We start from the raw sequence: 144,179 nt of genomic DNA on the forward strand, positions 1-144,179 counted from the left end.
GAGAGAGGTTAAGAGAGTGGTGAAGCAATGTAAAAAGAGAGCAAATGAGAGAGTGGGTGAGATGTTATCAACAAATTTTGTTGAAAATAAGAAAAAGTTTTGGAGTGAGATTAACAAGTTAAGAAAGCCTAGAGAACAAATGGATTTGTCAGTTAAAAATAGGAGAGGAGAGTTATTAAATGGAGAGTTAGAGGTATTGGGAAGATGGAAGGAATATTTTGAGGAATTGTTAAATGTTGATGAAGATAGGGAAGCTGTGATTTCGTGTATAGGGCAAGGAGGAATAACATCTTGTAGGAGTGAGGAAGAGCCAGTTGTGAGTGTGGGGGAAGTTCGTGAGGCAGTAGGTAAAATGAAAGGGGGTAAGGCAGCCGGGATTGATGGGATAAAGATAGAAATGTTAAAAGCAGGTGGGGATATAGTTTTGGAGTGGTTGGTGCAATTGTTTAATAAATGTATGGAAGAGGGTAAGGTACCTAGGGATTGGCAGAGAGCATGCATAGTTCCTTTGTATAAAGGCAAAGGGGATAAAAGAGAGTGCAAAAATTATAGGGGGATAAGTCTGTTGAGTGTACCTGGTAAAGTGTATGGTAGAGTTATAATTGAAAGAATTAAGAGTAAGACGGAGAATAGGATAGCAGATGAACAAGGAGGCTTTAGGAAAGGTAGGGGGTGTGTGGACCAGGTGTTTACAGTGAAACATATAAGTGAACAGTATTTAGATAAGGCTAAAGAGGTCTTTGTGGCATTTATGGATTTGGAAAAGGCGTATGACAGGGTGGATAGGGGGGCAATGTGGCAGATGTTGCAAGTGTATGGTGTAGGAGGTAGGTTACTGAAAGCAGTGAAGAGTTTTTACGAGGATAGTGAGGCTCAAGTTAGAGTATGTAGGAAAGAGGGAAATTTTTTCCCAGTAAAAGTAGGCCTTAGACAAGGATGTGTGATGTCACCGTGGTTGTTTAATATATTTATAGATGGGGTTGTAAGAGAAGTAAATGCGAGGGTCTTGGCAAGAGGCGTGGAGTTAAAAGATAAAGAATCACACACAAAGTGGGAGTTGTCACAGCTGCTCTTTGCTGATGACACTGTGCTCTTGGGAGATTCTGAAGAGAAGTTGCAGAGATTGGTGGATGAATTTGGTAGGGTGTGCAAAAGAAGAAAATTAAAGGTGAATACAGGAAAGAGTAAGGTTATGAGGATAACAAAAAGATTAGGTGATGAAAGATTGAATATCAGATTGGAGGGAGAGAGTATGGAGGAGGTGAACGTATTCAGATATTTGGGAGTGGACGTGTCAGCGGATGGGTCTATGAAAGATGAGGTGAATCATAGAATTGATGAGGGAAAAAGAGTGAGTGGTGCACTTAGGAGTCTGTGGAGACAAAGAACTTTGTCCTTGGAGGCAAAGAGGGGAATGTATGAGAGTATAGTTTTACCAACGCTCTTATATGGGTGTGAAGCGTGGGTGATGAATGTTGCAGCGAGGAGAAGGCTGGAGGCAGTGGAGATGTCATGTCTGAGGGCAATGTGTGGTGTGAATATAATGCAGAGAATTCGTAGTTTGGAAGTTAGGAGGAGGTGCGGGATTACCAAAACTGTTGTCCAGAGGGCTGAGGAAGGGTTGTTGAGGTGGTTCGGACATGTAGAGAGAATGGAGCGAAACAGAATGACTTCAAGAGTGTATCAGTCTGTAGTGGAAGGAAGGCGGGGTAGGGGTCGGCCAAGGAAGGGTTGGAGGGAGGGGGTAAAGGAGGTTTTGTGTGCGAGGGGCTTGGACTTCCAGCAGGCATGCTTGAGCGTGTTTGATAGGAGTGAATGGAGACAAATGGTTTTTAATACTTGACGTGCTGTTGGAGTGTGAGCAAAGTAACATTTATGAAGGGATTCAGGGAAACCGGCAGGCCGGACTTGAGTCCTGGAGATGGGAAGTACAGTGCCTGCACTCTGAAGGAGGGGTGTTAATGTTGCAGTTTAAAAACTGTAGTGTAAAGCACCCTTCTGGCAAGACAGTGATGGAGTGAATGATGGTGAAAGTTTTTCTTTTTCGGGCCACCCTGCCTTGGTGGGAATCGGCCGGTGTGATAAAAAAAAAAAAAAAAAAATAATACCAAACATTTAGAGAATTATTCAATGTGTTGCTATATTGGCACAATACTAGGCATTTTTTTTCTTTTGTTCTGTATATATGTATTTGATTCGTGCTTTCAGGCAGAGCTTTTGCTCAAGTGTGCGCAATACATGTAAGGCTAACAGATGACTTTGATTTATATCAAGTACGTATACTGTAAGAGGAGTGAATAAAGACACAAATGCAGAGTAATATCTTTGATTGACAAGGCTATACTTACGCTGTGGCCTTAATGAAGTCTGCTTAAAGAATAAATTGCAAATATAAAATATTCCTTACTTTTGCTCTGGGTTCGCGCCACCCGTAGGTGGGCGATCCCCTTCCCCACTGGCCTAGAGAATAGTAGACAATCAGATTTAATCCAAGAAAGAAAATAGCTCCAATTCCTTTGATCAGCATCTCTTTATGAGCATCAAGGTATTCCCCTTTCCCTTTGAAGGATAAGAGCAGATTTCGTCATGTGCTGGCCGGGGGAAGGGGGGATTTGTGAAGAACAAGGGTTGTGTGTAGTGCCTAGACTAGACAGTTGGAGAGTATCTGTTGCTGATAAGCCTTGAAATCTATTTTAAGTTATGATAAGATGAAAACACCAGAGAACAATTCTCGCAAGGAAGAAAAAATCGGTGCAAATTACGTGGTGATGTGCGTGGAAACAACAAGGTCTCCAGACCTTCACTGGCGCCCGAGGCATCCTGCTATTAGGTGACGTGTCCGTGCACCTCATCCTCTCATCCTACATAACCTGAGGATTGTTTCCACCGAATTAGCTACGCCCGAGCATCTCCCGTTGCCACAGGTTTATCTTCTGTTTATAATTTGGTTATTGATTGTTAAAGATGTAAATTTAGGATAATTTAGGCTAAATTTAACTTAACACTAATAGTTATTTGTTACATTGTTCAAATTAACAAGGGCGAAAAGTGTGTATTTAGAGGATTGGGTGGTTCATGTTGATTGTAGTGTTGTAGAGAAATCAATGTATCCTCAGCATCAACTAGCCAGATTTAAACTCGTTTTCCCGTGTATATAGTAATGTGAATGTTTTGCTTTTGGTAAGTACAGTAATAATGAGCGAGATTAACACGTAGGATTATACAGCGCATGTGGGGAAGGGGGGGATGGAAGGTATTCAAGCTCAATTCAGGGAACCTGAACACAGATCCAGTTCCCTAGTTCAAGAGCTCCTCACCAGCGTCAAGGAACCTCCCTTGAGAGATAATGAGCGAGTGATGTTATCGTGTGAAAGTAAGTTGATATAGCTTGATGTAACCTGTAGACCCGATAAGCAGATGCTAAAACTCCATCTGGTTTTATTTTTGTGAAATTGCATTGGCCTAAGGTGACTTGATACGATTTTAATAATGTACGAGGTCGATTAAATCCAAACATCTGTTAGAATCACCAGCTTTGTATGATTATAGGTGTCAACAGACAAATTGGCAATCATAAAAGTGGAGCAAATTAAAGGTTAACAAGAGACCTATCAATGTCTTGGTATCACTCTCTCATGTACGCTTAACACCTGTGCAACAAATTTGTTGCCAGTTATTATGCGAGTAAATTACCTGAATTATTACAGGCAAGTAATTTGGGCGAGATAAGTGGGACTCAAGTCACAGTAGGTCGCCGAACTGTAACTCCCTCGATGCCCAATTCACCATTCTCACAAGAAGCTACATCTGACATTAAATTAATAATTACAATATTAAAAAATACCAATAATGGTAAATTATAAAATAATGTGCATTGTATATGGTTAGGTTTGCTGGGTATGTCAAAGAAATTGGTATTAACACTTACCATTTAATTACTGGAAACAATACTGATGGAACACACCATAACCTTACCCTAGCAGCTAGAATTTATGATGACCAACACAAAAATACTACTATAAATTATGGCTAAGCGTCACTTTGAGATATGCTCCTTGGAGAATTGGTGTCCTCTATTTTTTCATCCTGGTTTCGATTTGTAAGGGTTTACCACACTATCCCAGTTCTTCAGCAGGGGACATTAACACGGGTTTCTGTTACAAATTCAGGCCGAAAAACCCCAATTAACCTTGGAGAACACCTGATAACATTGCACAGTTCAGTCCAGTGTTCACACATTAAATTCACACATTAAATTCTCCCTCTGCGGCATCACTCCCTCGGCTGTTCTGCCTCCCCCCTCCCCCCCCCCACTTGAAATTTCTCGAAGGGTCCAAAAAGCAGCACATTTTAATACATTATTATATTATTCATTTATATGTTCTACATTTAGAACATATTAAGGTGTACATAGCTTAAATAAGATGGCTGATAGAGCAAAGTGTATCGCCTTAACTCTTGCAAAACTGTGAAAGCGTTGGTAAACTTGTAATAATACAATCTGAAGCCTTGTGGAATATGCAGTCTTTTAGCCACTGAAATACTTATGAAGACTTTTAGGTATAGCTAGCGTTACTGATGGAATACAAGAAATAATGGTTAGGATTGTAGCTTCTGACTGGGGATCAATATAAAATGTGTTAAAATTTATTCATATAGTTATTAAAATATTGGATTTCATGTAAGCTAGGAAGCAGCATCATTTTCCACAGCTCCATATGATTTAAGGTAAGGAAATTACCATTTCCTTCCTGGGATCGAACCTGGTTATTTACCATTTCCCAGGCACTGCATGACTTGCGGGTTTATCGCTTCCAGATGAATGTAATACTAATCCACAGACTCATTGCCCATCACTACAAGATGTCACTGCCAGGGTAAAACTTGGTTATAAGTACCATTGACTCCGTCAGTTTGTATGATCTCGCTCATGAAATGGACCGCATGCTCCAACGCTATAACAGACTGCCCAACAACAGAAATTGGTTAAAAAACAAACAAAACGTAAAAAATATAACAGCCTTTGGCTGAAGAGAAACTTTGTCTAATTATGATTACTTGATAAAGCTGTCCTTGAGAGATATATGATTATAATAGTCTTACGCTGCTTAGTGTGTTTTCATACACTTGTACGCTTGATGCTGCCTCTTCCACCACTGTAAACTCAGGTTCAGAGTAACCTTATAGTAAATCACTTCATTTTAATGATTAGATACCAGAAACCTTGAGATTGTGCCCTGGCTTTACATCACTACATAAATTAACTATTTGACTACAATCTGTTTAATGAGGCAGCGACTTGAATGTTAATGATACAGGAAATCTTGATATTGTATCCCCATATTTCATCAGCTGTATAAATAACTCAGCGCTGTGTGCCCCTTGTGAATTCAGCGTTTAGTTTTGATTGTATTAATAATAATATATAAATATATGATGAGACGGCAATCTGACATGACAATATAACATCCAGAGATACTCGGTGGATTCTGATACCCATCCATTATAACACAAATAATTTTTTTTTCTGCTTCCACTTGCAAAATGAATGCAGGATTGGCGAAAAACTAGCTCAGGCCAGGAAGGAGATATGATTGGCAGACAAATTCATTATTTTCTGATATATTTTTTATTATATTTTCTTATAAGACTTTAATCATTACTGATTCTTTCATAGATGATGCTTTACTCTCACAATTGCTATCAGGTTCATTGGAGATTCAGTTTCGAGTTTAAAAAATAAGGAAATGAAAGAACATTTCGTACGAATTTATTCTCACATTAAATTATTGCTACATGATAATATATCAATTTTTCAAGAAAGTACTTTTGGAAAGTTGAATAAAACATAGGTCTTTCTGTATTAAACATTAAGATAATTGGAAAGTAAATAATAAATGGTTGTCATAAGAATGCAGGTAGAAGCCTGAGCAGATCTTTAACCCAATATGGTAACGTGAAAGTACATAGATAAACACATGTACGGAGCAGTTTGTAATGCAAGCAGTAGTCAGGCTTAGGCTTGAATATTCACATGTACTTTTGACTGTTTGGTGTTATCTCAGACGATGATCTAACAATGCAGTTAGCTTTATGGTCCCTCTGTTGAACACTAGTTATTGAGGAATAGAGAGAGAATGCAATAACATTGTATCTGACTAATGAAAATAAAACACCAGAAATTCTGAGCAAGTATCTTCAGTTTGCTTGTAACATAAGCGAGTTACAATTTGTCAGTTTTATTTACACATTCATACCATCTGCCATTTTATAAAGTGCCTAGTTCGTAGGCCTTTGTGTAGCCATATGCTCTCGGGCTACCGTCCACATTATGAATCAAGGGTGCACACTAAAATTGCCGGTTCGTCAACAAAATCTCAAGTCGAACCAATTCCAGTATTGTTCTCCACAAAACTCTTTGGATATGTTTTGGATTTTATGGTCTTGTGTTGAGGGGCATGCATACACGTGGAAGTGTGTGGTTTAATTACGTGCGCGCTTATGGAGCAGGTAAAGCCTAGTTTTTGAGCTCATGCTGGAGAAAGCTTCAACCTTGACCTTGGCGGCAGCTTGGCTGGCTGGCTGGTTGGTTGGCAGGCAAGGAACAGCCACTCCCTTGGTCTCCACTTAAACCTGAACCGAATCCCCTTTGACTATTCTTGCGTCAGAGGTGAGGAAGGTAATACTAGTATAGCGCAAGCAAGGTTGTGGGCAAAACGAGTAGGTTGGTTTGTGGGAGATTCGATTTTGTCGTCGAAACTGGGCGGTATCTCGCGAGCATTAAGAATAAGTTTATTTCACCATGATTCATCTCTATACAAAGGAATATAACAATTGGGTGTACATGCCAGAAGCCCCTTTATATGCAGAGCATTTCGTGCAAACTTAAGACTAACTTAAGTTGCGGCCTGAGTCAAGTGCAATTAATGATGACATTGAATCATTAATAATCGAGGTGTCGCGCTCATTTCTATAGGCAAACCTTAATGTTATTAGTGTCAAGCAATTCTGTTTGCAATTTAAAGCCTAACTGTTAATTCTTATGCCTAGCTCAATATGGTTGTTATTATTCCTTTTTATGGAGGTGAAAGCAGACGTATACCCTGCTTGTTGAGATCAGTTGGTGCATATAATTAGTGATCTCTTAAGCCAGAAATTTCTTGAGTAGTTGCTTTTGCAGTTGATTTAAGAAAGGGTTTACTAGTGATGAACAACCTGAAAGGGGCTTTAAGACAGGTGATATTAAATGAATACAGCTTCCGTAATAATATAATTCATACAGGTTATGAAATTTAATATATTAGTATGATTTCTAAACCGTTTTACATATGTTTATTTACTTTTAAACATTTAGCAAGATTTATGATGACGGTTTCGGCTTCATTTCTCAACATTTTAATACCATTTATATTGTTAAACTTATTATCCTATCGCTCGTATTAGAATACCGAGAGATGTAATTTTTTTTTATATTTAGTTAATCGTGATACATCAGCAATGCTTCTATCCTATTTTTTTGTGGTAGCCAATTTTTGTTCCCACAATATTACTGTTTCAGTGTCATATTCCATTACAAAGGGTTAATTTCTTAGTGCAGAAGTCTGATCAGGGAGACTTCTGTAGGCCAATGATTTCGTCATTAAAGCTTTCAGCACCTCCCGAAATTTCAAAGGTTTCATTCCAGCAGAGCTAAGAGTTATTACTTGGGAATTAAACACACTCATGATGGCCTATCCTATAAGGATAGAGTGAAGGATTTACTCAAGGAGGAAAGTGGCTCGTGAAGGAGAGAGCGATTTCAGACAGATAGGAGAGAAGGTTGCTTAATTAAGGAAATTCTGCTCCGAATGACTTGTGCAGGTTTAGCGTTTGTCAATCTCTGCCACGTCGTGAATGTGTTTCATTCTTCTGGTAGTCTTGCCTTGCTGCCGATGCGATAAAAAATAAAGATAATGATTAACGTAAAGACACTAGAGCCTGCAAGTTTATGCGAGAACGAGGAATGTCAGAGGTGTTTGTTTCCAGTGTAATGGTCTGTGGATGGATTAGATATGGAATAACTGGAAGGGTTGGAATGAGAATAATCATCACTAAGGTAAGTAAGTATATAGGAGTAAAATGTTGCCAATAAAATACCAAAGTGTTTATATTTTATCTTTTCTCGCACAACCTGCCTGTATCACATTCCGTGTTTACCAGCAGGTACTGTATAACTCTTCCGGGCTTAACACTTCCCCATAAATATTATAATATACCCTTTTCCGCTAACAATATATTTTTCTGCTACTACGACTATTGTAGCAATAACGATAGCAGCAGAAGCATTAACTGTTACAGTAATTTTAGTCATTAAAGCTTATTACTCTAGTGGGTTTGAGTAATAGTGTCAGTGAGCAAGAATACAGAGTATATGCTGAACCTCAGTGGTGAACTTGCAAGTCAATTTAAAATCTGTTTTAATGTTGTAGTGAATGACATTGTTTACATATCATTGGCATTTTTGTACATTTAGACATATTTTGGCAATGATTGTCCTTTAAGAAAAGGCACTCGTTGCGGAACAAGCCCTTATTAGAACAACGTTTAAGTCTTCATTCACACACTATTCTTTGTAGAGCTTGACATTGAAACGTCCCAATAAAAGCGTGTTTTGCAACGTGTCTTTTCGTGATTGTTGGCAACACGATATTTAGATCCAATGATTTTACTTGTTTAGCCTGTTCTTTTTCTCCCATTTTACCAACTTCACACAGATGTGGATTGGACTATTCCCATTAATACGTGGACAATGTTAGCTAGCGTGCCAAGTTATTCAGAACATGTCGCCGGCTTCTCTGGCAGAGCCCGCTGCACGGTGCAGTGGTGCCGAGGTCAAGGCAAGTGCCTGGGGGATTACCTGAACTTGCCTGCGGCTAGTTTTCAGAGTTTGGTGTGCCAGAGTAGCGTGCGTTGGCTCTCAAGTCTGCCAGTGAAGGCAGACCGCTCCTGACCTGCCCCGTGAGCTACATCGACTAACTGTAACCGGATTCTGTCCTCGGGTGCCTTGTGCCTATTCTTGGAGATACGTATGGATCTTCATTTAATTAATGACTGTACCAAATGACTACAGCGCTGTATGACCCTTATGGGTTTATCGCTTAGTTATGATTATAATGTACCACATGATTAAATATTTCCTAGCCTTCCTTTGGGTCATTCGTTTTTCTAGTTTATATTTGTACCCTCTAGTCCCTCACGTTGCTTTTCAAACAATGTAACAATCCACAATATCGATGCAGTATTTGTACGCGGTAATCTTGTTTCTAATTAATTACTCGCTGTATAGCCCTTGTGGCTTAGCGCTTCTTTTTGATTATAATAATAATAATAATTAATTACTGGGAACGCCTTTAAGTCTTGAACATATACTCGCTGGGGCGGAGGAGAGAGAGGAAGGCATGATAATATATATCTGGAAAGTACTCGAGGGCCTGGTCCCAAATCTTCACACTGCCATAACACACTGGAGTGAGAGATATGGGAGGAAGTGCAGAATACACACATTAAGGAGCTGGGGTGCGGTGGGCACAATAAGGGAACACTATCAACATTCGTGGCCCCAGACTATTCAACATCTTACCAGAAGATGTCAGAAATACGGCTGGAGCAAGTGTAGAAGTCTTCAAGAGAAAACGTGACAAGTATCTTCACCAGGTGCCAGATCAGCCAGGCTGTGATGGATATGTGGGGCAGCGGGCCTCCAGCAGCAACAGCCTGGTTGACTAGGCAAGCACCAACAAGCCTGGCCCATGGCCAGGCTCCAAAAGTAGTGAAACTCTCGAAACTCGTTAAAGGTATATCTAGTCCACACCTCTTCCTGGGTCATCAGGTTCACGAGTCTCTTCCAACAATACTTTTTAGCTTTATGGCAAATCTTAGACTTCCTAGCCTGGCCCAGGGCTGGTCTGGAGTAACAAAAAAAAAGAAAAAAAAAAAAGCTATCCAAGATATATCAGAAGTAAAGGGAGGATCTGTTCTGGAGCTGAGATACTTCATTCACAATAAAATGTTACATTAGTTGCACATATGCCCTTGTACCTAACGTATTGTCGGTAATGTGGTAATCCTGTTTCTTCTAAGTTACTGGGAGCGCCTTAGTCTTAAGCATGTACTAGAGTGCATAAAAACCATACCACCAGGTAAAGCTCTCGCTTCAAATGCTTAGGTTCCGGGTTCGATTCCCGGCAAGGGTGGGAACATTGAGCGCGTTTCCTTACACCAGTTGTTTATGTTCACCCATAAGTGAAAATGGGTACCTGGGTGTTAGTCGACTGGTGTGGGTCGCATCCCGGGACTAAATTAACCTGAGTTGACCGAAATGCTCTGCCTAAGAACCTCTTCAAGGGGGGCTCCTTGCTGTGGTGAAGAGGCTCTTGGTCTGAGGAATCAGACCTGTCGGTCTCCTTCCTCAGACCGAACCTAATTACCCCCCAATCCCCCCTCCCTATCCCATCCTCCCCTTTTTCCTTTCCTCCTCCTCCACCCCACCCCTCCCTTTTGCCCTTCCTCTTTTTGGCCTTTGGGATTTCTTCCACAGGCGCGCTAGTTCCTAGGTAGGGGAAAGGATACCGGGGTCCATCCCATTCCGTTGAGGTTCTTGGCGGTGGCATAGTTTGCCGTGGAATCTGGATCGCCTGGGGATGTCCCGATCCTTCTCCGGTACCCCGGAGTAGCTTTGGGTGTCTTTCGGACGACGGGTGTATCTCTGGAAGCCACCTTTCAGATTCCGGGAGTGGTGGCCAAAGGAGGTATGCTTTGTGGCGGATATCCGGCCGCCCTCTCTTTTGTCCACCAAGGTAGCTCGGCAGATGTGAGGTTGCTATCCCGGATTGCTGGTTTACTAGCATGAAGGGTAGGGTATGGCACGGGTTCCATGCTGCATCTGCACTACTAGCGGTGCTGAGGTCCTCTTGGGCGCGGAGGGAGATAATCTCCGGCCCTTTCATTCCTCCTGGGAACTATTCCTCCCTGCTCCCCCCTTTTTTATTCTTTTTTTTATTTTTTTATTTTCTTTTTTTTTTCTTAAAAACAAAAAGCAAAGGAGTAAGTAACCTAACCATGGAGAACCCAATCCATGAACCCACTACCCCCGGGCCCCTTCTTGATACCGCACCCCATTCTGACCCTGCCTTGTTTTTAGACCACTCTTCGGACACTCCTGATGCCCCTGTACCTCTTGCTGGTGCTGTTTCCTCACCCGCTTCAGGTACCGGGGCTTCGACTGACTCCTTCGATTTGTCTGAACTCCGCTCTCCTTTGACTTTGCTTCCGGCTTCTCCCTCTAGGGTCCGGCAATTTTCGAATCGCCCGCCCATTTCACACCGGACCAACTCCGGTCCTACTCCTAAACGCCAATGTCGATCTCCTGATGATGCTCCTTCGTTACCTTCCCATTCTACTCTGAAAAGACAGACACGTCATGCACTCCCTCTCCACGCTCAGTTTCGGACCACACAATGGACTAAATTCTTTACTTTAAGACCGACTTCTTCTTCAGCCTACCTTTCTGACCATAGTATTGGCAAAGCGCTCCTGCGTCATGTTGGTAGAGATATTTCATTTCATGCTCTCAAGAGCGGTACGCTGCTACCCAAGCTCATGATCTTTCTTTCCTTTCAAATATCGATACTACTATCACTATTGAAAAACATCTTTCTCTCAATTCTTGTAGTGGTACCGTCATTCTGCCCCATACCATAGTCCAACAGAATTTCCAGTCATGTGGCAATGACATTCTTGAACAGCTGGAACTCCAGGATCTCCCAATCCTCAAAGTAGACACTTATGTCCTTCCTGCCCGTGGGCGGAGACGTTACCCTTGCAATGTGGCTCGTTTAACTTTTGACAGCCAAGAACTCCCGTCCTCTGTATATGTCGCGGGACATCGGTTAAAAGTTCAAAAGGTGATACCTACACCGCAACAGTGTAGAAATTGCTGGCGTTTTGGTCACCCAGCAAAATATTGCAGATCTATGGCCGAATGCCCAGTCTGTGGTGCCGACGACCATTCTAATACATCTTGCAGTCAACCTCCATCTTGCCTTAATTGTAATGAAGCTCACCCTTCGTACTCCCGCCGTTACCAGGTCTACTTAAATGAACGTGAAATCCGTTGCCTCAAAGAGGCAGAAGGTCTTCCTTATGCTATGGCAGTCACTCATCTCCGCCTCCAAGGGAGACTACCCTGTGTTTCTTATTCTCGTGTTTCAAAACATCCCCCCCACTTCCGGGGTCCCATCTTCTGCAGCCTCCTCTGTTGTTACCCCTCCCAGAACCACTCCGGCATCTAATCCTTTTGCTGTCCTTGGCTCTGACGTCCCAACTACAACTCAGTCTGTTCTTACATCTTCGCATCCTTCCTCACAAGCTCCAGTATCGACAAGACCTCGTACGACACCTAATACCAATCGCCCCTCTACTTCTCAGAAGTCAAAAAAATCCACATTGCTCAAATCTTCTTTGCCCCCTTCCTTCCCTTCTTCCACCTCCACACTTTACCTTTCCAGTCTCTTTGCCTAGTTCTTCCCCTCTCTCTGGCTCTATTACAAGTGTGGAGATTTACCCTCCTCCTCGTACTATGCCTTCCACCCCCGTCCCCTCCCAAGTTTCTCCCTCTTCTGCCGCCTCCCAGGTTTCTGCCTCTTCTGTCCCCCCCCCCACACTTCATCTCCAGTCCCTTACACTCTTTCCTCCCCCTCTACTTTGGTACAGTCCATTACTGTCCCAATCTTTACTCACCCTCCCCCTTCTATCTCCAATATGGTCTCCCATACATCTTTGAATTCAGAAACACTTGAAGTCATTTCAGAATATATTGCAGAGACTAAACCTTCAATGGACACTGATTCACTTCCTGTTCCTTCTCTTCCCTCTCCTCCATCTTCACAACCCCATTCTTCGCAACGCTCCATTCCTTCACTGCTTGAACGTCTTCCAATGCCACCACACATTGACTTTTCTAACCCCTCTAGTTCGTAGGTGCCTTTCCCTACGGATTCCTGGTATTTTTTCTTCATCGCCAATCATGGCCTATTTACAGTGGAATATCCGCGGCCTCAGGGGTAATCGGGGTGAGCTTCAGATGTAGCTTTCCAGGTTTTCCCCTGTTGGTGCTTGCTTACAAGAGCCAAAATTACACTCGGCTGTTTTACAACCTATCTCAGGTTATAATTTATTGTATTCTTCGGATCCTTTCTCAGATGGGACCTTTAATGAAAGTGCCCTTCTTCTACGCAATGATATTCCGTACTGTCAACTATTTGTCCATACCTCGCTGCATTACACTGCAGCCCGTATCCACTTGAATAAGTGGTTTACAATATGTTCTTTATATCTCTCTCCTTCGAGCATTTTCTATCCCAGACTTTGCCTTTCTTGTTTCATCCTTACCACCACCACTTCTGTTACTTGGTGATTTTAACGCCCACCATTTCCTCTGGGGGGGGTCTCATTGTGGCTCACGTGGCATCCAGTTGGAGGCTTTTCTCGCCTCTCACCCCCTCCATGTTTTAAATACGGGTACTCCCACCCATTTTGATCCTCGTACTCATACTCTCTCTTGCATCGATCTATCTGTCTGCTCTTCCTCCACTGCACTAGACTTCACCTGGTCTGTTCTACCGGGCTTACATGACAGCGATCATTTTCCAATCGTTCTTACTTCTCCTTCCTATTCACCACCTTTCCGTAGCCCTCGCTGGCAATTTGATCGGGCAAATTGGGATCTTTACTCGCAACTCACTGCTTTTAGTGAGGTTCCTTCTTCATCCTCCATTGATGAGCTCCACCTCTTCTCGACGTCAGTTTATACCGCAGCTTCTCATTCTATACCCCAAACCTCAGGCAGGCATTCTCAGAAGTGCGTGCCTTGGTGGTCTCCTGCTTGTGCTCGTGCAGTACGTTTGAAACACACTGCATGGGGCAGGTACCGGTACAATAGAACCGCTGAGAGACTTCTTGATTTTAAGCAGAAGCGTGTGATCGCTCGCCGTGTCATCCGTGAAGCTAAACGCACTTGCTGGCGAGACTGTTTCCACCATCACCTCTGCTTCTTCTATGAGTGCAGTCTGGAAAAAAGTGAGGAAATTGAGTGGTAAATACTCTCCTGACCCGGCTCCTGTTCTACGGGTCACTGGTGTTGATGTAGCAAACCCTCTCGACGTTGCCATTGAACTTGGCACGCATCTGGTCCGTATTTCCCGGGGGCTCCATCTATGCCCCTCGTTTCTTTCCTCAAGGTCTGCCAGAGAGTTAGTACCCTTGGACTTTTCTTCTCTCAGAGAAGAACAGTATAATGTGCCTTTTACACTTCAAGAACTGGAGGCAACGCTCTCAGCTTGCCGATCATCGGCAGCTGGGCCTGACGACATTCATATTCGTATGTTACAACATGTACATCGGTCAGCCCTTGTAGTCCTCTTACACCTCTTCAATCTTATTTGGGCACAAGGAGTTCTTCCCCAGCTGTGGAAATCTGCCATTGTTCTCCCTTTTCGCAAACCGGGTACTACAGGACATGATGCCTCCCACTATCGTCCCATCGCTCTTACTAGTGCAGTTTGCAAAGTGATGGAACGTCTCGTAAATCGACGTTTAATGTGGTATTTAGAGACACACAACAGCCTCTCCGCTAGTCAATATGGCTTTCGTAAGGGCTGTTCTACCATAGACCCCTTACTACGCTTGGATACGTATGTTCGTAATGCCTTTGCGAATAATCACTCAGTTATTGCCATATTTTTTGACCTTGAGAAGGCATATGACACAACTTGGAGGTATAATATTTTGGCCCAGGCCCACTCCTTAGGCCTCCGAGGCAATCTACCATCCTTCCTTAAGAACTTTTTAACTGACGGACATTTCCTTGTTCGAATCAATAATGTTCTTTCCCCGGACTTCGTCCAAGCTGAAGGTGTCCCTCAGGGATATGTTCTAAGCACAACACTTTTTCTCCTTGCTATAAATGATTTGGCCTCTGTTCTTCCACCCAATATTTGGTCATCACTCTGTTGATGACTTCGCTATTGCTTGTGCAGGCGCCGACTGTCATCTCATTGCAGTTTCTCTCCAGCATGCGGTCGACTGTGTTTCCACTTGGGCCACCACGCATGGGTTTAAATTTTCCAGTACCAAAACTCACCAAATTACTTTCACTAGATGCTCTGTCATCTCCGATCATCCTTTGTATCTCAATGGCTCCCATATCCCCGAACATGATAGTCAGGTTTCTAGGCCTTCTCTTTGACCGTAGGTTATCCTGGAAACCTCACATTACCTCTCTGAAGGCAACTTGTCACAGCCGGCTAAACCACCTTAAAACCCTTGCTCATCTTTCCTGGGGAGCTGATCGTCGAACTCTGCTTCGCCTACATTCAGTCCTCGTTTTATCGAAACTCGATTATGGTGACCAGATTTATTCAGCGGCCTCTCCTGCTACTTTCTAGCCTTAACCCCATCCATCACCAAGGATTACGTTTGTGCCTTGGTGCTTTTCGCTCTTCCCCTGTTGAGAGCCTCTATGCAGAAGCGAATGTTCCATCCTTGTCTGATCGCCGTGATGCCCATTGCCTTCGCTACTATGTACGCTCTCACGATCTCCACAATCCTTCCATTTATAGAATGGTCACCGATATTAGTAGACATTCTTTATTCGTTCGCCGCCCCTGTTTGCTCCGTCCCTTTTCTCTTCTCCTACATTCGCTCTTGTCTTCCCTTCAGTTACCACCTTTATATGTTCATGTAGCATCTCACTTTTCCCTACCCCCCTGGGAAGTTCCAGCTGTTTGGGTCTGTTCTTTCTCACTCCCTTGCTCGAAAGCTCAACTGCCTACGGTGGCTTCCCGCTCTCTTTTTCTTGATCACTTCCACTCCCATTCTCATGCCATCGCTGTGTACACAGATGGCTCTAAGTCTTCAGATGGCGTCAGATTCGCAGCAGTGTTTCCGGACAGCGTCGTGCGGGGGCATTTACTGTCTTCGGCTAGCATTTTTACTGCTGAATTGTATGCCATTCTTGCAGCACTTATTCGTATCGCACCTATGCCTGTGTCATCGTTTGTGGTAGTCTCAGACTCCCTTAGTGCTCTACAGGCTATACGAAAATTTGATACATCTCACCCCCTAGTTCTCCGTATCCAACTTTGGGTACGCCGTATCTCTACCAAGCATAAAGATATTATTTTTTGTTGGGTCCCTGGTCATGTCGACGTACAGGGCAATGAACAGGCACACTGCTGCGCGGTCAACAGTACATGACCTGGACTATTTTGCTGCAATAACTGCCCACCTTCACACCCGTTGGCAACAACGTTGGTCAACTCTGCTTGGTAACAAACTTCATTCTATTAAACCGAGCATAGGTTACTGGCCGTCTTCTTGTCATCAGTGCCGAGGTTGGGAGACCACTCTCTCCCGCCTTCACATTGGCCACACTCGTCTTACTCATGGGTATCTCATGGAGAGGCACCCTGTTCCTCTCTGTGAGCAGTGTCAAGTTCCAGTATAGATTAGCCACATTCTGTTAGACTACCGTCTCTATCAACGAGCACGCAGAATTTACCTCCAACGTCGTCTTTGTTCTACTACTCTCTTTACCTTCCCTTCTTGCTGATGGACCCTCCTTTAATCCTGACACTCATTGACTTCTTGACAACGACTGATTTACTCCACAAATTCTGATGATGATACCTTTCGCACTCCCCTCAGCCCTTTCTAGTTCAGTCTCTTGCTGCCCTTTAGCCTTTCACCATCCACTGCCCCGCTGTTATCCGTAACCTATTACTCATCCATCTCCCTTTTGCCACCTGATGCCCTCGCTTCCTTCCTGCACTGCAGCACTGTATAGCCCTTGTGGCTTAGCGCTTCTTTTTGATTATAATAATAATAATCTGCCTAAGAAGCGGCCTTTTATATAGTATGTCATTGATGTCAGCTATGGCCTGGATATCTTGTACATGTACTTGTAGAAATAAACATATTATTATTAAACTACCTTTATTACTGTCGAAATCGTGTCCAAAATATTAAACATACCGACTGACTTTGGTAGACTGCTGAATAGCAAATAGTGTTTCAATTACAATAAGCCATAACTACGTTATTTTATTTATTCCACCTCCTGCACGGTCTGGGTAGTTTTAAACAACTGTGGAATAATGTCCGTGTCCGTAGAATATTTAAGGCACGTGATAGGGACTTCTTTCAATTCCTAATGAATATGGAATTCCACGATTCTTGGCCTGGGACATAGTGCATGCCTGCATGGGCATGTTGTCAATGGTTTATTCAAAGTCAGGTAGGGTTAGCGTAAGCCAGAAATTTTAAGTGTGTTGAAGTTATGACTTCGTGAAGAATTCATTCAGATCGTCAACTTTTAGTCTGATTCATGGCTCACTGAATATAGTAACGTTGAGACTTCAGTATTTCGCGCATTTCTTTGCTATCGTCAGTATAATTTGTACCTTGCTTGAGCAAGATACAACTTATGAATGTGGTTTTTGCCCTGGATTTTGCATGCAAGAAGTAGTATTACGGAGTCATTCTATTTATATTCAACATATTCTGTTTACTTCCCTACTTCAGACAGTTTAGCACCCTCGAGAAGTTCTGTAATTCTTCGCCTGTAGAGGAAGCGCATTTCTTTCTAGCTTCCGTCCTCTTCTTTTTCCTTAGTGGTATGTGCCTTGAGCATGTTTCTAGTGCCACAGAGTTGATCCACTCTAGACATTGGTTCGGATCCATGTAACTCAATACATCTTCCCAACATGTTTCATTAAGGGCATTTATTTGATCCCAGTTCTTATTGACGTTCAATTTGGTGAAAATATTCTCATGACATTTTTTCCAATTAGGTTATGGTATTATAGTTCACACCAGATGAACATTGTTCGTGAATGTATAGGCAATGGTATTTTCTAGCGTTGTCGGTCTAGTATTTATGGCTTAAAGCGAATCTGTTGCAAAGACTTAATACGTCATCTGTGTGAAACTCTTCATCCAAACTGGCTCCCTAAATTCTCTATTACAGTATTTGCTACATTCTTCCATTTTAGATGTTGAAATCGCCAAACGTGGTATTTTGGGGCAGGTTTCGAGATAGTTTTAGCCATGACTCTTATTTTTGCATCTAATTAATATACAAGTACAGTAACTAGATTCTGTTTTTTTCAATTTTTATTGCCAAGACTTCTACATCATTTGTGCTGTTAAGTAACTCGGTGCAGTTGAACGACTGTTTTAACATACAGGTCAGCCCCACCTTGTTTGTTTTTCCAATTGCATCTAAGAAGATTGTATCCACTATCCATATCCCGTGGTTAAAATAGTCTTTAAAGCGTGTCCCCACAAAAACTGCAAACGCTGCATTTGTCTGTGAGGAGTCCACTAATCTGTATTTTGTAGCTGTATCATGATTATAGACCTTGTATTTTGAAAGAAATGTTTACATTATTTGTTATGAGAGGGGTGGGGTGGGGAGTTATTAGCATCAATATCTGTGGCTCCTATGAGCTACATAAGAAAGAAGGAACACTGCAACAGGCCTACTGACCCATGAGGAGCAGTTCCATGTCTCCCCCCGGATTAGACCAATGACCCACCCCCCGGATTATCCCAATGACCCACTCAATCTGGTCATCCCCACTCAAGGATGGAGCACTGTACCAGACCCAGCAGCACAAGCTAGTCAGGTCCAACTCACACCCACCCACACCCACTCATGTATTTATCTAACCTATTTTTAAAACTACACAACGTTTTAGCCTCAATAACTGTACTCGGGAGCTTGTTCCAGTCCACCATCACCTTCGCTCCCTGGCACTAAAGTTTCTGCAAGGCACAAAGGTGTCTGCAGTTGCCAGACCCCTCGTTCCTTCCATGTGGAATACTGAGCAGTTGTTGCTATAGCACTGGTTCTTGTTTACTGAACTGCAACACATTTTTTGGTGGAAAAATTACAGGTTCTTGGAACAGCATATGCCTTTCCTTTGGAGATTTGGCATTTCTTTGGATGGTCGTATTTACATATGCTACTTCTGTCACTAGTCTCTAAATTTGCCAATACCCCAGGCATTGTGCCGACACTGTTGAGTGTTGTTTGTAGTGTTTGGGTAGTGAACTACCCAAAGAAGAGTTAGAGGTATCAGGAAGATGGGGAATATTTTGTAAATGTGAGGAAGATCGTGAGGCACTGGGTAGAATGAAAGTGGGTAAGGCAGCTGGGATTGATGGGATAAAGATAGAAATGTTACCTGGAGTTTACCTGGAGAGAGTGGGGATATAGCTTTTTAGTGGTTGGTGCTTTTATTTAATAAATGCATGGAAGAGGGTAAGGTACCTAGGGACTGGCAAAGAGCATGCATAATTCCTTTGTATAAAGGCAAAGGAGACAAAAGAGAGTGCAAAAATTATAGGGGAAGAAGTCTGTTGAGTATACCTGGTAAAGTGTGTGGTAGTTATTATTGAAAAAGTTAAGAGTAAGACGAAGAGCAGGATAGCAGATAAACAAGGAGGCTTTAGGAAGAGTATGGGGTGTGTAGACCAAGTGTATACAGTGAAACATATAGGTGAACAGTATTTAGATAAGGCTAAAGAGGTTTTTGTGGCATTTATGGATTTGGAAAAGGCGTATGACAGGATGGATGGAGGGGGGGCAGTGTGGCAGATGTTGCAAATGTATGAAATAGGAGGTAGGTTATTGAAAGTAATGAAGAGTTTTTACGAGGATAGTGAGGCTCAGGTCAGAGTATGTAGGAGAGGGGGAGATTTCCCAGTAAAAGTAGTCCTTAATTAAACAAAGATGTGTGATGTCACCGTGGTTGTTCAGTATATTTATAGATGGGGTTGTAAGAGAAGTGAATGCTCGGATGTTGGCAAGAGATGTGGACTTAAAAGATGAAAAATCTAACACAAAGAGGGAGTTATCGCAGTTGGTCTTTGCCGATGACACTGCTTTTGGGAGATAATAAAGAGAAGTTGCAGAGGTTGGTGGATAAATTTGGTAGGGTATGTAAAAAGAAGAAAATTAAAAGTGAATATAGGAAAGAGTAAGGTGATAAGGATAAAAAATTTAGGTGAAGAAAGATTGGATATCAGATTGGAGGGAGAGAGTATGGAGGAGGTGAATGTATTTAAATATTTAGGAGTGAACCTGCCAGCAGATGGGTCTATGAAGAATGAGGTGAATCAGAGAATTGATGAGGAGAAAAGGGTGAGTGGTGCACTTAGGAGTCTGTGGAGACAAAGAACTTTGTCCGTGGAAGCAAAGAGGGGAATGTATGACAGTATAGTTATACCAACGCTCTTGTATGGGTGTGAAGCATGGGTTGTGAATGTTGCAACAAGGAGAAGGCTGGAGGCAGTGGAGATGTCATGTCTGAGGGCAATGTGTAGTGTGAATATAATGCAGAGAATTCGTAGTTTGGAAATTAAGAGGAGGTGCGAGATTACCAAAACTACTATCCAGAGGGCTGAGGAGGGGTTGCTGAAGTGGTTTGGACATGTAGAGAGAATGGAACGAAACAGAATGGCTTCGAGAGTGTATAAATCTGTAGTCGAGGGAAGGCGGGGTAGGGGTCGGCCTAGGAAAGGTTGGAGGGAGGACTTTCCAGCAAGCATGCGTGAGTATATTTGATAGGAGTGAATGGAGACAAATGGTTTTTAATAGTTGACGTGCTGTTGGAGTGTGAGCAAAGTAACATTTATTAAGAGATTCAGACACTGCAACTTCTTGGGATTTTAATACTTGGGAATTCTTCGCTTGCCTAACCCTTGGGCACGACCTACTTCCACATTGAACAAATGTGACACCACCTACGACTGCTGCACCTCTCCTGCCTACGGTTTATAAGCTCCTTCTCCGCACTTATGCCGTATTCTATTCAAGAAAAAAATTGATGGACTGACCACATCGACTCGAGGCTGAGGGACTGATTACCTCATTCTCTTCCTGTTCTTCAAGATTCTCCTATGTGTGGACTGATGAAGCCACTGTGTGGCGAAACGTTTCCTCAATAAAGATACCCAAGAATTGCACATGTGTGTAATTTATCAACATGTCGGTTCTCTGAACCATTGATCTACAATCTATTTTTGGTAATTTAAATATCCTGAAACATGTTAACCTACAAGAGAATGTGTAAAATGTCTTTCATTACTCTTGTGTTCAGAAACAACGTACAGAAAACATTTGTTTTTGTTTCCACCTTGGCGGCGTGTAATGTGGTCAGCATCACAAATACACCCGAAGTGCACAGCAACACCTGGTTAAGCTTTGCTGATGCCGTTGTAGAGAGCTAAACATCTCCACCTGGTCCCAAGTAGTTTGTGTAGTGCACTAAAGAGCAGGTTTTATCTCTGATGTATATTGTATAAGTAACCAAACTACTACGAAATCCGTTTGAACATCACGAAATTAATATATTTATTTGATCCTCATGATAAAATTTAGTTGACCTTGTGTAGGTTGGGTAAGAATGTGTTACAGTATATTACGTTAATTTTAGCAAGGTTAGGTTGCTAATTTAGTTTTGGGATAAAATTAAAAATTATTAGTTATTTTAATTCACAAGAAAAGGTTAGTCGATGAATAAGACGCATGTACAACTCTTGAGTCTCTTACATAAGAACATAAGAAAGGAGGATCACTGCAGTTGGCCCATACTAGGCACGTCCTTTATAATTCATCCCACTAACAAAACATTTGTCCAACCTAATTTCCAGGTGTTGTAAATGTGTGTTGTTCAGCACCTTGTTGATATTGTACCATTTTCTTTAGATGTAATGGAAAAAGATCCGTGTATATTTGGGAGGAAATTTTCGAAAGTTAATTTTAAGTAAGTTCGACGTGGTTAACCGACTTGGCTGTTAGACACGATCAAATACTAAATGTTCATATTATATATGTCACAGTACACTGCCTTGAATAATTTATAATTAACAAGCATTTTAAAGTTTTCGTTACCATTCCTTTAATATAAATTGCTTATATATATATATGTCGTGCCGAATAGGCAGAACTTGCGAACTTGGCTTATATAGCAACGCTCATCTTGCCATATAGGACAAGTGAAAATTTGTGTATGCAATTATTTCGCCAAAATCATTCTGGACCTAACGAAAAAAATATATTTCGTTGTGTTTGTTTAGTATTAAATTATTGTAAACGTATCTAAAATATATTTAGTTGGATTAGGCTAAAATAAATTACTCTTGTTGTAATAAGGTTAGGTAAGTTTTCTAAGATTCTTTTGGTGCAAAATTATAAATTTTTACATTAACATTAATGAAAAAAATATATCTTTAAACGTACAAGAGAAAATTTTAGAAAGGACTTAATTTTAAATGAGTTCTTGCTAATTGACCAGTTTTACATATTCGGCACGACATTATATATATATATATATATATATATATATATATATATATATATATATATATATATATATATATATATATATATATATATATATATATATATATATATATATATATATATATATATATATGTATATATATATATATATGTATATATATATATATATATATATATATATATAATGTCGTGCCTAATATGTAAAACTGGTCAATTAGCAAGAACTCATTTAAAATTAAGTCCTTTCTAAAATTTTCTCTTGTACGTTTAAAGATATATTTTTTTCATTAATGTTAATGTAAAAATTTATAATTTTGCACCAAAAGAATCTTAGAAAACTTACCTAACCTTATTACAACAAGAGTAATTTATTTTAGCCTAATCCAACTAAATATATTTTAGATACGTTTACAATAATTTAATACTAAACAAACACAACGAAATATATTTTTTTCGTTAGGTCCAGAATGATTTTGGCGAAATAATTGCATACACAAATTTTCACTTGTCCTATATGGCAAGATGAGCGTTGCTATTTAAGCCAATATCGCAAGTTCTGCCTATTCGGCACGACATATACATACATATATATATACATACATATATATACATACATATACATTATAATAAATATATATATATATATTTATATATTTATTATAATGTATATGTATGTATATATATGTATGTATATATATATGTATGTATATGTCGTGCCGAATAGGCAGAACTTGCGATATTGGCTTAAATAGCAACGCTCATCTTGCCATATAGGACAAGTGAAAATTTGTGTATGCAATAATTTCGCCAAAATCATTCAGAACCTAACGAAAAAAATATATTTCATTGTGTTTGTTTAGTATTAAATTATTGTAAACGTATTTAAAATATATTTAGTTGGGTTAGGCTAAAATAAATTGTTCTTGTTATAATAAGGTTAGGTAAGTTTTCTAAGATTCTTTTGGTGCAAAATTCTAAATTTTTACATCAACATTAATGAAAAAAATATATCTTTAAACGTATAAAAGGAAATTTCAGAAAGGACTTAATTTTAAATGAGTTCTTGCTAATTGACCAGTTTTACATATTCGGCACGACATATATATATGTATGTATATATATGTATATATATGTATATATATGTATGTATATATATGTATATATATGTATGTATATGTATGTATATATATGTATGTATATGTATGTATATATATATATGTATGTATATGTATGTATATATATATATGTATGTATATGTATGTATATATATATATGTATGTATATGTATGTATATATATATATGTATGTATATGTATGTATATGTATGTATATATATGTATGTATATGTATGTATGTATATGTATGTATATATATGTATGTATATATATGTATGTATATATATGTATGTATATATATGTATGTATATATATGTATGTATATATATGTATGTATATGTATGTATATATATGTATATATATGTATGTATATATGTATATATATGTATGTATATGTATGTATGTATATGTATGTATATGTATGTATGTATATGTATGTATGTATATGTATGTATATGTATGTATATGTATATGTATATATATGTATGTATATGTATGTATATATATGTATGTATATGTATGTATATATATGTATGTATATATATGTATGTATATGTATGTATATATATGTATGTATATGTATGTATGTATATATATGTATGTATATGTATGTATATGTATGTATATATATGTATGTATATATATGTATGTATATATATGTATGTATATATATGTATGTATATATATGTATGTATATATATGTATGTATATATATGTATGTATATATATGTATGTATATATATGTATGTATATATATGTATATATAGGTATATGTATGTATATATATGTATGTATATATATGTATATATAGGTATATGTATGTATATATATGTATGTATATATATGTATGTATATGTATGTATATGTATGTATATATATATTGTGTATGTGTGTGTGTAATTTGAGGATGGGTTTCTGAGGCTTCAATTTTTTAGTTCCTCGTCATATCCCGGAAGTGAGAGACATAAACTCCTTTAAATAAATTGACATTTTAATGAAATATAAAACTTTTAGATAGTTTCGCTCACCCAGTAACTGTTTAAATCACTTACTGGAAAAAGCTCCTTCATGAGCGAAACTGTCATCAATAAAGGTAACATATATTAGTGTTTAGATTTATTTATATTTGTCGATATTTCCATAACTTTCAGCTTGCAAGTCTTGTTACAAACTTTTGGATATTTTCTGATTTCTGCGCGTGTTTGAGAAGCTTTAGAGGTGGTGGAGGCTTGAAAAGTGTCCAAGTACACTAGGTGTGTACTGTTGCTCTTCCCTGAAGCTGGTACTACTGACGTCTAGCGCCGAGTGTGGGATGTCAGAGTTCATTGACACTTCCAGTTTTTAGCCTCCAAACGTACTTTTTTTTTTTTTAGCCACTCTCTTGTTCTCAATAAGTGGTTCCCAACCTTCTCACCACCAAGGACCCCTTTTATTTAAATTAATTTTCCCACGGACCCCAGGTTTTTGAAAGGTCTGTCTACTCAAGCTGATTTTATGAACTAACATCAACTTTTTTCTCTCTCAATTGAAAGACATACGTAACTGAGTATGCAGTTAAATAAATGGCACTATTAAAAAAAACTTTCTTGTTTAAAGAGATGGTTGATGCGGCTTTGTTGGCACTGTTCCGAATTTCAGGTTCAGTAGCGTAAATTAGGTGTCGCATTCATCCTCTTGATTTTTATTTTATACAGCTGGGAGAAAGCCTGCTAATATAAATATGTAGTGGGGAATGGTATTAAATATCTTACTTTGGATGCCAGTTCTGGGTATAAATTTTTTACATGCAACCAAAAGTCTGGTAAGTTGTAGTGAATGAAACTTGATCATTATTCGATGGAGGGTTGTATGTGCCATTCGGTAGCTTATAAAATAAGACCAACAGTTAAAAAAAAAAAGTCTAAAAAAATTAGTGTGTTCCTGCCGATTTGGAAACGGCCTTGAAATTTTGAAAGTTTATCGACCTTATGATGAGTATACATTTTACCATGAAGCTTCTTGAAAATTTGAACTTACCTCACGGACCCTCAGTACTAAACGGATTCCCAGGGGTCCACGGACCACAGGGTGGGAACAGTTGCTGTCGATGGTTTATCTGGCGTTTACCTGGTGAGGGTTTCGGGGATCAACGCCCCCACGGCCCGGTCTGAGACCAGGCCTCATGGTGGATCAGGGTCTGATCAACCAGGCCGTTACTGCTGGCCGCACGCAAGCTGACGTACGAACCACAGCCCGGTAACAAGTGATCCTCCTTAAGACAAGAGGAAATAGTCGAGCCCTTATGACTCACGGGTAGCACTTTACTTTTTTTTTTTTTTTACAAATTCACATGGTTGTAATTGTAACCTTAATTTTTAAAGGAATGGACTGGTAAGCCAGTGGAAGACCTCGATCTGTTGACCTAAATCCCCAGCGGCGGGTCATCATATGACTAAGACCCGCATCAGGAAACACTTGACATGTTTTCTGACGAATCTTGCCTAATCTAACCTAACATGACTCTTCTGAATTTCTACACATTGAAAAAAAATTACATATTTCTTGCGCACTTTAAATGTGTAGATATTTGCATATTTCTGGTGCACTTTAAATGTGTAGATATTCTGACTTGAATCTGATTCTGGTGAGAGGCTCTTGATCTTGGGAATTGGATCTATACTCCATTTCCCCTTCCACATCCCCCCCCCAACAGGCGCTGTATAATCCTACGGGTTTAACGCTTCCCCTTGATTATAATAGTTGACTTGAATCGAGCTGAGACGTATACCCTGTCTGGTTTATATTTCGCGTTGGGTCGCCTTTATATTTCGGATCACCAGTGCTGACATCTAGCAGGCTTAGGCCTAGCTTCAGCACGCACCACCCTCTCTGTTTCACACACCCGACAGCCTAGAGACACTCGCCCTTTTGGGCAAGGGCCGCCTTAGCACACTGCCTGTGTACCAAGAACCCAATAAAGTAACACATCGCCTCCGAAGAGTATCATTCATTCCCGCTATGAGACCAGCACACAAATTTTAAGATTTTTTTTTTCTAATCAAAAATTTACAAAAACATTTTTCACGCAATTATATATATATATATATATATATATATATATATATATATATATATATATATATATTATTTTTTTTTTTTTTACATCGAAGTGGGGTCCACCTCTGGTGTAAATTGTGGGAGGAATATTTGGATTTCTTCCTGAAGCCGTTTGAATATTCCACTCCCCCTACCACCCCATCTTTTAAACTATTTTTTTTACCAATAGGAATATTTTATTACATAATATGGCACAGAAGATTTAAGAGATACATTGTTAATATAAAGGTGGCATATACGGTACATGTTGTTACGTGTGTATCACCGATACATTATATATATATATATATATATATATATATATATATATATATATATATATATATATATATATATATATATATATATATATATATAATATATATATAAGTGTTAAATTCTGTTAGACTCCATTTAAGATTTTTCTTTTACTCGAGTATCACAAGCAGCTGACTGTTATGCATTATGTTGTCAGGAGTAATTTCGATGTTTAATCTACTGTGAAATTTCATTTTAAAGATTTGGTGTAAAGTATTTTATTTGTATATATGTATTTTTCATCAGTTAAAGTATAAAATTAAGTTTCATGCTTGGGGACGACACAGGTTCCCATGCTAGTGGATCGACGGTCACAGAACATACCTGACTCTCTCCTCTGGCTTCCCCTCAAGACAGGTTAGGGGCTTTTACATTCCAAGAATTTGACCTGTACTTCCCTTTCTTGATTCTAACCTTACTACCTTTCATCTCCCCAGGTTCTGTTGGGTTTAGCGCTACCTCGTAGTGTTCTGTATTTCATTCAGTTTGAATTAAGGAAACCCACATGAGACAAGAGCAGTGTAGAATAGGGACTGTATATTTCCATTTCCGTCTGATGTGATCTTCAGACGGAGATTGAAATATAAATTCTCCCTGTACGCTGTCTGTTTGGGTTTAATTATTTTCTTTGTCCCATTATGAAGCATGACTTTGTCGGTGAAGTCCTCTTGATCATAGAAATCATGGCACTCCTCGTGAAGGGGTGTCTTGATGCCGCGAAGGCTCTCTTGATCTTAAAAATTAGAGAACTGGAGCTACCCTCCCCTTCCTTGGATCGAGTTTTATTACTTCCTATTTCTTAGGGGCTTTATGACTCCTAGGAGTTTAACGTTTCCTTACCTGCTATGTGCTATCTATTAAATGATTCTGGAGATTATCTCCCCATAAAAATATAATAAACGAGAGACCACTGTTTGAGGCAGAGATACACGGCTGGATACAAGACGTTAGCATATATTTGCTCATGAAAAAACTGATATGTAAGGCATTTTGCAAGAATATGGTTTCTGTTATTGCCCCCCCCCTCAAGGAAGGTTCCTTGATGTTGGTGAGGGGCTCTTGATTTAGGGAATTGGATCTGTGCTCCAGTTCCCCGAATTAAGCCTGAATGCCTTCCACATCCCCCCCTAGGCGCTGTATAATCCTCCGGGTTTAGCGCTTCCCCCTTGATTATAATAATAATGTTATTGCCCCAGGCTGGTGAGCATGAACCACCACCTCCTATGGCCTATTTTAATAAAGACGAACTTTATTTTTAGCTGAGTAAAATGTCCTTTGTTTCTTTCCAGGTATGAGCCTGTGTGTGTGTGGAGGGTGGGGGGGCAAGTTAGAGAGGTGACCCAGGCTACAGGAGGATACAGCTTTGTACTGGTAGGTAATGATTGTTTAGTCTTGGCAGAGGTTGGACGTGTGGTGTTGCCACCTGGCTCTTTCCTCTCCACCAGCCAGCTGTGTGTAAGCATCAGCTCAACCAACCCTTCACCGGTTATTGTGTGTTTTGTGTCACTGTACCTTCATCTGCACTACTGAAGAGTACTGAAAGAGAGCACGTGTGTTTATGAGAAGTACAGATAAGAGAGGACTCTAAAAGTCCACATTGAGGCTGTCTGCTGAAAAGGGACTAACTGCTTCCGCCTAGTTTAGAGACTGTTGTGTATTATTCTAGATCAGAGTGGTCCAACTTCTTTGACACTGTGGGCCACTTCAGCATTAAACTTATCAGTCGAGGGCCACAAATAAATAATAAATAAATAAATAAATATATATATATATATATATATATATATATATATATATATATATATATATATATATATATATATAATATAAACGACACTGCACTAGCCAAGGAGTCGAACCGATGCTGTTTTGGCCCGCCTCATGGTTAGCGAAAACGCATGACGCTTTAGACCACTAGACCACACAATCCTTAAAAATGGTGCACCCAGCCAAGCTAGATGTTGTACCCGCCATCGAAGGACATACAGTGGTGTGGACGCCTCTGAGCTAATTTTATTCTACTTCCTGTTTAAGTACTAGCTCAACAAGCAGTATTACATTATTGTACCCACGAAGCGAGTGGTATTGATCAATAACAACACTGCACTAGCCAAGGAGTCGAACCCATTCTGTTTTGGCCCGCCTCATGGTGAGTGAAAACGCATGACGCTTTAGACCACTAGACTACACAATCCTCAACAATGGCGCATAAAGACAAGCTAAATGTTGTACCTGCCGAGCGAAAAGCAACACCAATCCGATTGGCCTGTGGGCCGAGTCAAGTGCCCAGATAGGAATTGGGAACAGCTAAAAGGAAATATCTTAAATGTGGTGCCTTCACCGCTAGGAGACGAGGTTTGTCCTTTCCTGAAGCGTTTGTGAGCATTGTGTTGGCGATTGTTTCCATGATTGGTTTGTCCCAGTGGGACTGTTTGTGCTCTTTGGGAGGAGCTGGTCTACTGGAGGAGTCTGCAAGGGTATCCTACCGCACGCTTGCTTCAATGAACCTGGGGTCTTGAGCTCGTACCGCATCTCTCAAGCGTTCGGAATCTCTTTGACTAGTCCACTGGAAGCCAAACACGAGGACAGAAATGCAGGTAAAGCTACTTTCGTTCCTTGCTCACCCCTGTACCTCCCAGTCGCATGGGAGAGTTGCCTGATCTCCATTGCTGATCTTCCAGTGACAGTCAGTGCCTTAAAGATTGATCTCAGGATGTAATAATGTTGGTAGAATTACTGACAATATGTAAAGTAAAAGGACACAAGTGCAACTAATGTGACATTTTATTGTGGCAACGTTTCGCTCTCCAGGAACGGCTTGACAAAGATCCTAGAGAGCGAAACGTTGCCACAATAAAATGTCACATTAGTTGCACTTGTGTTATTTTACTTTACATTGATCTTAGGAGTAAGTCATATTCGTTGAGTGTTTGAAAAATATATATAATGTCGTGCCGAATAGGTAAAACTGGTCATTTAGCAAGAACTCGTTTAAAATTAATTCCCTTCTAAAATTTTCTCTTATACGTTTAAGTATATATTTTTTATTTATGTTAATTTAAAATTAATTATTTTGTACCAAAAGAACCTTGCAAAACTTGCCTAACCTTATTATAACAGACGCAATTTAATTTAGCCTAATCCAGCTAAATATATTTTAGATAAGTTTACAATAATTTAGTACTAAACAAACACAATGAAATAAAACATAATACACACACACACACACACACACACACACACACACACACACTCACTTAAGACCTATACTAAGATCAGAAAAAATATTGTATGATCTTTATAATGATACAAAGGCTCTAGGCAGATAAAGAAACAAAAGCAAAAAAAAAAAATTATACAGAAATTATGCTATTCATATTCTTGGCTATTAATGAGATGTCTGGGGGTCAATACCTGTCTTTCACCAGTCTCCATATCGATTCTGATGTTTTTAGTGGCAAGTTGAAGTGTATCATTTCGCATCGATTTCTGGTTTTAAATTTTACTCGCTTTATGGTAGGAAACATACATTCACATGTATGTGCTACCGAATATTGAGTGCAGCTTTAGGGCGGTCTCTCAGCTTGGGGAATATATCTTTGCAGACCAACTTTCAGAAACTCTCCTGATATTCATTTTTCTTTGCAATAAACAATGGGTCAGATTGCAGTTCACACAGTTTAAGCTGAAGTTCTGGTAACTGCCTCCACATTAACTTCCATGGGTTTGTTAAATATAAGGAGACTGGGTTTCAACTTTCCAGTCTCTAAATCTTTTCTTAAGCTCACTAAGTAAAATTTCCTTCTTTTCTGACAAAACTTGAAAAGTCTGACTCGATATCTGTCATGAGTTCATGACAAGTAAAGTGTACAAGATCATTTTTTCATAAACACACACTAAATAGCTGCAGCTTCTTGCTGAAAGCTTCAATGTCATTCTAGTTGAAAAAGAATTTGTTTGCCTTGTAAGCTCAGAATCAACACATTCAAGTGGGCTGTCATGTCTGTTAGAAATGTTAAGTTGCAAAGAAAGTCTTTATCTTGCAGCTGAGTTTGGTACACCTTTGTATTGCTCAGCTGTTTATTTTGAAGATATAAAAGGATATATTTCCGAAGAGCAAAGAAATACTGGAGCATTTTTCCAGCACTCAGCCACCTGATACTTGAGTGCAGTGGTAGGTCATTGAATTCAGCATTCAGTTCAAGGAAAAATATGAATTTTCCTTGTCTGTGTGTCTTATTACCGCCTCTGATTAAATTCACTCTGCTGACAAAACGCTGCATGACATCACTCATCTGTAATACATTACCACATAATGCGTCTTGGTGGATAATGCAGTGTAGTGTAATACTGTCAACTCTATTTTCCTTCAGCAAACCAATTAACTCTACATTATTGCAGGTCATAGTTCTTGGACCATCTGTTACACTCCAGGGACACCTTTCAAATCCTCCATATTCACTGACAACTGACTCGAGAGCAGCATAAATATCTGAAACTCTTGTACTACCACTCAAGGGCTGTATCTTGACTAGTTCTTCATATACCATGACATCCTCATCTACAACACGTGTGAATATAAGCATCTGGCTTGTCACTGATGTTTGAGAGCAATGAATCTCTCCAAACTCTTCAAAGGTATATCAAAAGTATCTCGTCTAAAGCCAGTGAAAAGTATTTGGAGTGTTTCATTATATTTTTCAGTTTTAAGGAAACATGTTCATTAAGTTCATATACTCTTCTTCCAACTGTTTGACGAGATAATGACGCATACAAATTTTCTGGCGACTTTTTCTTGCCCAAACACTTGTGCCATTTTCACAGCACACTGCTTCATAAATTCTCCATCCATAAATGATTTCCTATTTTTTTTACAGGCATCATAATAACTTCATGTGATGCCGTAAGATTCGCTGTTTGAGGTTTCCCAAAGTTACTTAACACACTCTTCTGTTTATGATGTTTGCTCTTTAGGTTCATGAGAATATCACTGCAGGATTTCCCCCCACATACTGGGCATAGTGTGTGCTGTGCAAAGTCTCATAATGCCACATGACATATTCTTCCATCAAGGAAATTGTCTGTTTACACACAAGACAATGGCTTTCCATTATTTCCGATGAAAAGATATTCCTCCCATTTCATGTTAACACAGTTTATCTCAAGAATTTTTTTCTTGCCTGTATTAGACGCTATGTGAAGCAGATATAGCCCAGAGGTAGACCAACGCATCCCGTCCTGTGGAGCTGGCCGTGAGGCACGATACATCCAGGACACGTCCCTGTACTCATAATGGCCATGAGAGTGAGATTCTAATGTTGTCATTCTAGTAACCTAGTATTTCACATACGTAACCTTAGCGTCGCAGATTCCTTAATAGTTTTTTATAGAAAATTCAGTAAATCAACATATTAATATGAATGCTCGCAGGCTACAAATAATCGACCTGCAGGCCACTTGTAGCCCAGGGGCCCGTAGTTGGACCACTCTGATCACTATGCTTGAGTTAAGACAGAATAAAATGTCACAATACTGTGGCTGGAGCAAAATACAAATAATCCACACTTAACTGGAAATTTATGACGACGTTTCGGTCCAACTTCGACCATTAACAAGTCACACCTGAGCGAAAGGGAAAAAAGGCCAAAACATACGAGAGGACGGGGGAAGGTGGTGGTGTTGGTTGGTGGTCGTGGTCGTCGTCACAACTGAACGGGAGAAAGTTAACGAGAGGAGGGAGGGGGAAAGAAGGTTATAATAGTAGTGGAAGTAGTTGTAATAGTAATGCAGCAATAGTAGAAGTAGCAATAATGCAGTAGTAGTAATAATGCAGCCGTATAAGTAGTAATGCAGCAGCAGTGGTGGTGGTGGTAGTAATACAGAAGTGGTAATGGTAGTAGTAATGCAGCAGTGGTAATAGTAGTAGTAATGCAGTAATGGTGGTGGTAATAGTAATGCAGCAGTAGTAGTAGTAGTAGTAGTAATGCAGCAGCAGTGGTGGTGGTAGTAGTAGTAGTAATGCAGCAGTAGTAGTAGTAGTAATGCAGCAGTGGTAGTAGTAGTAATGCAGCAGCAGTGGTGGTAGTAGTAGTAATGCAGCAGCAGTGGTGGTAGTAGTAGTAATGCAGCAGTGGTGGTAGTAGTAGTAATGCAGCAGTGGTGGTGGTAGTAGTAATGCAGCAGTGGTGGTGGTAGTAATGCAGTGGTGGTGGTGGTAGTAATGCAGCAGCAGTGGTGGTGGTGGTAGTAATGCAGCAGTGGTGGAAGTAATAGTAATGCAGCAGTGGTGGAAGTAGTAGTAATGCAGCAGTGGTGGAAGTAATAGTAATGCAGCAGTGGTGGTAGTAGTAGCAATGCAGCAGTGGTGGTGGTAGTAGTAGTAATACAGCAGTGGTGGTAGTAGTAGTAATACAGCAGTGGTGGTAGTAGTAGTAATACAGCAGTGGTGGTAGTAGTAGTAATACAGCAGTGGTGGTAGTAGTAGTAATACAGCAGTGGTGGTAGTAGTAGTAATACAGCAGTGGTGGTAGTAGTAATGCAGCAGTGGTGGAAGTAGTAGTAATGCAGCAGTGGTGATAGTAGCAATGCAGCAGTGGTGGTGGTAGTAGTAGTAATGCAGCAGTGGTGGTGGTAGTAGTAGTAATGCAGCAGTGGTGGTAGTAGTAGTAATGCAGCAGTGGTGGTAGTGGTAGTAATGCAGCAGTGGTGGTGGTGGTAGTAATGCAGCAGTGGTGGTGGTGGTAATGCAGCAGTGGTGGTGGTGGTAGTAATGCAGCAGTGGTGGTGGTGGTAGTAATGCAGCAGTGGTGGTGGTGGTGGTGGTGGTAGTAATGCAGCAGTGGTGGTGGTAGTAGTAATGCAGCAGTGGTGGTGGTAGTAGCAATGCAGCAGTGGTGGTGGTAGTAGTAGTAGTAATGCAGCAGTGGTGGAAGTAGTAGTAATGCAGCAGTGGTGGTAGTAGTAGTAATGCAGCAGTGGTGGTAGTAGTAGTAATGCAGCAGCAGTGGTGGTAGTAGTAGTAATGCAGCAGCAGTGGTGGTGGTAGTAGTAATGCAGCAGTGGTGGAAGTAGTAGTAATGCAGCAGTGGTGGTAGTAGTAATGCAGCAGTGGTGGTAGTAGTAGTAATGCAGCAGTGGTGGAAGTAATAGTAATGCAGCAGTGGTGGAAGTAGTAGTAATGCAGCAGTGGTGGAAGTAATAGTAATGCAGCAGTGGTGGAAGTAGTAGTAATGCAGCAGTGGTGGTAGTAGTAGTAATGCAGCAGTGGTGGTAGTAGTAATGCAGCAGCAGCAGTGGTGGTGGTAGTAGTAGTAATGCAGCAGTGGTGGTAGTAGTAGTAATGCAGCAGTGGTGGAAGTAGTAGTAATGCAGCAGTGGTGGAAGTAGTAGCAATGCAGTAGTAATGCAGCAGCAGTGGTAGTAATAGTTATGCGGTGGTGGTAGTAGTAGTAATGCAGCATCAGCGGTGGTGGTAGTAGTAGTAGTAATGCAGCAGTGGTGGTGGTAGTAGTAGTAATGCAGCAGTGGTGGTGGTAGTAGTAGTAATGCAGCAGTGGTGGTGGTAGTAGTAGTAATGCAGCAGTGGTGGTGGTAGTACTAGTAGTAATGCAGCAGTGGTGGTGGTGGTGGTGGTAGTACTAGTAGTAATACAGCAGTGGTGGTGGTGGTAGTACTAGTAGTAATACAGCAGTGGTGGTGGTGGTAGTACTAGTAGTAATGCAGCAGTGGTGGTGGTAGTACTAGTAATAATGCAGCAGTGGTGGTAGTACTAGTAGTAATGCAGCAGTGGTGGTGGTAGTACTAGTAGTAATGCAGCAGTGGTGGTGGTAGTACTAGTAGTAATGCAGCAGTGGTGGTGGTAGTACTAGTAGTAATGCAGCAGTGGTGGTGGTAGTACTAGTAGTAATGAAGCAGTGGTGGTGGTAGTACTAGTAGTAATGAAGCAGTGGTGGTGGTGGTAGTAGTAGTAGTAATGCAGCAGCAGTGGTGGTGGTAGTAGTAGTAATGCAGCAGCAGTGGTGGTGGTAGTAGTAGTAATGCAGCAGTGGTGGTGGTGGTAGTAGTAGTAATGCAGCAGTGGTGGTGGTGGTAGTAGTAGTAATGCTGCAGTGGTGGTGGTGGTAGTAGTAGTAGTAATGCTGCAGTGGTGGTGGTGGTAGTAGTAGTAGTAGTAATGCTGCAGTGGTGGTGGTGGTAGTAGTAGTAGTAATGCATCAGCAGTGGTGGTAGTAGTAGTAGTAGTAATACAGCAGTGGTGGTAGTAGTAGTAGTAATACAGCAGTGGTGGTGGTAGTAGTAGTAATGCAGCAGTGGTGGTGGTGGTGGTAGTAGTAATGCAGCAGTGGTGGTGGTGGTAGTAGTAGTAATGCAGCAGTGGTGGTGGTGGTGGTAGTAGTAGTAATGCAGCAGCAGTGGTGGTGGTAGTAGTAGTAATGCAGCAGCAGTGGTGGTGGTGGTGGTAGTAGTAGTAGAAGTAATGCAGCAGCAGTGGTGGTGGTAGTAGTAGTAGTAGTAATACAGCAGTGGTAGTGGTGGTAGTAATGCAGCAGTGATGGTGGTGGTAGTAGTAATGCAGCAGTGATGGTGGTGGTAGTAGTAATGCAGCAGCAGTGGTGGTGGTGGTAGTAATGATGCAGAAGTGGTAGTGGTAGAAGTAATGCAGCAATGGTGGTGGTGGTGGTGGTAGTAATGCAGCAGCGGTGGTGGTGGTGGTAGTAGTAGTAATGCAGCAGTGGTAGTGGTGGTAGTAGTAATGCAGCAGCAGTGGTGGTGGTAGTAGTAGTAATGCAGCAGCAGTGGTGGTGGTGGTGGTAGTAGTAATGCAGCAGTGATGGTGGTGGTAGTAATGCAGCAGTGGTGGTGGTGGTAGAAGTAATGCAGCAGTGGTGGTGGTAGTAATGCAGCGGTGGTGGTAGTAGTAGTAATGCAGCAGTGGTAGTGGTGGTAGTAGTAATGCAGCAGCAGTGGTGGTGGTGGTAGTAGTAATGCAGCAGCAGCAGTGGTGGTTTTAGTAGTAGTAATGCAGCAGTGGTGGTAGTAGTAATGCAGCAGTGGTGGTGGTAGTAGTAGTAATGCAGCAGCAGTGGTGGTAGTAGTAGTAATGCAGCAGCAGTGGTGGTAGTAGTAGTAATGCAGCAGTGGTGGTAGTAGTAGTAGTAATGTGGTAGTGGTGGTAGTTGAAATGCAGCAGTGGTGGTGGTGGTAGTAGTAATGCAGCAACACCAGCAGTGGTGGTGGTGGTAGTTGAAATGCAGCAGTGGTGGTGGTGGTGGTGGTAGTAATGCAGCAACAGCAGCAGTGGTGGTGGTGGTAGTAGTAGTAATGCAGCAGTGGTGGTGGTAGTAGTAGTAATGCAGCAGTGGTGGTGGTAGTAGTAGTAATGCAGCAGCAGTGGTGGTAGTAGTAGTAATGCAGCAGCAGTGGTGGTGGTAGTAGTAATGCAGCAGCAGTGGTGGTGGTAGTAGTAGTAATGCAGCAGTGGTGGTAGTAGTAGTAATGCAGCAGTGGTAGTAGTAGTAGTACTGCCAGCAGTGGTGGTAGTAGTAGTACTGCCAGCAGTGGTAGTAGTAGTAGTACTGCCAGCAGTGGTAGTAGTAGTAGTACTGCCAGCAGTGGTAGTAGTAGTAGTAATGCAGCAGCAGTGGTGGTAGTAGTAGTAGTAATGCAGCAGCAGTGGTAGTAGTAGTAATGCAGCAGCAGTGGTAGTAGTAGTAATGCAGCAGCAGTGGTAGTAGTAGTAGTAATGCAGCAGCAGTGGTGGTAGTAGTAGTAATGCAGCAGCAGTGGTGGTAGTAGTAGTAGTAATGCAGCAGCAGTGGTGGTAGTAGTAGTAGTAATGCAGCAGTGGTGGTAGTAGTAATGCAGCAGTGGTGGTAGTAGTAATGCAGCAGTGGTGGAAGTTGTAATGCAGCATCATGGGTGGTGGTGGTAGTAGTAATGCAGCAGTGGTGGTGGTGGTAGTAGTAATGCAGCAGTGGTGGTGGTGGTAGTAGTAATGCAGCAGCAGTGGTGGTGGTAGTAGTAGTTGAAATGCAGCAGTGGTGGTGGTGGTAGTAGTAATGCAGCAACAGCAGCAGTGGTGGTGGTGGTGGTAGTAGTAATGCAGCAGTGGTGGTGGTGGTGGTGGTAGTAGTAATGCAGCAGTGGTGGTGGTAGTAGTAATGCAGCAGCAGTGGTGGTAGTAGTAGTAATGCAGCAGCAGTGGTGGTAGTAGTAGTAGTAATGCAGCAGTGGTGGTAGTAGTAGTAGTAATGCAGCAGTGGTGGTAGTAGTAATGCAGCAGTGGTGGTAGTAGTAATACAGCAGTGGTGGAAGTAGTAATGCAGCATCATGGGTGGTGGTAGTAGTAGTAATGCAGCAGTGGTGGTGGTGGTAGTAGTAATGCAGCAGTGGTGGTGGTGGTAGTAGTAATGCAGCAGCAGTGATGGTGGTAGTAGTAGTTGAAATGCAGCAGTGGTGGTGGTGGTAGTAGTAATGCAGCAACAGCAGCAGTGGTGGTGGTGGTGGTAGTAGTAATGCAGCAGTGGTGGTGGTGGTGGTGGTAGTAGTAATGCAGCAGTGGTGGTGGTAGTAGTAATGCAGCAGCAGTGGTGGTAGTAGTAATGCAGCAGCAGTGGTGGTGGTAGTAGTAGTAATGCAGCAGCAGTGGTGGTGGTAGTAGTAATGCAGCAGTGGTGGTGGTAGTAGTAGTAATGCAGCAGTGGTGGTGGTAGTAATGCAGCAGTGGTGGTGGTAGTAATGCAGCAGTGGTGGTAGTAGTAGTAATGCAGCAGTGGTGGTAGTAGTAGTAATGCAGCAGTGGTAGTTGTAGTCATGCAGCAGCAGTGGTGGTAGTAGTAATGCAGCAGTGGTGGTAGTAGTAGTGCAGCAGTGGTGGTGGTAGTAGTAATGCAGCAGTGGTGGTGGTAGTAATGCAGCAGTGGTGGTAGTAGTAGTAATGCAGCAGTGGTGGAAGTAGTAATGCAGCATCATGGGTGGTGGTAGTAGTAGTAATGCAGCAGTGGTGGTGGTGGTAGTAGTAATGCAGCAGTGGTGGTGGTGGTAGTAGTAATGCAGCAGCAGTGGTGGTGGTAGTAGTAGTAATGCAGCAGTGGTGGTGGTGGTAGTAGTAATGCAGCAGCAGTGGTGGTAGTAGTAATGCAGCAGCAGTGGTGGTAGTAGTAATGCAGCAGCAGTGGTGGTAGTAGTAATGCAGCAGCAGTGGTGGTAGTAGTAATGCAGCAGCAGCAGTGGTTTTAGTAGTAATGCAGCAGTGGTGGCAGTAGTAATACAGCATCATGGGTGGTGGTAGTAGTAGTAATGCAGCAGTGGTGGTGGTGGTCTAGTAATGCAGCAGCAGCAGTGGTGGTAGTAGTGCAGCAGTGGTGGTGGTAGTAGTAGTAGTAATGCAGGAGTGGTGGAGGTGGTAGTAGTAGTAGTAATGCAGCAGTGGTGGAAGTAATAGTAATGCAGCAGTGGTGGAAGTAGTAGTAGTAATGCAGCAGCAGTGGTGATGGTAGTAATGCAGCAGCAGTGGTGGTAGTAGTAGTAGTAATGCGGCAGTGGTGGTAGTAGTAGTAATGTAGCAGCAGTGGTGGTGGTAGTAGTAGTAATGCAGCAGTGGTTGTGGTAGTAGTAATGCAGCAGTGGTTGTGGTAGTAGTAGTAATGCAGCAGTGGTTGTGGTAGTAGTAATGAAGCAGTGGTAGTGGTGGTAGTAGTAATGCAACAGCAGTGGTGGTGGTGGTGGTAGTAATGCAGCAGTGGTGGTGGTGGTAGTAATGCAGCAGTGGTTGTGGTAGTAGTAATGCAGCAGTGGTTGTGGTAGTAGTAGTAATGCAGCAGTGGTTGTGGTAGTAGTAGTAATGCAGCAGTGGTTGTGGTGGTAGTAGTAATGCAGCAGAGGTTGTGGTAGTAGTAATGCAGCAGTGGTTGTGGTAGTAGTAGTAATGCAGCAGTGGTTGTGGTAGAAGTAGTAATGCAGCAGTGGTTGTGGTAGAAGTAGTAATGCAGCAGTGGTTGTGGTAGTAGTAGTAATGCAGCAGTGGTTGTGGTAGTAGTAGTAATGCAGCAGTGGTTGTGGTAGTAGTAGTAATACAGCAGTGGTTGTGGTAGTAGTAGTAATGCAGCAGTGGTAGTGGTGGTAGTAGTAATGCAGCAGTGGTTGTGGTAGTAGTAATGCAGCAGTGGTAGTAGTAGTAATGCAGCAGTGGTAGTAGTAATGCAGCAGCAGCAGTGGTGGTGGTGGTAGTAGTAATGCAGCAGTGGTGGTAGTAGTAATGCAGCAGTGGTGGTGGAAGTAGTAGTAATGCAGCAGTGGTGGTACTAGTAGTAATGCAGCAGTGGTAGTGGTGGTAGTAGAAATGCAGCAGCAGTGGTGGTGGTGGTGGTAGTAGTAATGCAGCAACAGCAGCAGTGGTGGTGGTGGTAGTAGTAGTAATACAGCAGTGGTGGTAGTAGTAATACAGCAGTGGTGGTAGTAGTAATACAGCAGTGGTGGTAGTAGTAATACAGCAGTGGTGGTAGCAGTAATACAGCAGTGGTGGTAGTAGTAATACAGCAGTGGTGGTAGTAGTAATACAGCAGTGGTGGTGGTAGTAGTAATGCAGCAGTGGTGGTGGCAGTAGTAATGCAGCAGCAATGGTGGTAGTAGTAGTAATGCAGCAGTGGTGGCAGTAGTAATGCAGCATCATGGGTGGTGGTGGTAGTGGTAGTAATGCAGCAACAGTGGTGGTGGTAGTAGTAATGCAGTGGTGGTGGTGGTAGTAGTAATGCAGCAGTGGTGGTGGTAGTAGTAATGCAGCAGTGGTGGTGGTAGTAGTAATGCAGCAGTAGTGGTGGTAGTAATGCAGCAGCAGTGGTGGTGGTAGTAGTAATGCAGCAGCAGTGGTGGTGGTAGTAGTAATGCAGCAGCAGTGGTGGTAGTAGTAGTAATACAGCAGTGGTGGTGGTAGTACAAGTAGTAATGCAGCAGCAGCAGCAGTGGTGGTAGTAGTAGTAGTAATGCAGCAGTGGTTGTGGTAGTAGTAATGCAGCAGTGGTTGTGGTAGTAGTAATGCAGCAGTGGTTGTGGTAGTAGTAATGCAGCAGTGGTTGTGGTAGTAGTAGTAATGCAGCAGTGGTTGTGGTAGTAGTAGTAATGCAGCAGTGGTTGTGGTAGTAGTAATGCAGCAGTGGTAGTGGTGGTGGTAGTAGTAATAAAGCAGCAGTGGTGGTGGTGGTGGTGGTAGTAGTAATGCAACAGTGGTGGTAGTAGTAGTAATGCAGCAGTGGTGGTAGTAGTAGTAATGCAGCAGTGGTGGAAGTAGTAGTAATGCAGCAGTGGTGGTAGTAGTAGTAATGCAGCAGTGGTAGTGGTGGTAGTAGAAATGCAGCAGTGGTGGTGGTGGTAGTAATGCAGCAACAGCAGCAGTGGTGGTGGTGGTAGTAGTAGTAATGCAGCAGTGGTGGTAGTAGTAGTAATGCAGCAGTGGTGGTAGTAGTAATGCAGTGGTGGAAATAGTAGTAATGCAGCAGTGGTGGTAGTAGTAATGCAGCAGTGGTAGTGGTGGTAGTAGAAATGCAGCAGTGGTGGTGGTAGGAATGCAGCAGTGGTTGTGGTAGTAGTAATGCAGCAGTGGTTGTGGTAGTAGTAATGCAGCAGTGGTTGTGGTAGTAGTAGTAATGCAGCAGTGGTTGTGGTAGTAGTAGTAATGCAGCAGTGGTGGTGGTAGTGCTAGTAGTAATGCAGCAGCAGTGGTGGTAGTAGTAATGCAGCAGTGGTGGTGGTAGTAGTAGTAATGCAGCAGCAGTGGTGGTGGTGGTAGTAGTAGTAGTAATGCAGCAGCAGTGGTGGTAGTAGTAATGCAGCAGCAGCAGTGGTGGTAGTAGTAGTAATGCAGCAGTGGTGACAGTAGTAATGCAGCATCATGGGTGGTGTTAGTAGTAGTAATGCAGCAGTGGTGGTAGTAGTAATGCAGCAGCAGTGGTGGTGGTGGTAGTAGTAATGCAATGGTGGTGGTGGTAGTAGTAGTAATGCAGCAGTGGTGGTGGTGGTAGTAGTAGTAATGCAGTGGTGGTGGTGGTAGTAGTAGTAATGCAGCAGTGGTGGTGGTAGTAGTAGTAATGCAGCAGCAGTGGTGGTGGTAGTAGTAGTAATGCAGCAGCAGTGGTGGTGGTGGTGGTGGTGGTGGTGGTGGTGGTGGTAGTAGTAGAAGTAATGCAGCAGCAGTGGTGGTGGTAGTAGTAGTAGTAGTAATACAGCAGTGGTAGTGGTGGTAGTAATGCAGCAGTGATGGTGGTGGTAGTAGTAATGCAGCAGTGATGATGGTGGTAGTAGTAATGCAGCAGTGATGGTGGTGGTAGTAGTAATGCAGCAGTGGTGGTGGTGGTAGTAATGATGCAGAAGTGGTAGTGGTAGAAGTAATGCAGCAATGGTGGTGGTGGTGGTAGTAATGCAGCAGCAGCGGTGGTGGTGGTGGTAGTAGTAGTAATGCAGCAGTGGTAGTGGTGGTAGTAGTAATGCAGCAGCAGTGGTGGTGGTAGTAGTGATGCAGCAGCAGTGGTGGTGGTGGTGGTAGTAGTAATGCAGCAATGGTGGTGGTGGTAGTAATGCAGCGGTGGTGGTGGTAATGCAGCAGTGGTAGTGGTGGTAATAGTAATGCAGCAGTGGTAGTGGTGGTAATAGTAATGCAGCAGCAGTGGTGGTGGTGGTAATAGTAATGCCGCAGTGGTGGTGGTGGTAGTAATGCATCAGTGATGGTGGTGGTAGTAGTAATGCAGCAGTGATGGTGGTGGTAGTAGTAATGCAGCAGTGATGGTGGTGGTAATAGTAATGCAGCAGTGGTAGTGGTGGTAGTAATAATGCCGCAGTGGTGGTAGTAATGCAGCAGTGGTGGTAGTGGTAGTAATGGAGCAGTGATGGTGGTGGTGGTAGTAATGCAGCAGTGGTAGTGGTGGTGGTAGTAATGCTGCAGCAATAGTAGTAGTAAGGCAGTAGTGGTAGTAGTAATGCTGCAGCAATAGTAGTAGTAAGGAAACAGTGGTAGTAATGCTGCAGCAATAGTAGTAGTAAGGCAACAGTGGTAGTAATGCTGCAGCAATAGTAGTAGTAAGGCAACAGTGGTAGTAATGCTGCAGCAATAGTAGTAGTAAGGCAACAGTGGTAGTAATGCTGCAGCAATAGTAGTAGTAAGGCAACAGTGGTAGTAATGCTGCAGCAATAGTAGTAGTAAGGCAACAGTGGTAGTAATGCTGCAGCAATAGTAGTAGTAAGGCAACAGTGGTAGTAATGCTGCAGCAATAGTAGTAGTAAGGCAACAGTGGTAGTAATGCTGCAGCAATAGTAGTAGTAAGGCAACAGTGGTAGTAATGCTGCAGCAATAGTAGTAGTAAGGCAACAGTGGTAGTAATGCTGCAGCAATAGTAGTAGTAAGGCAACAGTGGTAGTAATGCTGCAGGAATAGTAGTAGTAAAGCAGTAGTAGTAATGCTGCAGCAATAGTAGTAAAGCAGTAGTAATGCTGCAGCAATAGTAGTAGTAAGGCAACAGTGGTAGTAATGCTGCAGCAATAGTAGTAGTAAGGCAACAGTGGTAGTAATGCTGCAGCAATAGTAGTAGTAAGGCAGCAGTAGTAGTAATGCTGCAGCAATAGTAGTAGTAAAGCAGTAATGCTGCAACAATAGTAGTAATGCTGCAGCAATAGTAGTAATGCTGCAGCAATAGTAGTAATGCTGCAGCAATAGTAGTAATGCTGCAGCAATAGTAGTAATGCTGCAGCAATAGTAGTAATGCTGCAGCAATAGTAGTAATGCTGCAGCAATAGTAGTAATGCTGCAGCAATAGTAGTAGTAATGCTGCAGCAATAGTAGTAATGCTGCAGCAATAGTAGTAGTAATGCTGCAGCAATAGTAGTAGTAATGCTGCAGCAATAGTAGTAGTAATGCTGCAGCAATAGTAGTAGTAATGCTGCAGCAATAGTAGTAGTAATGCTGCAGCAATAGTAGTAGTAATGCTGCAGCAATAGTAATGATGCAGTAGTAGTAATGATGCAGTAGTAGTAATGATGCAGTAGTAGTAATGATGCAGTAGTAGTAATGATGCAGTAGTTGTAATGCTGCAGTAGTAGTAATGCTGCCGTAGTAGTAATGCTGCAGTAGTAGTAATGCTGCAGCAGCAGTAGTAGTAATGCTGCAGTAGCAATGCTGCTGCAGTAGTAATGCTGCAGTAGTAGTAATGCTGCAGTAGTAGTAATGCTGCAGTAGTAATGCTGCAGTAGTAGTAATGCTGCAGTAGTAATGCTGCAGTAGTAGTAATGCTGCAGCAGCAGTAGTAGTAATGATGCAGTAGTAATGATGCAGTAGTAGTAATGATGCAGTAGTAGTAATGATGCAGTAGTAGTAATGCTGCAGTAGTAGTAATGCTGCAGTAGTAGTAATGCTGCAGTAGTAGTAATGCTGCAGCGATAGTAGTAGTAAGGCAGCAGTAATGCTGCAGCAATAGCAGTAATGCTGCAGCAATAGCAGTAATGCTGCAGCAATAGCAGTAATGCTGCAGCAATAGTAGTAATGCTGCAGTAATATTTGTAAGGCAGTAATGCTGCAGCAATGGTAATGCTGCAGCAATGGTAATGCTGCAGCAATAGTAGTAATGCTGTAGCAATAGTAATGCTGTAGCAATAGTAGTAATGCTGCAGCAATAGTAGTAATGCTGCAGCAATAGTAGTAATGCTGCAGCAATAGTAAGGCAGCAGTGGTAGTAGTAATGCTGCAGCAATAGTAGTAGTAAGGCAGCAGTGGTAGTAGTAATGCTGCAGCAATAGTAGTAGTAAGGCAGCAGTGGTAGTAGTAATGCTGCAGCAATAGTAGTAGTAAGGCAGCAGTGGTAGTAGTAATGCTGCAGCAATAGTAGTAAGGCAGCAGTGGTAGTAGTAATGCTGCAGCAATAGTAGTAGTAAGGCAGCAGTGGTAGTAATGCTGCAGCAATAGTAGTAGTAAGGCAGCAGTGGTAGTAGTAATGCTGCAGCAATAGTAGTAGTAAGGCAGCAGTGGTAGTAGTAATGCTGCAGCAATAGTAGTAGTAAGGCAGCAGTGGTAGTAGTAATGCTGCAGCAATAGTAGTAGTAAGGCAGCAGTGGTAGTAGTAATGCTGCAGCAATAGTAGTAAGGCAGCAGTGGTAGTAATGCTGCAGCGATAGTAGTAGTAAGGCAGCAGTAATGCTGCAGCAATAGCAGTAATGCTGCAGCAATAGCAGTAATGCTGCAGCAATAGTAGTAATGCTGCAGCAATAGTAGTAATGCTGCAGTAATAGTAGTAAGGCAGTAATGCTGCAGCAATGGTAATGCTGCAGCAATAGTAGTAATGCTGTAGCAATAGTAGTAATGCTGTAGCAATAGTAGTAATGCTGCAGCAATAGTAGTAATGCTGCAGCAATAGTAGTAATGCTGCAGCAATAGTAGTAATGCTGCAGCAATAGTAGTAATGCTGCAGCAATAGTAGTAATGCTGCAGCAATAGTAAGGCAGCAGTGGTAGTAGTAATGCTGCAGCAATAGTAGTAGTAAGGCAGCAGTGGTAGTAGTAATGCTGCAGCAATAGTAGTAGTAAGGCAGCAGTGGTAGTAATGCTGCAGCAATAGTAGTAAGGCAGCAGTGGTAGTAGTAATGCTGCAGCAATAGTAGTAGTAAGGCAGCAGTGGTAGTAATGCTGCAGCAATAGTAGTAGTAAGGCAGCAGTGGTAGTAGTAATGCTGCAGCAATAGTAGTAGTAAGGCAGCAGTGGTAGTAGTAATGCTGCAGCAATAGTAGTAGTAAGGCAGCAGTGGTAGTAGTAATGCTGCAGCAATAGTAGTAAGGCAGCAGTGGTAGTAGTAATGCTGCAGCAATAGTAGTAAGGCAGCAGTGGTAGTAGTAATGCTGCAGCAATAGTAGTAGTAAGGCAGCAGTGGTAGTAGTAATGCTGCAGCAATAGTAGTAGTAAGGCAGCAGTGGTAGTAGTAATGCTGCAGCAATAGTAGTAGTAAGGCAGCAGTGGTAGTAGTAATGCTGCAGCAATAGTAGTAGTAAGGCAGCAGTGGTAGTAGTAATGCTGCAGCAATAGTAGTAGTAAGGCAGCAGTGGTAGTAGTAATGCTGCAGCAATAGTAGTAGTAAGGCAGCAGTGGTAGTAGTAATGCTGCAGCAATAGTAGTAGTAAGGCAGCAGTGGTAGTAGTAATGCTGCAGCAATAGTAGTAGTAAGGCAGCAGTGGTAGTAGTAATGCTGCAGCAATAGTAGTAGTAAGGCAGCAGTGGTAGTAGTAATGCTGCAGCAATAGTAGTAAGGCAGCAGTGGTAGTAGTAATGCTGCAGCAATAGTAGTAGTAAGGCAGCAGTGGTAGTAGTAATGCTGCAGCAATAGTAGTAGTAAGGCAGCAGTGGTAGTAGTAATGCTGCAGCAATAGTAGTAGTAAGGCAGCAGTGGTAGTAGTAATGCTGCAGCATTAGTAGTAGTAAGGCAGCAGTGGTAGTAGTAATGCTGCAGCAATAGTAGTAGTAAGGCAGCAGTGGTAGTAGTAATGCTGCAGCAATAGTAGTAAGGCAGCAGTGGTAGTAGTAATGCTGCAGCAATAGTAGTAAGGCAGCAGTGGTAGTAGTAATGCTGCAGCAATAGTAGTAAGGAAGCAGTGGTAGTAGTAATGCTGCAGCAATAGTAGTAGTAGTAAGGCAGCAGTGATAGTAATGCTGCAGCAATAATAGTAAGGCAGCAGTGGTAGTAATAATGCTGCAGCAATAGTAGTAAGGCAGCAGTGGTAGTAGTAATGCTGCAGCAATAGTAGTAGTAAGGCAGCAGTGGTAGTAGTAATGCTGCAGCAATAGTAGTAGTAAGGCAGCAGTGGTAGTAGTAATGCTGCAGCAATAGTAGTAGTAAGGCAGCAGTGGTAGTAATGCTGCAGCAATAGTAGTAGTAAGGCAGCAGTGGTAGTAGTAATGCTGCAGCAATAGTAGTAGTAAGGCAGCAGTGGTAGTAATGCTGCAGCAATAGTAGTAGTAAGGCAGCAGTGGTAGTAGTAATGCTGCAGCAATAGTAGTAGTAAGGCAGCAGTGGTAGTAATGCTGCAGCAATAGTAGTAGTAAGGCAGCAGTGGTACAAGTAGTAATGCGATAGAGGTAGTAATAAAAATGTAACAGTAATAGTGGAATAACTACGAGGAAAATAATTAGTGTATTAGTGAATAAATGCTAAAGTAGTAACAATAGTATTAATACATAACAGAGGAACAGACGAGCACTACAGGGGAACTACTGGCCCAAGGGCATAGGCCAAAAAAAAAAAAAAACTCTTGTTAAAGGTAAGCATCAGAACTATTGGGAATGATTTAATTAAGTCTCTTCAACTGAGTTCCCTGGAACGTAAGAGAGAAAGATGCATTATAATTCACATCTGGAAAATCGTGGAGGGTCCGGTCCCAAAACTAAACACTGATATCACTGTGTGTCAAGAGACATTGAAAGATAGTGCAAAATAATTCCACTAAAGTAAGAACGAGGAAAGAAACTTCTACAAATAATTCCAAGTAACTCCAGACCCGCCAGAATGTAAGGCCTGTCCAAAACTCACAAACCTAGAATTACACTTGAGGCTCATCTCCTCTGGAATAGGCAGTGCTCCCCACCAACTCCCAGGGTTTTTGGCTAAACACCTCTCTAAACTCTTGGGCACAATCAGTCAAGCACATCTTAAACACACTGCTGATCCCCTCGATCGTATTCGCAACATTCACGTCAAGACCAAGAAACAGTCTAGCCTAGGTGTAACATCCCTATTCACCAAGGTACCTACTATACAAACCATTGATCTGCGCAAGAAAGTTGACGACTCCCTTGACCTTCCTACTCCAGCCAGCGATTTCATCGACCTTGTTGAACTGTTGCATATGTCTTTCGAAAAATCACTTTTCAGCATACCTTTGGGCTACCCATGGGTTTCCCACTTAGTGGCGTAGTGGCGTACTGGCGAACCTCTACCTGGAACATACCTAGAGAGTTTCGGGGGTCAACGCCCCCACGACCCGGTCTGTGACCAGGCCTCATGGTGGATCAGGGTCTGATAAACTAGGCTGTTACTGTTGGCCGCAAGCAACCCGACGTACGAACCACAGCCCAGCTAGTCAGGTACTAACTTTAGGTGCCTGTGCCTGGAACATCTGGAAGTCGAGCGATTTTCCTCTAATTATTCCCTTTTCGGTCACCTGGCTCAGTTATGTTGACATTCTTATCATAACTCCCAGACGCTTCAACGTTCAAGCTCTCCAACACAAGTTCAACCAGGTCGAGCCCTCAATCCAGTTGACACTAGAAGTCGACAACACTCTTCCTTTAATTGATGAGGTTCACTGCAAAACTGACCAAGAACTTCGTTTTGAAGTCTCGGAAACCTACCAACCAACACGATCTTCTCTACTTCTACTCTCACCACGACACCAAAACCAAACGTGGTGTAATTATAGGCTTTTTGCTTCGTGCACTCCAAATCTGTAGCAGGGAGTTCCTTGAGGAAGAATGCTCTCTCATCGAGCAAGTATTTTCTAAACTTCACTATCCTCGTCACTTCATTAGAGACTGCAGACGCCAGGCATATAACATCTTTAACTCACTCGGAGAAGAGACTGCCGAGAAGAGATGCATAGTTCTCCCCATCAACTCCTTTGCCAAACACGTTTCCAACATCTTTCCCAATATCTTATTCCAAGTGTCTACCTCCACATCCACCACAATCAAGGACATCAGTGATACGTGGGCTAAACATCAAAAGACCTCCAAACACGTATTTTAGAACACTAGTACGCAGACAGATCGGAGGATTTAAGGAACGCCTGCGTTCAACACTGAAAATTCCACAACCATTTATTCAACTACAGAAGCGCAAGACTCATCGCCAGAGAAGAAAACAGTACCGCAGAATCCTAGAATCAACACTTAACTGTATATCTAACAGTTTCATCTAGAACAACGGCTTCTATAACATAGCTGAACCCTTTGCCAAGAAACTTCATCGTTTTCCTATATAACTACATGAACACCCGTCCCGTGGGGGTTCATATCAGATTCAACCTACCATTCTCTGCTGTTCCTTACAGGTCCGCCTCAGAGCCAACCTACCCAGTATTCTCCACCTGACTTTCTACCCTATAAATACTCGGGTACTATATTCACCGAAGTAGATCTGCTTGTGACTTTATAAAGCCTACTGTGTGGGTGGAACGTTGTCAAAGGATCGCATTATACTGCATTTTTGTTTATTTTTCCATTATCATCACGCGTTTCTACTTATGCATTATCATCATCCTCGGGAGTCGTTGTCTCTGCATCGTGAGTCTCCTCCTCTTCATAATATCTTTATTTCTACAAGTACATGTACAAGGTATACAGGCCTAGCTGACATAGATGACATACTACTATATAGAAAGCCGCTTGTTATGCAGAGCATTTCGGGCAAATTAGGTCACTTTTGTCCCAGGATGCGACCCATACCAGTCAACTAACTCCCAGGTACCCATTTTAATGATGAGCGAACATAGGCAGCCGGTGTAAAGAAACACGCCCAATGTTTCTACCCTGGCTGGGAATCGAACCCAGACCCCTCGCCGTGTGAAGCGAGAGCTTTAGCCACCAGACCACGGGGCATCGTCAGGAGTATCTTCATGAATCTCTTCATTTTCATCATGAATCTCATCATCACCACCACCACCACCATCATCACTATCATCGCGAGTCTCCTCTTCATCATCATTACGAGTATCATCACCATTACGAGTATCATCATCATCATCATTACGAGTATCCTCTGCATCATGCAGATTTTTGTCAGATCCTTAAACATTTGTATAACATGGAACAAGTAAGACTAGCAGCTGCACTTCCAAGAGATAAGCAGTTAATTTAAGGTGGGAGGGGTTGGATTTGAGTGGGACTTGCAAGACTAGCAGCTGCACTTCCACATTTAAGAGATAAGCAACTTTTGTGGATTAATTTAAGGTCACTCTTGTGGTGCAACCCAGACATCCTGAGGTAAAGGAACACTACATAGGCTTGGCAAGTTCATCCTTCTCCATACAAACTTCACTGAATTAGAGCTGGAGGTTCCTCATACAGTGAATCCCTCTATATGCATGACTGAAAATGATCTCTTAAGTTTTCGGTGAATTCCTCAGCAGAATATCTGGAGAGGGTTTCGGGGGTCAACGCCCCTGCGGCCCAGTCTGTGACCAGGCCAAGTGGTGGATCAGGGCCTGATCAACCAGGTTGTTACTGTTAGCCGCACGCAAATCGACGTACGAACCACATCCCGGCAGGTGAGGTACTGACTTTGTGCCTTTCCAGCGCCGTCAAGACAGCTAGGGGTTTATTGGTAATTCCCCCTTATGTATGCTGGGAGGCAGTTGAATAGTCGTGGCCCCCTGACACTTATTGTGTTGTCTCTTAGCGCACTCGTGGTGCCCCTGCTTTTCATTGAGGGGGATGTTGCACCACCTGCAGAGTCTTACTTTCGCAGGGAGTGATATTTCGTGTGCAAATTTGGTATTAATCCCTCTAGTATTTTCCAGGTATATATTATATAGCATATGAGAAGTTTTTACAAAGTAGAAGTGATGCAAGGAGGGAAGAGTATATGGAGAAAAAGAGAGAAGTTAAGAGAGTGGTGAAGCAATGTAAAAAGAGAGCAAATGAGAGAGTGGGTGAGATGTTATCAACAAATTTTGTTGAAAATAAGAAAAAGTTTTGGAGTGAGATTAACAAGTTAAGAAAGCCTAGAGAACAAATGGATTTGTCAGTTAAAAATAGGAGAGGAGAGTTATTAAATGGAGAGTTAGAGGTATTGGGAAGATGGAGGGAATATTTTGAGGAATTGTTAAATGTTGATGAAGATAGGGAAGCTGTGATTTCGTGTATAGGGCAAGGAGGAATAACATCTTGTAGGAGTGAGGAAGAGCCAGTTGTGAGTGTGGGGGAAGTTCGTGAGGCAGTAGGTAAAATGAAAGGGGGTAAGGCAGCCGGGATTGATGGGATAAAGATAGAAATGTTAAAAGCAGGTGGGGATATAGTTTTGGAGTGGTTGGTGCAATTATTTAATAAATGTATGGAAGAGGGTAAGGTACCTAGGGATTGGCAGAGAGCATGCATAGTTCCTTTGTATAAAGGCAAAGGGGACAAAAGAGAGTGCAAAAATTATAGGGGGATAAGTCTGTTGAGTGTACCTGGTAAAGTGTATGGTAGAGTTATAATTGAAAGAATTAAGAGTAAGACGGAGAATAGGATAGCAGATGAACAAGGAGGCTTTAGGAAAGGTAGGGGATGTGTGGACCAGGTGTTTACAGTGAAACATATAAGTGAACAGTATTTAGATAAGGCTAAAGAGGTCTTTGTGGCATTTATGGATTTGGAAAAGGCGTATGACAGGGTGGATAGGGGGGCAATGTGGCAGATGTTGCAAGTGTATGGTGTAGGAGGTAGGTTACTGAAAGCAGTGAAGAGTTTTTACGAGGATAGTGAGGCTCAAGTTAGAGTATGTAGGAAAGAGGGAAATTATTTCCCAGTAAAAGTAGGCCTTAGACAAGGATGTGTGATGTCACCGTGGTTGTTTAATATATTTATAGATGGGGTTGTAAGAGAAGTAAATGCGAGGGTCTTGGCAAGAGGCGTGGAGTTAAAAGATAAAGAATCACACACAAAGTGGGAGTTGTCACAGCTGCTCTTTGCTGATGACACTGTGCTCTTGGGAGATTCTGAAGAGAAGTTGCAGAGATTGGTGGATGAATTTGGTAGGGTGTGCAAAAGAAAATTAAAGGTGAATACAGGAAAGAGTAAGGTTATGAGGATAACAAAAAGATTAGGTGATGAAAGATTGAATATCAGATTGGAGGGAGAGAGTATGGAGGAGGTGAACGTATTCAGATATTTGGGAGTGGACGTGTCAGCGGATGGGTCTATGAAAGATGAGGTGAATCATAGAATTGATGAGGGAAAAAGAGTGAGTGGTGCACTTAGGAGTCTGTGGAGACAAAGAACTTTGTCCTTGGAGGCAAAGAGGGGAATGTATGAGAGTATAGTTTTACCAACGCTCTTATATGGGTGTGAAGCGTGGGTGATGAATGTTGCAGCGAGGAGAAGGCTGGAGGCAGTGGAGATGTCGTGTCTGAGGGCAATGTGTGGTGTGAATATAATGCAGAGAATTCGTAGTTTGGAAGTTAGGAGGAGGTGCGGGATTACCAAAACTGTTGTCCAGAGGGCTGAGGAAGGGTTGTTGAGGTGGTTCGGACATGTAGAGAGAATGGAGCGAAACAGAATGACTTCAAGAGTGTATCAGTCTGTAGTGGAAGGAAGGCGGGGTAGGGGTCGGCCTAGGAAGGGTTGGAGGGAGGGGGTAAAGGAGGTTTTGTGTGCGAGGGGCTTGGACTTCCAGCAGGCATGCGTGAGCGTGTTTGATAGGAGTGAATGGAGACAAATGGTTTTTAATACTTGACGTGCTGTTGGAGTGTGAGCAAAGTAACATTTATGAAGGGATTCAGGGAAACCGGCAGGCCGGACTTGAGTCCTGGAGATGGGAAGTACAGTGCCTGCACTCTGAAGGAGGGGTGTTAATGTTGCAGTTTAAAAACTGTAGTGTAAAGCACCCTTCTGGCAAGACAGTGATGGAGTGAATGATGGTGAAAGTTTTTCTTTTTCGGGCCACCCTGCCTTGGTGGGAATCGGCCAGTGTGATAATAAAAAAAATAATATTATATAACTTTCTCACCTGCATTCCAGGGAATACAAGTCAGGGAAATTCAACCGTTCCCAGTAATTTCAGTGTTTTATAATACCTGTGTGCCATGAAGGTTCTCTGTACATTTCCAGGTCAGCAATTTCACCTGCCTTGAAAGGTGCTGTTAGTGTACAGCAATATTCCAGCCTAGAGAGAACAAGCGATTTGAAGAGAATCATCATGGGCTTGGGATTCCTAGTTTTGAGGGTTCTCATTATCCATCCTGTTATTTTTTTAACATATGTGGTAGCTACATTGTTGTGATCTTTGAAAGTGAGATCATCTTGACATTATTCCTCCCAGATCTTCACATTAGTTTTCCGCTCAATTGTGTGGTTGGAATTTGTTTTATACTCCGATGTAGTTTTGATTCCGTCAAGTTTTCCATATCGAAGTAGTCGAAATTTCTCTTCATTGAACTTCATATTTTTGTCTGCGGCCCATTTAAAGATTTGGTTAATGTCCGCTTGGAGTTTTGCAGTGTCTTAGATGAAGGACACTGTCATGCAAATTCGGGTGTCATCCGCTAATGATGACACGGTGCTGTGGCTTGCATCCCTGTCTGGCAGATATGAGGAAGAGGAACAGGATGGGAGGAAGAGCTTTTCACTGTAGCCACCGCACACTTTACTGTTACTCTTTGTTCTGTTTGTTAAGAAGTTATATCACGCATTTTGTGCGCTATTACATCATGGTCGCACTTGTCGAAGGCTTTAGCAAAGTCTGTGTATACATCTGCATTTTATTTGTCCTCTGGAGCATCTTCGATTTTGTCATAATGGTCCAGTAGTTGGGATAGGCAGGAGTGACCTGCTCTTAGCCCGCGTTGCCCTGGGTAATGTAACTGATGGGTATCTAGATGGGTGGCGATCTTGCTTCTTCGGAGATAAATTTTTAAATTTTCGAAGTCAAACTTTGTAGCGTTCATCAGACATTTTCTCCTGTCTCACACTTCTGACCATAGCAAGATGCAATGAAGGCTCTTCATTCATGAATAACATCTTTCATGTATACTGTTTTTTATATTTTCAATTTCGTGCTTCAAGAACCTTGACAGACTTTGCCTTACCTCTGCCACAGTAACATGTCACCATATCATACCCAGTGAGTATATGATCTAACAACAGTTATGAAGCAATACGTCTATAGATGTTTAGCAATCGTGGCACCTATGTTCAGTGACGAAAGTCTTTGACTCATTTTCAGCTGTTTCTCTGCATATTAATGAGCTAACAAAACATACTTGTCATAAGTGATAACTCAAATATTCCAACATCCGAGAGTTGCCATTGATAACACTTGGTATCAATGGCAACTCTCGGTATGATATTCGAGTCGTGACTTTTGACAGCTAGGCCACTGCACATCTATGTATACATGATCTGTTAGTAAGCACTAAACTCCTTGGGCTGTTTGACTCCTACATTGTAGTCCTAAGTTCATGATGCACCACAACAATCAACAGTTAGCAGAACCTGCTAAAGAGGAAGACGAAGAGGAAAGCTCAAATGCAGTTAATGATCTTCAGAAACACGAGTTGCACGATCACATTTAATACCATTTTTGATACTGTACTCATGGTATCGGGTTAAGATTACATGCACCCTGATGCTCTTTAATTTTGTTTTGAATATATTTAAGTCTTTTATACTGTCCTTAATTTGGCGAATGAACTATCCAAATTATGTATGACTAGTGTAGAAGTCTTCAAGAGGAAACTGGATAAGTATCATCACCAGCTGCCAGGTCTTCCAGGCTGTGACAGATATGTGGGTCAGCGCTTGTCTGATAAACCAGCAGCAACAGCCTGGTTGAACAGGCAAGCGCGAGATGAGCCTGGCTCAAGGCCGGGCTCTGGGAGTAGAAAAACTCTCGGAACTTTTCAAAGGTATGGCACGTCCATCTCTGACAGTGGCATCAGCTTGCCAGTTGCACGGGGTGACTGCTCTACCTTGAAGTTTTGCCTTCAATATTGACTCTTGCGTTATCAATTCGTGTACCTGTTTTTTCGTCAACATTGAGGCTGGAACTGGTGCTGGTTCATAGCTCTTTTTTTTTTACCTGAGCATTGCAGTGTGTTGATGGATTACTACACTTGCAAAAAACGTCTTCATTCACTTCTACCTTTTTGGAAGAAGTGAATAAAGACATTTGTTACCATCTATAAAACAAAAGTGAAAATATAATAATATTAATACTCTAGTTTAGAAAAGTCCCCAAATTTGAAGCAAGAATGATAGTGGCATCCATTGGATAGTCTAGACGCCTAAAAGACTCAGATTTGCTGAAAACTGTTCCTCAGAATTAAAGGTTCAGAAAAAACTGGGTTTGGCAGCTAACTACAAGGGGTCTTTATTACGTATATCAGACTACTAGGGGTCTTTATTACGTATATCAGACTACTATGGGTCTTTATTACGTATATCAGACTACTATGGGTCTTTTTTACGTATATCAGACTTTGGCATGCTCATAGAGCCATCGGCCTGTTTCTGCATGCAGAAATATTCATTCCAGTTTGGTCTCGTGTCTCCAGGCTGATGCATGTGAACATTATGCCTGTACTAGTGTGTTTGTGCTGGTTAAAACTGAATATCTGTGCCTTCTGCATAGATATTAAGTTGACAGTATTGTAGAAACTACAGATGAAGTCGTAGACAAATTTAAGAGCCTTTCAAGGGTCGTGGGATGCCCTGGTACTAGTGAAGGGCTCTTGATCCAAAGATTTAAAGCTATTCCACCCCTCTTAGAATAGAGCCTGATTGCTTCCAACTCCCCAGGAACTGGATAACACTTACGGGTTTAGTTGTATTATGCAACGTTATCAGCGTGTTGGGAGAGACTCGTCACAGTGTTATAAGGCTGACAAAATGTGATAATAAGTAGAGCTTCAAGGGGTGATTTGATGTTGGTTTTTGACCCAAGGCACTGGAGCTATCTTTCTTTGTACAGACCATGATTATCTTCCATTTCTCAGGTCAGTATACCGCGCCCCATGGCATTTAAATTTCGCCTACGGAGGTATATTTTGTTTACACAAATATTTTCGATGCGTTCCTGATAAAACATGATCACTCTCCCTCCTGATACAACATGGCCACTCGCCCTCCTGATACAACATGGCCACTCTCCCTCTTGATACAACATGGTCACTCTCCCTCTTGATACAACATGGTCACTCTCCCTCTTGATACAACATGGTCACTCTCCCTCTTGATACAACATGGTCACTCTCCCTCTTGATACAACATGGTCACTCTCCCTCTTGATGCAACATGGTCACTCTCCCTACTGATACAACATGGTCACTCTCCCTCCTGATACAACATGGTCACTCTCCCTCCTGATACAACATGGTCACTCTTCCGTGATACAACATGGTCACTCTCTTCCGTGATACAACATGGTCACTCTCTTCCCTGATACAACATGGTCACTCTCTTCCCTGATACAACATGGTCACTCTCTTCCCTGATACAACATGGTCACTCTCTTCCCTGATACAACATGGTCACTCTCTTCCCTGATACAACATGGTCACTCTCTTCCCTGATACAACATGGTCACTCTCTTCCCTGATACAACATGGTCACTCTCTTCCCTGATACAACATGGTCACTCTCTTCCCTGATACAACATGGTCACTCTCTTCCCTGATACAACATGGTCACTCTCTTCCCTGATACAACATGGTCACTCTCTTCCCTGATACAACATGGTCACTCTCTTCCCTGATACAACATGGTCACTCTCTTCCCTGATACAACATGGTCACTCTCCCTCCTGATACAACATGGTCACTCTCCCTCCTGATACAACATGGTCACTCTCCCTCCTGATACAACATGGTCACTCTCCCTCCTGATACAACATGGTCACTCTCCCTCCTGATACAACATGGTCACTCTCCCTCCTGATACAACATGGTCACTCTCCCTCCTGATACAACATGGTCACTCTCCCTCCTGACACAACATGGTCACTCTCCCTCTTGACACAACATGGTCACTCTCCCTCCTGATACAACATGGTCACTCTCCCTCCTGACACAACATAGTCACTCTCCCTCCTGACACAACATGGTCACTCTCCCTCCTGACACAACATGGTCACTCTCCCTCCTGACACAACATGGTCACTCTCCCTCCTGACACAACATGGTCACTCTCCCTCCTGACACAACATGGTCACTCTCCCTCCTGACACAACATGGTCACTCTCCCTCCTGACACAACATGGTCACTCTCCCTCCTGACACAACATGGTCACTCTCCCTCCTGACACAACATGGTCACTCTCCCTCCTGACACAACATGGTCACTCTCCCTCCTGACACAACATGGTCACTCTCCCTCCTGACACAACATGGTCACTCTCCCTCCTGACACAACATGGTCACTCTCCCTCCTGACACAACATGGTCACTCTCCCTCCTGACACAACATGGTCACTCTCCCTCCTGACACAACATGGTCACTCTCCCTCCTGACACAACATGGTCACTCTCCCTCCTGACACAACATGGTCACTCTCCCTCCTGACACAACATGGTCACTCTCCCTCCTGACACAACATGGTCACTCTCCCTCCTGACACAACATGGTCACTCTCCCTCCTGACACAACATGGTCACTCTCCCTCCTGACACAACATGGTCACTCTCCCTCCTGACACAACATGGTCACTCTCCCTCCTGACACAACATGGTCACTCTCCCTCCTGACACAACATGGTCACTCTCCCTCCTGACACAACATGGTCACTCTCCCTCCTGATACAACATGGTCACTCTCCCTCCTGATGCAACATGGTCACTCTCCCTCCTGATGCAACATGGTCACTCTCCCTCCTGATGCAACATGGTCACTCTCCCTCCTGACACAACATGGTCACTCTCCCTCCTGACACAACATGGTCACTCTCCCTCCTGACACAACATGGTCACTCTCCCTCCTGATACAACATGGTCACTCTCCCTCCTGATACAACATGGTCACTCTCCCTCCTGACACAACATGGTCACTCTCCCTCCTGACACAACATGGTCACTCTCCCTCCTGACACAACATGGTCACTCTCCCTCCTGACACAACATGGTCACTCTCCCTCCTGACACAACATGGTCACTCTCCCTCCTGACACAACATGGTCACTCTCCCTCCTGACACAACATGGTCACTCTCCCTCCTGACACAACATGGTCACTCTCCCTCCTGACACAACATGGTCACTCTCCCTCCTGACACAACATGGTCACTCTCCCTCCTGACACAACATGGTCACTCTCCCTCCTGACACAACATGGTCACTCTCCCTCCTGATACAACATGGTCACTCTCCCTCCTGATACAACATGGTCACTCTCCCTCCTGATACAACATGGAGTCAACACCTGTTTTTTTTTTTCCAATTTTCACTCAAGTTGTATGCGGGTGTTAAGCATGACAGTCCATCCTGACTAGAAGAAACTAACCTAGAAGCACTCAGTTACTGCAAGTTCTGATCCGTAGCACATATGTAGGCAGTGTCAGCCATGTCTCGATTTTATGAATAAGACACACATGCAACACCTAATTACTTTTACTGGGTAAATGTTTCTCTCGCGCAGCAGGGTTTATTAATTGATCTCATGCATGCCTGGATTTACTGATACCTTCAAACTAGGTGTGTCTGTCCTGCCTCTCTTTAAGGTTTTGATAAATTTACGTAAGAGATGTTACACTGGGAGTTAAATATATACAGGTAATGGTAGGGAAGATCTCTGCAGGTCCAGCATTTCCCTTCAGTATACTAAAGGAGTGTATATACCCCTTTAGTATACATACCTTTATGTATACATGCCTCTTTAGTATATACAGTGAAGTCGGTGTGGTGTTTCCCAGGAGTTGGAGGCTAGAAGTCCTATTTGAATTTCCTTGTACATCGGTAGACTAAAAGTATTATTAAAGGTTGTAGTTCATCGGTTGAAATATTAATGAAAGGGTGACCGTGGAGTGGAGAGGTGGCTGGCGCTCTCCGTGTTAACACCCCTCAAGGAAGGTTCCTTGATGTTGGTGAGGGGCTCTTGATTTAGGGAATTGGATCTGTGCTCCAGTTCCCCGAATTAAGCCTGAATGCCTTCCACATCCCCCCCCCAGGCGCTGTATAATCCTCCGGGTTTAGCGCTTCCTCCTTGATTATAATAATAATAATCCGTGTTAACAGACAACTTGATAGTTTCTCTGTGGTATGATTTATTAGAGAATTGCTCGTTCAGCTAAGTACTGTCACTGTAGCAATGAATAATGACCTAAATTTGATTGACTACGTAATGGGAACAAGTAAATGATTTTCTGTAAATTAGCATAATAGGTGTATAGCCCATACGGGTTTAACGCTTTCTTGTTAATTATAATAATCATAATATTGCTGCTGTTTAAATCTCTCCATAAACGGCCTAGTTTTGTGCGTAAGGCTTACTGTTTGACTTCCGTTATAAAATTATTAATTGGTGCAGCCTTGCTGATGCAAAACTAATAGTTTGTTGTTAAATAGGATCAAAATGTTGAGACGTCTCGAACTGATCTCAGCCTTGTTTTGTCTCTAGTAATGTAGACTTTTAACTTCCTCTCCTCCATATGTTCTGTAGACAAGTTGGCCAGGACTGCAATCACTGGTGAGCCCATGGCTATGTCAAAGGAATGTTTGTACTCGTAAGAGAAGTAATTGTGGTTGATAAACATCTCAGTTGCGGTGAGGAAGTTCTTTGCAGGGATAAGATGATAAAGATCCTTGTGAATCTTTTGGTGTGGATAGTCAGTGGATTGTGCAATAAGTGCCATTGTTAAGAGCGACATAACGTCAAAGTTCTAAGTTTCTTGGTTTGATAAGTTTCTTTGATTTTGTTGAAGAGGTCCCCAAAGCACTTAAGGTGTGCTCTACTGATGGTTCCTAGGACCTCTGAGAGGTTTTACAACTACAGGTATGTTAATACCTACAGATTGTGGGAATATGATGCATATATGCAACAAGACATTTATTGAGGGAGACGTTTTGCCACTGGTGATGCAATCCACCAGTGGCAACAAGTATCCTTCACTTAATATATTCATTATGCATATGTGCACAATCATTATATTAACTGAAGGTGGTCTATTGGCTATACCTTTCATGCTGTGAAACGCTTAGCCAATAGACCACCGCTAGTCTCTGGGACGCTACAAAAACCCTAAGTCTCGTGGGTATTCCTGGTTTGTGCATCCTGGGCAAACCGTACAAGTGTGCAGGCCTGGGTGTGTGAGGAATCATATGTGGAAGACGTTTGCTATAACCTGCATGTTGTATCTTATTTACATACATGTCAGTACAATGCCAGGAGTCTTACAAAGCAAGCAGCACAACGGGTAACATCGACGGTTAACATAACGACTAATTTCTTGATAGTGTTCAATGATCCTAGATACAAACCATACTGTCGACAGTAAAGAAAAAGACACGGGTGATAATCAGACTTGTATTTTGACAAAGTTTCTCACTATGAAGAACTTTATAAATCAGCGATGAAGCTTTAGATCGAGGGAAAACACCTGCGATGTTTTTTTCATTAATTCATGACCCTCTGGTTTCTATTCTTTTTATGAATAAATTGGTATAATTTTAGGAATCAAGACTATATTTTTTTTCACGTATTGTACAGGAATTCTTGAGTATACATCTCCACATGGAATCCTTACCTTATCCACCACATAAGGACCTGAGCTCCCACACCTGAAGGACGTGATGTGAGGATGTTGACTTGACATAGGAATGACTAGAATGCGGTGACGCATGGGGGGAATGGTGAGGAATTAAAGTATCCAGTTGTACTATGGGGAAATTAATAATTATACCAATCATTCATGTATAAATGTAATAAATGACACATCTACTGCAGTTATATTGTAAATATTTTAGTTTCTCATGAGGGAGTAGTCATAAGATCAGAAATATGTTTATTGAGTCTAGTTGTTTGCTTCGCCTAACTCAGCCACAGAAGACATTAGATGTTGAATTGATGTTATTTTAATTGTGTATTAAAATGGATAAGTTCCTTCAAAATTAAATTCTGGTTTTTAAATATAAGAATATTTGAAAATTTTACCTACAATGACAATGCATGGCCTAAATAACTTCAAACTTTCTAACAGGCATGGTCGTCCTTAGAAATTTAAGTTTGCCTGAGTGTCGGGTAAGGGAGAGAGGTAGTGTATATTAGCTTGGCTTGTGTGTTTTTTTTTTTTTAACTTTGTATTTAATTTTACAGTCTCCTAGCTGTTATCGTACCTTCGCTTATTTCAAAGCCCAACTATATCTAAAGTATTCTGCCACCCAAGATTTGAGTTCCGGAGGTGGGAAGTCCGCTGATTGCACTCTAAAGGGAAGCTGTGAATGTTGGTTCGGAGAGCCATTTATAACTGATATTAACACGTTTCAGACAAGACAGCAGTTGAATGAATGTTGGTGAATGTCTTTCCTTTTTATTTTTTTTAAGGTTACCCTACCTCGATGGGAGACAGTTGGTTATTAAAACAAAATACCACAACCCAGGATACGACCTACAACAGTTGGCTAACATCCAGATAATTATTGCTAGGTGAAAGGGGCAACAGGTGTAAGATTTGTCCACATGTCTGCATCCATCAGAGATTTAACCTGGGGTACTTCTGTTGTGGGACGAAGGCCCTAACACTACGCTATGAACCATAATGTATATGTGATCAGATGAGTTACTGTGACACACGTGAAGAACCAAGGTAAGGTGTAAGGTGAGGGAGGCAGGGCCACCACTTTTCCCTGTGAGTTACTCAGCCGTGAGAGGGAAGACCTTGAGAGTCTGCCTGCATTACCTCATCCGTTCACCCCGCCCCATCTCGCCTCACCCACTCGTGATCATCTCATCTATCTCCAGTATTCTCGCCTATCTTTGTTTGTGGAGATTTATCTTTAGCTCTGGGCCCTACCTCCCAGCCCTAGGGTTTTTTTTTTTAATAGATAATGTAACTTTGGCTCCTTTGGTCATTTAGCTTCCATTTCTATCCCTACGTTTTAATCCTTTATACATCAGCCTTCTTGTTTCTAAATTTGTCAGCGTTCCTGAATGTTTTGTACGTTGTGATTATATTTTTCCTAGGTCTTCCTTCCAAATATGGAAGGAAGACTTAGGATCTTTCCGGGTATTTTGTCTGTTTGACCAGGTAAGGGCTGCACACTCTTGTCATTTATTAAAGAATTGCTCTTAAATAGTTAATAAGCAGTGTTCTAAATTTGTTCAATGTCCGGAAGGCAGTTCCTATTTATCTACCAGCCTTGTATTTGTTGCTTGTGTAATCCAGTTTGTGCGCTCACTTGCTTGCTCACCCCTCCTTGCTGTCTTCTCGTCTTTCACTTTTTTGTACATGCGGTTTCCTTGTATTCATCACCCACTTGCCTTCTTTATGTATCGGAATGTTTTTTTTTTTTTTTTGCACTTCTCGATGCAGTTACCCATTATATCTTGTGTAGTTCTTTCATTTACTGTTTTGTCCCATAGTATTTGCGAAAGGCATTCTTATCCTCATATTTACATCTAAAGTAAGATGGTTTATTGCTTTTTATGTTTTGTCAATTCCGGCATTTACTCGTACATAAAGATGTCATGATGGCTTGCTCCTAGACACACTTTGTATTCTACTTCCTTGTCACATTCACTGTTTCTGAATATTAAATACAACTTACTTGGTTTATCTCCCATTTTCCTTGTGGAGTCTCTATTGTGTTGGATAAGTTCTACGTTGTAATATTCACTAGCTTTCTTCCTGTGCTTTGTTCTATAGTAAGTACACCTACTGTGATGTTTGTGACTGAATTATATTACTATTTTCTGGGTCTCTTGTTAATTTTGTGAGTAAGGGTGTGGTTGTAGACTACAGCACCTACTGCTCTTGTTTATCTTAACGTCCCAGAAATATAATTTCTGAACCTGTTGAAGTCTTGTTAATTAGGTTTCTAAAAGTGTCTATTGATTCCTTTCCTCAAGTATCGTTTGCTTCCCAATAAATGATGGCTTTATGGGAATACCGACTGTATTGTGACAGGAAATCTGGGAAAGGAGAAAGGGGGTTTAATGAGGTGTTGGCGGGTGGTAAAGGTGAAATTCTGTATATGGGAGAATAGACGGGATGGGGGGAGGCACATTGGATAAAGGGATGGCTTCTGTACGGTGTGGCTGAGTTTGAGGGGTTAAAATATAGCGGAAGGTAAATGTAGAATATTTCAGCCGAAGGCGTACCTTGGACGAGTGTTTGCAGCTCATTGTAACTGTAAGTAATATGAGAAGGGCTAAAGTTAAGGAAAGGAGATATTTACGAGGAAAGAGGCTGAGCCGTGTTGGAATATTGTTATTGTTGCCTAGTTTTCTCCCTTCCTCCGCTCCCCTCATAATATTTGTTTCCTACACCGTTTATTATAAGAAGTTCTAGTCTGCTAATCTGTGTCTTGCTCTGAAATGTGAATTTTTAAATCTGGCAGATTTCCTGTATTAATTTTTTTCTCAGTTTTCTTCGTGTAATCACGGTATCTCTAATCAGACGATAATGTACATTATATTTCTCGTTTTTCTTTATTTGTTTCCTTAATTATTTCCTGACTTTTTTTTTTCTTTTAAAATTGTTGTAATGTATTTTTTTTCTGGTACTTGCAGCATATCTAAAGACTTTTCGGGGGTCAGTGCCTGCGCGGTCTGGTCACAGACTAGGCCTGGTGGATGAATGCCTGATCAACCAGTCTATTACTAGGTAAAAGGACATACGGGCAACTAATGTGACATTTTATTGTGGTAACGTTTCCCTCTCCAGGAGCTTTATCTATCCCTTAGGCTTGATTAAGAAATATGGAACGAACTGGATGAAGAAACAAAGCAAATAATGGTTTCCAAAGTAGATATGAAATATGTCGAGATGCTATGAAGAATAAACTGTAAGAAGGCATGAATAGGTCCCAAGGTGACACGAATAATTCCCAAGGGGCCATGAACGAATCCAGGGGTTAAGAATAGGTCCCGAGTGCCTATGAATAGGACAAGGGGTTATGATGAATAGGTCAGGTGGGGGGGGGGCGGTTAGGAAGAGGTCTCAGGGTGCTATGAAGATTAAGGGCCCAAGATACTATGAACAGCACTCCAAAATGTTATGAACAATAGGGACCAAGGTGCTATGAGCTAGCTACGTCTATCGATCGACCGAAGGTTAACAGGGGAGAGGGATGTGAGAAGGTACCTAGACCTAACCCCTGCAAATACAATTCTGTAAATGCAGTAGCACGCTCGTTCAAACAAGCTACAGAAGGACAAAGAATTCTCTCACTGTGAGGGTAGTGAGGAATTGTAAGGCCTTCGTGTTAAATGCGAGAGGATAACTCCAAAGATCCTTCAAGTAGATACTAGAATGTTCGTCATGGCAGGGAGTAAGTCGCCACATCACTTAACTGATGAGTCAAGGCTACGGAAGAAAACCAAGTCAGTTCCTGATCAGCGGGGCTCGGGTTCATACGTTGGACAGCGTGCTGCCAGCAGTAATAGACTGTATTAATATTGATAGAATTACCGACATTATGTTAGGTAAAAGGACACAAGTGCAACTCGTATGACATTTCATTGTGGTAACGTTTCGCTCTCCAGGAGCTTTATCAAGCCACCTGACCTGTGTGTCGGGGAGGGGGGAGAAGGCTGCAAGAGTTGATCCTCGCTAGAGTTCGTTATGTACAGTAGATGGTGTAAAGCGGCAACAGTCACTGCCACTGGCTCAGTCAATATTACAAATTAATAACAAACTTGTTTAATATAATAAAAATGATAAATAATGAGAGGATAATATGGGCTATTACAATAATGAGCTTCATCATTATCTCCCGCTGACAAGCAGTGACAGGTAATTTGCTAAATAACATTAGACATTAATATGTAATTAAACACTAAACAGATTATTATAAAATATTATACAGCTGTATATATATTACAGTGGGCTCCACACCCATGCATTACTCAGTGATTGACCTAATTAACATTGCGTATAGTATCTTGAACCACTTCTTCAGTATGTTCATGAAAGCATTTCTCGCATTTAGCAACCTTGCATACACAGTTGATGTAATACACAAGGTTAATATAAGCCTCCGGAGAGAGCTTTGGCGTAACATCTCAAGTGGTATTCTAAATCGGTCGCTTTTCTTTCTCATTCTAAATATACTTTGGACACGTAGAGTTAAAATTCAGCATCCAGTTTTCGAAGTATTCTTTCACTGTGTCTAAATATTGCATTTTTTCATTCTTTCCTTCGTATATTTCTCGTATAATCTTGTATCGTTGACGGAGAATACCCTATTGGTAGGTAGGACACATAGGCAACAGTTAGGAAACTTTATTCCGAAACGTTTCGCTTACATAGTCGGCTTCTTCAGTCGAATACAGGAGGTAGGAAGGAGCAGTAGAGATGTGAAGACGATGTAATCAGTCCACCACCCGTGAAGTTGTATATTCGAGGTTCAGTCCCTCAGCCTGGAGAAATGTTCTGTTCAATAGTCTGAAACAATCTGAAGATCAAGCGACAGTGTGGAGACTTACATATTGTCGGAAGGAGAGGTGCAGAGTAGTAGTAGAGAGAATGTAGCCACTGAGAGGTCACGTTCCTCTCAGATCAAACAATTCTCACTTGAAAAAGTTGTCAAAGGTGTTTTCTGTACCAAGATGCCATTGTGTTGCAGTGTCTGACAGTGAATATCAAAATAGTATACAATACCGACAGGTTGGTAGGTATTGTATACCATTTGTTGCTTGTGTGTCTTACCAACCAACCTGTCGGTATTGTCTACCATTTTGATATTCTTCGACATGACTCTTATATTAGAAATAGTACACACACATGCCTAGGAAGAAAACTGGGGGACTATCCTTAATCTCTAATCATTACTTTCTGCCTCCCAGACACTCGTTAAACTACACAAGTGCACTGTAGCACTCTGTCATTACATACATCAATATAAGGACACCTCTCGAAACCCCGCTTCCCTAAGATTTTTATCAAAATTGTCAAATTTGTATTTTATCTTAAAATTTAGTAATGCATTTGTCTTTTACCTTTCTCTGCAAATACCCATACCTCTAATTTCCATTCATGTAAACCGAGAAAACCTCACTACGGAAACTCGGTTGAACATACCATCACAAAACTAGTAGCAGAGCAGATTTAAACTTCAAAAAACTACGCTGAATGTGTATCTTGTACTAATTAAGTGTCACTGACCTGGCTCCTTGTCAGCAAGGAGGCTTGCTCTGGGACCAGGTCTTGGAGATCATGATCCTTAGATTATCTTAAAGTAATTTAGAATTCCGACTATTTAAGCGCGCATACAAATAAACGGCCACCTGTTGACTGCTTGATGTTTCTGGGAGTTTATTGCCTCCAACTGCCCAGTCTTGAACTAGAGCTTGTAGACCTTAAATCTCTAAAACTGCTCATCAGACCAACTGGGGAAACTCCTTCACAGGCCATTGAATTTACTCGATAGTTCTTTATTCTCATTAAGCAGGAGCGGCAGCAAGGGGGGTTGAAGGGCCAAAATTTCATCAGCCCCCAAAGCCTCCTGTACTACTACTGCTACTGCTACTACTGCTGCTGCTACTACTACTACTACTACTACTACTACTACTACTACTACTACTGCTACTGCTACTGCTACTACTACTACTACTACTACTACTACCACCACCACCACCACCACCACCACCCCCACCCCCACCACCCTGTTTAAAGACAAGTCCCCAACCCCCTCCTTCCCTCTTACAAGAACACTGCGTACCCCAAGCCCTTATATAAAACTTGTGGAGCCGCCCCTGTTATTAAGCCACGTGCTAGTAAACTGTGTATGAGTTATGAACTACAGTATTGCATATACTTGTTATGGGTATATAAATGTGCTATTTTATACTGACATGTTCCCTAAACACTTGAAAGGAATTTGAATCCTGTCAAACAGAAATAAACTTCTACGGTAAGTACGTAATGTAAGCATTGAAGGTAGGTGTGTGTGCGTGCTGCAGATACAGATCCGCTGATATCCTTGAGACCTTACCAGGTGGCTGTGGTGCTATCAGTGACGTCAGTGAATAATGAAGGCACGGATGATGACACCAGGACACGCCAATGCTTGATGTACTTACCTTCAGACATAACTGGGTGCTTGTCTTGTTATCACACCTATCCATGATGACACCGGAATGCAACAATTACTGTTTTTCATATTCACCGGGAAACTCTAAATCCACTTGAGGATCGAGAGGTAGTCAGGTATGATCTGAGGAAGGGTAAGTTAGCCACTCTGTAGATAGCCCTTTATATTAGAGAGGCTTTTATTTAGCACATATAGCTACATCCTGCCAAATCACTAACCTTGAAGTCGCTAAAGTAAAAAACATATTATGGCATAAACTTTCAGGAAAACTTTACTAAACAGGCCCAGATTTGTTACTGAGGTGATTTTTTTTTATTGAAGTTGACTGTAAAACAAACAAAAAAATTTATTTTTTTTAATTCGTCAAATTATAAGATTGCTAATGCATTTAAATTTCACATTTGCCAAATTCAAGTTTTGTAATAAAAGTCATCAATAGGGGATGTCTAACTCAAACATACACAACGATAACGACAATTTAATGTGATGATTTTTACTTTTGTTGTGAGTTGGTTCATTCAGTAGCTCAATACTCTGTCAAAGCTGCCAATCTCAAATGGCTATCACGGAAATATAATCTATAAATATAGACCATTTCAAAATATATAGAATTTGCCATCTTTTGTGGTATCGAAATGTGAAAAGTGTGATCAGGCCCCATGGACTTATTACACCATCAGTTCGCAAGTTCATTGACGTCAGCGATGCTGCACCCGGATGAGAATCTTGATAAGCTATTGAGCTCAGTGAGCATCAGAGCGTCTTGAGGGTACAGAATATTTGAGAGCGGGCTCCTACTTAAACTGTATAGGGGCGGCAGCGCTTTTGTCAGTCATAGCCTATGAGACGAAACCTTTCAGAGATAAACTTTGACTACCAATCTCGGGGCTGTGTGCTGCCACGTCATGAAAAAACTTGCCCAGTGCACTGAGGTCAGAGGTAATCTAAGATCAATGAACGTTTCTGTTCTCACCCAACATGTAGCAAATTATTGATATACTGATTAGATTTTGCCACCGAAGTGGCTAGTTTATTGTGCATCCCATATCCATCTTGTGGACGGTAGCGCAAGAGTATATGGATACACAAAAGGCCTAGGAACTAGGCCCCAAAAGGGTTAACAGGAATATATTGGATTTATATCTACAGTTCACTTATCTGTTGCAAGCAAATTTAGGGAATTTGCTTAGTATATTTGGTATCTTATTTTCATTAATAAGATATCTTGACATGTCACATAGGTCATTATACTATCACTATGTTCCACAATAAGTGGACAATTAAGCACATAGTGTTCAAGACAGTAACCATATGCCTGACCACATAATTTGCATTTGGTATGTTCATGTGTGTCTCCCAAACTGCCAGAAGTACTTGTAACCAAGCCTAAGGCTGGCTACATCAGTCGGTCTGTTCACATTACAAGTTGCTCCATAAACATACTTATCTACGTTCATGTTGTCATAGTGGGTTATAGATCTACTCAGGCTTCTAATTGCATTCCTGTAACACTCATTTTTATTAATGACTTCTCTCCTAATAATATTCCTAATGCTAGACACAGATATACCAAAGTTATATTCTGCCTTCTCCTGCAGGGTACTCTTCTTGGCTAACATATCAACTTTATTGCCGTTCCGGCATGTGTCATAATAAAGATACCCACGTGTCTTATTCATAAACCCGACCCAGCATGACCTACAGAGTCGTCAACCTGCATCTTAAAACAGCATGTATGGCACTTGTCGAATCCCTGTGCAATAATGCTGAAGTAACCGAAAATACGTATAAGTGACTATCATTCATCTGACAGATCCGCAACCTAACGTGACATCTGTGTCAGCAACAAATGACAGCTGCAACCTCCCTGATACATCTGCAACAAAACGTGACATACGCGACAACAGAGTAATATACATGCAGTAGCATGTACACCTGCCGAAAGGCCTAAAACACCTGCATCAGCGCGCGCGCGCGCACACACACACACACACACACACACACACACACACACACACACACACACACACACACACACACACACACACACACACACACACACACACACACACACACACACACACACACACACACACACACACACACACACACACACACACACACACACACACACACGAGACATACCAGCCCGTGGGACACAGGTCTGCTTATTACTCCTGTATGTGTGTCTTTTCGCTTACATTTACACGTGACAGTTCTACAGGTGAAACACCTGCAACACGTGACGCACTTGGCTAACACACAATTTTAGACCCCCCACCCTCGGCAATCTGGCTCAAAATACCAGCAGCAACTGTTGCCCACGCCCACTCTCCCTCCCGAGTTTACCCTCGTTACACCTTCCCTGAGTTTACCTCAGTTATACCTTGCTAGTTTAATTCAGATATACCTTGCTCACTAGTTTGCCTCAGTTATACCGTGCTTGTTAGTTCGCCTCAGTTATACCTTGCTTGCTAGTTTGCCTCGGTTTTACCTTGCTTGCTAGTTTGCCTCAATTATATCTTCCCTGCTTTACCTTAGATATATTTCGCTTTTTATACGTATACTAAGTTTGTATTTAACAATATACACAAGTTTTTAATTAGGTACCAAAACTAGTCTAACAGTTTAACCTAGCCATCCTAAAATTAACGTTAAAGTTAACCAGAATTAGTTCATATTTAACATAACCGGCAAGTTAGAAAATCCCACCCTCGAAACTAGTCACGGGTAAAAAAAAAAAGTCAGACTGATATTCACGAAATTGTTGCATTTACAAGCCAGGATCGCAAGGCCTGCCCCTTCCTTAGATCGAACCCGATTTCCTGCTCTTTCCCAGTCGCTGTATGGCCACTACGGATTTAGTGGTTTAAAAAGAAACGTGAGCAAACCAGGTTGATCATTGATAAGTATTGTTGCACGTTACTATTATTGTTTGCTGATACGTTTAGGCCCTGGGACAAGTTCTCTTCTAGAAGATGTGAAGGCCCCAGAACCGAAATGTTTACTAATGAACATGTTCTAGTGTTTGCTAATATCTTTTTTTCAAACATTTTGTCGGTATCGATTACCAAGGTGTATACCTTACGGGTTTAGCGATTCTTGCACAAACAGGAGTAAAAAGCAAGACACACAAACAAGTATTCTAGCACACACATGGTAAAACATGATCGAATCGAAATATTTGGACTCCAGGTTTCTAAAACACACGTTCATTTTAGTGACGTGGCGCTCAAGGGAGGTTCCTTGATACTAGTATGGGGCTCTTGATCTAAGGAATGGGACCTGTTTTTTTTCTTACATGGAACGTGAATGCCTCTCATTCCCCCAGGCTCTGTGACCTCTACGGGTTTGGCGCTCCTTATGAATATAATAACTCAAAGAATGTAAGATGAGTGAGCTGATCACACTCATCAAGGATATACACACAAACGTATGTATTATTAGCATGTATGCCGAGACGTGTGTATTAGTATATACACCGGGATGTGTATCAGCCTGTATGCTTACTGTATCAATATATATACACGCTGAGAGTTGATTCTTATTTCATGTATTAGGGTATATTTGACTAGTGATGAAGAGGTTATGTAATTTTTAATGACGGTCCTGTAGTCAATAGTCTTTCAACCTAGTTAGCCAACCAGTTAGTTAACTAGACCCATCTTAGGACACTGTTCCAGCTCTGATATCTCGTAGTGACCCTTTGTTTTACAATATTGCTATGCCTTCCAACAGTGCGGCGGCGCCAAGGTAGGGGGTCTTAGGGGCTTCAGCCCAAAAATAAAATTAGTAATTATACTTTAATAACTCTGGTTCAAAACAAGTTTCTTAGTATACCCCCCCCCCTTTCCCTATCCTTTCCAACCAGATAGCTACACTCCATCAATGTAGAAATTCTAGAGCCGTCTGTTTTCAGGGGGCGCCTTGATGCTGATGAAGGGCTCTTGATCAGACCTGATTACCTCCCATTCCCCAGGTGCTGTATGACTCCTTCGTAAATATAATGTTTTAGAAATGGGGTTATGGGACCTCGCCAGAGTGGGCCGCTGAATGCTGGACCAGTTAACAGATCATGTCAGAGCCGTGTCAGCGACATTTCAGGTTTCTGACTGAGACACGTGTGCAACACTGTGTATCTTTATAAACCCAAGTGTTGCACATGTCTTATTCATCAACATGACGGTATTATATGCCATCAGTAATATATTTGTCATGTTTGCTGATGGAAAAAATCATTATTATAGTGATGGCAGGTTCTCCAGGTGCACCAACCCTCGTCACTATAATTTCACTGTGATGAATATAATCCAAGTGCGACACTAGGTATCTTAATTTACAACCTTGGAGATATTAGACGATGTGGAGAGGTAATTTGAGGTAATCAGTCCCTCAGACTTCATGAGAGAAATCCTGGAGACGGTAGACGAAGATGAGAAGTAGTTTGAGGTTGGTGGAAGATAATTAGTCTCTTAAGATACCTAATGTTGCACATGGCGTACTCATCAACTTATCAGTATTGTATACCAGTTAAGATAATTCAGTTGTCAACGTGCAAACCTTCAGTTGTCATATACACCTCTCGTTTTCTGGCAAGCTTCCCTGCAAGGGTGGACCTTGGTGTTAGTGAACTGCTCTGTCAACCCTTCTTTCGATCAGACTTTACATTAAATTCCTCAGGCTCTATTTCCCATACGGGTTTAGCCCTTCTATAAGAACATAAGAACGAAGGAACACTGCAGCAGGCCTACTGGCCCATGCGAGGCAGGTCCAAGTCTCCTACCGGCTTAAGGGTATCATGGTAATGAATATGATATTGTGTATATGGACTTCAGTAAGGCTTTTGACAGGGTCCCACATCAGAGACTATTGAGGAAAATTAAAGCACATGGAATAGGAGGAGAAATTTTTTCCTGGATAGAGGCATGGTTGACAAATAGGCAGCAGAGAGTTTGCATAAATGGGGAAAAATCAGAGTGGGGAAGCGTCACGAGCGGTGTTCCACAGGGGTCAGTGTTGGGCCCCCTGCTGTTCACAATCTACATAAACGACATAGATGAGGGCATAAAGAGCGACATCGGCAAGTTTGCCGATGACACCAAAATAGGCCGTCGAATTCATTCTGACGAGGACATTCGAGCACTCCAGGAAGATTTGAATAGACTGATGCAGTGGTCGGAGAAGTGGCAGATGCAGTTTAATATAGACAAATGCAAAGTTCTAAATGTTGGACAGGACAATAACCATGCCACATATAAACTAAATAATGTAGATCTTAATATTACGGATTGCGAAAAAGATTTAGGAGTTCTGGTTAGCAGTAATCTGAAACCAAGACAACAGTGCATAAGTGTTCGCAATAAAGCTAATAGAATCCTTGGCTTCATATCAAGAAGCATAAATAATAGGAGTCCTCAGGTTGTTCTTCAACTCTATACATCCTTGGTTAGGCCTCATTTAGATTATGCTGCACAGTTTTGGTCACCGTATTACAGAATGGATATAAATTCTCTGGAAAATGTACAAAGGAGGATGACAAAGATGATCCCATGTATCAGAAACCTTCCCTATGAGGATAGACTAAGGGCCCTGAAACTGCACTCTCTAGAAAGACGTAGAATTAGGGGGGATATGATTGAGGTGTATAAGTGGAAGACAGGAATAAATAAAGGGGATGTAAATAGTGTGCTGAAAATATCTAGCCTAGACAGGACTCGCAGCAATGGTTTTAAGTTGGAAAAATTCAGATTCAGGAGGGATATAGGAAAGTACTGGTTTGGTAATAGAGTTGTGGATGAGTGGAACAAACTCCCAAGTACCGTTATAGAGGCCAGAACGTTGTGTAGCTTTAAAAATAGGTTGGATAAATACATGAGTAGATGTGGGTGGGTGTGAGTTAGACCTGATAGCTTGTGCTAACAGGTCGGTTGCCGTGTTCCTCCCTTAAGTCAATGTGACCTGACCTGACTAGGTTGGGTGCATTGGCTTAAGCCGGTAGGAGACTTGGACCTGCCTCGCATGGGCCAGTAGGCCTTCTGCAGTGTTCCTTCGTTCTTATGTTCTTATGTTCTAAGCCAATGCACCCAACCTAGTCAGGTCAGGTCACCTTGACTTAAGGGAGGAGCACGGCAACCGTCCTGGTAGCACAAGCTAATCAGGTCCAACTCTCACACACCCACACCCACTCATGTATTTATCCAACCTATTTTTAAAGCTACACAACGTTCTGGCCTCTATAACTGTACTTGGGAGTTTGTTACACTCATCCACAACTCTATTACCAAACCAGTACTTTCCTATATCCTTCCTGAATCTGGATTTTTATAACTTAAAACCATTGCTGCGAGTCCTGTTTAGGCTAGATATTTTCAGCACACTATTTACATCCCCTTTATTTATTCTTGTCTTCCATTTATACACCTCAATCATATCCCCCCTAATTCTACGTCTTTCTAGAGAGTGAAGATTCAGGGCCCTTAGTCTATCCTCATAGGGAAGGTTTCTGATACATGGGATCAACTTTGTCATCCTCCTTTGTACATTTTCCAGAGCATTTATATCCATTCTGTAATACGGTGACCAAAACTGTGCAACATAATCTAAATGAGGCCTAACCAAGGATGTATAGAGTTGTGCAAGAAAGGTATAAAATACCGACAATATGAAAGTTAAGACACATGTGCAACATCTGGATATCTTTATTGTAGACGTTTCGCCACGTTTCTTCACAGCTGCTGCAACTAACCCATCTCTTTGGGAAGGACCTACTTCCACTGGGGAATCCCGCCTACCAGTGACTTTGCCCTCGTCTGCTGCCCGTCCCTATCCACTGACGCCTATATAACCGCCAGTCTTCTTGTCTTTGCTCCAGATTCTCCTCCACCACGATGCTGTGAACACTAACTCCAAGGCCGAGGGACTGATTACCTCATCTTTTGTATATAGTTCTACTGTCTTCCTATTATGTCCTAGAATCTGTATTGATAAAGCCACTGGATGGCGAAACGTCTACAATAAAGATATCCAGATGTTGCACATGTGGATGTATAGAGTTGAAGAACAACCTGAGGACTCCTATTATTTATGCTTCTTGATATAAAGCCAAGGATTCTATTAGCTTTATTGCGAACACTTATGCACTGTTGTCTTGGTTTCAGATTACTGCTAACCAGAACTCCTAAATCTTTTTCGCAATCCATAATATTAAGATCTACATTATTTAGTTTATATGTGGCATGGTTATTGTCGAATATAATTCTAACACTCGCGTGCAAACATTTCTGAATCTAAGCAGATATCATGAATATATTGTATACTAGGTTACCAAATTACTGCTGTTAAACGATTAATTACAAACAACCAAATTATATAAAACAGGATGGTGAAGTTCGGCAGCGAGGATATATTGTCGTTTAAGTCGTCGGAAATTGTACGTTTTTTCTGTTACGTAAAGATAGGCCAAAGCATGAGAAGCTTCAAAGGAGGATTTAGGGAGATATTACAGTGTACAAATGAAAAACTGAAATAAATAAGGCGGATTTAAATAGCATACAACAACTGACTGACTTCACAAATTCTGATACCTTCAGCCCTTTCTACTTCAATCTCTTGCTACCCTCTACCCCCGTACTATCCCCTGCCCCGCTGTTTTCTGTAACCTACTGATCATCCCTCCTCCCTTCTACCATCCAATAATATATATTTTGACCTTGAGAAGGCATATGACACAACTTGGAGGTATAATATTTTAGCCCAAGCCCACTCCTTAGGCCTTCGAGGCAATCTACCATCCTTCCTTAAGAACTTTTTAACTGACAGGCATTTCCGTGTTCGGGTTAATAATGTGCTCTCCCCGGACTTTATCCAAGCTGAAGGTGTCCCCCAGGGATGTGTTCTGAGCACAACACTTTTTCTCCTTGCTATTAATGATTTGGCCTCTAGTCTTCCATCAAATATTTGGTCATCACTCTATGTTGATGACTTCGCTATTGCCTGTGCAGGCGCTGACTGTCACCTCCTTACAGTTTCTCTCCAACATGCAGTCGACCGTGTTTCCAATTGGGCCACCACACATGGGTTTAAATTTTCCAGCACTAAAACCCACCAAATCACTTTCACTAGACGCTCTGTCATCTCCGATCATCCTTTGTACCTCTATGGCTCCCGTATCCCTGAACGTGATACAGTCAAGTTTTGGGCCTCCTCTTTGATCGTAGGTTATCCTGGAAACCTCACATTACCTCTCTGAAGGCAACTTGTCACAGCCGGCTGAACCTTCTTAAAACCCTTGCTCATCTTTCGTGGGGAGCTGATCGTCGAACCCTCCTTCGCCTACATTCCACCCTTATTTTATCGAAACTTGATTATGGTGACCAGATCTATTCAGCGGCATCTCCTGCTACTCTCTCTAGCCTTAACCCCATTCATCACCAAGGATTACGTTTATGCCTTGGTGCTTTCCGCTCTTCCCCTGTCGAGAGCCTCTATGCAGAAGCGAACGTTCCATCCGTATCCGATCGCCGTGATGCCCATTGCCTGCGCTACTATGTACGCTCTCATGATCTCCGCAATCCTTCCATTTATAGAATGGTCACTGATATTAGTAGACATTCTTTATTTGTTCGCCGCCCCTGTTTACTCCGTCCCTTCTCTCTTCGCCTTCATTCGCTCTTGTCTTCACTTCAACTACCACCTTTCTATGTACATGTAGCATCTCACTTTTCCCTACCCCCCTGGGAAGTTCCAGCTGTTCGAGTCTGTTCTTTCTCCCTCCCTTGCTCGAAAGCCCAACTGTCTACGGTCGCTTCCCGCTCTCTTTTTCTTGACCACTTTCACTCTCATTCTCATGCCATTGCTGTGTACACAGATGGCTCTAAGTCTTCTGACGGCGTAGGATTCGCAGCAATGTTTCCGGACAGCGTCGTACAAGGGCATTTACTATCTTCGGCTAGTATTTTTACTGCTGAATTATATGCCATCCTTACAGCACTTATCCGTATTGCATCTATGCCTGTGTCATCATTTGTGGTTGTCTCAGACTCCCTTAGTGCTTTACAGGCTATACAAAAATTTGATACACCTCACCCCTTAGTCCTCCGTATCCAACTTTGGCTATGCCGCATCTTTACCAAGCATAAAGATATTGTTTTTTGTTGGGTCCCTGGTCATGTTGACGTACAGGGCAATGAACAGGCAGACACTGCTGCGCGGTCAGCAGTACATGACCTACCAGTTTCTTATAGAGGTATTCCATTTACGGACTATTTTGCTGCAATATCTTCCCACCTTCACACCCGTTGGCAACAACGTTGGTCTACTATGCTCGGCAACAAACTTCAGTCTATTAAACCGAGTATAGGTTACTGGCCGTCTTCTTATCACCAGTGTCGAGGTTGGGAGACTACTCTCTCCCGTCTTCGCATTGGCCATACTCGTCTTACTCATGGATATCTCATGGAGAGGCGTCTTGCTCCTCTCTGTGAGAATTGCCAAGCTCCATTATCAGTCAGCCACATTCTGTTGGACTGCCCACTTTATCAACGAGCACGCAGAATTTACCTCTGTCGTCGTCTTCGCTCCGCTGCTCTCTCTTTACCTTCCCTTCTCGCTGATGGACCCACCTTTCATCCGGACTCTCTCATTGACTTTTTGACAACGACTGACTTACTTCACAAATTCTGATACCTTCAGCCCTTTCTACGTCAATCTCTTGCTACCCTCTACCCCTGTACTATCCCCTGCCCCGCTGTTTTCTGTAACCTGCTGATCATCCCCCCTCCCTTCTGCCATCCAATTCCCTTGCTTCCTTCCCTACCCTGCAGCGCTGTATAGCCCTTGTGGCTTAGTGCTTCTTTTTGATTATAATAATAATAATAATTTAAATAGCATGTTGAAAATATCTAATCAAGACGGGACTTGCAGCAGTGAATTTAAGTTGGAGAAATTTAGAGTTAGAGGTATGGGTTTTGAAATGATTAATAGTGAATATGGATATATTGACTTATGCTCTGATATTAAGAATCTTAATAGTAACTGTCATGGAGTAACTCTGGGTAATGATAATTTCAGAAATTGTGTAAAAACAAAGATGAATAGGAAAAATGTGCAGAAGAAAAAACATATGATGGTATTTTATGCTAACAGTCGAAGTGCAAGAAATAAAATTAATGAACTACGTTTGGTAGCATGTGCTGGGAACTTTGATATCATTGCATTAACTGAAACGTGGTATGATTTAAAGAGTCGGGATATGACTGCTGAGTGTAATATTCAGGGATTTAAGTTATTCAATGTGGATAGATGTAATGGGAAGGGGGGAGGAGTTGCATTGTATGTTCGAGAAAATATTAATTGTTGCATAAAAAAAGGTATAAAAATAGATGGAGCAGTAACAGAGTCTGTTTGGGTAGAGTTCGTGGAGGGTCAAGAAAAACTAATTCTAGGTGTAATATACCGACCTCCAGGCTTGGATCACGATAGAGGGAGACTTCTTTGGGACGAAATTGTTAGGGCTTCTGGACACAGTAACGTAGTCATAGTAGGGGACTTTAACTTTAGCCAAATTGACTGGAATTCTTTGACAGGTAATCTAGAGTCCAGTGACTTCATGGAAACAGTTCAGGACTGTTTTCTGAAACAGAGTGTATTTGAACCTACCAGGGGTAATAATTTGCTAGACCTAGTCTTGTCAAATAAGGAAACACTCGTGAATAATCTGGAGATCACTGAAGAGCTTGGCGCAAGTGATCACAAATCCATCACCTTTAGCATTAATTGGGAATGCAAGAATAATGATAATACAGTAAAAATCCCCGATTTTCGTTCTGCCGATTATAATGGACTTAGGGAACATCTGTCTAATCTTGATTGGGGTTATCTAGCTAATGATTTTATTGACGATAATCATACTTATGAATATGAAGGGATCTGCTTTTATGATTATTTTCTTGATAATGTACACAGTGCCCAGAGTATATACATTCCCCAGAGAGAAATTAGGTCTAATAATAACGATCCCAAATGGATTAACAGGAGGCTAAAGCATCTATTAGGGGAGAAAAGGGGAATTTATAGGCGCATCAGAAGAGGAGAGGTTAACCTTACTGAACAATATGTTCAGCTTAAAAGAGAAGTAAAAAAGGCGATTAGAAAGGCTAAACGTGACTATGAAATTAGAGTTGCTAATGAATCAAAGACTAATCCAAAGGGGTTCTTTCAAGTGTGTAGGACGAAGGTGAAGGAAAAAGTAGGACCTCTGAAATCTGGAAATGGACAGCTGACGGATAATGAACTGGAAATGTGTTCCTTATTTAATGACTATTTTTTGTCAGTTTTTACACAGGAAGATGTAAATGAGATTCCAGTAATTAACAATTATTTAGTTCCTGATGAATTTAAGTTAACTAATATTACTGTCACGAGGGACATGGTTATTAAACAGATAGACAAACTGAAACAAAATAAGTCCCCGGGACCCGATGAGTTGTTTTCAAGGGTACTTAAGGAATGCAAGATGGAGCTTAGTCAGCCATTAACGAGTGTATTCAATGCGTCCATCCTTACCAGTGTTGTGCCAGAGATGTGGAAGATGGCTAATGTGGTTCCTATATTCAAATCAGGGGATAAGTCCACTCCTTCAAATTACCGTCCAATAAGCCTGACATCTATAGTGGGCAAGTTATTAGAATCAATTATAGCTGACATTATCAGAAGTCACCTTGAAGAGCATAACTTGATAAATGAATCTCAGCATGGATTCACGAGAGGTCGTTCCTGCCTGACAAACTTACTGACGTTCTTAGGAACCTCAAGCGCTCCCAATAATTGAGGTGTTTTATCTCCGTTATGCGCGCCATGAAAGTTCTCTGTACATTTTCTAGGTTGGCAATTTCACCTGCCTTGAAAGGTGCTGTTAGTGTGCAGCAATATTCCAGCCTAGATAGAACAAGTGACCTGAAGAGTGTCATCATGGGCTTGACCTCCCTAGTTTTGAAGGTTCTCATTATCCATCCTGTCATTTTTCTAGCAGATGCGATTGATACAATGTTATGGTCCTTGAAGGTGAGATCCTCCGACATGATCACTCCCAGGTCTTTGACGTTGGTGTTTCGCTCTATTTTGTGGCCAGAATTTGTTTTGTACTTCAGAGTACAAAACAAATTCTGGGCACAAAATAGAGCGAAACACCAACGTCAAAGACCTGGGAGTGATCATGTCGGAGGATCTCACCTTCAAGGACCATAACATTGTATCAATCGCATCTGCTAGAAAAATGACAGGATGGATAATGAGAACCTTCAAAACTAGGGAGGCCAAGCCCATGATGACACTCTTCAGGTCACTTGTTCTATCTAGGCTGGAATATTGCTGCACACTAACAGCACCTTTCAAGGCAGGTGAAATTGCCGACCTAGAAAATGTACAGAGAACTTTCACGGCGCGCATAACGGAGATAAAACACCTCAATTATTGGGAGCGCTTGAGGTTCCTAAACCTGTATTCCCTAGAACGCAGGAGGGAGAGATACATGATTATATACACCTGGAAAATCCTAGAGGGACTAGTACCGAACTTGCACACGAAAATCACCCACTACGAAAGCAAAAGACTTGGCAGACGATGCACCATCCCCCCAATGAAAAGCAGGGGTGTCACTAGCACGTTAAGAGACCATACAATAAGTGTCAGGGGCCCGAGACTGTTCAACTGCCTCCCAGCACACATAAGGGGGATTACCAACAGACCCCTGGCAGTCTTCAAGCTGGCACTGGACAAGCACCTAAAGTCAGTTCCGGATCAGCCGGGCTGTGGCTCGTATGTTGGTTTGCGTGCAGCCAGCAGCAACAGCCTGGTTGATCAGGCTCTGATCCACCAGGAGGCCTGGTCTCAGACCGGGCCGCGGGGGCGTTGACCCCCGGAACTCTCTCCAGGTAAACTCCAGGTTGTTAGGTAAGACACATATGCAACAGTTAGGTATCTTTATTTCGAAATAAAGATACCTAACTGTTGCATATGTGTCTTACCTAACAATCTGTCGGTATTTTATACCATTTTAATGTTCATAATGTTCAACATTTGAGGCAGTTGACAGTGATAAGGAATATGATATTGTTTATTTGGATTTTAGTAAAGCCTTCGACAGAGTACCTCACAAGAGACTCTTAAGAAAAGTGGCAGCTCATGGTATAGGAGGTAAAGTTCTAGCATGGATTGAGGCATGGCTTACCAATAGAAAGCAGAGAGTTACCATTAATGGAGTGAAATCTGAATGGGGATTAGTCACTAGTGGCGTTCCACAAGGATCAGTTTTAGGCCCTCTCTTGTTCATAATTTACATTAATGACCTTGATGAAGGGATTACTAGTGACATGAGTAAGTTTGCTGATGATACAAAGATAGGCCGTATAATTCACTCTGAGGAGGATATCAATGAACTCCAGGACGATTTGAACAAATTAATGTCTTGGTCTGAGAAATGGCAGATGAAGTTTAATGTGGATAAGTGTAAGGTACTTGCCCTTGGTAATGAAAATAACCCTCGAAGCTATAATCTAGGTGAAGTAGAGATTGGTCATACAGAATGTGAAAAAGACTTGGGAGTCATGGTAAGCAGAAATCTAAAGCCAAGACAGCAGTGCCTCAGTGTGCGCAACAAGGCCAACAGATTACTTGGATTTATCTCAAGAAGTATAAGTAACAGAAGTCCAAAAGTTATTTTACAGCTGTATACATCACTAGTGAGGCCTCATTTAGATTATGCTGCTCAGTTTTGGTCCCCTTACTACAGGATGGACATAGACTCATTAGAGAACATACAGAGAAGAATGACTAAAATGATTTACTGTGTAAGGAACCTCCCGTATGAAGATAGACTTAAAGCCTTAAATCTCCACTCTCTGGAGAGGCGTAGAATGAGAGGAGATATCATTGAAGTGTATAAGTGGATGACGGGCATAAACAAGGGAGACATTAATAAAGTACTGAGGGTGTCGAACCAGGTAAGAACCAGGAATAATGGATTTAAGTTGGATAAATTTAGATTTAGAAAGGACATAGGTAAGTACTGGTTTTCTAACAGAGTTGTAGATGCGTGGAACAGTCTTCCCAGTGGGGTGATAGAGGCTAGGACCTTGGGTAGCTTTAAGAAGAGACTGGACAAATATATGAGCGGGAGGGGCTGGGTTTGATTGGTGTTGGGGAGTGCGGGAGTTGTTTCTTGAGTAGCTTTAGGTAGATGTCGTTTTGATAAGGACCTGCCTCGTATGGGCCAGTAGGCCTTCTGCAGTGTTCCTACATTCTTATGTTCTTATAAGGAAGAACTGGTTTGACAGTAGAGTTGTGACTCGAGTGGAACAAACTGCCAGGTAGCGTCATTACAGCGAGAACTTTGGGTAGCTTTCCCCTCATGGAAGGTTCCTTGATGTTGGTGAGGGGCTCTTGATTTAGGGAATTGGATCTGTGCACCAGTTCCCCGAATTAAGCCTGAATGCCTTCCACATCCCCCTCCCCCTGGGCACTGTATAATCCTACGGGTTTAGCGCTTCCCCCTTGATTATAATAATAATTTGGGTAGCTTTAAATATTGGTTGGATGGGTACATGAGTTAGTGTTGGTAAGTGAGAGTTGGACCTGCCTAGTATGGACCAGTAGATGAATGAGACATCAGTTGAATTCTGACGGAAAACTAAGTAGACGAAGTAGAGACATAGTTTGATGTTATCAGTCCGTCACCCTAGGCGCAAGATGATCAGTATCTTAACCTATTGCAAAAGCACGTGGCCAGAGGCTAATAAACCAGAAAGTGAGGTGTAGCAGCTTAGCGTTGAAGTCACAAGTGAGTTGGGCCCATTAATAGTAAACAGATGTTAGCAAGAATATCCGAGGACAACATCCCTTGTACCAAGATACCGTGGTGTTGTCAGATAAGCATCATATAAATGGTATAACAATACCGACAAGTTGACGAGTAAGTCTGTCTTCCACCAACACTGATGTCTCTAGGAGTGTAATCCATTCAGTATTCGACTGATGAAGCCGGGACCGCAGGCGAAATGTTTCGTCAGATTCCTACTGTTGCTAATGTGTCTTACCCATCAACTTGTCGGCCTTCTGTAACATTTATAGGACGGACCAGTAGGCTGCTGCAGTGCTCCTTCATTCTTGTGTTCTTATGTTCTATTTTTTTTTTTTTTTACGAAGTGTCCAGTGTTATTTTCTTAACCTCTCTCTAGACTTGCAAATGTTATTTTCTTTAAAGAACCAAAAGGCACAATTCAGTGACTGGAACGATACACAAATAACCCGCACATAGGAGAGAGGAACTTATGATGACGTTTCGCTCCAAAGCGAAACGTCGTCGTAAGCTTCTCTCTTCTATGTGCGGGTTATTTGTATTCTGTTTTCTTTACATTAGGTTAAATTGGATTTAGTTTACATCAGTACAAAAACGAAGTGAGCAAGTGTAACCATGAACCGTTCAAATTTGTAAGTTTGTCACTAAGAGGGGGCTGGATGCATTAGTATCGTCTGCATGGTGTGGTTGGCAGGTGGGCGTGAGGAGGGTGGGCGTGGAGGGGGTAGCAAGTATTGTATTGATCTCTGGCAGGCGTGTGTTAAGACTTGTTCACTTGGAGACAAGCCTTGCAAACCAGTTCCAGATAAACATCTGCATTACATTGCAGAACTACCGAAGATCATCGCCCCCACACCCTGGTGTCTAATCACACCTGCTTGACGAACTGGTATGACAGAGAACACTGTTGTGTATGGTGGAACACTGTTGTGTGTGTGGTGTAGGAACACTGTTGTGTGTGTATGGTGGAACACTGTTGTGTGTGTATGGTGGAACACTGTTGTATGTGTGTGGTGTAGGAACACTGTTGTGTGTGTGGCGTAGGAACTGTTGTGTGTGTGTGGTGTAGGAACACTGTTGTGTGTGTGTGGTGTAGGAACACTGTTGTGTGTGTGTGGTGTAGGAACACTGTTGTGTGTGTTAGGTAAGACACATATGCAACAGTTAGACAACTTTATTCCGAAACGTTTCGCCTACACAGTAGGCTTCTTCAGTCGAATACAGAAAGTAGGCAGGAACAGTAGAGATGTGAAGACGATGTAATCAGTCCATCACCCTTAAAGTCGTAGAATTTGAGGTTGTCAGTCCCTCGGCCTGGAGAAGTTCAGTTCCATAGTCAGGAACTATCTGAAGATCAAGCGACAGTGCGGAGACTTAAATACTGTCGGAAGGAGAGGTGCAGGGTAGTAGTAGTAGTAGTAGTAGTAGTAGTAGTGAGAGGCAACTGAGAGGTCATGTCCCTCTCAGATCCAACCCTTCTCACTTGAAAAGCTTGTCCAATGTGTTTTCTGTACCAAGATGCCACATGTTGCAGTGTCTGACAAGATGAACATCAAAATGGTATACAATACCGACAGGTTGTTAGGTAAGACACATATGCAACAGTTAGACAACTTTATTCCGAAACGTTTCGCCTACACAGTAGGCTTCTTCAGTCGAATACAGAAAGTAGGCAGGAACAGGTGATGGACTGATTACATCGTCTTCACATCTCTACTGTTCCTGCCTACTTTCTGTATTCGACTGAAGAAGCCTACTGTGTAGGCGAAACGTTTCGGAATAAAGTTGTCTAACTGTTGCATATGTGTCTTACCTAACAACCTGTCGGTATTGTATACCATTTTGATGTTCATCACTGTTGTGTGTGTGTGTGTGGTGTAGGAACACTGTTGTGTGTACGGTTGAAGCAGGAACAGTGTGTGTGTGTGTGTGTGTGTGTGTGTTTGTAGATGAATGGTTCAGTGTGTGTGTGTGGGCAAGTTATTAGAATCAATTATAGCTGACATTATCAGAAGTCACCTTGAAGAGCATAACTTGATAAATGAATCTCAGCATGGATTCACGAGAGGTCGTTCCTGCCTGACAAACTTACTGACATTCTTCAATAGAACATTTGAGGCAGTTGACAGTGATAAGGAATATGATATTGTTTATTTGGATTTTAGTAAAGCCTTCGACAGAGTACCTCACAAGAGACTCTTAAGAAAAGTGGCAGCTCATGGTATAGGAGGTAAAGTTCTAGCATGGATTGAGGCATGGCTTACCAATAGAAAGCAGAGTTACCATTAATGGAGTGAAATCTGAATGGGGATTAGTCACTAGTGGCGTTCCACAAGGATCAGTTTTAGGCCCTCTCCTGTTCATAATTTACATCAATGACCTTGATGAAGGGATTACTAGTGACATGAGTAAGTTTGCTGATGATACAAAGATAGGCCGTATAATTCACTCTGAGGAGGATATCAATGAACTCCAGGACGATTTGAACAAATTAATGTCTTGGTCTGAAAAATGGCAGATGAAGTTTAATGTGGATAAGTGTAAGGTACTTGCCCTTGGTAATGAAAATAACCCTCGAAGCTATAATCTAGGTGAAGTAGAGCTTGGTCATACAGAATGTGAAAAAGACTTGGGAGTCATGGTAAGCAGAAATCTAAAGCCAAGACAGCAGTGCCTTAGTGTGCGCAACAAGGCCAACAGATTACTTGGATTTATCTCAAGAAGTATAAGTAACAGAAGCCCAGAAGTTATTTTGCAGCTCTATACATCACTAGTGAGGCCTCATTTAGATTATGCTGCTCAGTTTTGGTCCCCTTACTACAGGATGGACATACTCATTAGAGAACATACAGAGAAGAATGACTAAAATGATTTATTGTGTAAGGAACCTCCCGTATGAAGATAGACTTAAAGCCTTAAATCTCCACTCTCTGGAGAGGCGTAGAATGAAGTGTATAAGTGGATGACGGGCATAAACAAGGGAGACATTAATAAAGTACTGAGGGTGTCGAACCAGGTAAGAACCAGGAATAATGGATTTAAGTTGGATAAATTTAGATTTAGAAAGGACATAAGTAAGTACTGGTTTTCTAACAGAGTTGTAGATGCGTGGAACAGTCTTCCCAGTGGGGTGATAGAGGCTAGGACCTTGGGTAGCTTTAAGAAGTGACTGGACAAATATATGAGTGGGAGGGGCTGGGTTTGATTGGTGTCAAGGGGTACGGGAGTTATTTCTTGAGTAGCTTTAGGTAGATGTCGTTTTGATAAGGACCTACCTCGTATGGGCCAATAGGCCTTCTGCAGTGTTCCTACATTCTTATGTTCTTAAGTAGGAACACTATGGTAAAAGCCATGTATGACTGGGCTAATGTTAATTTAGGGGCTCCATCTGATTACTCCTTTATTTTAATTTCTATAACACAATATATCCAAAGATACGCAAAAATCTTTATTATTGGGCATTTGTTTTTATTTTTTTTGATGGAGATTAAAAACATTCTCTCTCCCAGTAGAATAAATAAATAAAGAAAATTACACGCCAGGCCAGCCAACCCGCCTGACTTACAAGGCAGTGATGTAGACTGATCAAATATCAGCACTCCAGCAATATCTCGACTGTGTGCATATTGGGTTAAGTTGTATTATGTTAGGCTGGGCTGGGTTAGGTTGGGTACAGTAGTTAAATAAGGGGCTTTTTTTTTTTATTTCTTCTGGAGACAAAATAACCCAAATTACTTCTTTTTATTTGCACAAAATCAAATTATTTCCATAGCACTAACTAGCCAATATTACGCACTTTACATTATAAAATTTCGCGAAACTTGACGTCACTCGTAAACTCAAAAAATCCATCATGTATATAGTGTGTTAGGTAAGACACATATGCAACAGTTAGGTATCTTTATTTCGAAACGTTTCGCCTACACAGTAGGCTTCTTCAGTCGAGTACAGAAAAGTTGATAGAAGCAGAAGATACTTGAAGACGATGTAATCAGTCCATCACCCTTAAAGTTTTGAGGTGGTCAGTCCCTCAGTCTGGAGAAGAGCATTGTTCCAAAGTCTGAAACAATATGGAGTGGAAGTGACAGGATGGAGCCTTATATAGCGCCAGGAGGTGAGACGTAGGTCACTAGAAGAGGTAAGAACGCAGATGTTGGGAGGTCAGGTCCCTCTCAAATCCCAACATCTGCGTTCTTACCTCTTCTAGTGACCTACGTCTCACCTCCTGGCGCTATATAAGGCTCCATCCTGTCACTTCCACTCCATATTGTTTCAGACTTTGGAACAATGCTCTTCTCCAGACTGAGGGACTGACCACCTCAAAACTTTAAGGGTGATGGACTGATTACATCGTCTTCAAGTATCTCCTGCTTCTATCAACTTTTCTGTGTTAGGTAAGACACATATGCAACAGTTAGACAACTTTATTCCGAAACGTTTCGCCTACACAGTAGGCTTCTTCAGTCGAATACAGAAAGTAGGCAGGAACAGTAGAGATGTGAAGACGATGTAATCAGTCCATCACCCTTAAAGTCGTAGAATTTGAGGTTGTCAGTCCCTCTACTGTTCCTGCCTACTTTCTGTATTCGACTGAAGAAGCCTACTGTGTAGGCGAAACGTTTCGGAATAAAGTTGTCTAACTGTTGCATATGTGTCTTACCTAACAACCTGTCGGTATTGTATACCATTTTGATGTTCATCTTGTCAGACACTGCAACACGTGGCATCTTGGTACAGAAAACACCCTGGACAAGCTTTTCAAGTGAGAAGTGTTGGATCTGAGAGGGACATGACCTCTAAGTGGCCTCTCACTACTACTACTAGGAAATGGTATGGTGATACCGACAAGATGTGGAAAAAGACACTTATGTACAGTTCAGGACATTTATTAAAGGAAACGTTTCGCCACGAGTGGCTTCTTCAGTCCTAATACAGAGAAAACTAAGAAAACACACATATATATAGTGGTGGGAGTCAGGTGAGGTGAAGCGTGGGTAGAGGTGGTAGTAGTAGTAGTAGTAGTAATGGAACTAAGGAGGTGAGGTTAGAGAGGGACCTGCTGTCATCAAGTAACACCAGTTCCCAGGATGGGTAATATCCTCTTGCTTAGTAATTTTGAAATACTGTAACTACCGGATTTCTGCTTTATAGTGTTACTGACAGAAATTAGTGCAGCTTCAATGCATTTTCTCCGTCTTAAGTCGTCTTCTTTAATAACTAGTTTAGCTTCATTGAATTTCATGAGGTGTCCAACATCGTCTCTATGTTGAACACATGCGTTTTTGCGGTCATCATTTCTGCAAGCATTTTTGTGTTCTGCTATCCTAATGTCCAGAGTTCTGGCTGTTTCCCCTACATATACTTTGTCACACCCCCCACATGGTATAGTGTAGATTCCTGCACTTGTGCCAGAATCATGCTTGTGTTTTTGTATCAGGTTCCTAATAGTAGTTGAAGAGCTGGTAGATATTTTAGCCAGTTTTCTGTCCAACATTTTTGAAACATTAGTGGCAACGTTGCTGACCGGTAAAACGATGTAACTTGGAGGCTTTTCTTCAATTTGATAGGTGTTGGTCTTGCTGAGGATACGTGTTGCACGTTTCCTGCAGTCACGTATGAAGTGTAGGGGAAAGTGTAGTGAACTAAAAGAGTTGGTGATGTATGTACATTCTTCTTCGAGGAACTGCGGACTGGAAATTCTGTAGGCCCTCAGAAAGAAGCCAATAATAAAGTTGGTAGAATTACCGACAATATGTAAAGTAAAAGGACACAAGTGCAACTAATGTGACATTTATTGTGGCAACGTTTCGCTCTCCAGGAGCTTTATCAAGCCATTACAAACAATACATGGACACAGAGGGTATATAAAGGCTCAGAGTGAGGTGAATACTAGTGAGGTACCATTTCGATGTTCACTAGTGGTAGTAGTAGTAGTGGTAGTGACAAAAGTAATACAATATGTTAGAGCAATTAATTCGTACATGAGTAAAAGGATATAAAAGCTATTACTTGGGTAACATAAAAATAGGTTGGACAAATATAAACTGGAATGAGGCAGCTTGTTTCAGTGTTCACTCTCTGTGCTTTGTGTAATATAACAGGAGAGACTATGTGATGGCAGGGTTTACTGTTTTCAGGAGGATTCTTGCTAAGACTTCGGAGATGGTGAAGCTGCCGTTGTTTTGTTTAATTGTATTTGAAACAGCGATCAGTGCTGATTCAAGGCACTTTCGTGTGCGGAAATTATTTTCTTTTATCACTAATTGGGCGTCTCCGAATTTCATAAGATGATTGGTGGAATTTCGGTGTTGTACACAGGCGTTGTTTAAGTTGTCGTTCCTGCATGCGTATATGTGTTCATTGAGGCGGGTGTCGAGGTTTCTTGCTGTTTCACCTACGTAGATCTTGTCACAGCCTCCACAGGGTATAGTGTAAACTCCTGCATTGACTGGTTCGTGGTGCTTGGGTTTTGTCCTGGTTAGATCCTTTATTGAAGTGGTAGAAGCGATGGCGACTCTGGTGTTAGCTTGTGAAAGTACTTTTGAGACGTTTAGTGCAACCTGGCTGTTGGGAAGAATTATAACTTTGTTGGGAGCGGTGTTGATGCGTGGAGAATTGATGATCTGAAGAGCTCTTTTCTTGCAGTCTTTGATGAAAAAAGAAGGAAATTGTAACTCAGTGAATGTTTGGTGAATGTAAGTACATTCCTCGTCAAGAAACTCAGGACTACAAATTCGGTATGCTCTTAGGAAAAACCCGATGATGATGCCTCTTTTGGTCTTGGTATCTTGACTGGAATAGAAGTGTGTGAGATCATTTTTATTGGTGGGTTTCCGATAAACTTGAAATCTTAGGTTGTTGTCTACTTTGTGAATGAGGACGTCGAGGAAAGGTAGCTTGTCATTGGACTCTTCTTCTAGTGTAAACTGGATCGCTGGTTCAACTGCGTTGAGCCTTGCCTGAAGATCCCGTACATCAAAACGTTTTGGAGTTATTACGAGGACATCGTCAACGTAACGCAACCAAGTGACGCTTGAAGGGATAATGTTGGCGAAGTGTTCGGACTCTAGGTGTTCCATGTATAAGTTGGCTAGGACGGCACTTATTGGGGACCCCATTCCCATGCCGTAGGTTTGTTTGTAGAGCTTGTTATTGAAGGAAAAACAGTTGAAGTTAACACAGAGTTCAATCAAGTCAACAAAATCTCCGGGAGGTAAAGGAAGATTAAGGTCCTGGTTGACTTTACGTCGTAGAACCTCGATGGCTTTTTTGGTAGGTACTTTTGTGAAGAGGGAAGTCACATCCAAACTGCTTAGTTTCTTGTTACGGATGGAGAGGTTACGGATGCGGTTGAGAAGGTCGCCTGAGTGTTTAAGATGAGCAGGGCTGATGGTCCCCAGAAGGCAGGAAAGATGTTTGGCAAGAACTCCGGCTAGTTTGTGTGGAGCACTGCCTATTCCTGACGTGATTGGTCTGAGAGGAATATTGTGTTTATGGGTCTTGGGTAAACCATACATGTGTGCTGGTTTAGGGTTGCTTGGTAACAAGTACAGAAGTTTCTTCCCTTCTCTAGTGCGTTTGAGTATTTGTCTGGTTTTGTATAGAAAGTCTTTGGTGAGCGTCTCCCACTGTTGAGTGCTGATGGGTTCGTATGTAGATTGATCATTCAAAAGGTCCATCATTTTAGTGTTGTAGTCACTGGTGTTGAGTATGACGACTCCACCTCCTTTGTCGGCGGTGGTGACGATAAAGTTGGGGTCGTTGGCGAGGTCCTTAAGGGCAGTGATGTATCTTCTAGGAAGATTAGAAGAAGAAGGTTCACATAAAGCTGCAGTGAGAAGGCCCTGTATATAACCCTTCTGGAAGTTGCTGTCACTGTGTCTATGGTTCCTGGTAACAAGATTGAGTTGATAGTTAGGTTTGCGTATGTTGGTGGTAAATTTGAGTCCCAGACTCAGTGCTTGTTTCTCGTAGTCGGTTAAGGTGCGTGACGATAAGTTGTTTATCAGGGATTCGCGTCCCATTTCCTTCCATCGACTGTTAGTGCAGAGGTACTGAAGTTTGCGATTGAGTTTGATCTTCTGTTGGAGGTTAGCTGTTGTGACTGTGCTGAGAATATGCTCAGCAGTGTGTTGGTCAATCTGAAGACTGGCCCTCATATTCCTTGCAGTTTCAAAGGTTTCCTTAGCGATGTTAGAAAGTTCTTCGGCACATTCAGTTAAGTAAGCTTGGGTAGCTGGAGAGAAGGGGTGCTTGGAGTTGGAGAGTTGTGCAGGAGTAGACTTAGGGATCACCTTCTCTGCCAGGCAATCTTGTAAAAAGTTGTGTCTGTTGCGATAGCTGTGAGCACGAAGAAGGGTGTCCAAATAACGTCTGCATGAAATGTCCATTATGTTGCGGTGTCCGACAGAATGTAATAAAGTTGGTAGAATTACCGACAATATGTAAAGAAAAGGACACAAGTGCAACTAATGTGACATTTATTGTGGCAACGTTTCGCTCTCCAGGAGCTTTATCAAGCCATTACAAACAATACATGGACACAGAGGGTATATAAAGGCTCAGAGTGAGGTGAATACTAGTGAGGTACCATTTCGATGTTCACTAGTGGTAGTAGTAGTAGTTATAATTCTTCCCAACAGCCAGGTTGCACTAAACGTCTCAAAAGTACTTTCACAAGCTAACACCAGAGTCGCCATCGCTTCTACCACTTCAATAAAGGATCTAACCAGGACAAAACCCAAGCACCACGAACCAGTCAATGCAGGAGTTTACACTATACCCTGTGGAGGCTGTGACAAGATCTACGTAGGTGAAACAGCAAGAAACCTCGACACCCGCCTCAATGAACACATATACGCATGCAGGAACGACAACTTAAACAACGCCTGTGTACAACACCGAAATTCCACCAATCATCTTATGAAATTCGGAGACGCCCAATTAGTGATAAAAGAAAATAATTTCCGCACACGAAAGTGCCTTGAATCAGCACTGATCGCTGTTTCAAATACAATTAAACAAAACAACGGCAGCTTCACCATCTCCGAAGTCTTAGCAAGAATCCTCCTGAAAACAGTAAACCCTGCCATCACATAGTCTCTCCTGTTATACTACACAAAGCACAGAGAGTGAACACTGAAACAAGCTGCCTCATTCCAGTTTATATTTGTCCAACCTATTTTTATGTTACCCAAGTAATAGCTTTTATATCCTTTTACTCATGTACGAATTAATTGCTCTAACATATTGTATTACTTTTGTCACTACCACTACTACTACTACTACTACTACTACTACTACTACTACTACTACTACTACTACTACTACTACTACCACCACTAGTGAACATCGAAATGGTACCTCACTAGTATTCACCTCACTCTGAGCCTTTATATACCCTCTGTGTCCATGTATTGTTTGTAATGGCTTGATAAAGCTCCTGGAGAGCGAAACGTTGCCACAATAAATGTCACATTAGTTGCACTTGTGTCCTTTTACTTTACAAGAAGCCAATAACTACCCCTCTTTTAGTTCTTGTGTCATGGTGAGAGAAGAAATGTAGAAGATCATTCTTGTAGGTAGGCTTCCGGTAGACTTAAAAAGAAAGTTTGCTTTCCCCTGTGCGTAAGAGAACGTCGAGAAAAGGTAACTGGTTGTCCTTCTCCTCCTCTAGGGTAAATTTAATAGTAGGTTCCAGAGTGTTGATGGTGTTGAGGATGCCCTGTACGTCAAGATTTTTGGGTACAATGACCAAAATATCATCTACGTACCGCATCCAAGTAACTGAACGAGGGATGTTATTGAGGATCCTTCTTGATTCCAGGTCCTCCATATATAAATTGGCAAGAACTGCACTAAGGGGGGATCCCATGGCTAGTCCAAAGACTAGCCATGGGATCCCCCCTTAGTGCAGTTCTTGCCAATTTATATATGGAGGACCTGGAATCAAGAAGGATCCTCAATAACATCCCTCGTTCAGTTACTTGGATGCGGTACGTAGATGATATTTTGGTCATTGTACCCAAAAATCTTGACGTACAGGGCATCCTCAACACCATCAACACTCTGGAACCTACTATTAAATTTACCCTAGAGGATGGAAATAAATGGTATAAAATACCGACACAATGGCAATATAAACACAAATGCAGTATAATGTGATCCTTTATTGACTACGTTTCGCCCACACAGACCTCAGCCGGACTATAAATACTCGCGTTCCTTCCACCCCAGGTAGTTCTGTTTGTGACTTGAAAAAGCCCACTGTGTGGGCGAAACGTAGTCAATAAAGGATCACATTATACTGCATTTGTGTTTATGTTACCCTAGAGGAGGAGAAGGACAACCAGTTACCTTTTCTCGACGTTCTCTTACGCACAGGGGAAAGCAAACTTTCTTTTAAAGTCTACCGGAAGCCTACCTACAAGAATGATCTTCTACATTTCTTCTCTCACCATGACACAAGAACTAAAAGAGGGGTAGTTATTGGCTTCTTTCTGAGGGCCTACAGAATTTCCAGTCCGCAGTTCCTCGAAGAAGAATGTACATACATCACCAACTCTTTTAGTTCACTACACTTTCCCCTACACTTCATACGTGACTGCAGGAAACGTGCAACACGTATCCTCAGCAAGACCAACACCTATCAAATTGAAGAAAAGCCTCCAAGTTACATCGTTTTACCGGTCAGCAACGTTGCCACTAATGTTTCAAAAATGTTGGACAGAAAACTGGCTGTAATAAAGTTGGTAGAATTATGGCTTGATAAAGCTCCTGGAGAGCGAAACGTTGCCACAATAAATGTCACATTAGTTGCACTTGTGTCCTTTTACTTTACAGAAAACTGGCTAAAATATCTACCAGCTCTTCAACTACTATTAGGAACCTGATACAAAAACACAAGCATGATTCTGGCACAAGTGCAGGAATCTACACTATACCATGTGGGGGGTGTGACAAAGTATATGTAGGGGAAACAGCCAGAACTCTGGACATTAGGATAGCAGAACACAAAAATGCTTGCAGAAATGATGACCGCAAAAACGCATGTGTTCAACATAGAGACGATGTTGGACACCTCATGAAATTCAATGAAGCTAAACTAGTTATTAAAGAAGACGACTTAAGACGGAGAAAATGCATTGAAGCTGCACTAATTTCTGTCAGTAACACTATAAAGCAGAAATCCGGTAGTTACAGTATTTCAAAATTACTAAGCAAGAGGATATTACCCATCCTGGGAACTGGTGTTACTTGATGACAGCAGGTCCCTCTCTAACCTCACCTCCTTAGTTCCATTACTACTACTACTACTACTACCACCTCTACCCACGCTTCACCTCACCTGACTCCCACCACTATATATATGTGTGTTTTCTTAGTTTTCTCTGTATTAGGACTGAAGAAGCCACTCGTGGCGAAACGTTTCGGAATAAAGTTGTCTAACTGTTGCATATGTGTCTTACCTAACAACCTGTCGGTATTGTATACCATTTTGATGTTTTCTGTACTCGACTGAAGAAGCCTACTGTGTAGGCGAAACGTTTCGAAATAAAGATACCTAACTGTTTTACCTAACCATTTTAATGTTCAATGTATATAGTGGTTTGTAGATGAATGGTTCAGAGAACCGACATGTTGATAAATTAGACACATGTGCAACTCTTGGGTATCTTTATTGAGGAAACGTTTCGCCACACAGTGGCTTCATCAGTCCATACAAAGGAGAATCTTGAAGAATAGGAGGAGAATGAGGTAATCAGTCCCTCAACCTTGAGTCGATGTGGTCAGTCCATCAATCTTGAATAGAATACGGCATACGTGCTGAGAAGGAGCTTATAAACCGTTGGCAGGAGAGGTGAAGCAGTCAGAGGCAGTGTAACACTTATTCAATGTTGAAGTAGGTCGTGCCCAAGAATTAAGCAAGCGAAGAATTCCCAAGTATTAAGATCCCAAGAAGACGCAGTGTCTGACAGGTTCTCTGAACCATTCATCTACAAACCTGTCAGACACTGCATCTTCTTGGGATCTTAATACTTGGGAATTCTTCGCTTGCTTAATTCTTGGGCACGACCTACTTCAACATTGAATAAGTGTTACACTGCCTCTGACTGCTTCACCTCTCCTGCCAACGGTTTATAAGCTCCTTCTCAGCACGTATGCCGTATTCTATTCAAGATTGATGGACTGACCACATCGACTCAAAGTTGAGGGACTGATTACCTCATTCTCCTCCTATTCTTCAAGATTCTCCTTTGTATGGACTGATGAAGCCACTGTGTGGCGAAACGTTTCCTCAATAAAGATACCCAAGAGTTGCACATGTGTCTAATTTATCAACATGTCTGTTCTCTGAACCATTCATCTACAAACCTGTCAGACACTGCATCTTCTTGGGATCTTAATACTTGGGAATTCTTCGCTTGCTTAATTCTTGGGCACGACCTACTTCAACATTGAATAAGGAGGAGAATGAGGTAATCAGTCCCTCAACCTTGAGTCGATGTGGTCAGTCCATCAATCTTGAATAGACTGATGGACTGACCACATCGACTCAAGGTTGAGGGACTGAGTACCTCATTCTCCTCCTGTTCTTCATGATTCTCCTTTGTATGGACTGATGAAGCCACTGTGGCGAAACGTTTCCTCAATAAAGATACCCAAGAGTTGAAGATTGATAGGTAAGACACATAGGCAACAGTTAGGCAACTTTATTCCGAAACGTTTCGCCTACACAGTAGGCTTCTTCAGTCGAATACAGAAAGTAGGCAGGAACAGTAGAGATGTGAAGACGATGTAATCAGTCCATCACCCTTGAAGTCGTAGAATTTGAGGTTGTCAGTTCCTCGGCCTGGAGAAGTTCAGTTCCATAGTCAGGAACTATCTGGAGATCAATCGACAGTGCGGAGACTTAAATACTGTCGGAAGGAGAGGTGCCTATGTGTCTTACCTACCAACCTGTCGGTATTGTATACCATTTTGATGTTCATCTTGTCAGACACTGCAACACATGGCCTCTTGGTACAGAAAACGCCTTTGACAACCCTTTCTAGTGAGAACTGTTGGATCTGAGAGGGACCTGACCTCTCAGTGGCTACACTCTCACTACTACTACTACTACTCTGCACATCTTCTTCCGACAGTATTTAAGTTCATCTTGTCAGACACTGCAACACATGGCATCTTGGTACAGAAAACACCTTGGACAAGCTTTTCAAGTGAGAAGTGTTGGATCTGAGAGGGACATGACCTTTCAGTGGTTACATTCTCACTACTACTACTACTACTACTACTACTACTACTACTACTACTACTACTAGTCTGCACCTCTCCTTCCGACAGTATTTAAGTCTCCGCACTGTCGCTTGATCTTCAGATAGTTCCTGACTATGGAACTGAACTTCTCCAGGCCGAGGGACTGACAACCTCAAATTCTACGACTACAAGGGTGATGGACTGATTACATCGTCTTCACATCTCTACTGTTCCTGCCTATTTTCTGTATTCGACTGAAGAAGCCTACTGTGTAGGCGAAACGTTTCGGAATAAAGTTGTCTAACTGTTGCATATGTGTCTTACCTAACAACAGTATTTAAGTCTCCGCACTGTCGCTTGATCTCCAGATAGTTCCTGACTATGGAACTGAACTTCTCCAGGCCGAGGAACTGACAACCTCAAATTCTACGACTTCAAGGGTGATGGACTGATTACATCGTCTTCACATCTCTACTGTTCCTGCCTACTTTCTGTATTCGACTGAAGAAGCCTACTGTGTAGGCGAAACGTTTCGGAATAAAGTTGCCTAACTGTTGCCTATGTGTCTTACCTACCAACCTGTCGGTATTGTATACCATTTTGATGTTCAGTTCAAGATTGAGACACTTATGCAACATATGGGAATCTTTATTCAGGAAACGTTTCGCCACACAGTGGCTCCATCAGTCCAATACAAAGCAGAAGGTGTAAGGTGAGGAGGAGATTGAGGTAATCAGTCCCTCAGCCTGGAGTCGGTGTTCAGTCCATCAATCTTGTAGAATGTACAGCATAGGAACGAACAAACGAACAAGTTCAGGTAAGATCCCAAATGGGATGAGCGGGGAAGACGGGACAGACGAAGAATAGCTCTGGAGAGGAGTGTTCTTAGTCGTAGAAATAGAGCCAGGGCTTAACCCAGCAGCTATACACAGCATAGGGCCGTAGACGTGGCTTATATACTGTAGTCAGGTGAGGCGAAGCAGGAGGCGGCGGGGTCTTTGTCCAACCTTTGGACGAAGACCTACTTCGACTAGTGGATGGTACCACTATGACCCTGCCTCCTCCTGCTTCGCCTCGCCTAACTACAGTATATAAGCCACATCTACGGCCCTATGTTGTACATTCTACAAGATTGATGGACTGAACACACTGACTCCAGGCTGAGGGACTGATTACCTCAAACTCCTCCTCTCCTTACACCTGCTTTGTATTGGACTGATGAAGCCACTGTGTGGCGAAACGTTTCCTGAATAAAGATTCCCATATGTTGCATAAGTGTCTCAATCTTCATACCCTCTGTGTCCATGTACTGTTTGTAACGGTTTGACAAAGCTCCTGGAGAGCGAAAGTTGCCACAATAAAATGTCACATTAGTTGCACTTTACATATATAGTCTTTGAAATCTTCCCTCATCTTCACCATTTCTGTGATCACACAATGTTCACTGCTTTCTTCAACACATACTCAACCTTTCATCATGCAGCGTCTGACATAACGACTTTTCGCTCAATGAGGGATTTATCATAAGTTAATGAAGCTCTCCGTCAACAAAACGTCATAATAAAGGCTAAAATTTCGTTTTTCTTTGTTATACTTGTCATCTTGCTGCCTCTTCTACCTTGCTTCTTCCTTCTTGTTCTCAAGTTTATCTCCTGTTGCATTTGGTGAACCATACTGTCACACGCCCTGGAGATTGCTTTGAGTGAAACAGTTTATCTGAGATTCTTCATCTTTCTGCAACACAGGTGAAGGAGAATAGTTATTGCAGAGTTGCACGAAGCCTTATAGAAGACTAGGTGTGTTCAAATTTGGTATTGCAACGCATCACTGATCGGTGTTATTTTTAACCTGTTCTTTGTGGGTTGCTAAGACATTCCGGTCGTATAACGACTCTAGTTCTACAGAATTAGCATATGGAAGCACGTACGCGCAGATACAGGTGCTGCACCAAAGTACGAACAGCAGAGACACATCTGTCAGAACTGTACAGAGGCGTGGTAGAGGACGTGGAGGAGGAAGACATCTACAGCCGTCTCACCTTCCACCAACACAGTCCCAGGAAAACGTTCATCAGATACACAATCATCAGGCTCACCAGCGGCAGACCCTGTGGATAAATCAGCAGCGAAACACAGGTGCAACAAATAGGAGGCCACCCTCCCAAGCACCTAGGCAGTGCTCTTGCTGTCACTGGAGGGGGCACACCACTAACAACTGCCTGCAAGATAACAGGTGCAATTACTGCCACGAGAGGGGACATCAGGAGGACCAATGTCGGACAGACAGGACCACCTCTTTAGAGACCTGTTCTCGGAACAAACCAGCAGGATCTCTGAATTGAACACACACATCACCCACTCAGCCACTCCAGCAGATGGTTTTGTGCCTTTATACAAGACCACAGACCTACATCCTAGCAGCTGCCTTGGTGCCCTACCTGCCTCAAGGGCAGTCACATTACCGCCTTGCGCGCGCGCGCGCGCACACACACACACACACACACACACACACACACACACACACACACACACACACACACACACACACACACACACACACACACACACACACACACACACACACACCCACACACCCACACCCACCCACACCACCTTAAGCTGAGCACATCATGAGGAGCCAGTCTATCAGCATCCTGTCGGCCAACATTAGAGGTTTCATTACCAGTGTTGGAGAGCTTACACACGGTTTTGTGGACTCTTGACATCCCGAGTGGTGTTAAAACTTTTTTGGACGACAGGACTCCAGAAAATTTTGCAAGAAATGCTGGCTACACCTCATGGATGAGAAGAGACAGGTAAGGGCAAGGAGGTGGTGTTGCTGTGTGCTTCTCTAAAAGTGTACATGCCCAGCACATTGATATTGCCATCCCTACTCGTCTAAAAATTATTTTTTTCAAGCTATGCATAAACACTAGTGCCTCTTTACTAGTATGTGCATTGTACAGACCTCAGTGGCAACATGCAGACCTTATCAACTTCCTAATGGAAAATATGGACTCCCTTCTGCTCCAGCACAACTGTCGACATATAATTGTTGGTGACCTCAACTAATATCTTATACAGAGAGACTTTGATGATCTTGCAGTGTTTGACATGAGAAACTTTGTTGATTTCCCTACTCACACCTCTGGCTCCTCCCTTGACCCAGTAGTGAGTGATATGGCAGAAGGTATAGTCACTTGTCAATCCCTCAGCTACGTTGGATTGTCTGACCACAAGGCTGTTTTTACAACACTTAAGTTCCCAACAGAACGAAATGAGGAGTCAATAGCACAACCTGGCTATGGGAAAGAGGTAACACTGGTCAATAACGAAAGTGCTTCCGAGACCAGAGTAGCAATTTCCAACTAATTTTAGGTCACTGATAATGAATATCATGGTTAAAATTGTTTGTTATCTCTACTTTTCAATATACACCTACATACATTGTCTCTACGTCCACAGCAGGACTCGTACCTGTTAACTCTGATACAGAGTCCACAGGACTTTATCAGGAGACTAGACCTGCGAAAAGTATGGGCACTTAGCCAAAACTAAGCGATGTTTCCCATGTCCCCAGGCACCAAGCTAGTTTTGAAAGTTATTTCATCGAATCCTGCCACATGTAGTGGACAACGAAAATATTTGAAATGCTTAACAATTCGCAAACAGGCGAAATTATTTACCAGGTTCGAGTCCTGCTGTGGACGTAGACAATGTTTGTAAACAATTTCGCCTGTTGGCGAATTGTTAAGCAATACACCTACATGTTTCAACAGATTCCAACAGGCTTGTAGCAGTGTGTTTCCTACCACACTCAGTCTCACTGCCCTTCATTATTGTTTCAGCAGTCATAGAAGGTGGTTGTGCTGTACAAGTTTATATTTTGAGGTGAAAGTTAGGTGATTTTCTTTGCCAAACACTTTTGAAACTTATATGCTGTCTCTGTGAATGGGACAGCTGTGCAAGAGGTTCCCACTACATCAGGAGAGACTGGCCACCTCGTCAATCATTGGAGCCTGGGATGAAAAATGTTCATCATCCACCTCTCATTGAACCAAACAAAATTTTGCTACCACCACAACACACAAAACGGGCTCATGAGAAACTTTGTAAAAGCTATGGAGAAATCCGGTCAGGGATTCAAGTATTTAACATCAAAATTCCCTTCACTGAGCGGCCCTAAGATAAGAAAGGGAGTCTTCAATGGTCCTCAGATTCGAGAGCTTCTTAAAGATGGTGACTTTGAATCAGACCTTCATGGGGAGGAGAAAGCTGCTTGGGAAGCATTCAAGTTAGTGGTGAAGGGATTTCTCGAAAACAGAAGGGAAGGCAACTATGAAGACTTTGTGGAAAACCTCATCAAGGCTCACAAGAACATAGGATGTAACATGTCACTTAAAATCCACTTTTTGGACTCACAATGACTTTTTCCCAGTGAACTGTGGGGCAGTTAGTGACGAACATGGTGAAAGGTTTCACCAAGATATTTCAACCTTGGAAAAATGGTACCAGGACAAATGGGGCACAAGAATGCTTGCAGACTATTTTTGGACATTGGCAAGAGATGATTCTTCAGTGGCTCAGCCCACTATAAGCGTCAGCAAAAAGGCAGTGGGTACGGATTATAGTTTAAAACATAATGACACATATTGTACATTGTAATAAAATAATCAAATATTACAGGTCTTGTATCTTGAAACTTATAGCCAATAAGCATTTTTCAAAGTGATATTTGGATTCAGGACATGAAAATACACAAGAATTAACTAATCTCATTTAAGAAGCATACATCTTCAAGGGATGCTCCTTTCTGCAGCAAAGAGGCTCTTGATCTAAGGAATTAAACCCTTTGGTCTCCTTCCTCAGACTGAGTCTAAGTACCCCCAATCCTCCCTTCCCTATCCTATCCTCCCCATCTCCCCCCTTTTTTCCCCCTTTCCTCCCCTCTCCCCTCCCTCCCCCCTCCCTCCCCTTTCCCAGTCCCATTTGTAGTCTCTGGGATCCTCCCCTCTGGCATTAGTTTCTAGGTAGGGGGAAGTGTGGTGGGGTTCATCCCACTCTGTAGGGTTCCTCGGGGGTGTAGTTTCCCATGGAATCTGAATTGTCTGGAGGTGCCCTGCTCCCTTCCTGGATTTCTGAGAAGTGAGAGGGGTGTCCTGCAAATGATAGGTGTATCTCCAGAGGCTGCCTGTCAGATCTGGAAGGTGGCAGCCAAAGGAGGTATGCTTTGTGGCGGGTTTCTTTTGTCTGCCAAGGTGGCTCAGTAGATGTGAGGTTGCTATCCCAGAGCACTGGTTTACTGGCTTGAAGGGTAAGGTATAGCACGGATTCCATGTTGCATCTTCACTGCTTGTGGGATTGAGGCCCTCTCAGATGAGGGGAAGAACTTATAACCCTTTCATGCCTTCTAGTGACTGTCCCTCCACTGTCACTCTTTTTTCTTTCTTTCCTTTTTTCTTTTATTTTCTTTAAAATAACAAGAAAAGCACCACTACCATGGAGTCTTCTTTTTATGATAACCTTTCTCCTCCCAGGCCCCTTTCTGTTTCCACATTCTGTTTCTGACTTGGCTTTGTTATTGGACCATTCTCTACCCCTGTACCTTCTGCTGGTGACACTTCATCACCTGCTCCAGGTGCTGAGGTGCCACCCATTTCTGTTAATGCCTTTGCCTCTTGCACGCCTTTAACAATGCGTCTGGCTTCCCTGAATACGGTGTGGCTGTTTTTGGATCGCCCACCTCCCTCATTTCGGACCGCCCGCGGTACTACTAAACATTTCAGACCTACTGACGATGGTTCTTTGATGTCTACCCAAAAACGACCTATGCAACACCCACTTCCTTTGCACACCATGTTTACAAGTATGCAGTGGGCTAAATTCTTTTCTCCACAACTGACATCTCCAACTGATTATCTTTCTGATCATAGTATTGGTAAAGCTCTTTTACGACATGATGGCCAAAATATATCCTTTTATGCCCTTGGAAATGGTACACGTGTTGTTACAGTTCAGAATTCAAAACTAGCTCATGATCTTAGCCCATAACTTCCATAGATAACATTCCAGTCACAGTTCATAAGCATGCTACTCTCATTTCTTTCAGTGGTATGGTGGTTTTACCATGTACCATTGTACAGAGTGATTTTCTGTCTTGTGGCAATATTTTAGAGCAATTAGCCCTTCAGGACCTTCCTATTCTCAGAGTGGATACATATGTCCTGCCTGCTCATGGGCGGAGGTGCTTTTCCAGTAATATCGCCAACTTAACCTTCGACTGGTGTGAACTCCCATCCTCTGTTTATATTGCAGGCCATCACCTAGAGGTCCATAAAGTAGTCCCTACTCCCCGGCAGTGTCATAATTGCTGGTGCTTTGGACACCCCACTAAATACTGCAAATCTGCGGTGCCACAGATGATGCCAATACATCTTGCAGTGTTCCTCCCTCTTGTCTCAATTGCAATGAATCTTGTCCTTTTTCACGCTGTTGTCAAGTCTATTGTAATGAACGAGAAATCCGTTATCTTAAGGAGAGCGAAGGCCTTACGCTATGGCTGTCTCTCAGCTTTGCCTTCAGAGAAATCTTCCTCGTGTTCCTTATTCTCAAGTAGCTCGGTGACCTCCAGCCTTGATGGTCCTCCTGCCTACCAGCTCCTCTGCTATCGTGTCTTCCGGGGTCACCCCCGTTTCTAATTGTTTTGTGGCTTTATCCTCAGACACCTACCTCAGTACCTCTACCTAATTCTATTTCATCTTGCTCGCTAGTTTCTCATTCTGAGACCTCGCAAGCCTACACCTTTGTGTCTATCACCTCTGAAATTGAATCTACCTCTGTGCCTAGTTCTCGCCCCCCTTTCTAACTCTCACATGAAAGTGAAGGTTCACCACCCCCCCGTGTAGTCCCCTCTTCTCCTGTTCCCCCCACCCCAGTCTTCTTCCCTAGTTACCTTCCAACCTCCTTCCTCTCCTGTTCCACTGCAGGACTCTTCTGCCCCCACCAATGCATCTCTCCAGGTTCATACTCCCTGCCCCTCTCAGACCTCTTTGGTTGCCTCCATAGTTACCTCGATCTCTACTTGCTCTACCTCAGCTGTCTCTGAAATCATGTTATCGGCCTCTTTCTTATCCGCTGAGACACTTGACACTATCTCCAACTATATTGCAGAGACAAAGCCCTCGATGGATGCTGACCTGCCTCCTTCTACCCCTTCTTTTTCACAACCCTCGCAACAATCTTTTCCTTCACAGCGTTCTGATTCCTCCATGCTTACACACCATTGCCCCCACACGTTGACCTCACTGACCCTAATAGCCCATGGATTTTATCGCTTCTTATTGTTGGCATACCTGTCTTTGTAAATAATGTCTTATTAACAATGGAATATTCGTGGCCTCAGGGGTAATCGGGGAGAACTCCAAGTGTTGGTCTCCCAGTTTTCACCAATGTGTGTCAGGTTACAAAAGCCCAAAAAGTCATTCACTTGTAATTTGTCCCGTTTCAGGCTACATTCTGTTACATTCTTCTGATCCCTTTCCTGATGAATCATTTAATGCGAGCGCACTTGAGCAGTTGGTATACTGTGTCAGCAAGCTTTTATTCATTCTCTGCTTCATTATACTGCAACTCGTATTTATTTACACAGATGGTATACAGTTTGCTCTCTATATATTTCCTCCTCCTGTGCATTCTGTATCTCTGATATTGCATTTTCGATCTCTTTTCTACCGCCACTCATCTTATCGAGTGATTTTAACGCTCGTCATCATCTGTGGGGAGGGTCCTACTGTGACTCTCCTGGTGATCAGTTGGAGACTCTTCTCTCTTCTCATCCTCTTCATGTTTTAAATACAGGTGCTCCTACCCATTTTGACTCTCACACTCAGCCTCTCTTGCATTGATCTCTATCTGTTCCTCGTCAATTGCACTTGTTTATGCTTGGTCTCTTCTCCCGGATTTACACGACAGTGATCACTTTACTATTCTTCTTACTCCTACATATTCCCAACTACCTCATAGCCCTCGTTGGCAATTTGCAGGAGCGAATTGGGACCCAACTACCTCATAGCCCTCGTTGGCAATTTGCAGGAGCGAATTGGGACTTATACTCTCATCTTGCCACCTTTTGTGAGGACCCCCTTTTGTCCTCTGTTGATGGACTGGTACACCAGTTTTCAACCTTAGTTTTTCCTGAGGCATCATGTTCCATTCCTCAAACCTCAGGCAGGCATTCTCAGACGTGCGTGCCTTGGTGGTCTCCAGCACGTGCCTGTGCAGTGCATTTGAAACTTGCTGTGTGGGACCGTTATCGATATAATCAGATCTCGGGGCATCTTTTGGATTTTAAATGGGCAAGAGCAGTTGCTTGCCGCATCATATGCAATGCTAAATGCACTTGTTGGCAAGACTGTGTCTACCATTGCCTTGTCTTTCCCTGTGTGTGTTGTTTGGAAGAAGGTATGGAAGTTGTGTGGCAAGTACATTCCGGGCCCAGCTCCCGTTTTGCAGGTTGCTGGTGTTAGTGTTGCAGAACCTCTTGAAGTTGCCATGGAAATCAGGAACTGTCTTGTCTGTGTTTCCCAAGGGCTTCACCTTTGTCCCTCATTTCTTGCATCAAAGTCTGCCAATGAGCATTGCCCTTGGATTTTTCCTCTAATGGAATGGAGCTGTATAACGTGCCTTTAACTCTCCTAGAGCTAGTCAATGCTTTCCGCTTGCCAGCCATCGGCAGCTGGACCTGATGATATTCATATCAGTATGCTACATCATCTCCATTCTATGGCCCTTCCAGTCCTTTTGCCCATTGGGCCCATGGTAGCTTATTTCACAGTCCCACAAGCACTAAACACAATGAAATAATCATAAAATGTTTGAATGAGAGTGCAGGTTAGTGTTCACTCAAGCATCAACAAAACCAGACTGGCTCACGGCGCCTGCACGGGGACGCGGACAGAGCGGGCTGCCGGACAGGTCAGGTACCCGGTGGTTCGAAAATAGGGGCGAGTTCGATAATAGGGACAAAGTTGGTTCAAAAAAAGCCTTTGATTTTCGAAGAGTTCGATAAGTGATACATTCGATATTTGAGGTTCCACTGTATTCTGTTCAGAGATTATTTTCCAGTCATCTCGGCTTGTCTTCACAGCCATTGGCAACAACAGTGGTCAGGCATGCACCATAACAAATTGCACTCTATTAAGTTTGTGGCCATCTTCTCATTCTTGCAACAGTTGCCGTTCTCGGGAGTGCTGTCCCAGCTCCACATTGGCCATACTGCCTTACCCATGGGTATCTTGTGGAACAATGTCCTATTCCTCTGTGAGGTTTGCCGGGTTCTTATTTCAGTTCTTCGCTTTCTTGTCAATTGCCGGTTTACCAGTGAGCTCGCAGGATTTACCTCCAACGACAGACGGCCCTGCCTTTGACTTACAATCACTTTTTGACTTTGTCAGCAACTGCTTTACTGTACGAACTTTGACACACAGCCCTTAGCGTCCCTTCCAACTCATTTCTCCCCTCACCTCTGATCCCCTCTCCACTTAACTGTTTATAGCCTCAGCACTATTTTCTGCCCTGACCCTTGTCGGTTTAGCTCTTTCTTTGATTATAATAATTAAGAAGCATACAACGTTTCAAAAATTGCTGACCAGTGTTATTGCAGCAATAGGGAACTACGATAGTGGAAAATGAATTAATGGAAAACCCTGAGCCTTCGCTTGTTCACGTTCGTCTTAAGAAATCAATGGAGATGGGGTGGCGGCGCGGTAAAACTATGGTGGATGATTGAAAGGTGTGGTGCATGTGAGGTGTTCCGGGTACACTGAGTCCAGTGCGTAAAGATTATGACGAATTAGTGGCCAGGAGTATTAACTTTTAGCTCTGTATGTAATGCATGCTTAGTAAATTACTTGAGAACAGATATCACACCAGCCCACAGGTTCACATGTCTACATTGTGATAATGGTCTGAGGAAAAGCTTACGGTAAATACAGTGTTGTGTCCATAACAGATGCTTCTCACCAGTTTGTATGCAATAAATATACTTTAACTATATTACCATTTAGTGGTACTGACCTAGATTGATTCTTTTCTGCAGCACTTTAAGTCTTGGACTTGGACAATGAAAGTCTACACTGTCATTGTCAGTGCTGTATCACTTTCACCTAAAATGTTGGAAGTTAGGTTTCTTGTAAATAAAACTAAGGCTGCAGTAATTGAAATTTCTGAATCTTGGCTAGATAACAGTAACTGAATACGAACTTAAAATGGAAGGCGGCAGTGAACATATGGTGGGTATGTGCTTGTATAAGCAGTAACTTAGCATCTGGAGAAATTATTGTATGAAGTTTCCCGCTTGAAACTAAACCCATACTAGTTTTAAATATTCTTAGGACACTTTGCAATAGCATTGTTCAAAATCGAGGTAAATTATGAGAGAGTATTACTAGGTTACTTCATTATTTGATTTCAGCAATAAAACAGTGGGTGATGTGAAGATGTAAGCAAAGTCTAGCACTAAATATAGACAACTGTGTAATGAACTCTCTCGGATTACGCAGTTCTCGGCTAACACAGTTGATCACATGTTATGTAACTGCTATGAAAAATCATCCAGGTATTATTTCTACAGGAGCTAGTGACCCTCGTTTCACTTACTGTACCAGAAAAGTCATTAGAGAAGCGATAGGAGAGCCTAGGACAATAAGAATGAAATCAACTCAAAATTACAGCAAAGAAACGCTATTATATACGCTACAACAATGTGAATGGTCTGTAATACCGCATTCATAGATGATAAAGGATCTTGGAACTTTTTAGAACAGTCTTCACTACAATCCTTAATAATGCACCAGTAATAGATTATGGTAAATAATAGAACAGAACCCTAGACAACTGGTGAGTACTAGAGAATATAAAATTCAGAGATCAGTTGCTGAGGTTTAATTCTAATAGTCAGGATGTTGCAGCGGTCCATAAATTTCACAGGTTAAGAGACAGTGGAGAAAGATGTAAAACGGACAAAGGTAATGCACTATAATTCTAAAATTGAAGAATGTAGGTACATTTCTAGGAAGCTCTGGCAGCAACTAAAAGTCCTTGGTATAGTTATAAACCAGTAGAGCGTTCTGACATGCTACTAAATATTGATAACAAGGTACACCACGAAGCATCTAAAGTGGCAGCATATTTAAATTCATACTGCACCATTGTTGCATCATTATCAGTAAACTGCCAGGCGTTATCCCAAACAATTTCTAGCTATCAGACGTATCTTACGAATTTGTACAAAAGATTCTAAATTCAATCCAATCTGAAGCACCGGACCTGATAGCATTTCAGCCTCATTTCTAAACGATGGTGCCTCCATACTGAAAGTAACCATGGCTCACATAATCAATTTGTCATTTCTAATACCGTGCCTAATTAATACGCATCAGCCAGAACCAGTCTTATTTTCAAGACAAATAGTAGGTCGAAAATCAGTAACAAATAAGCCTGTTAGCGTCATGTTCATAGTAATAGGAAGAATAGCGTATATACTATCAAGTAGTTAAATATCCTAATGAAAATAACATTCTAAATAGTTACCAGTGAGTTTTCAGAGAATCTCATTCCATGAATACCTTCTTAATTAACCTGATACATTATATTGTACAAGAATCCTAGTATCAAAAGGTAATTTGACAGGCATTGTCACATAGACCTACAGTGAACCATCGCTTATTATATAAAACGAAACTATAAATTACCCAAGATAAGATAGTGAGATAAATCCTGGAGCTGGTTCCACGAGAACATGTCGGCCAAAATGAATTACGAAAAATTGGAAATGTTTTAAAGTCCCAGATAGAGTAACGCAGAAGCTCTCTGATATATACAAACTCGCTAGTAACCGGTGTCCAGAATATCTTGCAACAAGCTTTGTAAAGGTTAGGAACCAAATCTGTTATTGTATTAGGACAAGTGACGCCCATTTTGTAGTACATCAGGTGGCCTGACCTCAAACACCTATTACACAGTGATAAAGAACTTAATATAAATTTAAGAAGCCAGCCAATAAATATTTAATTAATAAAGTTGCAGAAAGAATAGTAATTTATTGTATTAAAATATTTGCTTTTTATTTGATTTATTAATTTTTATGTTGATTTACTGTTATTAGCATCACTAAAGGTAAAGGTTGAGACGACATATACTGTTTAATTTATTCAAAGGTTTACTGTATAATTGTAAGAAGCACCTCGATGGAAATAAGTTGTTTGATTTTATTGAGTTTTTCTGTGTCTCCTACATTATTTAGAATATAAAATTATTGTTAAAGGTGAAAATACACGAGAACTAAACAAAAACTTCACTTGTGAAGGTGGGGTAGCTGATAGTCCTAAGACCAGCCACTAGATCATACTTGCTGCTGGTCTGCCACTGATCGACAAGTGCCTTTGACAATAACACAACAAACAAAGAGGCGCTCCCTGCACCGGTGTGTATTCTGTAAGATCATAACAAACAGGTGTTATCTTAATAAACAAAATAACCTCAATGAAAAGTAACAGTAATCCAAACACAGTATCTCTATTACTTAATTCATTTAGTTCAGTTCTTCCCCATTTTGATGTTAGGTCTGAGGAATATTTAAACCTTTTGGCCATGTTTGCATGCTCTTAGGCATTGAGGTGCTGACACGTGATTTGCCGATTGGATATTTGTGTTAATGAGCAGGGGTATAGGTGCAACTAGTAAAGTAGCCACTGTGTGTGTGTACCATTTTTGTCCTAGGCACATGTCGATTAGACACTAGGCCTGTTGTATATATATGTGTGTGTGTGTACTCACCTATTTGTATGCACTTATTTGTGGTTGCAGGGGTCGATTCATAGCTCCTGGCCCTGCCTCTTCACTGATTGCTTCTTGGTCCTCTCTCTCCCTGCTCCCTGAGCTTTATCAAACCTCGTCTTAAAACTATGTATGGTTCCCGCCTCCACTACGTCACTCTCTAGGGCCTGGGCTATTCCACTGTCTGACGTCTCTATGACTGAAGAAATACTTCCTAACATCCCTTTCTCATCTGAGTCTTCAACTTCCAATTGTGATCCCTTGTTTCTGTGTCCCATCTCTAGAACATCCTTAGTCCACCTTGTCTATTCAGCTCGGTATTTTATGTCATTATCATGTCTCGTCTGATCCTCACGTCCTCCAGTGTCGTCAGGCCAATTTCCCTTAACCTTTCTTCGTATGACAATCCCCTTAGCTCTTGGTCTAGTCTTATTGCAAACCTTTGCACTTTCTCTAATTTCTTGACGTGCTTGACCAGGTGTGGATTCCAAACTGGTGCTGCATACTCCAGAATGGGCCTTACGTATGTGGTGTACAGAGTCTTGAACGATTCCTTGCTGAGGTATTGGAACGCTATCCTTAGGTTTGCCAGACGCCCGTACGCTGCAACAGTTATCTGATTGATGTGCGCCTCAGGAGATGTACTCGGTATTATACTCACCTCAAGATCTTTTTCCTTGAGTGAAGTTTGCAGTCTTTCGCCAGAGACTATGCTTTGCCTGCGGTCTTCTTTGCCCTTCCCCGATCTTCATGACTTTGCATTTGGCAGGGTTAAATTCAAGGAGCCACTTGCTGGACTAGGCTTGTAGCCTGTCCAGGTCTCTGTAGTCCTGCTTGATCCTCGACCGATTTGATTCTCCTCATTAACTTCACATTATCTGCAAACAAGGGCACTTCTGAGTCTATCCCTTCCGTTATGTCATTCACATATACCAAAAACAGCACAGGTCCTAGGACTGACCCCTGTGGAACCCCGCTTGTCACAGGCGCCCGCTCTAACACCTCGTCACGTACCATGACTCGTTGTTGCCTCCCTGACAGGTATTCTCTGATCCATTGCAGTGCCTTTCCTGTTATTAGTGCCTGATACTCTAGCTTTTGCAGTAATCTCTTGTGAAGAACTGTGTTGAAGGCATTCTTGCAGTCAAAGAAAATGCAGTCTATCCACCCCTCTGTCTTCTGTCACCTTGTCATAAAACTCCAGTAGGTTTGTGACACAGGATTTTCCTTCCCTGAAACCGTGCTGGTTGTCGATTATACACTTGTTTCTTTCCAGGTGCTCCACCACTCTCGTCCTGATGATTTTCTACATAACTTTACATACTATACACGTTAGTGACACAGGTCTGTAGTTTAATTCCTCGTGTCTGTTTCTTTTTTTAAAAATTGGGACTACATATGTCATCTCCATACCTCAGGGAGTTGCCCAGTTTCAGTGGATGTGTTGAAGATCTTTGTTAGTGGCACACACAGCATCTCTGCTCCCTCTCTAAGGACCCATGGAGAGATGCTGTCTGGTCCCACCGCCTTTTAGGTATCAAGTTCACACAGCAGCTTCTTCACCTCCTCCTCGGTTACGTGTACCTCATCCAGCATTTGCTGGTGTACCTCCCTGTTCTGATTTCCTGGAGTCCTACCGGTTTGCACTGTAAATACTTCTTTAAATATCGTGTTGAGCTCCTCACATACCTCTTGGTCGTTTCTTGTTAACTCCCCATCATCCTTCCTCATTCTGATTACTTGGTCCTTGACTGTTGTTTTTCTCCTGATGTGGCTATACAAACAGCTTTGGGTCAGACTTGACTTTCGATGCTATGCCATTTTCATATTGTCGCTGAGCCTCCCTTTTTATGTGCATATTCGTTTCTAGCTCTTCGGCTGATCTCTTTATTTTCCTGGGTCCTTTGTCTTTTGTACCTTTTCCATTCTCTAGAACACCTAGTTTTTGCTTCTCTACACCGTGTTGTGTGTATATAATATATATACAATACATATAAGAGTAGTGGTCAACAGAGTTAAATCGGAGGCTGCCATAGTGAAGAGCTCTGTTCCACAAGGCACAGTACTCGCCCCCATCTTATTCCTCATCCTCATATCAGACATAGAGATATACATCACAGCATCGTATCATCCTTTGCGGATGATACTAGGATCTGCATGAGGCTGTCATCTGCTGAGGACGCGGTTAATCTCCTAGAAGATATAAACAAAGTTTTCCAGTGGGCAACGGTAAACAATATGATGTTCAATGAGGACAAATTCCAACTACTCCGTTATGGAAAACTGGAGGAGATAATAACTAGAACAGAGTATACTACAGACTCTGGCCATACAATAGAACGGAAAAATAATGTAAGGGACCTGGGAGTAGTAATGTCTGAGGATCTCACTTTCAAGGATCATAACAGTGCCACGATCGCACGTGCAATGATAGGATGGATAATGAGAATGTTCAAAACGAGAGACGCCAAGCCAATGATGATCCTTTTCAAATCACTTGTTCTCTCTAGGCTGGAATACTGCTGTATATTAACATCTCCATTCAAAGCAGGTGAAATCGCAAATCCAGAGAGTGTACAGAGATCCTTTACTGCACGTATAAGTTCTGTCAAGCGCCTTAACTACTGGGAACGCTTGGAAGCACTTTACTTGTAGTCGTTGGAACGCAGGAGGGAGAGATATATCATAATCTACACTTGGAAAATCCTGGAAGGAATGGTCCCAAATCTGCACACAGAAATCACTCCCTACGAAAGTAAAAGACTGGGCAGGCGATGCAAAATGCCCCCAATAAAAAGTAGGGGCGCCATTGGTGCACTAAGGGAAAACACCATAAGTGTCCGGGGCCCAAGACTGTTCAACAGCCTCCCATCAAGCATTAGGGGAATTGCCAATAAACCCCTGGCTGCCTTCAAGAGAGAGCTGGACAGATACCTAAAGTCAGTGCCGAATCAGCCGGGCTGTGGCTCGTACGTTGGACTGCGTGCGGCCAGCAGTAACAGCCTCGTTGACCAGGCCCTGATCCATCGGGAGGCCTGGTCATGGACCGGGCCGCGCGCGTTGATCCCCGGAATAACCTCCAGGTATATATATATATATTATATATATATATATATATATATATATATATATTATATATATATATATATATATATATATGTATATGTATATTTATATATATTGTGTGTGTGTGCTTTAAATAAATGTAGTGGTCACACCGTTCCTAATAATAGAAGGGATTAGCAGAGAAGCCAATAGACCTGACCTGACTCAGCAGTGGGTTAGTAGCCATCTTGCAGTGCTTCACGATAACAAGCCAGGAATACAGTTTCACTTTTGTGTATTCGTCACTAAATTACACCTGAACTGCGTCTTGATCATATAGCGACCCACTCACTGACTCGTTAAGAACGTCGTAAAGATTTCATTAATACTGTATCATCAAAATTGTAACGGCGTGTGATGTATTTTGACTCGGAGAGTTGAAGGTCACTCAGTTGTTGCTGCTGGCAATAGTGTGACCTAATTGTATAGCATTGTTTGTCTCTGTGGTTGTTTTCACGAACCACAAGTGTAGTCATCCCCACAGTGTTTCACAGCGCGACGTGCTTTATGTTGTTTTCACAACTTACACAAGCAAAGTGTTGCATTACGGTGGCACATGTTTCTCTGTGGGTGTGTTTATAACACAGGTTACAAGTGTAAGCTCATCCACCAAGGGTTTTATCACGGCTCTACATGACAATTTGCATAATGAGCATAAGTTTCTACACTAATGCAGCTCTGACTGTTCACATTCAGAATGTAAGTGTGCAGATGATGAGGCCAAGGTTGTAACAGCCAGCAACTTTTTTTCTTCTTCTTCTTCAAGTGTTTCGAAAGAAGAAAAAAAACTCAGTTTTATAGATAAAAGAAAATATAACTCATCTGTACAATGAGAGAAAAAAATAATGGCTGCTGGTGACGACGACTTTGGCCTCATCATCTGAATAAGTACGCTGAAGGTGAACACCTGTTGATCGGTATTAGTGTAGAAAATTATGCTCGTGTAATTTGGAAGCAAAATATATCCACTCATACCAAAAGTTTCTGGTCTGTATTAGCGTGATAGAACAAAATAAAAATAGCTTCTTGGTTTCTAGGTTATTATATTAGTGTTAAAATCGCTGCGAGAGATCCCAGAAAGGTATCCCCGTATCCCATAAACTCTTCAATGACTGTGTGTGTGTGTACTCACCTAGTTGTACTCGCCCAGTTGTGGTTGCAGGGGTCGACTCACAGCTCCTGGCCCCGTGTGTGTGTGTGTGTGTGTGTTTATGTGCCTGTGTATGTGTACCCGTAGAGTATTTATGCATGTATGTATACGTTTGAAGATTGAGACGCTTATGCAACATATGCGAATTTTTATTAAGGAAACGTTTCGCCACACAGTGGCTTCATCAGTCCGGTACAGAGCAGAAAGGTGTTAGTAGTAGTATTAGTAGTAGTAGTAGGTTCGCCGGTATAATCCCCCGGCCCGGGCCTTTTCCCAGTAGTGGCCCGGCTTTGGCTCCCTGTCGAGGGAGTGTCCCATACCAATGTCTGCCATGGGAGGAGGTACAAGTACCTCCTCGTCTTCTGGGACTAGCTGTCCCCAGGCCTAGCCCCATTCCCCGCACCCACGGGGCTCGAAGGAAGAAGCTAGGCACCATGTGCTGCCAGAAACCCCGCCCACACTGGGCTCGAAGGGTGTGGCAGCTGCACAGCAGCAGACGATGTTAGGAGGTACAAAGGCAGCAAGCACTACAGGATCTTTTTAGAGCCATAACCCAGCTTTGGACCGAGGCCCAAGCGCTGGGAAGGCTCAAGAATGCCTCTTGCTGTGAGTGTTGTTGCTACTGCTACTTCACTTGTCCGTTACACTGATGCAGAGGTGTAAGGAGAGTAGTAGTAGTTTGCGGTAATCAGTTCCTCAGCCTGCAATGGATGTGTTCAGTTCAATACTCTTGATTTAAGTACAGCATATGTTGATTACCTCAAACTACTACTACTATTCCACTGAATTGTTTGGTTACAGCTTCTCGGGGGCCGTGAAAAACTAATCTTGAGTGTGATTTACAGGCCCCCAAACATTGAGCGAGAGTGCAGTAAACTTTTATGGACCTCAAAAACTACGTCTCCGAGGATAATGAACTAATTACATCGTTTTTATATTTTAATAACTTTTGCTGCATCCTCTGTATTCGACGTGTCTTAGCAAAATTGGTGTAAGAAAACGTCCTGGTACCATTTCCATGCGTGGGTGCTCTATAGACAATGTTTCATAGGCCATTTCTAGATTTTGTTTGTGTGATAACGAGAAAATTCCTCTTATCGATTTCAAAATTTCATCACTTGTGTATCTTAGAAGAAGGCCGGTCTTTTTAATGAGGAGTCTTGGTGCCATTTTGCCACTTAATTTCAAAATGATATATTGTTATTTTCCAATTTTGCATTATTTTGCCTTGATGCTGGTGCCGGGTTCTTGATCCAAAAAACTAAACTTGTACTCCCATTCCTTGGACCAAATCTGAATATCTCCTGTTTCACAAGCACTACTGGTTTAACGATTTCTTCTGATTAAAACAAAGCAATATTTCATGCATGATTTATCTCATGAAATGGATTAAACATTAGTTGGCTTTAAGCTGTGTAGGTACAAATTTTGCTGGGTTCTGTACGATAACTGGAGAATGCATCTTCTGGTCAGTTTTAAACTTTTAGTGCGGAAGTGTTTTCCTTAAAGGAAACTTCGCCTTGATTTTAGTGTTTGACTTTGCTGGGTTATCCTAGTTTAAATCAACAATGTATTTTTATATGCCTATATCATGTTTGTCTTGGCGGCCTTTGTAGAAAGAAATTTTATGTACCTATCTGGAAGGAAGGAGTGGACTGATTTTGACCTGAGTAGATCCCGGTTTGCTTTTCCTTGTGAAAGAAATTGGGAAATTTGAAATACTACTTTTCTTACGATAATTTCTGAGTGTCGAATCTGATTGCTTTCAACCCTTGCAACGCTGATAAATTGAAAATGGAACTTTTGAGCGGCTCGTTTATTTTAGGATATTGGTCTCTTTGACATCATTGAAGAGTATGAATTATATTTGGACTGTGCATATCCGAATTATCATTTTTACTGAAGAAATTTACTTAATATTTACCCCGTGATGACTCATGAATGTCTCTCCTGATTCGTTTCAAATCTTCAGCTTCAATATTTAACTGCGTTACAAACTTTTGCCGCAGTCTGCACTATTCTACTTGCATACATTGAGACGCAGGGGACTGGTTCTGCAGTACAGGAGTATTGTACCTTCCTCGGATCCACCAGCTGCCGAAATCAAACTATTTTATTATTTGAACACGGTAGACTCGTAAATCATACAGCTCCTGGGGAATTGAAGGGGTACGGGATAATCAGGTTTGATCCGGGGAAAGGGAGGAGTACCACTATTCGAGTGTAATGAATATGATTACGTTTACTGATAGTTTGCCAATACTATATTTACTGGTTTGTTCGCAGGTGAGTAATGAGAAGACAGTTTCCTCATCCGAGTATAATCAAGACACTAACGTGTATTCAGTCTAGTAGATAAGAAAGTTATTCTAGAACTAATTGAAAAATATCGAAAATGGGGGCGGAAAGAGTTGGTGTAACAGTAGCAAAATGAACTGAATTACAGCTACTTTGCCTGCACATTTATTCCATTTTGTATTTAACATTTTCATATGAAGTTTAGTACTAATTCTTGGGGAAGTCAAACCCGAGAAAACACACTAGTTCAATCAGAATTTTTTTTTACTAGCCCCCCCCCCAAAAAAAAAGAAAAAAGAAAATGGGTGTGAGGATAAATATTAACTATTTCCATTATGCATACAGTATGTTGCACACTAGATATTCAATAATAAGTGATTACAAGCATAACAAGTATAGTTCCCTGAATTTTGAGCATGTTCCATGTTACCAACAAGCTTCGTTTATTATGGAAAACAACGACTGTCTAAAAGAAGAAAATCCTCCACTTTGTTTTTTTTTTTTACTTTACATACAGTATGACATTTCACAATTCGTCTATGTTGTCCATACAAGGTAAGGGTGAGTTTGCGCAATTAGCTTCCTTGAATTTAGTACTTGTTGAACATTCCAGACCATACCTTTTACAGTCCGTTTTGCAACTGCATCTGATTACCTTCAGTAGAGTTTCAGGAGCCGGTGATAGATATGTTGTTCGTAGTTAAAGTCGACTATTGACCAATATCCATTCATAATTTTCTAAATCAAAGCGTGTCCATCCGTTGCTGAATTTGGAAGTAAATACGGGCGCTGTGATATCGTGCTGTTGCAGTTGGTGGCAAATGGTAAACATACAAAGAGGTCCTTGCGCCATTTTTTTTTTTTTTTACGAAATCACCGTAACGCATTGCCTCCAGTCCTTCACTTGAGTACTATTGTACAGGTAGACAAGCTCTTCTCTACCTTATTCCTTTGAAGAGTTTCGAGAGTTTCACTATCGGAGTCCGGCCATGGGCCAGGCTTGTCTTGTGCTTGCCTGATCAGCCAGGCTGTTGCTGCTGGAGGCCCGCTGCCCCACATATTCATCACAGCCTGGTTGATCTGGCACTTGGTGAAGATACTTGTCCAGTTTCCTATTGAAGACTTCTACACTTGTTCCAGCCGTGTTTCTGATATCTTCTGGTAAGATGATGAATAGTCTGGGACCCCGAATATTGATAGTGTTCCCTTATTGTCCCCACCGCACCCCTGCTCCTCACTGAGTTTATTTTGCACTTCCTCCCTGTGGTTACTAATCGGAAGAATACTTCTCCACGCTTGTTATGAGTCTTTGTCTTCAGCATCAGAGCAGCCCCCCTTTCTTTGAAATTCAAACAGGTATGACTTTGCCACAGCCATAGACTGTATGCACAGATAGAAGCAGATTGCAAGTCTCTAGACCAAAAGCACTTTGCAGCCAATGAATTCTTCAGATGTTTGAGTCCTGATGGACTTTTTTTTTCTGTCCAAGAAGTCGATTGAAGGAACTAAAGTCAGCATGAAAGCAAAACAATATCAACAGGTCTACATCCTCTCCGTTCACGGTTGTGGCACAGGAGAAGGCAGATTTTACAGTTGTTCAGACGGCTAACAAATCGGCATTACCCTTTCGCCAAGTAAAATTTTGAACCTCAGTATTTTTGGCCAGAAAGTACTCCTTCATTTTGGACATTATTTCCTACACATCTACATTTAAAACATTATGGGATATTTGTATGTTCTTGCAACATAGTTAACGTACATCTTGCAGACAGTCATATGTAGCATCATATGCCCAAGGCAGTTGTTGGAGTAGTAAGCCACCAAGGGTGTACCTCATTTGTCTGGCGGAGGCATGGTAGCACCTTGACCTGCTGTCTAAATTGCGTCACCAAGCCCTGTCTTTCTGGCCTCTTGAAATCCTTATGACTCTAATAAAGCTGAAAGGTGGTAGATATATTTGAATATATGCATTCTCTTGTAGGTGACTTCAGTAGATGCTGTTACCAGACGCTGAAAAAGGGGAAGGCACTTTTCCCTGATGTGTTTGCATGGTGACTGCAGATCAACCAGACTGTGATGAATATGTGGGCGAGCGGGCCGCCAGCAGCAGCAGCCTGATCGAATAGGCAAGCACGGCCCAGGTCCGGGCTCCGGGAGTAGGAAAAATTTTGGAAACTCATCAAAAGTAAAAGCATCAAAGTTGAAATATGCACTGTTTATTAAAAGTGAAATTATATTAGTGAGAACGAAGAATACGACTCGCGAAATATGGTTGTCAGTTTTTTAAGTCACAAATGATAACTGCTTTGTTGCAATATTCATGCTTGTATTTTGATGCACAAATGTGTGGATGTTGTCTTCGTATTTCACTTGCTCATTTGATTCCATTACTTCCCTTATCTCCAGGTACGATACTTGGTCCGTTCGCCAAAGGCTCTTTGTAATCACACAGTCCATACTCGCCAAATATACACAGCAATAAGGAAGGTATTTATCATGTTTCGACAATGACTGAGCACAGCAGGCGGCTTACAGCTTTACCTTGAGATAAAGCACATTGGAATTTTCTTTATTATTATTGTTTGACATGCTAATTTTCCCCTTGTTATTGCTGCATTCAGTGCTATTTATGTGTATGTTATGTAGTTTGTTACGCTGAGCCTCTTTCATACAAGGAAATATTGTGCAATAGATGACCAAAAATATTTTTTTTTTTTGGGGGGCCGTATTTAGATGTTAGTCTGCCTTATTTATTCAGCAAAAAATGTCAAAAAAGAAAGAAAAAAATGATGGAATGAAGCAGCCGTTCACCGTCACCTGTAACCGTGGGGGACATGTGTACCGGCCCAGAGGTGGTTTCTCGCTAGACCCACGCTACACCTGTGGGATCACCGAACACCCAGACTCGCTCATGGTTTGGGGGTGTTTCATTGCTCAGAGTGTTGGTGGACTCATTGTGCTTCTCAAAAACCAGTATATGAACTAGTATAATTACCTGGAGTTATTGTGTAACAATTTACCCGAGGCGTTTGACAAGTGTGGGGCTACGGTTTTTATGCAGGACGGTGCACTGTGTCATACCGCCAAATCTGTAGTTCAGTGGTGCAAGGACTGTGAAGTGAGGTTCTTTAATGACTGTCCAGGCAATTCCCCAGACCTAAGCCCTATTGAGAACCTTTGGTCAGTAGTGAAACGAAGTTTACTGGGCAAGGATATCAGTTCCATCCTGCGGCTGGAGGCTGCTCTACATGAGGCATGGAATAATGTATCTCCCCAAACCCTCAAGAATTTGTGCGAGTCTTCCTACACAGTTGAGGGATGTGATTAAGCGTAAAGGACGCAGAACCAAGTATTAAAACCTCAGTAAGTATGCAAATATATATATATTATAATCTTTCATGGTATGTGTTTGTGTTTTGAAACGTGTAGCGGAGGAGGGGCAGCATAATGCCGTGATTATCACTACATATAGTATATGAAAGTAAAGGCCCATGACTCCTTGACGCTAGTGAGGGGCTCTTGAGCTACGGAATTGTATCTGTGCTCCAGTTCCCTGAACTGAGCCTGAATACCTTCTAATGAAGCTTGTTTGTAAGCATTTTTTTTTAGGGGGAGGGCTCAGTTTCGTTTATTTTTAGTTTCGACACTGTACAGGTTTTGAACTACTTCATCCTACCAGAGTTGTTAGAGAAAATACCTAACTATCTTTACTTAACAGACTCGCTCACAAGAGACTTTATCATTCTAATTATTCGTTTGATAAATGTGTTGCACATGTGTTTTATTCACGGTCTTATCGGTTTAATGTACATTTAATCTAGCTATAGGGAATTGACTTGCTGGCTGTGTTTGGTGGCCTTGTGGTGTAATGCTTGGTAATCTCCAAGGAGGGTTTTCTTCTGGCGGACGTGTGGCTGATGTTATATCTGTGAATTATTCAGTTGCTCTCATGAGTGTATCGTGGGGTAGAATGGGGGAAGGGGTGATTTGCGGACGTGGTGAGAGGGAAGGATAAGGTAGATGGTGATTTTATGGAGAATTCACTATTTTTGGCATAACTTTTGCAATATGATTCTTGCCAACACTCGTATATGTTGTAATCCAGTGCTTCCTCCTGCACATAGGATACCAATAAACCCCTGATTTGCATTTGAGTGGATTTTTAAAAACTCCCCTGAGGAATCCCTGATCTGTGGTTGCTTCGTCATTGCGAATTGCAAGTCCCTGTATTACATTACTATCTTCAGCCTGATATTTCCATACCTGGAGTACATGTGTATAACATGTTATGCGTATCACTTTTTATATAGGTGATTTACCTTTTTTTTTTTTTTTAGCAAGGATAGTTTTGCTAAACAAGGAAACCTTGCTTTCAGTTCTGCTATAACAGTGTGAGAATCAATTTGAAAATACAAAAATAACCTGTTATTGATATAAAAACGATTCTGAATAAAATTATGCCAACTTCGTATGTTTTAAGTACATACAATAAGTTATATTACTTAAATTTTAGCAAGGTTAGATTAGGTTCGGATCCTGTTAGGTATGATACATATTGAAAAAAATTACATGCAAACTATGTATAATAACATGCATATGTCAGCCTTAAGATCATTTTTTTTATTATAGGTTACTTAAAAAAAAGGCTTGTTTGCCTAAAAATTATGCTTGCACACACACACACACACACACACACACACACACACACACACACTCATGGAGACAATAACAGATGCAATCTTCCCACCAGGATACCAGATCATGAGGAAAGATAGAAGGGGCAGGGGGGGAGGTGGGGTTGCTCTGCTCGTAAAAAACAGATGGAAATTCGAGAAAATGGAAGGAATAGATGAGACGGGAGAAAGAGACTACATAGCAGGTACACTTCAGTCTGGGGAACACAGTGGTCATTGCAGTGATGTATAATCCACCACAGAACTGCAGGAGGCCAAGAGAGGAATATGAAGAGAGCAACAGAGCAATGGTGGACACACTTGCTGAGGTGGCAAGAAGAGCTCACTCCAGCAGAGCAAAGTTGCTGGTTATGGGGGATTTCAACCACAGGGAGATTGACTGGGAAAACCTGGAGCCACATGGGAGTCCCGAAACATGGAGAGCCAGGATGTTGGACGTGGTGCTGGAAAACCTCATGCACCAACATGTTAAGGACACTACCAGAGTGAGAGGGGAGGATGAACCAGCAAGATTGGACCTTGTGTTCACCCTGGGCAGCTCAGACATTGAGGACATCAAGTATGAGAGTCCCCTAGGAGCTAGCGACCACGTGGTTCTGTGCTTTGAATACATAGTAGAGCTGCAAGTGGAGAGAATAACAGGAGTAGAATGGGAAAAGCCTGACTATAAAAGAGGGGACTACATAGGGTTGAAGAACTTCCTGCGGGAGGTCCAGTGGGACAGAGAACTGGCAGGAAAGCCAGTAAATGAAATGATGGAATATGTAGCAACAAAATGCAAGGAGGCAGTGGAAAGGTTCATTCCCAAGGGCAACAGTAACAACGGGAAGACCAGAACAAGCCCCTGGTTCACCCGACGGTGTAAGGAGGCAAAAACAAAGTGCAATAGAGAATGGAAAAAGTACAGAAGTTAGAGAACACACGAAAATAGGGAGATCAGTCGCAGAGCCAGGAATGAGTACGCACAGGTAAGGAGGGAGGCCCAGCGACAGTATGAAAATGACATAGCATCGAGAATCAAGACTGACCCGAAACTGTTGTATAGCCACATCAGGAGGAAGACAACAGTCAAAGACCAGGTGATCAGATTAAGGACAGAAGGTGGAGAACTCACAAGAAATGATCAGGAGGTATGTGAGGAGCTGAACAGGAGATTTAAGGAAGTTTTTACAGTAGAGACAGGAAGGGCTGTGGGAAGACAGAACAGAAGGGAACATCAAGAGGGAATATACCAACAAGTGTTGGATGACATACGAACAACTGAGGAGGAGGTGAAGAAGCTCTTAAGTGACCTTGACACCTCAAAGGCGATGGGACCGGACATCTCCCCATGGGTCCTTAGAGAAGGAGCAGAGATGCTGTGTGTGCCTCTAACCACAATCTTCAACACATCCCTTGAAACTGGGCAACTACCTGAGAAATGGAAGACAGCTAATGTAGTCCCCATATTTAAGAAAGGAAACTAAACTAAACTACAGACCTGTGTCTCTGACATGTATTGTGTGCAAAGTCATGGAGAAGATTATCAGGAGGAGAGTGGTCGAACACCTGGAAAGGAACAAGATTATAAATGAAAACCAGCATGGGTTCATGGAAGGCAAATCTTGTATCACAAACCTCCTGGAGTTTTATGACAAGGTAACAGAAGTAAGACACGAGAGAGAGGGTTGGGTAGATTGCGTTTTCCTAGACTGCAGGAAGGCCTTTGACACAGTTCCCCACAAGAGATTAGTGCAGAAGCTGGAGGATCAGGCACACGTAAAAGGAAGGGCACTGCAATGGATAAGGGAATACCTGACAGGGAGGCAGCAACGAGTCATGGTACGTGAAGAGGTATCACAGTGGGCGCCTGTTACGAGCGGGGTCAGTTCTAGGACCAGTGCTATTTTTGATATATGTGAATGACATGATGGAAGGAATAGACTCTGAAGTGTCCCTGTTCGCAGATGACGTGAAGTTGATGAGAAGAATTAAATCGGACGAGGATGAGGCAGGACTGCAAAGAGACCTGGAGAGGCTGGACATGTGGTCCAGTAACTGGCTTCTCGAATTCAATCCAGCCAAATGCAAAGTCATGAAGATTGGGGAGGGGCAAAGAAGACCGCAGACAGAGTATAGGCTAGGGAGAAAGACCTTGGGGTGACCATAACACCGAGCACATCACCGGAGGCACACATCAACCAAATAACCGCTGCAGCATACGGGCGCCTGGCAAACTGAGAATAGCGTTCCGATACCTTAATAAGGAATCGTTCAAGACACTGTACACTGTGTATGTTAGGCCCATACTGGAGTATGCAGCACCAGTCTGGAACCCACACCTGGTCAAGCACGTCAAGAAGTTAGAGAAAGTACAAAGGTTTGCAACAAGGCTAGTCCCAGAGCTCAAGGGAATGTCGTACGAGGAAAGGTTAAGGGAAATCGGACTGACGACACTGGAGGACAGAAGGGTCAGGGGAGACATGATAACGACATACAAGATACTGCGGGGAATAGACAAGGTGGACAGAGATAGGATGTTCCAGAGAGGGGACACAGGGACAAGGGGTCACAACTGGAAGCTGAAGACTCAGACGAGTCACAGGGACGTTAGGAAGTATTTCTTCAGTCATAGAGTTGTCAGCAAGTGGAATAGCCTAGCAAGTGAAGTAGTGGAGGCAGGAACCATACATAGTTTTAAGAAGAGGTATGACAAAGCTCAGGAAGCAGAGAGAGAGAGGATCCAGTAGCGATCAGTGAAGAGGCGGGGCCAGGAGCTGAGCCTCGACCCCTGCAACCACAATTAGGTGAGTACAATTAGGTGAGTACGTACACACACACACACACACACACACACACACACACACACACACACACACACACACACACACACACACACACACACACACACACACGATCTCTCAGACTCTCGATCTCAGACACACACTGTGTGTCTGTGAGATCGAGAGAGAGAGAGAGAACTGCTGATTTTCTTGTGAGCACTGCTCGTATGATTAGAGCTTATATATGTATTCGTAGAATTACCTACAATATGTTAAGTAAAAGCTCAGATGAGGTCTACGTCTCGATCTGGAATGATTCAAGTTTCCACTGCCAACCTTCAATACAAATTTAAGCGCAATCGCAAACCCCACTTTTTGGGCACCAATAGCATGTGGAAGATGGTTCGAGAAACCCTGATTAACATCTTATCGTTACTCAGTAGACTGCAAGAAACTAACACTGAGTCTAGGCCTCATATTTACCACGAAACCTACGGAGACCATCTGTAATTGGCCACCACGAGCCTTAGGCACAGTTTTGAACGAACACACCTACGTGTACAAATGTGACAATTTGAACAACGCATGTATGTTCGTCACTAAAAACTCCTAGTGTTGCACATGTCTTGCTTATCAACGCATGTATACAACACTGGAACACCACCAGCCACTTGGTGAGATGGATAGACGCCCATTCGGTTAAGGAACCAAACGTCCGCAGACGAGAATACCTTGAAGCGTCATTAATCACAATTACAGACAACTGCACAGCAGCTTCGTCATCTCTTAATACTGACACTGATCCTTTAAACGATGAGCACCTCCACCACCTGACATTTAGATCACTTCTGCTGCCACTACCAGCTTGTAAAAGTAGATCTACTGCTGTGCTTATATTCCTTCCTGCACCTCATTGTTTTGATTAGTATTTGGAATTTTCACCTAGATATTTTTTTTATTCGAACAGGATGGGTGTTGCATTTTTTCCTCTCCAAATTTTTCTTGCGAAACAAAATATGACAGAGACTGTCTGCCTTTCCTCCCCTTCCCCAGTTATATATACCTTCTCGTGGGAAGAGAAATTGGTCTGACCTGGTAGGTCTAGGGTTCGGGGCTTCACAGGAAAGGCTAAACCTGAGGAGATTATAATGTCTGTGAAATAAGATTCAATCAGATTGTATCCCTGGTATCGTATGTATTGTCTCGACATAAATTATGAACAACTCTCAGCCGTTTTGTTCGTAAAGTTCGTAGTATGATTAAGATTGTTAGTCATTACAGACGTATGAAGTCAACAGAATGTACTTCTCTGTTTTCAGTCATCATCATCATCAATCATCAATATCACCACCACCACTACAACTACTACTACAACTACAACTACTACTACAACTACAACTACTACAACTACTACTACAACTACTACTACTACTACAACTACTACTACTACTACTACTACTACTACTACTACTACTACTACTACAACTACTACTACTACTACTACAACTACTACTACTACTAAGCTCTAATCCAGTGCTGCAGTAAAGATTCCAGAACACTGAAGAACAAGCACTACATAGGACAAGCTATATAGGAACATAATTTAACTTCTGTATAGCTTTATCAAGTTGTATGACTGTGTAAATCTTTTTAAGTCGCATCTTAGTAAAGTTTTACATGCATTGAAACCTTGTATTTATAATAATATAAAGCCGTGTTCCATAACAGACGTCTGTTTGCCTTTGTCGCCAGCACGCCATGTGTATCCATCTCAAACTACTACTGGTGTAATAATTATTGTAACCTCGTTTTGTATTATGATACTTAGCTTGCACATTTTTTTATATAAACTATCTCTATTTTCCTACCTTTCTTCATAGTTAATAATGTTTGCTACATTTCATTTTTAATTTAGGATGCGTAGTTTGCAACCCATTCTTGTATACAGTTTTAAGAGAAAAATCTGTATACGTTAAGTTTAGACTGTCCAGTAAGCAGTTTTTGAGTAATTATATCATACCACAACGTCAATAAATGCAATACAAAAATTAAAACATTTGACTTTCTAATACAAAATGATAAATTGACGTTGATGTGAAGGATGGTGTGTGATCTGGGACATGGTCTCAGGGACGATAATCCCGGAACAATTAACATAAGTATTGAAATCGAATTGTGTTCTGGTGGTTGTGTTGCGTTGGTCGTATGTGGTGGTGAGACTAAATATAATTATGCTTCCTTGTGTGTTTTTAAGCTCGTCTGAAAACAAGCACAATGTTAGATTTTATGCTAAGTATTACTATTTGACCAGCGTATATATACAGTTTTCATGTCACACTTTCAGACAGACACTTGTATGTTATATTGGTACTTTGTGATGTCCCCTCTCCTTTCAGGAAAAAAAATGACTCTTGTTTATGAAGTTTGTAATAAATCTCAGCCGATCATTTCGTTCTTTACAAGTAAAATGTCTTTAGACAATTCTTTTGACAATTCATATTAATTCTGCATTGAGAACTTCCTTTAACAGTACCATTTTAATCTGGAAAAAAATTGCAGATCTGGAGAATGTGTAACAAAATTTCACTTCAGTTTAAATAATTGGGAATGAGAAAATCCCGCAAACTTGAATCACAGGAACGCAAGTGAGAAATGTTTTAATGTACATTTGGAAACTACTTCGGAAACTTTTTGCAAACTTGCAGAATGACTCAACTTTTAACGAGAAAGGGAGGCACGGTAGACGGTATAAAATATTGGTGATGAAAGACCGAAGTGCAGTAAGTGCACTAATCGATAAATATGCTTAATAGCGTTACGACTTTTGTGTGATAAATGGTTTTGAAAACCGACAAGTTGAAGATTGAGACACTTATGCAACATATGAGAATCTTTATTGAGGAAACGTTTCGCCACACAGTGGCTTCATCAGTCCAATACAAAGCAGAGTGGTAGGTAGTTCTTTGTCCAACCTACATATACTAGTGGATGGTTCCACTGTGATCCCGCCTCCTGCTTTGACTCGCCGGTCTACAGTATATAAGCCGCTTCTTCCGTACTTTCTACAAGAGTGATGAACTGAACACATCGATTCCAGGCTGAGGGGCTGATTACCTCAAACTACTCCTCTCCTTACCCCTCTCTGCTTTGTATTTGACTGATGAAGCCACTGTTTAGCGAAACGTTTCCTTAATAAAGATTCCCATATGTTGCATAAGTGCCTCAATCTTCATTACTTCTCAGTACCCTCCTTTTTAAGAGAGAACTTGTCAAGTTCCTGCACACACTTCTGATCCAAGTTGTTATGTCTACGTCAGACTGCAAGCCGAATATTAAGCAGAAAGACTGTCCACCTTTCTCCTCTTCATATTAAGCTCCCTGGGTTGAGAAGTTAGTATGATCTAGTATAGCTAAGATTGCTAGTTAACCCTAACAGACATATTAAAGAGACTGGGACTACTTCTGTATTCTCACTGGCCAAACCGCCAAGCAGGAGACGGGACAACATAGGACGATAATTCCTGGAACTATCACAAAACCGAACAGGTACCTTCTATTCTTCCGGATAGGAATTTGTATTTCAACCTTTGGTTGTGAATGATCATGAATCATGATAATTCACAACCCTGATGGGAAGAAGAGCTTTTTTCTGGTTCGGATTCACTGAACTTGGCTGTGGAGCAGTGGTGGCAAGTAAACCTGGGAGTCCTGCATACCCTGGTTCGAATCCTGCACTTCTCAGATGAGACAACGTTGTATGACCCTTACGGGTTTAGCGCTTAGTTATGATTATAATAATCAGATGAGATAGTGGAGCCCTCTAGTAGAAGAATGTGATCATTGAGAGGCATTGTAGCAAACCTGTTGGGTAGGTCCCTCTCAAATCCAACCTTACTCGTAGCTAATCAGGCATAAAAGCATATAGGGGGAATAAGGGAAGCAATCTGGCAGATGCTGCCTGTTACGCTCCCGAGGCTATATACAGCCTTTATCATATACTTACTATCTTATTGGAGCATAACTATAGGCATAGAGTTAGGGATAGTAATAGTCTTCAATAAAGCTTCTTTTAATTAAGCAGTTAATTAAATCATAAAACACAAGGCATGTAAAATTATACCGTTATACAGTATTTTTGTCCAGAACGCTTACTGCACGTTCTGTATTACCAAGTTTCTAGACAATGCCTTGAAATACATGGTTATAGAGAGACTTTAAATATACCGATACTCCTACGGAGTAGAATATCTATTATTCAGAGTATTACACAGTTTGACAATATGCCAGACGAGAATCAACAGCAGTCAGTTTGCAAGAGCTGAGCAGGAGTCTTGACTGTTGGCTGATTGTTTCACACTCTCCATTCTACAAGGGTGGAGGTTAGGTAGGTCACGTGACTTCTACCAGGAGAAGGGAGGGGGGTATAATCATCAAACACTTTATTGGAGATTTGACTCCTAACGTTTCACCGGTACGCAGACCGATAAACAAGTGACATCATATACTAGAAGTTAACCCACAGTGACCACATTAAAAATAATCTTAATAATACAAGGACGTTCATTTCCAATTTAGCTAGTATATGAAATGTACGCAATGTAATATTAATGAAAATGAAGGTTAACAATAGTGGTAAAGTAGTAGAGGTGCAACACTGCGCCTGTGAAGTATGGCCTTTAATTAAACGTTGCAGCGAGGAGGAAGCTGGAAGCAGTGGAGATGTCGTGTCTGAGGGCAATGCGTGGTGTAAATATTACGCAGAGAATTCTAGTTTAGAGATTAGAAGGAAGTGTGGGGTTACTAAAAGTATTATCGAGAGGAGTAGAGAGGTGGTTTGAATATTTAGAAAGAATGGACAAACTTAGAATGACTGGAAACTTGCACAAATCTGTAGTGGTTCGTAGGAGGGGTAGGGGTCGTCTTAGGAAAGGTTGGTGGGAAGGGATAAAGAAGGTAGGGGCTTGCACATCCAACAGGCGTGCACACGTGTGTACCTAATTGTGGTTGCAGGGGTCGAGTCATAACTCCTGGCCCCACCTCTTCACTGGTCGCTACTAGGTCACTCCCTGCTGTGTGTGTGAGAGTGAGCTAGAGCTAGGGGTTGAGGCAAGTGGTTTTTATGACTTGACATGCTGGAGTGTGAGAAAGATAATATTGATGAAGGGATTTAGGGGTACAGGTTAGCCGTACTTGAGTCTTGGAGGTGGGAAGCACAGTGCCTGCACTCTGAAGAAGAGGTGGGAAGCACAGTGCCTGCACTCTGAAGAAGGGGTGGGAAGCACAGTGCCTGCACTCTGAAGAAGGGGTGGGAAGCACAGTGCCTGCACTCTGAAGAAGGGGTGTGAAGCACAGTGCCTGCACTCTGAAGAAGGGGTGGGAAGCACAGTGCCTGCACTCTGAAGAAGAGGTGGGAAGCACAGTGCCTGCACTCTGAAGAAGAGGTGGGAAGCACAGTGCCTGCACTCTGAAGAAGAGGTGGGAAGCACAGTGCCTGCACTCTGAAGAAGAGGTGGGAAGCAGTGCCTGCACTCTGAAGAAGAGGTGGGAAGCACAGTGCCTGCACTGTGAAGAAGGGGTGGGAAGCACAGTGCCTGCACTCTGAAGAAGGGGTGAGAAGCACAGTGCCTGCACTCTGAAAAAGGGGTGAGAAGCACAGTGCCTGCACTCTGAAGGGGTGAGAAGCACAGTGCCTGCACTCTGAAGAAGGGGTGAGAAGCACAGTGCCTGCACTCTGAAGAAGGGGTGGGAAGCACAGTGCCTGCACTCTGAAGAAGGGGTGGGAAGCACAGTGCCTGCACTCTGAAGAAGGGGTGAGAAGCACAGTGCCTGCACTCTGAAGAAGGGGTGGGAAGCACAGTGCCTGCACTCTGAAGAAGGGGTGAGAAGCACAGTGCCTGCACTCTGAAGAAGGGGTGAGAAGCACAGTGCCTGCACTCTGAAGAAGGGGTGGGAAGCACAGTGCCTGCACTCTGAAGAAGGGGTGGGAAGCACAGTGCCTGCACTCTGAAGAAGGGGTGGGAAGCACAGTGCCTGCACTCTGAAGAAGGGGTGAGAAGCACAGTGCCTGCACTCTGAAGAAGGGGTGAGAAGCACAGTGCCTGCACTCTGAAGAAGGGGTGGGAAGCACAGTGCCTGCACTCTGAAGAAGGGGTGAGAAGCACAGTGCCTGCACTCTGAAGAAGGGCTGAGAAGCACAGTGCCTGCACTCTGAAGAAGGGGTGGGAAGCACAGTGCCTGCACTCTGAAGAAGGGGTGGGAAGCACAGTGCCTGCACTCTGAAGAAGGGGTGGGAAGCACAGTGCCTGCACTCTGAAGAAGGGGTGGGAAGCACAGTGCCTGCACTCTGAAGAAGGGGTGGGAAGCACAGTGCCTGCACTCTGAAGAAGGGGTGGGAAGCACAGTGCCTGCACTCTGAAGAAGGGGTGGGAAGCACAGTGCCTGCACTCTGAAGAAGGGGTGGGAAGCACAGTGCCTGCACTCTGAAGAAGGGGTGGGAAGCACAGTGCCTGCACTCTGAAGAAGGGGTGGGAAGCACAGTGCCTGCACTCTGAAGAAGGGGTGGGAAGCACAGTGCCTGCACTCTGAAGAAGGGGTGAGAAGCACAGTGCCTGCACTCTGAAGAAGGGGTGGGAAGCACAGTGCCTGCACTCTGAAGAAGGGGTGGGAAGCACAGTGCCTGCACTCTGAAGAAGGGGTGGGAAGCACAGTGCCTGCACTCTGAAGAAGGGGTGGGAAGCACAGTGCCTGCACTCTGAAGAAGGGGTGAGAAGCACAGTGCCTGCACTCTGAAGAAGGGGTGAGAAGCACAGTGCCTGCACTCTGAAGAAGGGGTGGGAAGCACAGTGCCTGCACTCTGAAGAAGGGGTGGGAAGCACAGTGCCTGCACTCTGAAGAAGGGGTGGGAAGCACAGAGCCTGCACTCTGAAGAAGGGGTGGGAAGCACAGTGCCTGCACTCTGAAGAAGGGGTGGGAAGCACAGTGCCTGCACTCTGAAGAAGGGGTGGGAAGCACAGTGCCTGGACTCTGAAGAAGGGGTGGGAAGCACAGTGCCTGGACTCTGAAGAAGGGGTGGGAAGCACAGTGCCTGCACTCTGAAGAAGGGATGAGAAGCACAGTGCCTGCACTCTGAAGAAGGGGTGGGAAGCACAGTGCCTGCACTCTGAAGAAGGGGTGGGAAGCACAGTGCCTGCACTCTGAAGAAGGGGAGGGAAGAACAGTGCCTGCACTCTGAAGAAGGGGTGGGAAGCACAGTGCCTGCACTCTGAAGAAGGGGTGGGAAGCACAGTGCCTGCACTCTGAAGAAAGGGTGGGAAGCACAGTGCCTGCACTCTGAAGAAGGGGTGGGAAGCACAGTGCCTGCACTCTGAAGAAGGGGCAGGAATATTGTAGCTTTGAGGTGCATCTGAGGTGTAGTGTCGGCGTGCCGTTGACAAGACTGTGATGGCGAAAGTTTCTTCTTTTTCGGGGTCTTCAAACCTATTCTTTAAAAAATCACACTTTCCTAGGTAGATTATATTAACCTATATATGTAGTGTATACATGTTGTGTATTACTGTTCAGTCAGGGCAAGTTTCAGTTGCTTCATTGTGGAAGAGTGAGGACATAGACTAAGAATATATGACAAAAAAAAAAATCTTTCAGTAATGCGAAAGTTCCATGAGTGAGTCTTAGGAGTAATGTCAGAAGATATTGCATTCAAGGATCATAACTATGTTACTATTGTTACTGAAGGGAAACAGATAGGCTGCATAACTAGAACTTTAAAGACGAGAAATGCTAAGCCAATGCTGATTTTCTTAAATCACCTGTTCTCTCCAGACGAATACTACTTTAATGGCCTCCTTCAAGGTAGGCGAGATTGCCGAGATAGAAAGCAGAGAGCTTTCACAGCCCCTGTACATTAAATCAAACATCTGAACTACTGGGAACCCTTGAAGCCTTTTCAGCTGTATTCCTTAGAATGTAAGCGAGATATGCACATTATAATTTACACCTGGAAAATGCTGGAGGGACAAGTCCCAAACTGCACACGAAAATCACTCCCTACGAAAATTAGAGTTGGCAGGCGATACAGAGTATCTACAATTAAAAGCAAGGGCATGAGATAACTCTATTAGTGTAAGAGGTCCATAACTTTTTACCTCCCTCCGTTTAGGCAAAATGGGAATTACCAACAAATCTCTGATTTTTTAAGACGGAGCTTAACAAGTTCATAAAATAAATTCCCAACCAGCTGCGTTGTGGTTTGTACATTGGACTGTGGCCAGCAGTATTAGACTGATAGGCCCGGAGACCTGCTCAGGAACCGGTCCTCCAGGTACGGTCTAGTAGCTAATATTGTGCTTTGCTGCTTTGATTTGGTGACATTTGACAGTATATATATTTTTCATAATGTAAGCGGTAACCACCACTACCACCACTCTGGTCGATGGTTGCTGTACTGCAGCCGGTCCTTACCAGAGCACAGTTATGTAATTATTTAATTCAATATCTGCTACTTTAAATTAAATACGTGCTCCCTGTATCAGATGCAAGTGGACTTAGCAATATATTTGTCACATCTTTGGTGCTTTAAACCAGTGGTTCTCAACTGGTGGTCTATAGCCCACTGGTAGTCATGGAGACTTTTTGGTAGTCCACAGGAAAATTATTTAAAGTCACACAGCTTGAGCATTTTGTGATTCATTCTGTCTCTTTAAGATAAATACACACACGCGCTCGCGCGAAATCTGTAATCGTTACATTATTGTATTAAGTTATTTTACAAGTTACACTGGCAGTATTAGGAAAAGTTGAGTGTTTGGGGAAACTGCGTGTTAGAACTCATAACCCTAATATTAACTTTGATACGATGGCATCTCCACCAGTTTCACCATTTCACAAAGCCAGTGGAACACTGCTGGATAGTCTGCTGTTGTCCCCATGTAGATTTGTTTGTGAAGATTACTAGTCAGATCAAGCTATGTCCTGCTCTTTCTCCACCCTAGTGATGGGTCACCCTGACGCGATGGTATGGCTTTGAGGGGTTTGTGACTACGTACTTGTAGGTACCTCCTGTCTGGGAAGGGTGTCACTTTTAACACTATTTGCATGCCTGACTAAGAACCCAGCATCTTTTTCGTCATAAATATCGGGAATATTTCCCATTTCGTCAAAATTGGCTGACGCTATCAGTGCTTCGATACGAAATAAGGATATTATTTGTTAAAACTGCTTTGAATATTTTTATTTGGTTTCTTATGATAATAGTAATATGAGTGAATTGGTCACACGTAGTGTCACTCGCGTTCATATCATCGTATGGGAGGGTCGATGAGCCCCTGAGAGAGAGACTGTTGAGATTAACCATCTTATGAGTATTAAAGGATTAGAGGGATAATCTTGCAGTTTCTGTAAACATAATCGCTTCTCTCAAATCAAAAATAATTCCAGTGCAACAGTCCTTTGTCTGGGATGGACAGTGGTCGCCTCCCAGCAGTGAGAGTGCACCACATGCTAGGAATTTCCTGCTGGCTATCCTTAATTCCTTCCTAGCCACTTGCCTCGACCATGAGATCACTAACATTGATGTATCCCTTAACCTAGCTCGCATGTCACCACCAAATAAAGGTGTATATGGCAGTGCATTACAAGACTAATTTTGCCTTCATTGTTCCTTCTTATATATCACAAAGGAAAGAAAAGATATGAAAAGGGCAGCTGTAACAAAAGAAGCCTCGTTACGGCCAGCTGTCTCACAAATGAAACCGCAGGTGTACAGACTTGCGGTATCCAGAAGCATGCAGGTAGAGCCACCATACTACCTTTAACACATGGTAAGTAGTGTGGGACTATATATGCATCCAAAATGACTGACACCTCCGCTACTGTTAGTTACCATTTTGTCCTAGGCACATGTCGATTAGACACTAGGCCTGTTGTATATGAGTACGTGTGTGTGTGTACTCACCTAGTTGTACTCGCCTAGTTGAGGTTGCGGGGGTTGAGTCCGAGCTCCTGGCCCCGCCTCTTCACTGATCGCTACTAGGTCACTCTCCCTGAGCCGTGAGCTTTATCATACCTCTGCTTAAAGTTATGTATGGATCCTGCCTCCACTACATCGCTTCCCAAACTATTCCACTTACTGACTACTGTGACTGAAGAAATACTTCCTAACATCCCTGTGATTCATCTGTGTCTTCAACTTCCAACTGTGTCCCCTTGTTACTGTGTCCAATCTCTGGAACATCCTGTCTTTGTCTACCTTGTCAATTCCTCTCAGTATTTTGTATGTCGTTATCATGTCCCCCTTATCTCTCCTGTCCTCCAGTGTCGCCAGGTTGATTTCCCTTAACCTCTCCTCGTAGGACATACCTCTTAGCTCTGGGACTAGTCTTGTTGCAAACCTTTGCACATTCTCTAGTTTCTTTACGTGCTTGGCTAGGTGTGGGTTCCAAACTGGTGCCGCATACTCCAATATGGGCCTAACGTACACGGTGTACAGGGTCCTGAACGATTCCTTATTAAGATGTCGGAATGCTGTTCTGAGGTTTGCTAGGCGCCCATATGCTGCAGCAGTTATTTGGTTGATGTGCGCTTCAGGAGATGTGCCTGGTGTTATACTCACCCCAAGATCTTTTTCCTTGAGTGAGGTTTGTAGTCTCTGGCCCCCTAGACTGTACTCCGTCTGCGGTCTTCTTTGCCCTTCCCCAATCTTCATGACTTTGCACTTGGTGGGATTGAACTCCAGGAGCCAATTGCTGGACCAGGTCTGCAGCCTGTCCAGATCCCTTTGTAGTTCTGCCTGGTCTTCGATCGAGTGAATTCTTCTCATCAACTTCACGTCATCTGCAAACAGGGACACCTCAGAGTCTATTCCTTCTGTCATGTCGTTCACAAATACCAGAAACAGCACTGGTCCTAGGACTGACCCCTGTGGGACCCCGCTGGTCACAGGTGCCCACTCTGACACCTCGCCACGTACCATGACTCACTGCTGTCTTCCTGACAAGTATTCCCTGATCCACTGTAGTGCCTTCCCTGTTATCCCTGCTTGGTCCTCCAGTTTTTGCACCAATCTCTTGTGTGGAACTGTGTCAAATGCCTTCTTGCATTCCAAGAATATGCAATCCACCCACCCCTCTCTCTCTTGTCTTACTGCTGTCACCATGTCATAGAACTCCAGTAGGTTTGTGACACAGGATTTCCCGTCCCTGAAACCATGTTGGCTGCTGTTGATGAGATCATTCCTTTCTAGGTGTTCCACCACTCTTCTCCTGATAATCTTCTCCATGATTTTGCATACTATACATGTCAGTGACACTGGTCTGTAGTTTAATGCTTCATGTCTGTCTCCTTTTTTAAAGACTGGGACTACATTTGCTGTCTTCCATGCCTCAGGCAATCTCCCTGTTTCGTTAGATGTATTGAATATTGTTGTTAGGGGTACACATAGTGCCTCTGCTCCCTCTCTCAATACCCATGGGGAGATGTTATCTGGCCCCATTGTGTGTGTTTGTGTGTGTGTGTGTGTGTGTGTGTGTGTGTGTGTGTGTGTGTGTGTGTGTGTGTGTACTCACCTAATTGTACTCACCTAATTGTGGTTGCAGGGGTCGAGACTCAACTCCTGGCCCCGCCTCTTCACTGATCGCTACTGGATCCTCTCTCTCTCTCTGCTTCCTGAGCTTTGTCATACCTCTTCTTAAAACTATGGTTCCTGCCTCCACTACTTCACTTGCTAGGCTATTCCACTTGCTGACAACTCTATGACTGAAGAAATACTTCCTAACGTCCCTGTGACTCGTCTGAGTCTTCAGCTTCCAGTTGTGACCCCTTGTCCCTGTGTCCCCTCTCTGGAACATCCTATCTCTGTCCACCTTGTCTATTCCCCGCAGTATCTTGTATGTCGTTATCATGTCTCCCCTGACCCTTCTGTCCTCCAGTGTCGTCAGTCCGATTTCCCTTAACTTTTCCTCGTACGACATTCCCTTGAGCTCTGGGACTAGCCTTGTTGCAAACCTTTGTACTTTCTCTAACTTCTTGACGTGCTTGACCAGGTGTGGGTTCCAGACTGGTGCTGCATACTCCAGTATGGGCCTAACATACACAGTGTACAGTGTTCTGAACGATTCCTTATTAAGGTATCGGAACGCTATTTTCAGGTTTGCCAGGCGCCCGTATGCTGCAGCGGTTATTTGGTTGATGTGTGCCTCCGGTGATGTGCTCGGTGTTATGGTCACCCCAAGGTCTTTCTCCCTGAGTGAGGTCTGTAGTCTTTGTCCACCTAGCCTATACTCTGTCTGCGGTCTTCTTTGCCCCTCCCCAATCTTCATGACTTTGCATTTGGCTGGATTGAATTCGAGAAGCCAGTTACTGGACCACATGTCCAGCCTCTCCAGGTCTCTTTGCAGTCCTGCCTCATCCTCGTCCGATTTAATTCTTCTCATCAACTTCGTCATCTGCGAACAGGGACACTTCAGAGTCAATTCCTTCCATCATGTCGTTCACATATATCAAAAATAGCACTGGTCCTAGAACTGACCCCTGTGGGACCCCGCTCGTAACAGGCGCCCACTGTGATGTGTGTGTGTGTGTGTGTGTTCACCTAGTTGTGGTTGCAGGGGTAGTCACAGCTCCTGGCCCCGCCTCTTCGCTGATCGCTACTAGGTCCACTCTCCCTGTTCCATGAGCTTTATCGTATCTTCTTCTTCAAGCTAGGTATGAATTCTGCCTCCACTACACCACTCCAGATTGCTTCACTTCCTGACAACTGTGATTGAAGAAATACTTTCTAACATCCTTGTGACTCATCTGAGACTTCATCTTCCAGTTGTGACCCCTTGTTGCTGTGTCCCATCTCTGAAACATCCTGTCATTATCCACCTTGTCAATGCCTCTGAGTATTTTATGTCGTTATCATGTTTCCTTATCCCTATCTCTCAGATCGATTTCCCTTAACAGTTCTTAGTAGGACTAGTCTTGCTGCAAACCTTTGCATGTCTCGTCTTTCTTGACCAGGTGTGGGTTCCATACTGGTGCTGCATACTCCAATATGGGCCTGACGTACACGGTGTAGAGTCCTGAACGATTCCTTACTAAGGTGTCGAAACTATTCTTAGGTTTGCCAGGCGCCCATATGCTGCACTAGTTATTTTATTGATGTGCGCCTCATGAGATGTGCTTGATATTATACTCGCCCAAGATCCTTTTCCTTGAGTGAGGGTTACAGACTTTGGCCCTCTAAACTGTACTCTGCGGTCCTCTTTGACCTTCCCCAGTCTTTGTGGCTTTGCACTAGGTGGGGTTAAATTCCAGGAGTCAGTTGTTGGACAAGGCTTGCAGCCAGTCCAGATCCCTGATCGTCATCCACTCGAATTCTCCGCATTAACTTCACGTCGTCTGCAAACAAGGGCACTTCTGAGTCTATATACTAGAAATCGTACCGGCCCTTGGACTGACCCTTGTGGAATCCCACTTGTCACAGGCTCCCACTCGGACACCTCGTCATGTACCACTACCTGTTGTTTCCTTCCTGTCAGATATTCTCTGATCCATTGCAGTGACTTTCCTGTTAAACTTGCCTGCGCTTCTAGCTTTTGCACTAATCTCTTGTGCGTAACTGTGTTGAAAGCCTTCTTACAGTCCAGGAAAATGCAGTCTACATCCCCCCACCCTCTCTCTCTCTCCTGCCTTCCATCACCTTGTAAAACTCCAGTAGGTTTGTGACACGATTTCCTCTCCCTGAAACAGTTCTAGTGGATAAGCTCATTCACGGTGTGTGTGTGTACTTGCCTAATTGTACTCGCCTAATTGTGGTTGCAGGGGTCGATACTCAGCTCCTGGTACCGCCTCTTCACTGATCGCTACTAGGTCCTCTCTCTCCCTGCTCCATGAGCTTTATCATACCTAGTCTTTAAGCTATGTTTGGTTCCTGCCTCCACTATATCACTTGCTACATTATTCCACTTCCTGAAAACTCTGAAGTAATACTTCCTAACATCCCTTAGACTCAGATGAGTTTTCAACTTCCAATTGTGACCCCTTGCTTTTGTGTCCCCTCTCTGGAACATCCTGTCTCTGTCCATCTTATCTATTCCACGCAGTATTTTGTATGTCGTTATCATGTCTCTCCTAACTCTCCTGTCCTCCAGTGTCGTCAGGCCGATTTCCCTTAACCTTTCTTCGTAGGATATTTCCCTTAAGCTCTGGATCTAGCCTTGTTACAAACCTTTGCACTTTCTCTAATTTCTTGACGTGCCTGACCAGGTGTGGGCTCCAAACTGGTGCTGCATACTCCAGTATGGGCCTGACGTACACGGTGTACAGTGTCTTGAACGATTCCTTACTAAGGTATCGGAACGCTATTCTCAGGTTTGCCAGGCGTCCATTTCCTGCAGCAGTTATCTGGTTGATGCGTGCTTTCGGAGACGTGCTCAGTGTTATACTCACCCCAAGATATTTCTCCTTGAGCGAGGTTTGCAGTATTTGGCCAAATAGTCTATACTCTTGTCTGCTATCTTCTTTGCCCTTCCCCGATCTTCATGACTTTGCATTTGGCGGGGTTAAATTCGACGAGCCAGTTGCTGGGCCATGTGTCCAGCCTGTTCAGGTCTCTTTGTAGTCTTGCCTGATCCTCGTCTGATTTAATTCTCTTCATTAACTTCACATCATCTGCGAACAGCGACACTTCTGAGTCTATCCCTTCCATCATGTCATTCACATCTACCAAAAATAGCACTGGTCCGAAGACTAATCCCTGTGGTACCCCGCTCGTCACAGGCGCCCACTGTGATACCTCATCACGTACGATGACTCGTTGTTACCTCCCTGTCAGATATTCTCTGATCCATTGCAGTGCCCTTCCTGTTATGAGCGCCTGATCCTCTAGCTTCTGCACCAATCTCTTGTGAGGAACTGCGTCGAAGGCCTTCTTGCAGTCCAAGAAAATGCAGTCAACCCACCCCTCTCTCTCTCGTGTCTTACTTCTGTTACTTTGACATAAAACTCCAGGTTTGTGACACCGGATTTGCCTTCCATGAATCCATGCTAGTTGTCGCTTATAATCTTGTTCATTTCCAGGTAGGTGTGTGTGTGTGTGTGTGTGTGTGTGTGTGTGTGTGTGTGTGTGTGTGCTTGCGTGCGTACGTGTGCGCGTGCATACACTTCAGCTGGTTATCCATGATTGCATTCTGGAGCAGAAGACATCGTTGCTAACTGTAGGCAAATAGTGAGCCACTCTAGTCACTGCTCTGTCCTGAAATAAACAAGAGGTTCTTCAAGAACACAATGAACTAAGAAAGCACAAGCTCATTCAGAATGTGCTTACCCGCTGCACTTATTGAATGTTTGATTGCATCTGTCAACAAAAACAAGACATTTCAATGTATTGCTTAGATAACACACACCTGTCATCACTTGATGGAAATAACTGGAATCTTACTGACAATTTATCTTCTATGTTGATAGTATTTCGCAAAACAAATATAAGTGTCAGTGATAGATATTGTTCGGTCTCGGAAATTCCGACTCCAGTACATTATTTGAAGCATTTCATCTACGAAGTTTTGAGTAAACCAAGATTCTCAGGCTATTGTAGCACACTGTTATCTCTGTCATTGTTAGAAAATATGAGAAACACTCCTTTGACAGGTGAAAAGTCTTTAAGAGGAATCTGGACAAGTAGCACCACTAAGTGCCAGATTAATCGGGCTGTGATGGATATGTGGGCCAGCGGGTCATCAACTGCAACCGCTTGCTTGACCAGGCAAGCATCAGACAAGTCTGGCTCAGGGCCGGGCTCCGGGAGTAGCAAAACTTTCGAGGCTCAGATGTATAAAGTTACAAGTCAATGCCTATCATTGTTGAAGGTTATTAAAAAAGTCAAAACTAAAAGAAGTTCCATTCTGTGGATATGCTGCATCAACCATTAAAGAATGAAAACCAAGTTATTTCACAGAAAGAAATATTACATTTTTACAAATAAGAGTTTTTCACTTGCACACCCCAATAACAATCTTAACATCCTAAGTAGAATGCACCACAGTGTTTAAAGTTTGAGGAGGCTTAAAAGAGACTTCCTTAAGTTATCGCAGTGGTTCCCAAACTGGGGGTAAATTACCCCCTGGGGGTAATTTAACCATTTTTGGGGGGTAATGGAGGGGTGACAGAAAAAAAGTTATGAATTCTGAAAATCAAGAAAACAATGCGGTACCCGGTATGAGGATTATTGTTAACTTTGTCTTAGTATATAAAGTTGTAAAGTAAACCTATTATAAGTAATAAAGTTAAACCAAATAACAATAAACATCAAAAACTAATATACAGTATTAGAAAAGAAGAAATATATAGCAAAGTGTGTGGAAACCCAAAAGTATTTTGACAAGTATGCTTCAGGACAAAAGTCACTCAGTAGCCCAGATCGACCTGTCCAGTACGCGTCACTCACTTCCTGAGGCTGCCTCTATTTCACACAGTCAGTTTATCTGTGAGCATACAGCCGAGGTAGACATAAGCTGGTATGTATGTGTACTGCCCTGTGCAGTATATAGTTAGTATTTACCCACTGTTACTGTGAATTTGTAGCTATTATTAATTTTATATATAATGTATGTGTGGTTCTTACATTTTCAATGGTTTTGCTAGGATTAGCAGAGTATGCGAAGCTGTATACGTTCACGTTTAGCCATATATATCAATAATAACAACATTTTGTGAAAGGGGTAACATGCTTTATGTGGCATGTTAAATTGGGTAACAAGCTGAAAAAGTTTGGGAACCACTGAGTTATCGCATCGAACTCAAACGGAAATCGTCTATATAAAGTTAACTAGAGGACACCTGCACGTGCGAATAAGAATTTAAAGCCGATCGGATGATGCATTCTGAAGAGGAATGAAAACAAAGGAAGGAAAGCAAGTAGGCAACTATATAAAGGTACTTTGGGGATACCAAATTATTCTGGTAGGTAGATATAATGTTTATCAAGAAGCGGGAAAAGTGTTTCCTGACGCGGGTCTTAGTCATACGATGACCTACAACTGGAGCTTTTGGGCATCTGACCGAGGACTTCCGTTGGCTTACTGGTCCACCTCTTCAAAAATCATAGTTATGATTATAATCATTGTTGCTTCTAATTATTCTGTGTCAGGCGACTTAGGCCGCTCAGGAACTTAGCCTCCCCTTTTTCGGATCGAATCTGAATGCCTCCAATTCCCCGGGCTCTGTATGACCCCTACAGGTTTAGCGGTAATAAAATGAATAAAATGAAAAATAATACATAATAGTGTAGCATGGTGGTTTTTAGGCTGCGCCATTAATCTGAAAAATAAAAGCACGTTTTATAATACACGTGAAATTATATGTACATTTGAATAAAATTTGTTGGTATAAATGGCTAATAATATTTTTTTTTTCTAATAAAACCTAATCATAATTGTAAGTTGAATATAATTATATTTAATATATCTAGATTAAATACATTAAATTTAATTATGATTAAATATTAATGACCGTGTGTAGGTACAGTCGTACCCAGTCCTAACCAGTGTTAACTTTTTGCATACTGTTTTCAGCAAGTTTCTTGGTTTTGCGTAATTTAGGTTAGTAGTAGTTAGATTATGGGCTGTTAATAAAAAAACCGGTCATAATATATTATTGCGTCAGCGAACGTTATACATGTTGTTATAGTGTTGTACTGTAACATCATGGGAAGGAAACGGGTTCTCGTTCTCTCTCTCTCTCTCTCTCTCTCTCTCTCTCTCTCTCTCTCTCTCTCTCTCTCTCTCTCTCTCTCTCTCTCTTTTGTATTGATTTATAAGTCTTTTCGAGCGTAAATTATGCAGCTTTGAAGGTTACTGTGCCAGTGAAGCCATAGTATACTTGAGGAAGGAGGGGTGTTTATGGGGGGGGGGGAGTGAGACACTAGGAGAGACGGAGACCAACCCTGAAGTTACACCATCATTCAATGCATGTCATGCTAGTCCATCACGCCTCACTTAAGTAATAATACGCCAATTTAACGCTTAAGCGTTTGGGTATGCTCAGAAGGTGTGGGTGTGTTTAGTGAGTGTTGCTTTATATATATATATATATATATATATATATATATATATATATATATATATATATATATATATATATATATATATATATATATATATATATATCTACGAAGTGTATGCTAAAACCGTATGTGGATATCATTTACTTAATTGTATAGGAATGGCTTTGGTGTGTGCGCTGCCTGCGTGGTTACCTATTTGTATTTACCTATTTCTGTTTGCAAGGGGTCTGTTTCTGGCCTCGCCTCTCAGCTGGCCGATACTGTGTTCATTCTTGGATGCGTGAGCCATGTCATATCAATTCTTAAAGCTATGTATGAATTCTGCCTCTACCACTTCGATGTCTAGGTCGTTCCAGTTTGTGACCACTCTAAGGTTAAAGTATTTCCTAACATCCCCGTGATTCTTCTGGATACTAAAAGCACAGATGTGTCTTCGTGTACTTTGATCCACCTCTCAGACAGACTCGCCTTGTCCATCCTGTTTCTTCTTACACTATTTTGTATCATGTAATCATGTCACCCCTGGTCCTTCTGTTCCCATATGTGTCATCAGGTTTTGTTCCTGAGTCTCTCCTCACAGCTCATACCCCTCAGCTCTGGGACTAGCCTCATGGCAAAAGTTTGCACTTTTTCCATCTTAACATACTTTATAAAATGTGGGTTCCATGGTGGTTCTGGATACTCCATAATGCGCCAGAGATGCTATGTATAGGGTTGCGAATGCCTCCTTGTTGAGGTTACTGAAAGGCTTCCTTAAATTTTCCAGTCTCGCGTTTGTTGCGGCCGTTACCCAGTTGATGAATGCCTCAGGGAAACTGTTCGGAAATATACTCACCCCAAGGAGTTTTGTAACCTTTGCCTCCCGAGCCTGTACTCTTATTTCTGGTCTGTGTTTTCTGATTTTCATAATTTTTCATTTGCTGGGGTTAAACTCTAATTGCCACTTGTCAGACCAATCATGCGGCTTGTCCATGTCTATTTGTAGTCTTTTCTTGTTTGCTCCTGCTTGTATTCTCAGTAGTTTACGTCAGCTGCGTCTCTGACTCGATTTTTTTCAAAGTTTACATACACTAGAAAGAGTACTGATCCAAGTGCAATCCCACTCGTCACTGTCGCCCATCCCAACACCACCTCCGGGCAGTAACTCGTTTCTTTCCAGTTAAGTATTCATTGATTCACTGTAGTGCTTTTACCTGTTGTTCCTGCCTGCTCCACTAGTCTCTTATGAGGTACTGTATCAAACACCTTCATACAGTCCAAAAATATACGGTCCACCCATTCGTCGTTATCGTGACTACCTTTCGTGACCTGGTTATAGAACTCTAGCAGATTTGTGAGAGAGTTCGCCATCCCTAACACCGTACTGTCTGTTGTTTATGAATCCGCTCTTTTCTAGGTGAACCACTACTCTTCTCATGGTAATATTTAGTGTGTGCACTCAACTATGTGTTTGCATGGGTCGAGTCTTCCCCTCTGTCTCCCTCTCGCCTTTTTTTTTTTTTTTTTGTAACACAAGGTTTGACAAGGTTGGGTTAAGGATTCCAAACTTTATTGACAGATTAAGGATTTCTAATTTCATTGACAAGCTAAGAGCTCTTACCTAAATCAGCTCATTTAAAAGCCCTTTTTCATTGTTACGAGACATACAAGTAGGGAACGGGATGAAGTTGGAGCCATCTATGGGCCACCAATTTCATTTGATCAGCTGACTTTATTTCGTTGATATCGTTATGCTGTACGAAGATGCCTGATTCTCGCTCTCTCCCCCTCACCCTGTGTGTGTGTGTGTGTGTGTGTGTGTGTGTGTGTGTGTGTGTGTGTGTGTGTGTGTGTGTGTGTGTGTGTGTGTGTGTGTGTGTGTGTGTGTAAAATATACCAAGGATGGTTATTTTTTTAGAGTATTTCAAGGATCACCGGGCTGTTCCCAACAACGTGCAGGTTTCCGTCCACGCCTCTTGACTGATTGTGACCATCTTTGCTGTAACTACACGTATGGAATATGACAGATTTACAAATAATTTAAAAAATGCACACAGACACCGCTGTAATATACACGCTTTCCAAATCCTTGGACAGGTGTGATCTTTGTGTAATAGCTTACAAAATATGTGGCCGTAACCGTGAAAAGGAAAAGCATAGCATGATCTTCAAGGCACTGTACTCTCCTCCGTTTTCATTCTTATACCTGACATAAACTTAAATTATAGCACTGTTTAATTCTTCGCTGATGATTCTAGAATTTGTGTAAGTGATAGTCATCGAGGAAACGGCCAACCTTAAAGCAGATGTAAGCAAAGTCTTCCATTGTGACATAGAAAACAATACAATGTTCAGCTTTAACAAATTACAGATATTTTATGAAAAAAAATACTTGGAGTACGAAACATAAACAACTGTGTGAAGTAGAAGTGAAATGTAAGGAAGACAATAGTGTTGTTATTACAAATACAAAACAAATGAAAGGCTGAATAATAAACCTGTAAATAAAAAAATGACTAATCGTGTTATTTAAATCATTTTTATTATAGATAATATTGCATGCTAATACATTCATAAACTGACGAAACTGCAGGTCTGGAGAATGTATTCTATAGAGTGCGGGCGAGGAGGATATAAAATTTTCTACCAGGAATGTATCTGTATCTGAACAATGAAATAACCACTTGAACAATGGAAACAACGGAAGACCGAAAGATAGCGCCAGTGTAAAGCACGAGTGCAGTGCGTACACATAAGAGCTCAAGGCTTATAATGTACGATGAACTGTTAACAGAGCCATATCTACAAGATTATCTTGACGAGCTTCTCCAAAAACATTCTTGAATAGACAGGTTGTAGTGACTGAGGCAACAGCTTGACCACCAGGGATGTTATACAAAAGGCGTGGTTTGAAACCGGATGTGGCATGCTAAGAGTATGTTACATTTTATTTGGGGTATGTCGGTGTGTGACATACCCTCACGACTAGCGAACCCAGTGCTAAGGGCGTAACGAGTAGGGGCCCCCCATCGTTATGCCAGTACCTTGGTTCAACCAGCCAATCACAAGGAAGCCTGCCAAAGTTGTGAAGCGATGTGGTACCCTCGTGAATCATCCTTGGTAGACTTGCCTTCAAGTCTAGGTGCTACCATTCTCACCTTGTCTCTTGCTTGTATTTGCCCTATTGTACATAGCTGTATATATTGTGCATAGGCTGTACATATCGTATCTACCTGATTACTATTTGGTGAAGGAAATCCAAATATTTCTCTGTACTGCCTTTTTGCTCATTCCTAAGTGGTTATAGCGCTTCAGCAGGCCAGTAGACTACACCTGTGTTCGTAATACTGGATCACTGGGTACACCATATTATATCTACTCTTGAGACTGGGTATAAAGTAATGCTCCTCCATTAATTCATCTATCTTGTTCAACTTGTTTACCTCCCTGAGACTGGAGAAATTTTGTTGTATCCCTGTGATCCATTCCTTTTTTTTTGTGTGTGTGTGGTGGGGGTTAGGCATCCAAGTATACCCACCTTGGTTTTGTTACTCTTACATAATATTAAGACCCCCCTCTGCCCTATCAGGGTAGTGGAACTAGGCTGGTGAGAGAGGGTGGTGGGCGCGAGCAGTGCCGCAGAGTCAGGAATATGCATCACCACAAACTATTTAACTAAAGATCACTTTATATTTTTGTCACCTTTTTTCATCCAAGTATCGCTATATGAAACCACATTTGAGTGTGCAAGAAGGGCTCCCGCCTTCCCTCAAGGTTTATGTACACACAGAAGGTATCACAGTCAGCATGACAATCAACCGGTGCAGACTAATTGGTGTGAAAAAAGGGAGAAATGATGTAATGCCATCCAGTTTATATTCTGCAAACCATAATATCAGTTATTATACTTACGTTACCACTACTGAATATTAACTGTTGCAACAACAACATAAAACGCGAGGGCAGGGAAATTAATAGTGTGCAAGTGTGTGAATATTTGTGGTGTGGTTGGCAGAAATGAGCTCGTGCTGGTGTGAGCGCCGCCTTGAGACATGCCTGAGTGTCTTGTATGGTACTACTGCTGGTGTTCTCCGCCTGCTGGTGTTCAGCACCTGCTGGTGTAGGAGCTTTGAGAGGTGTGAATGTCTTGAATAATAGTGTTTCCTGCTGCTTGCCAGATTTACATCTTAAATGTCACATTCATGGTAGACTTTAAATTGGTGTCTGTGGACTTGTGTAGTTTTATGCATTTGTGTGTGTGCGTACGCGCGCGTGTACTTGTTGGCAAATACACATAGCTATGTTATTTTTTTGGGTGGTTTGTGTTTGTGGTTTAGGTGGCGGGGAGGTTGATTCTCATCTCCTGACCCAGCGCAGGCTATGTTTCACTTATTACATATTGAACACTTCGAATTGTTTCCTTTGTTTTAAAGGGTTTGTTAAAAACACCTAAATTTTTAATCATTGTTGGGGCTTCATTGAATATTTCCATATTAAATTTTATACACTGTTTATTCACTGTGTTTAGGCCCGTTGACCTGGTGGCTAAAGCTCCCGCTTCACACACGGAGGGCCCGGGTTCGATTCCCGGCGGATGGAAACATTTCGACACGTTTCCTTACACCTGTTGTCCTGTTCACCTAGCAGCAAGTAGGTACCTGGGTGTAGTCGACTGGTGTGGGTCGCATCCTGGGGGACAAGATTAAGGACCCCAGTGGAAATAAGTTAGTCCTCGATGACGCACTGACTTTCTTGGGTTATCCTGGGTGGCTAACCCTCCGGGGTTAAAAATCCGAACGAAATCTTATCTTATATCCCAAAGTTTTATTTATTTTAATGAAGGGCCATGTGGAAGGTCATGTTATCTATAAATACTTGTTTTAACGTGTTGAAGAGAACTGACAGCCTTGTATCTAGAGACGGTTTTGATTTACTCAACAATTTGTATTTTTGGGGATCGAGATTCGGTTCCTGGCCACGCCTCTCACGCTTCTACTGGTTTCTTAATTTTTGAGTCTTGTCACATCTCTTGTTAAAACCGTACATGGAGTTTGTCTTCATTATGTTCGCATCAGGTTAGTTCCACTTCCTTGTGCTGGTTCGTGTGAGGGTGAACCTGGTTTCTCATTTTCTCTTGTATTTCGCTTTGCATACTGTTGCCTAATTTTCTCACCGATCGTCAATTGGGATATCTCGTCCAACATGATTTTCACTGATATTTTATTCTTCTCATAGCTCCTATCCCTCAGCTCTTGAAACTTTCTCCAGCTGCTTTGAGTGTACTGAACAAAAGTTGAGGACTGATGCTGAATACGCAAGTAATTATCTAGCTCATGGGATG

The sequence above is a fragment of the Cherax quadricarinatus genome, chromosome 25, assembly GCF_038502225.1.
Source record: "Cherax quadricarinatus isolate ZL_2023a chromosome 25, ASM3850222v1, whole genome shotgun sequence".
NCBI lineage: Eukaryota > Metazoa > Arthropoda > Malacostraca > Decapoda > Parastacidae > Cherax > Cherax quadricarinatus.